At 37.3% G+C, this 123,993-nt stretch overlaps 6 protein-coding genes across 10 annotated transcripts in view; 4 read left to right on the top strand and 2 right to left on the bottom strand.

Moving 5' to 3' along the window:
• The first annotated feature begins 10,442 nt into the window (after positions 1–10,442).
• On the top strand, positions 10,443–33,812 carry LOC136241683 (uncharacterized). The gene is made up of 14 exons (XM_066032944.1): positions 10,443–10,740; positions 13,308–13,601; positions 13,954–13,991; positions 15,468–15,590; positions 16,529–16,813; positions 19,184–19,454; positions 20,279–20,575; positions 21,039–21,356; positions 24,896–25,195; positions 27,919–28,215; positions 30,154–30,471; positions 31,679–31,972; positions 33,027–33,604; positions 33,798–33,812. The coding sequence occupies exons 1-14, from the start codon at positions 10,443–10,445 to the stop codon at positions 33,810–33,812; spliced, it is 3,726 nt and encodes a 1,241-aa protein (XP_065889016.1).
• A 683-nt stretch (positions 33,813–34,495) lies between these two features.
• LOC136241674 (endoglucanase A-like) lies at positions 34,496–35,284 on the top strand (the record flags this gene model as incomplete). The annotated part of the gene is made up of 2 exons (XM_066032931.1): positions 34,496–34,618; positions 35,213–35,284. Coding segments are annotated over exons 1-2 (195 nt in total), but the record flags the coding sequence as incomplete, so codon positions are not given.
• Positions 35,285–38,548: 3,264 nt separating this feature from the next.
• On the top strand, positions 38,549–52,041 carry LOC136241667 (mucin-like protein). Its single transcript, XM_066032921.1, has 16 exons — positions 38,549–38,909; positions 39,461–39,594; positions 41,214–41,561; positions 41,663–42,335; positions 42,388–42,584; positions 43,225–43,567; positions 43,623–43,874; positions 43,927–44,292; positions 44,357–44,509; positions 49,247–49,378; positions 49,443–49,565; positions 49,617–49,736; positions 49,789–49,908; positions 50,009–50,125; positions 51,710–51,880; positions 51,986–52,041. The coding sequence occupies exons 1-16, from the start codon at positions 38,549–38,551 to the stop codon at positions 52,039–52,041; spliced, it is 3,666 nt and encodes a 1,221-aa protein (XP_065888993.1).
• Positions 52,042–54,284: 2,243 nt separating this feature from the next.
• Positions 54,285–55,922, top strand: LOC136257555 (inter-alpha-trypsin inhibitor heavy chain H2-like). Its single transcript, XM_066050785.1, has 3 exons — positions 54,285–54,424; positions 54,939–55,454; positions 55,506–55,922. The coding sequence occupies exons 2-3, from the start codon at positions 54,947–54,949 to the stop codon at positions 55,745–55,747; spliced, it is 750 nt and encodes a 249-aa protein (XP_065906857.1). The 5' UTR covers positions 54,285–54,424; positions 54,939–54,946; the 3' UTR covers positions 55,748–55,922.
• Positions 55,923–80,505: 24,583 nt separating this feature from the next.
• On the bottom strand, positions 80,506–81,374 carry LOC136257563 (uncharacterized). Its single transcript, XM_066050796.1, has 2 exons — positions 81,156–81,374; positions 80,506–81,101 (listed from the first exon to the last, which is right to left on the bottom strand). Exons 1-2 carry the CDS (start codon positions 81,367–81,369, stop codon positions 80,641–80,643), a joined length of 675 nt encoding a protein of 224 aa, XP_065906868.1. The 5' UTR covers positions 81,370–81,374; the 3' UTR covers positions 80,506–80,640.
• A 17,903-nt stretch (positions 81,375–99,277) lies between these two features.
• LOC136257589 (uncharacterized) overlaps positions 99,278–123,993 on the bottom strand; it is a 53,633-nt gene continuing 28,917 nt past the window's right edge. Inside the window, exons 2-10 of one of the 5 annotated variants that reach the window (XM_066050853.1) lie at positions 123,046–123,154; positions 101,441–103,193; positions 101,037–101,386; positions 100,746–100,850; positions 100,428–100,490; positions 100,339–100,367; positions 100,156–100,288; positions 99,671–99,735; positions 99,278–99,611 (exon numbers count right to left, since the gene is read on the bottom strand). In XM_066050853.1, the coding sequence (XP_065906925.1) occupies positions 99,536–99,611; positions 99,671–99,735; positions 100,156–100,288; positions 100,339–100,367; positions 100,428–100,436 (312 nt within the window). In that variant the 5' untranslated portion in view covers positions 100,437–100,490; positions 100,746–100,850; positions 101,037–101,386; positions 101,441–103,193; positions 123,046–123,154 and the 3' untranslated portion in view covers positions 99,278–99,535. Of the gene's footprint in view, positions 99,612–99,670; positions 99,736–100,155; positions 100,289–100,338; positions 100,368–100,427; positions 100,491–100,745; positions 100,851–100,972; positions 103,194–123,045; positions 123,155–123,993 lie in introns of those variants that run through there. The other 4 variants (XM_066050837.1, XM_066050844.1, XM_066050829.1 and 1 more) reach the window with 4 other exon arrangements.

Below are 123,993 nucleotides of genomic sequence, written 5' to 3'. Positions count from 1 at the left end.
ACCAATGGCGGATCCAGGATAGGGCATTTGGGGCAAATGCCCCCCCCCCCCCCCCCCCTCACTTTGTGGAAGAGCCAGCCACACTTGTGATTAAAATACTAAACTTTATGTCAGGCCAAGATCAGGTTAGCTATACAACTCATGAAAATGTGCACATTTTACTAGTACTTATTACAATTTCACCTGAAATCGAAGCAAACCAATGTCGAACTAACTTAAATTGTTAACCAGCACCTTCGTGCGTACTAAGCGCCTCTAAAATTAATTATCGTGTTGCTGTTGTTTAAGACGCTTGGAGCCTTTAACAGCTTTTAAGACTTCACAACCATCTTCAAAGGCCAAAATGGCAAAAATCATTAGTGAAACACTACTAAGAGGTGATTATTTGCTGCTTCAAAACTGCACCAACTAGCAAGAGAATCTGGATCTCCCCAACCACCTACAACTTAGCCTGTTTGTGCCCCTCCCCTTGCTGGCTCCTGGATCCGCCCCTGGTGACACAATGCTGGATCATTTTCAGCTACTCAGTTGAATTCGGTTGTAAAAAGATCGAGATACTCTAATAGAGCAGTCAACGTAATAATTATACTCTAATAGAGCATTCAGTACAGATTATAGCCACTGTTCTCATTACACTGCTTGGTCTAATTCATTTACATTTATGTTAATTTGCATTACTTTTCAAAAGTTCCAATGAGTCAACTGCATGGTATTGCATTGAGCTAATTGTTCATGCACATCATATGCATTAGCAGTTACAATCAAAGATATAGCCTCCACATGCCATTTCAAAGCATATGTTTTCAAAATTTTCCTTGAGGGAGCATGCCTCCAGACTCCCTAGCTTGACATGCTTAATACATGCAGTTGAGCATCACATGAAAGTCTGACTTAAACATCACATCAAATCAATAAAAAGTATAGTGTGCATGACTATGACCTCCATTGCAGTCCATGGATGACCTGAACACTCAAAATATCTTCGGGGTATGCTGTGTTGAATGCAATTAAACTAGTCTAATAATTGAAGCATGGGAGCTATACTGTAACGTTAACTAAGCTGGAGCATTTTTTATGGCATGTAGAAAAACGCTCAGAATCTTTCTTCCATCCAACCAGATAGTCAACCTGCAAATGCTGTACCACCCACACTTGAAAGTAATTTTGTAAATCAGTTGAGTCAGAAGCAGACCCTCTCAATTAGGTCAATGCATAAACTTTGCCTCGGTAAAACTTTTTTCCTGGCTACGTCACTGCTATAGCTACTAATGTATATCCTAGCATACAATGAATATGTTGTAGCAGTAATCTCAGCATAAACTCTATGCTTTTCTATTCATCCAATGATGTATGTATCACCAGCTGCAGGTATGAACCATATGTCTGAATATAGAGGTTTGTGAGTGACAATTACAACTTTAATGCGTTTGTCATACTCCATCATACTGTAGTTGTAGAATTGTTTAACATGCTGCAATTGTTTCTTCTTTTCAATGTTCTCTATACTTGTGCTGTGATTTTATAAGTTATTTTACACTAGTATATTGCTTCTTGGAGTAAGAATTGTCCTTTGAAATCCGCCTATATACATATAATGATGTAGCTATGTGCTGGTGTATTATTCTATTTATATTTGTCCACTGTTTACTCTGCTAGTTCCAAGTCCTGTGGTAAATTTGATAGTTGTAACTGATCAGATTTCTGGACAACCACTTACACTGGAGTGTAATGCAACAGCAGTGAGGGGTATCACAAGCAGTGTGGATATATCAATATTATCACTAGAAACATTTGAAGATGTAGATCCCATCATAATTGGTAACTCAGCAGTGTACAGTGCAAATTTCACACTGGAAGAATTGACTCCTTTTGATAATGGCAGACTTCTAGTCTGTTTGGTTAATATTAATGGTACCACAGCATCAGCAAGTGATGCAATCACTTTGGATGTTCTAGGTGAGGAGTCTAGGTAAAAAACAAAACAAAAACAGCAAAACTGTAAAAAGGAGTACAGCCCTTCTAAATATACCTGAATGAAAGAAAGATGTGATATCCAAGATGGAAGCAAAGAAATGGCTGTGATGGTAGGTTATTGGAATAATGGAAAAAAATTCAATAACAACAATTCAGGTGAATTTGGTGCTGCCTGCTCTTGACACCAAATTCACTTGAATTATCTTTATTAAATTTTTTGTCATTAACCTCACCTTGGAGTTCACATCATTTTTCATCTTGGTACTTTTGGAAGGGCCGCACACTTTTCGCAGTTTTACTGTTTTTGTTTAGATATATTTTAATTTATTTATTTATTTATTGAGGCTTTACATTTTGTAGCTGAACTCTCTACACAGTTAATTGGTTTGTAGCTGATCTCTCTACAGGTTGACTTGTTTGTAGCTGAAGGGTGACTTCTATTGTAGTAGCTGTAGTGAACTCGCTTGTTGTGGTTGAGCTCTGTACAGGTCGACTTGTTTGTAGCTGATCTCTCTACAGGGTGACATGTTTGCAGCTGAACTCTATATAGGGTAATTTGTTTATAGTTGAACTCTCTACAGGGTGTATTGTTTGTAGCTTAACTTTCTACAGAGCGACTTGTTGCAGCTGAACTCTACAGGGTGATTTCTAATGTACGTATGTACCTGAATTCTTTACAGGGTGACTTGTTGTAGCTGAACTCTCTACAGGGTGCATTGTTTATAGCTGAACTTTATGTAGGGTGAACTGTTGTAGCTGAATCATCTACAGGATGACTTGTTGTAGCTGAACTCTATACAGGGATATTTTTTGTAGCTGAACTCTCTACAGGGTGGCTTTTTGCAGCTGAACTCTCTACAGGGTGATTTATTTGTAGCTGAACTCTACAGGGTAATTTCTAATGGACCTGAACTCTTTACAGAGTGACTTGTACTAGCTGAACTCTCTACAGGGTGAATTGTTTGTAGCTAAACTCTCCACAGAGTGACTTGTTGTAGCTGAACTCTTTACATGGTGACTGGATTGTAGCTGAACTCTACATGGCAACTTATTTTGTAGCTAAACTATATACAGGGTGGCTTATAACAGAGCTGAATTCTGACTTGTAACATGGCCGGATGCTCATATGGTGTTATTTATATCGTAGCTATTTGAGACTGCCATGAACTTTTAAATTATGCTGTTTACTCAGTGACAACATTATTCATGTGGCTAAAACAAGTCATTCTAATTTTTAGAAAATGGAAAATCTAAAATGGCATATGTCCCCTTTTTCCACTGAGCCCTTCAATTCTATTTTGGCTATGGGAAGTAGTATCAGAGTTTGTGCAAACTATAGAAGTTATGACTGATTATTTGTATAATAAATGAATAAATTTTCTGTCACATCTACAGGGTAAATCATTGGTTTGTGCATAGATTGATCATTACAGGAGTGTCTTCTGGTGGTTTGGAAGGAATCAAGATAAAGACCATGGAGATATTGTGTGATGTAATGCTTGTGTGACTGAGTTTCGTAAATAAGAAAATAGTTTTAATACCAATGTAAACCACTACGGAAAATGAGCTAAAATCGATATGTAGACAGATCAATCATCTTAGAAAGTCCTTTTAGTGGTTTATATAAGAATCAAACTACGTAAAGGCCAATTAGGTAATTACAGACGATGCAAAAATCAACCACATGTTGCAAGTGCGAGAGATATTCTAATAGTACAGTCACCCTAATATGGCATTTGATTATTTACTTTATTAGAGTGTTCAGCTGCATAATAACTCACCTTTATGGAGTTCATCTACTTAACAAATCATCCTGTAGAGAGCTCAACTACAATAGTCAACATGTAGAGAGTTCAGCTACTGTATGTTACAAGCCACCCTGTTGAGAGTTCAGCTATGTAACAAGTCATTCTGTAGTGAGTTCAGCTACAAACAAATCAAGTTTAGTTATGTAACAAGTCATCCCGTGGAGGGGTAAGCTAAAACAAGTGTTTTCAAGTAGCCGATCACATTCTATATCGTAGCCTTTGTCTCCTACATCATTATTGTGCTGCAGAACATACTGTTCCCCTTGATATTTGGAATACAACTTAACATATATAGCCACAAACACATAATGTCTAAGGTGTTGGCTATCTACCACTAAGAATAGTATTGTAGCAACCAATTAGAACTGCATGCTTCAGATTGCACTCAAGGCACTTTTGGGCTCAACTGATATCTACAATAACTAATACTGCCAAATTAAAGTGAAGGCATTTTGAGGCTGATTTCTGGTCAACATTTATTTTTGTAAAAAAGTACAAACCTTCACAATTCCTATGATACAGTTCTACCATAATGTATGATAGAGCCTGATAATTTTATCTTATTACACAGATATATTTGTTACCATTGTAAGTGATCCTCCTGGTAACCTTGTTGATGATGGTAATAATACTTTTGAACACCTGATTGAATCCAACATCACTTTCACCTGTGAGGTCAACTCTACACTGACATTTAATGATAGTGATTTTATTTGGGCTTGTTCTACTGGATGTTTTGCTGACATGGAAGTGGAACAAACTATTAACATCACTGAAATAGAAGTAACTGACAGTGGAATATTAAATTGCTCTATTATCATTGATGGTGTGGAGTACACCAGTGAACCATATGACTTACAAGTATCAGGTAATGCATGTATGTAAGTTACAAAACAAGTTTCAAACAATATAGCTATAGTTATTTATGCTCTACTTAGACTCTATTTAGGCTGTTTTGGGTGGGTAATAAATCCATCTTGTTTTCTAATATACTCCATGCCTTCAGGCACAATATAACATATGCTCATAATCTAGGTTAATCCAATTGCTATGCATTTTTCATGTGCAGTGATGTAACGAGAGCACTTATTTTGTCATTCAAGCATGCATAGTTGCCAAGTCACTAGTATTATTGTAAGAAAACCAGCCGTTTTTGCCAAGAAACAGCTGTGGATGAGGTAAGTAATCTGAGTGTAATCTAAAATAGAGTCTAAAGCAGTTATATGGGCACAATGTGGAGTCTATGAAATTTATACACCCTCAGACCCTTAGTATTGTCCTCGCTTTGCTCGTGTGCTACAGATTCGGGCCTTCGAGTTTATAAATTTAATAGACTTTACATTGTGCCTGTATAACTATTGTATAGTATATGGGAACAAAAACCAGAAGATATGTAACTTGTTTTTAAGTATTTGTGAGGAAATTTCAACCTTGGTGTGGCTCTAAAAGGATGTGTTTTTTTCCACTGATGTTTTAGTCTGAACTCATTGTGTTCACTTAGTTAGGGTGATGAAATGCTAGCTATTCATCTGCAGTACATGGATACTACTGATTTTTGAGATTTTATTGCTGAATATGCAAATGTTTCACCTGTTGAAAAATGATAGTGTATAAACTAGAACAACATACACATATTACATTCCTTGAGGTGCATTGAATAATAGTTTTAAAAATAAAAGTTTAAGGACACTATGTTCTTCCTCTACTTTTGATCATGCAATTTGGAAAGCTTATTCTGACAATTACATGCAGATATATTCTTAAATAATAAGCACGACATAACACATTACGAAATGACTCTTTATTTCAGTATTTGTTTTACAGAATTTATTCCAACAATTATACTACAACCATCTGGAGTCATGCAAGCAATGGTTGGTGAAATGCAGGACATCATTTGTTCACTTGCAATAGCTTTTGGGACAGATACAAGTGAAGTAAAACTTACCTGGGTAGGACCTGATGGGGTTATAATCGAGGATGAAAGAGTGTTCATTATCCCAACATTTGCTGATGGTAACACTTACACAACAATCCTTCAATTTGACCATCTGATGGAAGGTGATGAAGGAGTGTACACTTGTGATGTAATGATTGGAGAAAACATTGAATCATTGTCCGTGGAACTGCAGAACATATCCAGTAAGTATATGATAACAATCAATTTGTTAATATGTTCAACTACTGAATTCATTACTGCAGTTAGTTAACAACTTTTGTAGCATGTACATTCATTGCTTCTGGTTACTTCTGGTCATACATAGGTGGCATTGAAAGGAATTATTAATAAAAAATAAATTGTTACTGCAAAAGCTAATCCACACAAAACAGCCAAGTTGTGAAAAAGGGTGAGGCCATCAATATCCTGGGTTAAAAAAGTTGTGGAATAAAAGGTGGCAGCCATGAAATTGCTGCAATAATGTTGATGATAATAAATTTTAATAATGGCTTTATTAAAATGTATTATCATTAACATCATTGCAGCCATTTCATGGCAGCCACCTTTTATTCCACAACTTTTTTAACCCAGGCTTTTAAAGGCCACACCCTTTATATGCAGCTTGGCTGTTTTGTATGGATTTTAGTTCTTTTTGTATTTCAAATACTCTAAAGCTAACCATAAACTGGCTTTGCAGCTTATTTTTACACAAATCATTGCTCTTCTTATCTACACTTATAATGAAGATGATATAAGACAAATTAGTGCTCTACCATTTCAGAAAAATTCCTACCAATCTGATACGCTATGCAATAACTAATTAGCTAGCTAAGGCCTCATAAACTTAATTATTAGTTTCTCATCCTCCTGCACTCAAAATACCAGTGCAGGAGGGTGGATTTTTATTTTATGTTTACTAACTATATGGCTGAATTGGCTAGCTAAAATGACTCAGAATGCAGTTTTCTTAGTAAGGTACCAACTTTTAAAAGGTGCTGGATGGCTGCACTAAGTCACCAATGGTGCAAAAAATCCTTGATGAGGTAAGAAAAATGGCGACTCCTGTGGGGATGAGAAACTAGTGGCCTAATACTGATAAATGCTCTGTAATTCTGTGCTTGCTTGTTCATGTTTCTGTTGTTTTTTTTGCAATAGTGTTCTATAACAAAATAAATTCCTTTTAAGTTAGGTATGCATGATTGTACTATTTGTGTATTAGGATTTTAATTGTTTTGCAGTGACTGTTCCAGTAACTGGAGTAGCTATCTTGATTTTTCATGCTAAATGTGATGAGTTGTATTTGCGCAACAATTAACAAAGCAAATCCTACACCTTTTATGCTAGAATATGATTTCCAGCCTGTTGTCACAAGTTTTATTAGCATAACACTTATTATGATGATTATGACGATGACGATTGGTGAGAGTAGGTCTTAATTGTAGTGTACTACCCTGCCAATCAGTACTATAATATCGGATTCGATTTGATAGAATAGCTACTACAGAAGTTACAATAGTATTGTGCTGCAGAGTTTATTTGATTACTGTAATAGATTGCACATTCTTGGAGGATTTTTAATAGAACACACATAGAATGTTCTAGATTTTCCATTGGTAGATCTATGAAATTATAAACTATTACTATTGTGTATATTTTAGCTAAAATTTTCATTTATAAAGTAGAAATTAAGTGAGGTGAACAACTGTGATGGCAGTGGCTCAGTGGTTAAGGATTTGGTTGTTCAGTACGTGGGTGCCTGGTTTGAATGTTGGTAAGTTTTTATTTGACATTTTTCATATATACACCTTTTTTACCCCACAAAAACTGTTCTATTAGAGCATTTCAACCCCACAATTTACAGTTGTTTGGTTTATGCTTTGTAACTCTGAGGCTGTCAATGCAATTTCTTTGAAACCACAAAAGGTTTGAGCTATGATGATTAATCTATATGTATACTGATTTTCAAATTATTCCCATAAGTGGTTTACCCTGTAGATGTGACAAGTTGGCCTTGTTCAATGTAAATAATCGTCTGTAGCTCTATGACTGTTAATCAGATTTACATCAAACTTTGTGCATGATTTTTCAGCAATAGCTACATTCTTAAAGTTCACCAAAGTTCAAGAAAATTGAGGTACGCCTTTGCATTTTATAATGGTTTTTGTAAAGTGTGTGAAAAAAATAGTCTAAGCCCCATGAGCCCCTAAACGAGAATTGAAGAAATTTAGCCAAACTTTGAAGGCTTGTATTAATTTTCACGATTACATTAGGCAATCTTACTCAAATTTGGTATGTGGGGTGCTGAAGGTGGAGGGCGTTGCCAGTACAAAAAATGATTTCATTTGGAGAAGGGAAGACGGAGATAAGTATGCACGAAAATCTTTTTTCTTCTTCCTGTAAATATTAGAGCTGTGATCTGGACCAAAATTAATGTACATAACCGATTATTGGCTCCCTATAACCGATTGATTAACTGATTAATTGGCTTAATGATTATTTTTACATTTTCATTGTCATTTTGTACATTAACAGTGCTTTCTTAATCAAATGTGCTGTTTGACATAAGAAGTAAGGGGAAAGAGTGGCTTTGTGATGTGTAATTCCTAACAAACAAACAATAAACAGCCTCCTGCTCACTTTAGTGCACTCTTTATGACCAAAATTTTAAACAATTCTGTGGTCATGTGATCCAATTGTATAATTGGTTGTTGTATACATAGCCCGATTATCAATCACCCTCAACAATAACCGATTGATTAACCGATTATTGCATAACCGATTCACAGGCCTAGTAAATATACTCATGGTGTGGCTTTCTTGACCACATAACACACTACCGTGTGTCTTAATAATAATAAGTGCTGGTCACTGTAAAGTGTTAAAAATAATAATGATAATAAATGTTAATAATGCACAGACATTATAATTAAAATTTATTAGCATCAACATCATTGCAGCCATATCTTGGACACTACCTTTGATTTCACAATTTTCTTTACCCAGGCTATTGACAGATGCACCCTTTTTCATAGCTTGGCTGTTTTGTGTGGGTTTAATTTTCTTTTCTACTCTATAATATGGCCCAAAATCCAGCCATAGGCTAGCTTTGGGGTTTGTTTTATTCACATTTCTTCTTATCTACAGGCACAATGATGATTTTTGAAGAAAAGTTATAACTGTATTGTATATTTAATGTCAGTCGTTTAATAGAGAACCACAAACAATCAGACTTCTGTTCCAAGCTGATATTGTTCACTTGTCAACCGCCGTCCAATGATGGTGGTTGTTTTGGTAGTTGTGCAGGGTTCCATGGTTCTCCTATACAATTTTTCAATAGGACCATTGATATGATCAGCCACAAATTGTGGCTCCCAATTGCATGAGGCTTGGGGGGCAAAATACCTGGGGGTTCCCAACTTTGAAGCCACAGGGATTTCTAAGACCATCCTAACAATCCTAATGAAACCCTGCACTATCACACCCCAAGCTAGTCTTGGGATGGAAAAGCTACTCTTGGAATGTGGGAACACTGGACTTGAGTCTACCACACAAGACTCCCTTCAATTACTGAGTCTACCATACAAGACTCCCTTTTAATGTCTGTGCATTTCCTCCCCTGCTAGAATAATCCCATACCATAATGTTAATTCCCTCTTCTTAATCCTTTTATTTAGCAACAGTATAATGTAATTGGTTGTTTATGTCTAATTTCTGACATAGTTTCCTAATCCTAAGGGTGGGCTATGGGAGGGAACTTTTTGTTCCACCTGCTTACCCACTTGAAGTGACCCATAGACGCGGTATTTTTCCTGCGCATGCGTTCGTAGTGTTTTCCAATTAATACCTACTGTTCCATATTACATTCAGCGTTGTGATGCAGGTGTGCTACGTACCTATCTAATGCTGGCTAGCTGCAATGTGCTGCTACACCGCTGAAATAAACACAAATTATCTCCCTCCATTAACTTTGTTTAACAAGTTAAACTTCATTTGATTTTTTGGTAATATTAATGTTTAGTTATGCTACCACTCACCTATTTACGTGCTCTGTTCCTCGGATCTTCATTCTTCACCTCCAGCAATCCATTGATTGAGGAGGGGGTTTGGTAAGTGCCAAGGGGCCTCATCTGCCATGGTATATGGCCTAGGCAAGGTTATGTAATTCCAGCGGGGCCAAAGTAGGAAGTACTTTTGGTTTATTGATGCTTGGGTAATGAAAGAGTTTAGAGCAGAGAAGCGTCTCTGTCCTAAACTCTTTACAATAGAGGCAAATGGGAGAACCTAGTGGATAAGTTAGATATCCTAAGTGAGGCCCCCTGGCTGTCTCAGACTCCTCTAAGGAGAATGTACGAACTGCTTATAGCAGCAGTAGGTGATGTGTTGACCTGCGGGTCACCACTAATTTGTGTCATGTGGCTTTAGCCAGACTGTGACAGCATCAACACCTGTGCGCAGGTGCCAGATTGTGATGACAGCATCAACACCTGTGCGCAGGTGCCAGATTGTGATGACAGCATCAACACCTATGTGTAGGTGCCAGATTGTGATGACAGCATCAACACCTGTGTGCAGGTGATACAATGGTCAGGACGTGACCGTTGTTTTCAGAGTTGTCAATATCCACTGTTGAGAGTGGCACTGTGTGAAATAGCATTGACATGTGATAGTAGCACTGAGGTCTCTCTATGGTGGTTAGCTGGTTGGTACTCTATAGCTGGGAAATGTTTAATAGTGCTCATGACAGAGAGTGTCTTCTTGTGGATGGGAGAGTGTCTCCTAATACTGATCTGGATGGGAAAGCATCTCCAGCTAGCAGTCTGGTTGGGAGTGCATCTCTAGTTAGCAATTTGAATGAGAGAGCTTCCCCTAATACTGATCTGGATGGGAGAGCATCTTCAGCTAGTGATCTGGTTGGGAGAGAGTCTCTAGTTGGCGATTTGAATGGGAGAGTGTCTTCTAATAATGATCTGGATGGGAGAGCATCTTCAGCTAGTGATCTGGTTGGGAGAGCGTCTCCTGGTAGTGATCTGGATGGGAGAGCGTCTCCGGCTAGCAATCTGGTTGGGAGAGCGTCTCTAGTTGGCAGTTTGAATGGGAGAGCGTCTCCTAATAATGATCTGGATGGGAGAGCATCTTCAGCTAGTGATCTGGTTGGGAGAGCATCTCCTGATACTGATCTGGATGGGAGAGGCAAGCAGCTGTTAGCAACCCAATTTCCTGATGGCACTCTGAACTGGAGGGGCTTGTCTGTGACTGCAGGCAGGATAAAAGAGCATCTCTCCTGACAAAGATTTGAACTGCGAGCATCCCTCAATAGCAATCTCTACTTGTAGTAGCAGCTGGCACGGTGAAGGAATCCAGACTGGCACAGTGAAGGAATCCAGTCAGACCTACAGCTGAAGAACTCGCATCAAAATGCATATGATAGTACAGTCTTTCATGTAAATGTTTAGAGTACAACAACAACAACATTATGTGTCTACTTAGCTTGCTCCACTGCTTACACTACATATATATGTAAGTACCATTATTGACAATGGGATACTGACTAGAATTTTTAACTGCCAGCATACCATGCCAATTAACATAGAGTACCTGTGTGTAGTGAAGTTTGTGAACTGTTCAGTGGGTAGGGACAGGGTGGGAAGATTTGTTACAACAGGTATGAATTACTGCCAACGTGTTCTGCTCACTTTGTTGCACATGCATTGTTCTTATTAGAGCCCACTGTTGCTTGCTAATATTTTGGGTACTTGCGCAGCCTACGCTTCACAACATTAACTGTGTTTAATAACTTAAACTTTATTTAATGTTTAGTTACACTACCACTCACCTATTTACGTGCTCTGTTCCTCGGATCTTCATTCTTCACCTCCAGCAATCCATTGATTGAGGAGGCGGTTTGGTAAGTGCCAAGCGGCCTCATCTGCCATGGTATATGGCCTAGGCAAGGTTATGTAATTCCAGCGGGGCCAAAGTAGGAAGTACTTTTGGTTTATTGATGCTTGGGTGATGAAAGAGTTTAGAGCAGAGAAGCGTCTCTGTCCTAAACTCTTTACAATAGAGGCCATAGGTAGGTCATGATATGTATTATGTATATCGTGATCTACCCCCCAAGCATCAAGGTTATTTATTTATTTATTTAGACCATGCAATGTGCAGAAATGATGAAATTTCCATTGGTATATCATTGAAATTACAACTTTTACTATTAAGTAGATTTTAGCTAGAATTTTAATTTATAAAGTAGAAATTAAATGAGTGAATGATAGCAGTAGCTCAGTGGTTAAGAATTTGGGTGTTCAGTGTGCCGGTCCCTGGTTCATACCCTGGAAATTTTTTTGGACATTTCTATCTATGCACATTTTTCTTCTACTGACTGTTCTATTTAAGTATCTCAATAGACAAATTCCATAATAAGGTTTTATAGCATATAGAAATAATCGTTGCCCCTAGCAACCTGAATTTCCCAATATTTTTAGGTGATAACGTCTAAAGTAACTTCTCCAAATTTTGAAAGGATAGCATGTATATGTGATAAGATATGACATTTTGAAAGTTGGGGTTTTCCCATACATTTCTATGTGAGAGGGTTACAGTTGCCCCTTCTGGGCAATCACAAAAATAAGGTATTTCAATTTATGCAAAGACCAAAAATTCAAAAGTACACATACCTCAATTTTACGTAATTTGTAGGTGTGAATGTCAACAATAATCTCTCCAAGTTATAAAAGGATAGAGTATATAGGTCATAAGATATGACATTCTTTAAATCCCATGATTTGTGTGATTACCGAGAAGGGGCAACTGCTGCCCCGCTCATTGACAATGTATGGGAAAATTGCAACTTCAAAATGTCATATCTCATGACTTATATATGCTATCGTTTTAAAACTTGGAGAGGTGACATAAGACATTGACACCTACAAATAATGTAAAATTTAGGTTGCTAGAGACAACGGTTGATTTTTTCATTATTACGAAATTTGTCCATTCTGCAATTTACAGTTGTTTGGTTATTGCTTTGTAACTCTGCAAATATTACTTCTTTGCTTTTAAAACCATCAAAGGCACTGCTACGATGGCTAGCCTATATACACACCAAATTTGAAGTTATTTCCATTACCCTGTAGCTGTTACAAAAATTGATATTTTTTACAGTATATGAATATATGTTCATACATTGTAGCAGCTTGGATACTTATCAGATTCCTTACAAACTTAGTATGTAAATTCACTTTTATACACTCTTTATCTGTACCAATTTTTAAGGCAATAGAAATACGTGCTCGTGTTTTATAATGATTTTTGTAAAGTGAGCTATAAAAATAATTTAGGCCCAAAAGACTGTTCGTCCGTAACTCATGAATGGCTAGAGCTGTGTGGCCCAGCAAACAGCTTGCTATATACTACAAAATGGTGTGCTTTGGAGAAGGGGAGCTATGCAGGCATGAAAATTGCTTTTTTTCTTCCTGCCAACATGCACACACTGTGATGCACCAACTTTCTTGGCTGCACAACACACTACTATATGTCTTGATCTATATTCATGTGATACCTGTTATGTATATTGTTTGATCTGTTAGTTCCAAGTCCTGTGGTAAATTTGAGAGCTGTAACTGATCAGATTTCTGGACAACCACTCACACTGGAATGTAATGCAACAACAGTGAGGGGTATCACAAGCAGTGTGGATATATCAATATTATCACTGGAAACATTTGAAGATGTAGATTCCATCATAGTTGGTAACTCAGCAGTGTACAGTGCAAATTTCACACTGGAAGAATTGACTCCCTTTGATAATGGCAGACTTCTAGTCTGTTTGGTAAACATAAATGGTACCACTTCAAGCGATACATTAATTTTGGATGTCTTAGGTAAAGATACAGTATAATAATTGTATTTGTATGTTTCACTTTAGTTTGATTATTTAAGAGGTATGTATACAAATTGGCTGCAGTTTTTATCTGCTTACACATTATACTATGAATAATGTGCATACAGTATGCATAGTAGGTCATTGGTATAATTTATATGCAGCAATTTTGTTATAGGTACTTATCAGTGTCTTGTTTAGCAACAATAATAATCATTGTTGTACATATACTAGTAGCATGCATCTTTACGCAGTTCTTTTATGAGCAATAATAATATTGTGTAATATTATGTATGGTATATTACATAAAAATTATAAACATAGCGCTATATTACAATCAATATTTTTTTCAGTGATTTGTAATCCAGAAATGGCAACATGCTTATCTGAGGTATGTATATAAATGTATGAGTGTGTTTAGATCTTTGTATAAAATACAGAAGCAACAGAATCTTGCTTACTTGTAATGCTGCAATCATTGACTGCTAAAATGTATTGTGCTTAGTTAACACATGAGTACTAGACAGTATGTACTTCAAAATTGTTCACGTGTCAATGTCAATTTATTGTGATAATTGGAACAACACTTAATGCTTCATATTCCAGCTGCAAATATTCCACTCTTACACTTGAGGGAATCTTTGTTTAGAACTTAATGTAGTCTTTCAGAATAGATTTTGAAAAATAGTATACCTTGGCTAGGACCAGTGATCTGATTTTGCATCAAGCTAGGCAGTAGGTGAAAGAGCAGTTCCAAGACAGAGTAAATATGGAGTATGACAGTGTTGATATAAGTCAGTAACAGTCAGTATTGGTATGTAAGTTTTGTCATGATGCCAGCATAGGTTTCAATACTTGAGTAGGGCAGTATAAGTAAGAACTTTGGATAAACACACAAAGTGTGTCTGACTGCTATAATAGAGCTGCCAGAAATTTTATTCTGAGAGGTTTCATTAAATCCTAAGCAAAATTACCATCAAGGAAAATTATCCATAATTTTCAGCATTTTAATAAGCATACAGAGAGTACCTTTCATCCTCTCTCCTACCCAAATGTGCACTATAAAATTTATGTGTTGATATTATACTGTGGCTATGTATATGAATTATCAGTGTCAACTTTTGGTTATTCTCGCTGTATCTGTCTACTTAATTCTCTGAATTGTCACAACGTAGGCACCAACAGAATTTTGGTTCCTTGTGCACACCACACAGCTATCCTCCTTCAGCTGCAATTCAGCTTCGACAACTTTTAATGTTCTAATTGAACACTAGTACTAAATTATTGTAAATTAATTATTTATATTATAGTGCAACTACTGTATAGCCAACATTTAAAAAAATACAGATTAATTTACCCCCTCCCCTTAGCAAATTCTCTGTACTGTTGCAAAAATGCTGAAAATAATGGATGATCCCTATCAGGACCCTATAGTATATTTATAACCAAAGGCTTAAAGCATTAATTTAATCAATTGTTTTATTTAATGCATTGACATAATGATTGAAAATTTGTAATTAATAACAGTGCAGTAGGTACAGTAAGTTGGAACTGATAAAAGTATGTATATATAATGCTGGGAGAGTACAGTAAGCATTGGACCTTTTTACTGTACATGTATGTGTGCATGAACCAATTCAAAGTACATACTTTCTAGCGCCCATAAATTACAGTACCAAAACTTCAGAAGAATGTATGTAAGTCTTGGTTTTGTAAAATAATAATATATTTTTATTTGCATGTACACACTGTTATAATCAAAACTGACTTTACTTCTTGCAATACAGCTACTGTACATAGTACATGTATTGATGTGTCTCAAATCTTTGAAATACTATGTATGGTTCATTCTCATTCTTTCTAATAGTTTTACCCATTTGGGTTAGACACAAATGATAATACAGTAGAACCAACTGATGATGGTTCCTCACCACCAGTTAACCTGGAAGAAGACTTCATCTTTTTTGACCAAACATATAAAAGATTATTTGTAAGTGAATCATGATACTGTAATTATAATAGTGAAATGTGCAACTGTGTACTAACATACAGTGGAGTATTATTTTATTTGAATCAATATTATTTTGCATAACTTTCCATAGAAACACTTTAAGAGCTTCTCTATTTTGGAAAGTACTGGTACATGTTTCCTTATGTCTCACAGCTAATCACCTATTTTAGTATATGTTCAAGCATTGCTGCAAGTGCTATGAATAAATAAAGTACGAGGCGTGCAGCCAAGATAATAATAAAGTCTGAGGCAAGGCTGAGTGTTTTATATAGCATTAGCATCGAGGCCAAACACCAAGTAGGCATAGCATTATTAAAAGTATTTATGGAATGTTCTAGTAGATTGAAACACAGTACACAAATCATCCTAACATGGAACCTTTATTGTGCACTTACACATGTTAACAGCAGTCCAAGTAAATATTAATAGTCCAGGCACACATTATCACTAGTGTTCTGTGTTCCTTGTAGTAAGTATGCAGCAAGCCTATTATTTAGTGTAAAGATCATAAACCTTAGTAATTTTCTCTGGACTAAGCTGCTGATTATTATTATGTTGGCCACACCCAACTGCTCTGCGGGATGTACCACTGATGCCTGTGTTTTAATTGTTGTCATAACTGTATTTTGTAAAGTGTTGAAGATTCATAAAGTACAGTCGGTGGACAATAAAGTACAGTTCACACCTAAACTGTACTGTATGGAAAATAAAGTACACCTTTTCATTTAATGTTGCAAATGCAAAATTTTATAAGAACCGTATATTTCCCATGACCATTCAGTAACTTTGTTATCCATACTTATAGACACACTGATACAGTACATATTAAGTATTATAGCATGTGCTCATTTTCTATGATCCTACGATCTGTAGCTACTATGTATCATCTATTGATTGTTTATTATTACTTTATTTAGGTCAACAACAATGGAATAATTAGTTTGGAAAATAGTTTTGGTCAGTTTAATCCTAGCAGATTTCCTAGAAATGGTACAGAAGCATTGATTGCTCCATACTGGGCTGACACAGACACCCAAACAAACGGTAGTGGAACTGTGTTTTTTCGAGAGACCACCAATCTTACTTTACTTCAAAGAGCTTCAAGAGAAATACAGGATGGGCTGTCAGTGTCATTTACTCCAACTCATTTGTTAATAGCTACATGGGATACTGTTGGTTACTATAGCAGTGGAACTGATCGGGTAATTGTACATACATAAAATTAATGTAATACATTTGTATTGCAATTGTGGAATTAATATGGGGATGTTACTAATCACTGGACTGGACTACTGAATGACATCTTTTTTGGCTTTTAGCTACACATGTTAATGTTGGACTTTATTAAGTCACGAAGCTAAATGCCATCAGGGAATCAATAATGCCAAATACAAGCAGTGGAATAGCAAAAAAAAATCTGTCTTCTAAGGATTTCACTAATTCACTACTGCTGTACAATACTTATACACTCCTTACCCCTTGTGTGTAGCAATTAATGTTACACAGTAAAAGTAAACTAGTGAAAGTCACTACTAATTTCTGCCACAATACTCACTATTTTGTGTAGTGACGTTCATTACTTTTGTAATGACCTTCACTACTCTTTTGTAGTGACCCTCACTACATATAGTAGTGAACGTCACTACACATAAGTAGTGAGTATTGTGGCAGACATTAGTAGTGACGTTCACTACATTTAGTAGTGACCTTCACTAGTTTGTTTTCACTGTGTGTACAGGGCTGTGATAGCAGTGGTTAACCAATGATGGTCCTTTTGCCAATGATATCTTTGAATGATGTAGAGTGACCTTTGCCATACAGCCTGAGATATACAAGCTGCACAATCCTTCCTGGAATAATCTATGTACAAAACTGTCACCCAACTGTCTTTCTCCATTCATTTGCATGATGGAAATTAAAGCACTAAAGCCACCATACATTACCATGAATCAATTTCTGGTAGTGGATAATGGAATAAGACACAAAGGACAAAGGTGTGTCCATGGTGCATTCAATGTAACTGTCGTGGTTGGTGAAAAGGCATGTGTTGAGCTAAAGCAACATTGAGAAGTTAGGAAATCAAGCCTGTAGTCTTATCCATAATTGAGTTATGCTTGGCTGGAGGCACCAGTAAGTCAGGGAGTCAGTCAATAGAAAATTCAGCTAAATAGATTTTTAAAATAGAAAGGGTTTAGGTTTGCTCTGAAGACATTTATGGGCTTGGCTATGCCTGACCATTACTGCTAAGCTGTTGTGAAGGAAAAGTGATATTAGAAAGCCCAAACCTTCATGATCCCTACCAAGCTGAAAGATTTTCTCAGCTATTATGTAGATTTAGGTCACTTTATTTTGTAGGTTTTTTTATTACCAGTGTATTTTAAAAATTATTAATTTAAAATCGAAGTAGGGATCATAGCCCTGTGGGAAAATTCCTACATTGGAATGTCATAACAATTATATTGTCCAATGCCAAAGTAGGAATTTTCTCACAGGATATATAGTTATCATCATTCATATACTGTAATCATTCATATACTGTAGCTTGTTTCAATACTTTTATTGCTTGGATCCCTGCTTCATTTTTAAGTTAATTATTTTTGTAATACACTGCTGTAGTTTATTTTTGTTATAGCTAGCACATAGCCATAGCTATGGTATACAAATGTGACTGTTCTATTAGAATATTGAATGTGGCCATTGTATTAGGGTGACTGCATGTTTAGAGTGTCTCAAGTGGGCCTCAGATGACTGGCCTACATGATATTTTCAAGGGGTGTGATCATTCCATGCCTCCTTTTCACCCTTTTTATTACCAATACGAGGCGTAGTCAGTATGATTGATTGCAATAAGTACAGTTAGATCATTAAGGGGCATGTCACGGTGCTCAATTGTTATTGGTACTGCTAGATCATTCTGACATGCAGTTATGAGTATGGTGTCTACTAACAGTAGCATGAATGCTTTAAATAATTTTGTGGCATCTAAAATATGGAAAGTGTCGATAAAGAAAATTAATGCTTTAATACTGTTTTGTTGCTGATGACCAGCTTGATTAAAGATAAAGGCACAAACCACAGACACTCGTCAGAACCCCAAAAAAAACATACCACTGGTGAGTTTGTTATTGTGGTGTAATGCTGTGGTCATACAGTTTAGCCTCCAGCTTTGCAACTGTGATCAGTCAGGCTGGTAGGCAGGCAGGCAAACTATATGAAAGGTTTGGATGTTTTCTTTTAATTCAGTATTCGTTCTTCTATAAGGTGTTTTAATTGTTAGTGACACTGAGATTCTTCCATAAAGGTGCTTTGCATCATGTAAGATGTTTCTATTATGGTTTTTATGGGTGGAAATTTAAGGCATACATACAGTACCACTGTACTGTATATATGATACCGTACTGTTGTGGTGTTTCATGCATGTCTGTCTAGTATAAGAGAAAGACCAGTACTTACTTATTCATATGGTACATTGCTGTACACAACATACAGTATACTGTGGTTAGTCATTTTTGATACATGATTGCGCTAGTGATTTTATATCTAAATTATATTTTGTGCTTATTTGTATGTAGAGGAACACATTTCAATGTGTGCTTGCTACTGATGGAATATGGTCTTTTATAATATTCCTGTATGCTGATGGACTGATACAATGGACTACTGGTGATGATTCTGGTGGAACAAATGGACTTGGTGGGAATGCAGCAACTGCTGGATATGATGCTGGTGATGGAGAGAACTTCTTCAACATCCCAGGATCAGGGACTTCAGGGATCATTGGTATTACAAGGACTAGCAATGTGGGTAATCTCGGAATGTGGATATTTAGTACTACTCGACAAGGTGTGTAATGGCTCATTGCCTGCTCCACACACTGTATGCATGCATAGTGTGAAAATGTTTATACCTTTATACATTTTCACTCAATACTAAATAAAGTTATGGTGAATTACTACTCTACATGTATTAAGAATTATTCATCAGGAATTCAAAGAATGGTAGCACAATTTATGGAACAAAAAAAAAAAATGTTATACGGTAATGTAATACACAAAACTAATCCAAACTTTTCTTTATTCACTGAACATAAATTATAATGTACTCATCAATGATCAATGATTTGAAACTTTTAAAATGAAAGAGTGAATTATTGTAGTACCTTGCAACTACATAGTTGTCACTTTTGTTTCTGATAAACCATAAAGCTTACCATTATACAGACAGTAGAGCTTGACGCAGAGTTCTCTGAAAGCATAACAGGAGCAAATTAAAGGTGATTAGACTTTTTAAGATGTTGAAAATACTATTGAGTGGTTTTGTGGGAACTATGAATAACCAATTTTGGGTTTACCGTTAATTTTCACCACTTAAAACTTCAATGAAATGTGGGCATGGTCATGCAGCTGCTGGGTCTTTATAGTCAACTCCTGGAGAGTTTTACTTCCAGACTCCTGAATCTGATTTAGCAGCATAAATAGTGCTACTTAATGACACATGAAGATGACATTGACTAAAGTTGCTGGATAATCTTCTGTAGCTACACACTATTTTTAGCAGAGAGTCAAATGAAGGCTTTTAGAAACACTAGAAGTCACTGTAAAACTTCTCTTGAACCATAAAACTGAAGCTGCAAATTGTTATTACATTATCTCACATCTAATTCATAGATATCATTGTTGCCATTGTAAGTGATCCTCCTGGTAACTTTGCTGATGATAGTAATAATACTTTTGAACACCTGATTGGATCCAACATCACTTTCACCTGTGAGGTCAACTCTACACTGACATTTAATGACAGTGATTTTATTTGGGCTTGTTCTACTGGATGTTTTGCTGACATGGAAGTGGGACAAACTATTAACATCACTGAAATAGAAGTAACTGACAGTGGAATATTAAATTGCTCTATTATCATTGATGGCGTGGAGTACACCAGTGAACCATATAACTTGCAAGTAACAGGTATGTCGCAATAAGATCAAACATTTTTAGTAATAGATGCTTTGCGTAATGTACTGTACATAGGAAAAACAATTATAAACTTAAATATTCTACATTGTGAGGATACAGGAACAAACTACACATTATATTTTTAACCTTTTTTGATATATCACCAAGGCATTAATATACCACAACAGATAAATATTTTATCATAGATCACAATTTTTGAATAGATCGCAATAATAATGCATCTTTGCTAGACACCTTGTATATTTACACCAAAGTGGCTGTCCTAAATTAACCATTCAGGTACAGTAAATACTGTTTAATAATTTCCCTGTGAAAGTACCAGGACTAGGTATATCTTGTTAGAACACCATCATGAGTATAAATTTTTCATGAATGCTTCAAATTTGGCTATTTTCGTCTCTACGAACCCCTGTGGAAAATAACAGGTGACTTTAGTTCAATGCTTGTCTTACAGAGTTTACTCAAACAATTACACTACAACCATCTGGAGTCATGCAAGCAATGGTTGGTGGAATGCAGGACATTGTTTGTTCAGTAACAACAGCTATTACAACAGACATGAGTGAAGTAGCTCTTACCTGGGCAGGACCTGATGGGGTTATAATAGAGGATGATAGAGTGTCCATTATTCCAACATTTTCTGATGGTAACACTTACACAACAATCCTTCAATTTGACTATCTGATTGAAGGTGATGAAGGAGTATACATTTGTGATGTAATGATTGGTGAAAATGTTGATTCACTTTTTGTGGAACTCCAAAACATTATTAGTAAGTACAAGTGCAAATATTTACACACATGATAATTATGAATTTTGCATAGCCCTCAATTAAACATTAATATATTGATATAATAGAAAATAATCATTGTAAGACACTAGAGTATATATGGCTACAAATTTGTATAGGTAATTACACACATTTGAGTATAATTTTGGCTGTTACAAGTACCTAATTGCATGAAAATGTGTGTGATTGCCTACTAATCACATAGTGACCCTTCATGCTATCTATCCAGTTCTTTGTGGTCATTAACCTGTAACTAGTGATTGCATCATTCTTTCAGTGCTTAAATGGCTTCTTAATCTAATTGACTACTTATGATATCATAAAATCTTGCACTTAAATACGGGTAGGTAAAAACAGTGGACCCGGGGACCAAGGACCCGGGACCAGGGGATCCATGGAAATCCAACTCTTCTTGGAACTTTTTACACTTCACAGTATTCTATACTTGTACTAGGTACCTCTGCAAACAATCTTGCATGGCCAATCCACTTTTTTCTCCCCTCGCAGCATCTCGCACGATGTTTACACCAATTAGAAATTATAAGTGCCTTTAAAAAGTATCTGAAGCTGACTGCATTTATAGGCCACTGCCTGCTGCACAGTAAGCATACTAGTCTATTATGCCGCCTAGTTACTAGAGTAGTTTAGGAACATTGTGCAAATGCATCATGATGTATGAAGAACTGTTGGAACTTGCTTAAACCACTCCAAATAAATTCTCTGTTTCCCGTCCACCGCCCGCATCTGGTTACTGTCAGCTCTAAATATTCCATTATTCCATATTCTTCCATTATTTCCGGTTATTATTGCATACTGGTGGGCTCAGTAAAAGCCATCTTGAAACTGTGTCAGCTCACGTGTCAGTAGTGCTATCAACTCGACACAGACTTCACGTTTGTGCTATTTTTGCAACTTAAAAGGAAGGAACAAGTTTAAGCATTTTTTTATGCAGCTGTTTATGGTTGTGCCAGGTAAATAATGGATTGAAAAGCTGCCAATCCTATAATGAAATAATGGAAATGGACCGCTCGCCTGCATGCAAAATGCCTGAGTCCAGGACGGGAAACAGAGAATTTATTTGGAGTGGCCTTAGCTTGGCCGGCTTAGCTGATAATTGTTTGCCTGCTGCACAATGAGCATGCTAGTCTATTATGTCACCTAGCTACTAAAGTTTAGAAATATTGTACAAATACTCTGGGAAAATAGCGAGTGACCTTTAAGTAATGCAGTCAGCTTCAGACACTTTTTCAGAGGCACTTATAATTTCTAATTGGTGTAAATATCGTGCGAGATGCTGCAAAGGGAGAAAAAGTGGATTGGCCATGCAAGACTGCTTGCAGAGGTACCTGTACAAGTATAGAATACTGTGAAGTGTAAAATGTTCCAAGAAGAGTTGGATTTCTGTGGGTCCACTGGTCCCGCATCCTTGGTCCCCGGGTCCACTGTTTTTACCTACCCCTTAAATACTTCATGTCAGCAATTTTAATTGGCTATTCAAAATATCAATGTTTGTTATGCTTAAAAAGGTTTCTTATTGTCAGTCAGTTTATTATATCACTTTCCTGTTGCACTGAAAAGGCTTCTTGTTTCATTGACTGTTTTACAGTACGATTACAAAAACAAACCTTGTGATTTGGGATTAATTGCACTACTACTATTGGAACAAAAAAATGTATGGCAAACTAAATCACTATTTGACTGAGCAGAGAACCAATTGTCAAGGTGACATGCTAGCTATGTAGCTGAATTCTCTACAAGTAGCTGAGTTTTTGACAGTGTGAATTGTTTTTTGCTTAACTCTACCATTAGAAGTAACATTGAAGGAAGCTCAGTTACAGTATGTTACAAGTCACCCAGTAGATAGTTTAGGTACATCACAAGTCACTCTGTAAAGCATTCAGCATTCATCTACATATTCATCTACATTATTAAGAAGTCACATCTACATAAGAAGTCACTTTGTAAAGTTTATCTACAAAAAAAAGTCACCCTACGAAGAGTTCAGCCACATAACATGTCACCCTGTAGACTGTTTATCTATACAAGTACAAAGTGACTAGTTTGTAGCTGAACTATTTACAGGATGACTTTAACTATAGCCAAATGTTCTAAGAGCATGACTGCACTATTAGAGTAGGTAGAGGACACAAAGCTGGTGTGATTTCCTTGGTAGAAGTGGCCATAATGTTGGCAACCTGATTAGAAAAGGAAAGATCATGGCCTGCCATGGTCGCTCTGATTGAGATACTCTAATTAAAGTGGATAAAAATCTGGCACCAGTATCCATGTTTAAATGTGATAAAAAGTCAATACCGGCATGGCTATGTGTTTAGCTAAATGGCTATTTTACAGACACTTTATCATCAGTATCTAATACACTAGTTGTTTGAAGGAATATTGTAATTTTTGGTGAATTCAAGATGAGCTAGGATTGGAGGGAATGAAGCAGCCATCCCAGCAAAACCAGGCCAATTCTAGCTCCCCTTGAATCTTAAACTCACAAAAAACTTACCTACATAGGCAGTGAATGACATTATTTTGCAAACCTCAATTAGCGTTCGGGTTAATGTCAGGTTAAACTTTCATTCTTCTTTACTAGATGTAGTTCTTTTCAACCATTTGACTTGCATTTATAAGGAAAAAACTGAGTGAGGTGGACAGCTTGTAGCAGTACAGCATAGTGCTACATTCCAATTAGGTATACTACCGACTGTAAGTTCAATTTTCCAAACCACCACAGTTTTTTTAATTTCCTATGACACCCTTTTCAGTAGCATACCTTTTGTCTCAAAGGGCAGTTTCTACCTCGATTTCACTTCTTTGCCCTTTTAATAGATACTGTAAATTATCAAAGCACTAAACTGGCATAATTTTGTGCTGATAACCAAAAATACTTTGCCAATAATTGAGTGCAGCCAATAATTGAGAATTTACACTATTGGGAGGAAACAATGCCGGCTGTGAAAGAGACTTTGGCATTAAAAGAAGGTTGTACATTAAAAGATGTCATAACATTGTGATAATATGTACATTATGTGGCATGGATATTAAATTTTGAAAGAATGTTAAGCGTTAAGCTTGATAGTCATTGTGCATACAGGTCAGGGAATTATTCCTACATAATTTTGAGCATAATGATGGGGTAAAGGAATTAGGAATTATTCCAGCATTTTGAGAGCATAATTGGCATAATATATGAATTCATGTTAGCTGATATCTATATACTCTAATAGAGCAGTCAGTGGAATAATTATTACTTTACTGCAACAGTGGCTAGTCATTTCCAAACTAAAAGGTAACTTTCCTATCTAATAGAACAGCACTATTACTGTTCCAAAATTTTAGAGTTGAGATTTTAGAATAAAGAATATATTCCGGGAATAATAAGAGCATAATGAGAACTTTTTGGGAGAAATTTGGAATTTAAAAATGATGAAAATTTGGAGTATAATTCTCTGAGGCCTATTGTGTATAATTCATTTCAATTACAACTCTATAATGTTTACTATTTGTTCTGACAGTTCCAACTCCTGTTGTAAATTTGAGAGCTGTAACTGATCAGATTTCTGGACAACCACTCACGCTGGAGTGTAATGCAACAGCAGTGAGGGGTATCACAAGCAGTGTGGATATATCAATATTATCACTGGAAACATTTGAAGATTTAGATCCCATCATAGTTGGTAACTCAGCAGTGTACAGTGCTAATTTCACACTGGAAGAATTGACTCCCTTTGATAATGGCAGACTTCTAGTCTGTTTGGTTAATATCAATGGTACCACAACATTAGCAAGTGATGCATTCGTTCTGGATGTGCTAGGTAAGAGAATATGCATTAGTTTTTCATGAATAGTTATTTGTTTTTTTGAGGTACTATGATAGTGACTATCAGTTATAGTAAGTATTAAGTAATATTGGGATTACTAGAGAAATGGTATTACTGCCTTCACCAGATGTTAAGGCCGTGCATTGTGCAAATGGCTTCAGTAGATGTTCAACTGAAATAAATTGCTTCCATAATAGAACATTCAGCTTCTTAATAAGTCTCTCTATTAGAACGTTCTGCTACAATAAAGAGAGTTCAGCTAACATTAAGTCACCCAAAGGAGAGTTCAACTACAAACAAGTCACCCTGTAGAGAGATCAGCTAGAAACAAGTCACCCTGTAGAGAGATCAGCTAGAAACAAGTCACCCTGTAGAGAAATCAGTTACATTTCAAATCACCCTGTAGATAGATCAACTTGAAACAAATCACTCCGTAGAGAGATCAGTTAGAAACAAGTCACCCTGTAGAGAGATCAGCTTGAAACCAATTACCCTGTAGAGAGATCAGCTAGAAACAAGACACTGTGTAGAGAGGTCAGCTAGAAACAAGTCACCCTGTAGAGAGATCAGCTTGAAACCAATTACCCTGTAGAGAGATCAGCTAGAAACAAAACACCATGTAGAGAGGTCAGCTAGAAACATGTCACCCTGTAGAAAGAACAGCTAGAATCAAGTCACCCTTTAGAGAGAACTGCTAGAAACAAGTCACCCTGTAGAGATATCAGCTAGAGAATATGTCCCCCGTAGAGAGGTCAGTTGCATAACAAGTCACCCTGTGGAGAGTTCAGCTACAGGTGTATACAGAAAACTATTCTGTAGAAAGTTCAGCTATCTTGCAATTCTTTCTGTAGAGAGTTTAGTTAAGTTACAAATCACTCTGAGGTGAGTTCAACTACAAACCATTCACCATGTAGTCAAAAAGTACAACTTCATTATGAGTCTAACTGTAGAAATTTCAGCTACATACACATTTTCCTGTAGAGTATTCAGTTGCAAACAGTTTAACCTGAGGAATATCAATCAACACAAAATTTTGTAAATTACTAAATAGTATTACCTAATTGTACATGTAGCTAAAGAAATTAAAATCTTCTCCTTCATAATAATCTTCTCCCTGTAGTAAAGAAAAGAGGCAAGTTAAAGAGAAATACCTAAGCTGGCCATAGTAGGTATGAAATGGCAAAGAGAAGTAATATCTAATCAAAAAACAGCCAAGCTGTAAAAAAAGGGTGCAGCCTCCAAAAACGCCAGGGTTAAAAAAGATGTGAAATGAAATATGGTGGCCAAGGAATGGCTGTGATGGTAGGTTAATGGCAAAAATTTTAATAACGACAATTCAGATGAATTTGGTGCCAATCCTAGTGAAACTTGGAAGAGGCAATGTAAATTCACCTGAATTGTCATTATTAAAATTTTTGCCATTAACCTACCATCACAGCCATTTCTTGGCGCCAGCTTTGACTTCACATCTTTATTACCTTGGATTTTTTGGAGGCTGCACCCTTTTTACAGCTTAGCTGGTTTTTTTTATTAATCTTATAACTCAGCATAAGCATGATTTTTTTTGCTGTAGCAAAGTGACACATGGCTGCACATAGTAACCTTGTATACTACATCACCATTACACTGCAGAACACACCATCCTCCTTGGAACACAACATAACTGCAACACACAATGTCCACATTTACCAACACACTTTTCATCCAGGCGCCAACTATCTACCACTAAACATAGTAAATATTTAAGAAAACATTTCAAGTTGTACTCAGGGCACTTTTGGGATTGACTTATACCTACAGTAACTAATACTGTGAAGGTACTGTAAGGCTGGTTTCTGGTCAACATTTACTGTAGGTTCCCTAAAAACTCAGCAGAAATAAATTAATTCTGTTCGTGTCTGGTCGAACAATTAGGAAAAAAATGTACCAACCTGGTGTTATTGTCGAATTTTTAGGGATCTATCCTTAATACAGTCTGCACGCTTCGTGGCTATATTATTTGCGATCTGTTTACTGCTTACTTTTTGGATTTCGTTCTACAGGGACCAACAGTAAAGCCTTGATGCAGAGCTGATGATACCACAACACTCACTTGGCCACAGCGCTATATAATATGATTGCCTAAATTATCCAGGAGGGTCAATGTCATTACTATATACATTACTTTTGAATACAGTCACTCAGACATAATATTAAGGATTTCAACAAGGAATAAAAAATAGAAACCACAATCAATAATATTATTAAACTATCTTGTGATAAATCTTGCTACCAGATGCTGCATGAAGTGTTCCATGGCTTAACAAAGCATGTGTGCAAGGAGATGTGGGGCCAGAAGAGATTTTTATTCTGTGAACAGAAACGAAAATCATTTCGTGATGTCACATGATGATATCGTTGGGTACATTCCCTGACAAATTTCACACTTGGTGCTTCATCCAGCATCGAGGTAGCATATTGTGTCAGGTCATTGGGAATTCTCAGTACTCAAGAGACCTTCGTCAACTATAGCGTTCCAAGTGCCAAAAGATTAGTGCGCTTATAATTAGAAACTTCACTGCACTTGCTGAAATTTAGAGCACATTGCATTCAAAGCACGAGGAGTGCTGAATATTTAGAAAAGCCAAAACTTTAGGGAATCTATGGTATTTTCATAGTAAAGTGCATGATCCCTACTATACCGTACTATCATAGAATCTGATAATTTTAATACACAGATATCATTGTTACCATTGTAAGTGATCCTCCTGGTAACCTTGTTGATGATGGTAATAATACTTTTGAACACCTGCTTGGATCCAACATCACTTTCACCTGTGAGGTCAACTCTACACTGACATTTAATAAGAGTGATTTTATTTGGGCTTGTTCTACTGGATGTTTTGCTGACATGGAAGTGGAACAAACTATTAACATCACTGAAATAGAAGTAACTGACAGTGGAATATTAAATTGCTCTATTATCATTGATGGTGTGGAGTACACCAGTGAACCATATGACTTACAAGTATCAGGTATTACATGTACACAATAGGCCCCTTCTGATTATGCCATCATAATTTAAAGCATAATAGGTGATCAAAAGCATCAAGCATTATGCCAGCAAAATAAGGATGATTGTTAACAAACTTATTAAAATGTGAAGTGGGTGTGTCAGAAAGAAAGCAAATAATGAACACAATTCATATTATTGTTACTGAAAACACGTATTAAACTGTTTTACAGCAATAAAAAGTCTGCATTTGCTTTTATGCTTTACCCTATCACAGGTGAAACACATAAATTTGCTTAACTTGAAGTATTGATGAGGAAAAATTCAACCATGTTTTGACTCTAAAAGTATGTATTTTTCCCAAAGATGTTTTAGTTGGAACTTGTTCAAACAATGTGTTCACTTAGATCACATGCTAGCTACTCATCTGCAGTACTTGATTTTGGATACTGCATGCACTATGATGAATATGAAATTGTTTCACCTGTTGAAAAGATGCAATCATGTCAAAGATCTGGGAAAACTGGTCTTATTGCCCATGACAGCAGATTTGATTTTTCACCAAGAACACAAAGACACATGAATGAATTATCAAATTTCATTATCACAAAAGTATCTGCTAGACTTCAGTGGTCTGCTTTTGCTGGCTACTTTTCCCAAGCACAGTGGTGACCCATAAGAGTGGTTTGGGGTCTTAATGGAGCTCTGGTCAGCCTGGGGATGGCTGTATGTGGCTGTACAGCTCTGTGGTGTTAAATATAGTCCTGTGGTGCAGGCTTCCTTTCATTTTAGCCAGTGTGGAGACCTGGATGGCTAACTTGGCATAATTCATCGCTACACTTTCCCCTTTATGATTTTTAGCCCTCCTGCAGACTCCCCACCTCCCACCCCTTTTGGAGCTCACCTGATACAGTGAACCTCAGTCTAAAAACTATCTAAAATGGCAGGAAACTTAGCTGTTGGCCACTTGTGCAGTGGATGCTCTGTAAGGTAATGAATTTGAGCAAAAGTGTGAAAATTTGGTACACATAACTTCAACCATTGCTACACACTTAATACTTATAACCGTAATTTCTTAAATAGGTGATAAGACCAGTTTCCCCGTACTAGGTCACATATGGTACCAGTGCAACACACACATATTAAATGCCTTGATGCTATGTTGAAAAATCTGTAGTTTAAAAATAAAAGTTAAAAAACACATATGTGACCGGATTTCACATAACAAGGCTTCCACACACACAAAATCAAACTTACGTTTTTACCAGAAATGGATTGCTGGCCTAATACACTATCATATTCCACACTGTACTTCCTTCAGGACTGGTAAGTCTGGTTTCTGTGGCAGCTTTCTTCCGACACTGTCAAAGCCACGAGTGGGAAATTGGTGCCATTGAATGGCCATGGCTTTGTGATAATGGTGTGTAGTAAGCTGGGACTTCACAGAGAGCTCGCCAACAGTGTTCTTAGTCAATTTGGAGTGATTTGAGGGCCATGGAGAGCCCAAACTTGGCCTCTGGATTCCAATCGTCTTCTTGCTTCATTTTATACCCCTATATTAAGCCCACCCACCACCCCCCCTCCCACCCTATTACCACCACCTGTGATATTATTACCCGCTTGAGAAAAGCTTCCCAAAACAGGGCTAATTTTGGGTATCAGAAATGTATACACCCACTCAATGATAGCTAGTAAATAGATGCATACTTGGTGCAAATTTTGTTTGCACAGCTGTAGGCACTGGGAAGTTATTACACAATGATTACTTAAAATCGCCATATCTCCTAACGAAGCTTTGTGCGTCAAAGCCGGGTTTTGTCAAATTCAGTCACATATCTTCTTCCTCTCCTTTTGATCATACAATTTGGAAGTTTTGTTCTGGCAGTTATATATATTCTTAAATAACAAGGATGACATAGCACATTACAAGTGACTTTTTATTTTATTGTTTGTTTTGCAGAATTTATTCCAAAAATTGTGTTGCAACCGTCTGGAATCATGCAAGCAATGGTTGGTGAAATGCAGGACATTGTTTGTTCATTAACGACAGCATTTGGGACAGATATAAGTGATATAACACTTACCTGGGTAGGACCTAATGGGGTTTTAATAGAAGATGATAGAGTGTCCATTATTCCAACATTTTCTGATGGTAACACTTTCACAAAAATCCTTCAATTTGACTATGTGATGGAAGGTGATGAAGGAGTGTATACTTGTGATATAAAGATTGGAGAAAACATTGAAACATTGTCTGTAGATCTGCAAAACATTACCAGTAAGTACATGATAACAGTCAACTTTGTTAGTGAGTCCAACTACTGAATTCATTGCAGCAGCTAGTTGACAACTTTTATTATATAGCATTAACATTATTGTTATTAAAATTTATTAGTGTTGACTTCATTGCAGCCATTTCTTGACCATCACTTTTGATTTCAAAACTTTTTTACCTATTGAAGTCCACACCTAGTTTCACAGCTTGGCTGTTTTGTGTGGATTTTCATACTTTTTGGTACTCTATATGGCCCCAAAGCAGGCTGTAGACTGGATTTGGTTTTACCATTGGTATATCTATGAAATTGCAAACTTTTATATTAAGTAGATTTTAGCTAGAATTTTAAGAAATTAATGAAATGAACAGCCATAATGGTAGTGGCTCAGGGGTTAAGGATTTGGATGTTTAGTATGCAGATCCCTGGTTCAAACCCTGGTAAATCTTTTGAGACATTTTCGCACATTAATTTTGGTGACTGTTCTATTAGAGCATCTCAATCCTGTGAGTTGTTTGGTTTTTGCTTTGTAACTCTGTAGCTGTTATTTCTTTGTTTTTCTAACCATCAAAAGGCACTGCTACAATGACTAGCCTACACACACACACACACACACACACACACACACACACACACGCACGCACGCACGCACGCACGCACGCACACACACACACGCACACACACACACACTAAATTTAAAGTTGTTCCCATACCAGTTTAGTAATACTCCTTTAGTTCAATTTTTTAATGCAAATAATTGTTCATAGCAGCATGTATACTTATCAGATTTCTAGTAGAGCACACCACTACACGCTCTTCATCTATACCAAATTTCAAGGTAATCAAATTATTTGTTTTTGTTTTATGCAAAGTGTGTTAAAAGAATAATCTAGACCTCTGTAGACCCTTTAAAAGAAGAAAAATAATTGTAACATTTTAGTGCCTGTATCTCATGAATGGTGGAAGCAAATTTAATTAAATTTGCTGTGTGGTCTATTCTATCTACCAAACAACTATAATGCAAAAATGGTGTGCTGTGAAGAAGGGACCATGGAACTATATTATTATGTAAGCATGAAAATTGTGTTTTCTTTCTTCCTACCAATAAACACACAGTGTGACTTGCCAGCTTTCCTGGCCACACAACACACTACCATGTGTCTTGATCTATAATCATGTGATACCTGTTATGTATATTGTTTAATCTGTTAGTTCCAAGTCCTGTGGTAAATTTGAGAGCTGTAACTGATCAGATTACTGGACAACCACTCACACTGGAGTGTAATGCAACAGCAGTCAGGGGTATCACAAGCAGTGTGGATATATCAATATTATCACTGGAAACATTTGAAGATGTAGATCCCATCATAGTTGGTAACTCAGCAGTGTACAGTGCAAATTTCACACTGGATGAATTGACTCCCTTTGATAATGGCAGATTTCTAGTCTGTGTAGTGAACATAAATGGTACCACTTCAAGTGATACATTAATTTTGGATTTCTTAGGTAAAGATAAAATAATGTGTGTATGGTTCACTTTACATAGTTTTAATATTAAGGAGGTTTATATATAAGTTGGCAGCAGTCTTTTATATGTATTTTCCCACACATTATACTATGAATAATGTATAAACAACATGCATAGGCAATTGGTAGGTATTAAGTTTGTTGTCGCAACAACAATAGATGTAGTTATTGTTGTACATATGTTAGTAGCTGCATTTTTATGTAGTACTTTGGTAAACTTATAATAATGTAAGGTTAAGTATCAATACAGAAAATTACCACTTTGGTATGAAGTATATAATAATTATATAGAGCATAATCGTACAATTGAAGATACAAGGAAAGGCAAAGTGTAGAAGGAAGACACTCATCAGAATCAGAAGAGGCACATGCCACAGGTTGGTTTGTTATTGTAGTGTACGTATGATATGGTGGTTTTATATGCTTAAGTTAGCTCTAGCCTTCCGACTGTGGTCAGGCTTGCAAGCTATAGACACATCAAAAATTGGGTTTGGTGATATACGTATATTTGAATTTAATAATCAGCCTTTGTAAATTTGTAAGTGTTTCCTTGTGATTTGAAATGCTAAGTCTCTTCTGTAAAAGTACCTTTCATCACGTATGATGTTTCTGTGATGGTTTTATTGCAGAATTTTGATGTGCACCATTTATTTTAAGGTTGAACCCTACTAAGCATTACTACTTGATACCATTGCACAAATTTCCACTTAATTGCGAAGTTAGATTTCCACAGCTTTTCAATGAAAGCATTAATTTTTGGTTTCACAGTATATATATTATATATAGTCTGATGATTTTGAATTGACATTACATCCAATCCCACAATGACTTAACCTATACACTCATATAAAGTGCTTCATTATTTAGGTTGGTAAGAGACTACTTCCTCTAATCTTAGTGTTTTAAGTTTAAAAACCTAGGTTTCACCTCATTTTTTAAAGTACACAAAGATCCTTGTGCTAGGTCTCTAACCTACATTAAGTGTATGTATATAGGTTGCGTATACTTGAATTTTTGTTTATCTTTTGAATAGAATCTTCAGCGAACACATCTTCAACAGCTATAACACCACTTACAACAGCTATACCCTCAATTACTACAATGCTCACATCATCTACACCAGTTACAACAATGGTAGCGTCATCTACACCAGTTGTAACAATGGTAGCGTCATCTACACCAGTTACAACACTGGTAGCATCACCAACACCAGTTACAACAATGGTCACATCATCTACACCAGTTACAACAGTAGTCTCATCACCTATACCAGTTACAACAATGGTAGCCTCATTTACACAAGTTGCAACAATGTTAGCATCATCTACACCGGTTACAACAATGGTAGCATCATCTACACAAAATACAACAATGGTAGCATTGTCTACACTAGTGACAACAATGTTCACATCATCTACACCAGCTACAACAATGGTAGCATCACCTACACCAACTACAACAATGGTAGCATCATCTATACCAGTTACAACACTGGTAGCATCATCTACACCAGTTGCAACACTCGTCTCATCACCTACACCAGTTACAACAGTAGTCTCTTCACCTACAGCAGTTACAACAATGGTAGCATTATCTACACCAGTTGCAACAGTAGCTACACCAGTTACAACAGTAGTCTCATCACCTACACCAGTTACAACAGTAGTCTCATCACCTACACCAGTTACAACAGTAGTCTCATCACCTACACCAGTTACAACAGTAGTCTCATCACCTACACCGGTTTCAACAATGGTAGCATTATCTACACCAGTTACAACAGTAGTCTCATCACTTACAACAGTTACAACAATGGTAGCCTCATTTACACAAGGTGCAACAAGGGTAACATCATCTACACCGGTTACAGCAATGGTAGCATCATCTACACAAAATACAACAATGGTAGCATTGTCTACACCAGTGACAACAATGCTCACATCATCTACACCAGATACCACAATGGTAGCATCATCTACACCAGCTACAACAATGGTAGCATCATCTACATCGGGTACAACAATGGTAACAACATCTACACAAAATACAACAATGGTAGCATTGTCTACACCAGTTACAACAATACTTGCATCATCTACACCAAATACTACAATGGTAGCATCATCTACACCAGTTACAACAATAGTAGCTTCATCTACACCAATTACAACAATGGTAGCCTCATCTACACCAGTTACAATAATGGTAGCCTCATCTACACCAGCTGCAACAATGGTAGCATCACCTACACCAGTTACAACAATGGTAGCATCATCTATACCAGTTACAACACTGGTAGCATCATCTACACCAGTTGCAACAATGGTAGCATCACCTACACCGGTTACAACAATGGTAGCACCATCTACACCAGTTGCAACAGTAGTCTCATCACCTACACCAGTTGCAACAGTAGTCTCATCACCTACACCAGTTGCAACAGTAGTCTCATCACCTACACCTGTTACAACAGTAGTCTCATCACCTACACCAGTTACAACAATGGTAGCATTATCTATACCAGTTGCAACAGTAGCTACACCAGTTACAACAGTAGTCTCATCACCTACACCAGTTGCAACAGTAGTCTCATCACCTACACCAGTTACAACAGTAATCTCATCACCTACACCAGTTACAACAATGGTGGCCTCATCTACACCAGTTGCAACAATGGTAGCATCATCTACACAATTTGCAACAGTAGTCTCATCACCTACACCAGTTACAACAGTAATCTCATCACCTACACCAGTTACAACAATGGTGGCCTCATCTACACCAGTTGCAACAATGGTAGCATCATCTACACCAGTTGCAACAATGGTAGCATCACCTACACCGGTTACAACAATGGTAGCACCATCTACACCAGTTGCAACAGTAGTCTCATCACCTACACCAGTTGCAACAGTAGTCTCATCACCTACACCAGTTGCAACAGTAGTCTCATCACCTACACCTGTTACAACAGTAGTCTCATCACCTACACCAGTTACAACAATGGTAGCATTATCTACACCAGTTGCAACAGTAGCTACACCAGTTACAACAGTAGTCTCATCACCTACACCAGTTGCAACAGTAGTCTCATCACCTACACCAGTTACAACAGTAATCTCATCACCTACACCAGTTACAACAATGGTGGCCTCATCTACACCAGTTGCAACAATGGTAGCATCATCTACACAATTTGCAACAGTAGTCTCATCACCTACACCAGTTACAACAGTAATCTCATCACCTACACCAGTTACAACAATGGTGGCCTCATCTACACCAGTTGCAACAATGGTAGCATCATCTACACCAGTTGCAACAATGGTAGCATCATCTACACCAAGTACAACAATGGTAGCCTCATCTACACCAGTTGCAACAATGGTAGCATCATCTACACCAGTTACAATAATGGTAGCATCATCTACACAAAATACAACAATGGTAGCATTGTCTACACCAGTTACAACAATACTTGCATCATCTACACCAAATACTACAATGGTAGCATCATCTACACCAGTTACAACAATAGTAGCTTCATCTACACCAATTACAACAATGGTAGCCTCATCTACACCAGTTACAATAATGGTAGCCTCATCTACACCAGCTGCAACAATGGTAGCATCATCTACACCAGTTACAACAATAGTAGCTTCATCTACACCAATTACAACAATGGTAGCCTCATCTACACCAGTTACAATAATGGTAGCCTTATCTACACCAGTTACAACAATGTTAGCATCATCTACACCAGTTACAACAATGTTAGCATCATCTATACCAGTTACAACACTGGTAGCATCACCTACACCAGTTACAACAATGTTAGCATCATCTACACCAGTTGCAACAATGGTAGCATCACCTACACCGGTTACAACAATGGTAGCACCATCTACACCAGTTGCAACAGTAGTCTCATCACCTACACCAGTTGCAACAGTAGTCTCATCACCTACACCAGTTGCAACAGTAGTCTCATCACCTACACCTGTTACAACAATGGTAGCATTATCTACACCAGTTGCAACAGTAGCTACACCAGTTACAACAGTAGTCTCATCACCTACACCAGTTGCAACAGTAGTCTCATCACCTACACCAGTTACAACAGTAGTCTCATCACCTACACCGGTTACAACAATGATAGCATCATCTACACCAGTTGCAACAATAGTCTCATCACCTACACCAGTTACAACAATGGTAGCATCATCTACACCAGTTACAACAATGGTAGCATCATCTACACCAGTTGCAACAGTAGTCTCATCACCTACACCAGTTACAACAGTAGTCTCATCACCTACACCACTTACAACAATGGTAGCATTATCTACACCAGTTGCAACAGTAGTCTCATCACCTACACCAGTTACAACAATGGTAACATCATCTACACCAGTTACAACAATGGTAGCATCATCTACACCAGTTGCAACAATGGTAGCATCATCTGTACCAGCTACTATAGTGGTAGCATCATCTACACCAGTTACAACAATGGTAGAATCATCTACACCAGTTACAACAATGGTAGCATTGTCTACACTAGTGACAACAATGTTCACATCATCTACACCAGCTACAACAATGGTAGCATCACCTACACCAACTACAACAATGGTAGCATTATCTACACCGGTTACAACAATGGTAGCATCATCTACACCAGTTGCAACAATGGTAGCATCATCTGTACCAGCTACTATAGTGGTAGCATCATCTACACCAGTTACAACAATGGTAGAATCATCTACACCAGTTACAACAATGGTAGCCTCATCTACACCAGTTACAACAATGGTAGCATCATCTACACCAGTTACAACAGTAGTCTCATCACCTACACCAGTTACAACAGTAGTCTCATCGCCTACACCGGTTACAACAATGGTACCATTATCTACACCAGTTGCAACAGTAGTCTCATCACCTACAACAGTTACAACAATGGTAGCATCATCTACACCAGTTACAACAATGGTAGCATCATCTACACCAGTTGCAACAGTAGTCTCATCACCTACACCACTTACAACAATGGTAGCATTATCTACACCAGTTGCAACAGTAGTCTCATCACCTACACCAGTTACAACAATGGTAACATCATCTACACCAGTTACAACAATGGTAGCATCATCTACACCAGTTGCAACAATGGTAGCATCATCTGTACCAGCTACTATAGTGGTAGCATCATCTACACCAGTTACAACAATGGTAGAATCATCTACACCAGTTACAACAATGGTAGCCTCATCTACACCAGTTACAACAATGGTAGCATCATCTACACCAGTTACAACAGTAGTCTCATCACCTACACCAGTTACAACAGTAGTCTCATCGCCTACACCGGTTACAACAATGGTACCATTATCTACACCAGTTGCAACAGTAGTCTCATCACCTACAACAGTTACAACAATGGTAGCATCATCTACACCAGTTACAACAATGGTAGCATCATCTACACCAGTTGCAACAGTAGTCTCATCACCTACACCACTTACAACAATGGTAGCATTATCTACACCAGTTGCAACAGTAGTCTCATCACCTACACCAGTTACAACAATGGTAACATCATCTACACCAGTTACAACAATGGTAGCATCATCTACACCAGTTGCAACAATGGTAGCATCATCTGTACCAGCTACTATAGTGGTAGCATCATCTACACCAGTTACAACAATGGTAGAATCATCTACACCAGTTACAACAATGGTAGCCTCATCTACACCAGTTACAACAATGGTAGCATCATCTACACCAGTTACAACAGTAGTCTCATCACCTACACCAGTTACAACAGTAGTCTCATCGCCTACACCGGTTACAACAATGGTACCATTATCTACACCAGTTGCAACAGTAGTCTCATCACCTACAACAGTTACAACAATGGTAGCATCATCTACACCAGTTACAACAATGGTAGCATCATCTACACCAGTTGCAACAGTAGTCTCATCACCTACACCACTTACAACAATGGTAGCATTATCTACACCAGTTGCAACAGTAGTCTCATCACCTACACCAGTTACAACAATGGTAACATCATCTACACCAGTTACAACAATGGTAGCATCATCTACACCAGTTGCAACAATGGTAGCATCATCTGTACCAGCTACTATAGTGGTAGCATCATCTACACCAGTTACAACAATGGTAGAATCATCTACACCAGTTACAACAATGGTAGCCTCATCTACACCAGTTACAACAATGGTAGCATCATCTACACCAGTTACAACAGTAGTCTCATCACCTACACCAGTTACAACAGTAGTCTCATCGCCTACACCGGTTACAACAATGGTACCATTATCTACACCAGTTGCAACAGTAGTCTCATCACCTACAACAGTTACAACAATGGTAGCATCATCTACACCAGTTACAACAATGGTAGCATCATCTACACCAGTTGCAACAGTAGTCTCATCACCTACACCACTTACAACAATGGTAGCATTATCTACACCAGTTGCAACAGTAGTCTCATCACCTACACCAGTTACAACAATGGTAACATCATCTACACCAGTTACAACAATGGTAGCATCATCTACACCAGTTGCAACAATGGTAGCATCATCTGTACCAGCTACTATAGTGGTAGCATCATCTACACCAGTTACAACAATGGTAGAATCATCTACACCAGTTACAACAATGGTAGCCTCATCTACACCAGTTACAACAATGGTAGCATCATCTACACCAGTTACAACAATGGTAGCCTCATCTACACCAGCTGCAACAATGGTAGCATCATCTACACCAATTACAACAATGGTCACATCATCTTCACCAGTTATAACTACGGTGTCCTCCACCACAGATGTTTCTACTAGTATTACTTCACCTTCACCAACTCCCATTGGTATGTAATCATATTATGTCAACATGTTTAGAAGAAATTACATTTGTGTTACCCATTTACTGTATGGAATAGTTATAACAAACCCATGAGATTTGCTTACAAAGTGACAGCAGGTTTGATCTGCTCACATATAATACTATGAATCATATGATTATGTATAAACAGCATGTTTTATTCTTATTATAAGTGTTGTCAGTATCTTGTTTAAAAAAAATGACATTGTGTGCAAAATTATGCAATGCCTACTGATCCTACTTTTGTTTCATTTGACACTGGTGATATTTTTAATAGTAGAAATTATATATATATAATGTTAAGTACCATGCACTATGTCAGTTTCTTCAAATTAGCTTAGCTAATGGGATGGCATTGTTAGTATTATAAGACTTCTAGGAGTCCTTAAATTACTGTAAGTCTCTATATTAACATAAAATTCTACTGTAATTAACAAAGTACTCCTGTGTAGAAACACTGCATTGTTCTAGCAGAGTATATACAATAATCATTCATGCTTATTAATGAACTGATCAATATTAATTCTTCACTAACAGGTCCCTTAAGATTTCTGGAATTTGGTGAAAATAGGAGATATATTACAAATCGTGGTGGTCCAGATGCAGCTTCAGAACCAATTTCATTGCCTTTAGGATTTCCTTTTGGCTCAGAGGTTCACACTTTAGCATTTGTAAGTTTGTAAATTAGCATTGATACTTGTCTATTTCATGAGAATGAGATACTGTACATAAGTATAATACAATAGTTAAAAGATAAAATCTCATTTTCCTAGAGGATGAATAGTATTGCTTACCAATGGAGCAAGTAGCCAAATTTAGAAATGTTGTTACAAGAAAAACACCAGTACAACACTTACACCTACAACAACATGCACAGTCACACTATACTATAGCAGTGATTTAATATGAATGTCAAGAAGATCTGTGTTGACGTTTGGTCCAGCTATCAGACTAACCAATCCCAGCAGTATACAGTTAAGAGCCAACTTTTTAATAACCTTTAGCTCCATTGTTCCATCTCAAAGTAATCATCATCACATGTCAAATCATTGCACACAATCCCATGGGACACCTTTCCGCCAACTCCAGAAAAAGACAAATCATACCTGAAAACTTTGTATAATCATCCATCTCCAGCATCTCTGTAGCAGTAACAGTAATACTTAGTAGTAGTAGCCTTCAGTGAAGTTGTTTTTGCCACTTTACAGAAAGCAGCCATTTTGGGAGCAGTTAATGTTCTTAGAAATATTAATTTATGTATGATGTAGCTGAGGATGTTAGGTTGTTGTGACATTATTATTGTCTGTACATGGTACACATGGGATTTCATTAAATACATAGTATATACTTCAATAGATACTTTTTCTGAGCACTTCCAATACAATACGCATAGGATGTACTAGAACAATCTAGATTTTCCATCAATAGATCTATGAAAGTATATTCTGGTGCAGTAAACTAGAATTTCTATTTATAAGGTAGACATTAAGTGAGAAGAGCAGCTGACAGCAGAGGTAAAAGGCTTGTGCAAACAAGAGTGGAGGTCCCTGGTTTAAACCCTGAACAAATATATTTTTGACATTTTTCATGCACTTTTTGTACTTCTTGGTGACTATTCATCTCGATTGTGCTTGTTCAACATGTTTGGTTTTTGCTTTATATCTACCTTTAGCTGATACTCTCAGTATACTTTCAAATCACGAAAGTTCCATGCTATAATGGCTAGCCTAACTACATTCTTAAGTTGTTTCCATCAGTAGTTTACCCTGCAGGTGTGAGAAAAATTGCAAAATCATTTGTAACTTTGTTCCATTTCTACCATCTGTACACAAATCGGAAGATACATGGACATGTGCTATAATATGCTCTTTACACCCACCAAAATTGAAAACAATCCAATAGGCCTTATGGAAATTTTTGTCAGACAGTGTTGTGCAAATAAAATTAACAGTGGAAGAAGAAAGAAAAAAACAAAGAAAGTAAGACAAACTTTGAAGGTGCATATCTCAATAACAACGGCTATTTCCATTTCCCATTACTGAGGCACAATATCACTTTCTTGGTTCTTCACTGTGCCAAATGCATTGGTTTTCCTTGGCTGCAGCATGACACACTATTGTTTGTCCTGATCTGCAGGTATAGGTGACCTTCCTTGTTTCACTACTTTTTGTTTCTATCCCTAATCAAACTTACAGTCCAAATTTCACTGGCAGGTGTTAAAATATCATAATTTTTTTTTAGTGGTGAATATGATGACTACCGTTTTGTTATTCTTTTCATATACATTTAGGTTGGGACTAATGGAATAATCTCATTTGGTCAGCCATTTTTATTCTGGATTCCTGAACCTTTTCCCGGTGGCACAACCAGTAGGATAAGAAATATCCATGTGGTTGCCCCTTATTGGACTGATAATGACATTCGTAGAGAAGGTAATGTATCTTATGAAGTGTTTCAACTACAAGCTACGGGTGCATATGGAGACCAGTTACTAGATGATGTCAGTAGCTATATAACAGAATGCAACACGTCTTCAGATTTTGCAGGAACTTTTATGATATTGGCAGAGTGGGAAGGTGTTCACCCTTATCCTCATGGTGCTAGCAGTGCCTCAGATGATGATCCTTTCCTTGCACAGGTATATATATGCACTATTTTAGACATAGCAAATGACTGAATATTTATAAATATATAACATTCTTAACTTGTGTCACAAATGTAATTTTTGTAACTTCGTAGGCCAACACTTACCAGGCAGTAGTGATTACTAACTTGGAAGAATCCTATGCACTTTTTATATATGAATGCAATTTGATTGAGTGGGCTGGTAGATTTACATTTCCTACAATTGGATTCAACTCGCCTTCTTCTGCTACATTTATCAATCATCCCTTTACTGGACAAAGCAATGCCAATGAAGTAGCATGTAGAGATAACAATCTACTGTATCAAATGAGTGTTTTTCAAGGTGTTATAGAAGAACAAAGACGGATGTGTGTGCAGTGGTATCTTTCAGATATAGCACGTTTTAGTCAATCTATAGATTTTCTGGACAGTATCACAACATCTTGTCCTTGCAGTATATCCCAAGCTTTCTTTGACCGTAGATTCTTTGTGAGCTTTTTTGAGTTTCAAGTCAGATTTAACACATTGTGCTTTCTTTTAAGGTTTTCTCGTGGTAATGATAGGGAGTGTTGTTACACTTTGGAATCATCTATGTTTGGATCATTGATTACTGATCCTATGGATGGAGGCTCTCTATTACTGTTTGATGAACGTACAATTGAATCATATGAAGAGAACAATTTTAATCCAAAGTCATATTGTTGCTCTGACTTTGTTGGATTATGTAACTTGTATTCTGAACGACGGCCATCAAATGATTGTGCCAGATACAGACCACCAAGAATAAGTGAGTGACTATACTTGAATGTAATTAAAGTACTCATATATACTTTTGAAAGGGTGGTTTTGGGGTGATCCCCACTTTACTACTCTTGATGATTTCACATACACCTTCAATGGAATTGGTGAATATGTACTATTGAGAACTATGGGAGAGGTCAATGTAGAGTTTCAGGGTAGAACTGCCTTAGTACCTAGTTCCAATGCCACTGTGTTTTCTGCTTTTGCTATACAACATGAAGACATTACAGTTCAGGTACACCATAAATTGTGTTCTAATGATGTGATACTTGTAATAACTGCATGATACATATTTAAAATTTAGCATATACAAAGTATTACTGTAATTATATAAAGTTTAGCTGATTTTTGTACGGTAAGAACTAAATCTGATACATGAAACTACAGTTCTCATATTATAGTCAAATAAATATACATTGTATAGTATGCTTAAGTTTTTAGGCAAACTGCTAAGTATTATTTTATAGAACTTTTGAAAAAGTATACCCTATTTTCCATAATGTACAGTATAAGTATGAAGTGTGCTGCTAGACCAACAACTGTATTTTATTGATATTCAAAGCCTTATAAAATACAGTTGAAGTAAGACCGGCATCAATAGTGTTTTGTCAGCAACCCCCAGGACAGTTAAGTGTTGCCAACATAAGACTGGAGCTCAGTAATCAGCATGCAGAAAGTCAACAGAAGTTTAACAAAGATTACACAATTACACTACTAAAAGGCTTGTTGTTAGGGATGTGCTGATTTTACTGACATTGTTTTTTGACAAATAGACCAGTCAAAATATTATGTAGTACAAAATTGACACAGTATACATTTGGTGCACTACTTCAAAGATATCACATAATTATACCTTTCCTGTTTTTCCCACTTAGTTGGGTATTACAAGTGGAGAATTTGATATGCTAATAAATGGAAGTGATGTCTCAACTCAATTGTCTATGACTGGGTCTAACATATCTGAATCTACTTATTTCCTTGAGAGAAGTGCAAACAATTCTGTGTTAGTGCAGTTTCCTTCAGGATTTGGGCTTACTGCAAATTATTCAAATGGAATACTCAGTTTTATCCTAAGTTTACCTCCGACATTTAACAGCACAGCGCAAGGATTGCTGGGAACATTTAATGGCAACATTTCTGATGATCTGATCTTCCGAAATGGAACTTTGTTATCAGTTAACTCAACTGATACACAAAAACATGTGTTTGGACAATCATGTATGGCAAGTATAATGGTTAATATTCATGCAATAATTGCACTAAACTTTTTCAGGGCAAATCACTGAAGATGAAAGCATTTTCACATATGCTCCTGGTGAAAGTGTATCCACTTTTTCAGATCCTGACCATGTACCACCATTTTTAGATGAAATTAGATCCAGTCTGGAAGGAAACAGCAGTCTTGTTGAAATCTGTGGGAATAATCCACAATGTTTGTTTGATGTAGAACAAACTGGTGATGCAAATGTTGGCATGGATACTCTGCAATTTGAAGAAGAAGCAATGGATCAAGTTGCAACATTAGGTACTAAAAAGATACTATGTAGCTAGTATAATCATTATGTCACCTTCCACAGACACCTTTCCACCCAATATAACTGCTCCAGCAGTGTTTATGGCCACAGTTGGCATCAACTCCACATACTCATTTCTGGTTACTGATAGTATAAGTGTTAGTATCATGGTCAATGGGCAATTTGAATTACCTTCAAATGTGCAACTCACTAATCTGTCAAATGAAGATTATGTACTTACATGGATCCCATTAAATGTGTCTGAAGAGTTAAACTTAACAATTGTGGCTGTAGGATCAAGAAATGTGTCATCAGTATTCAACCCTCGTGTGCAGTTGTGTGGTTGTGTGAACAATGGAAGTTGTACTGAAGCTGGTGTTTTAAACCTTCAACTGCCTTTTATTGCACTGAACTGTGAATGTCCCCCAGGTAAACATGACTTATTTATACAGTACTATATCTGCATTATTTAATTATGTCTGTGTGTGTGTAGCTTATGAAGGAGACTTTTGTGAAAATGATGCTGATGGTTGTGCTGTAACATCTTGCCTTGAAGGACAGATATGCACTGACAACCCTGCACCAATGTCTGGTGCAGAATGCACTTGCCCTGATGGATACATCACCATTGACTCCAAATGTGATGGTATGTAAATTGTGTAGGCTGAAGGGGTGGGTAGCTGTTTCAATACTGTGTGAATGTGAATGTTAAGTTCTTCATAGTAATCCCAGTGGTATTTTGATCAGGGATCAGTGATTCATACTCAGCAGTGGAGGCTCTTAATAGTGTTACATGTGGTGACTGTCCTATTATAATATTTGGCTGACTTCTCTATTAGAGTATCCCAATCTTGTGTAAATTTTTCTTGTTTTTGTTGTTGTTGAGGAGGGGTGCATGTGATTCCTGTGCCCCCTTCACCTGGATCAGAAGGCATGAATAATTTCTATGATGTCTGCTCTACATAAAAAATTTCAGTCTTGAAACACTTTTAGCTTTTTGGGGGCTGCAGACCCAGATCCCTGCTTCCTGGTGCACCACCTCCTAGATCTACTCCTGGATCTTTAGCTCTGTAAACACTGTAAAATGTCATCTACATACATACGTGCAGTACTTTTTACTGCTGTCTTCTTGATTTTTTTGGCTGCTTTTTGGCCTTTATTCACATCATCTCTTGATTTGTTTGTCCTGTAGTAATGTCTTGGAAGCTGTCATAGCAGTGGATGAGTCCTATGAGTTGGGATAGTTTTTGTGAGGATGCAGCATTGTATTTTGCTTGACCATAAGCCATGTGTGGATTTTATGAAGCAATCAATTATGCTTATATTATACTTACCTGTCATTTTTCTTCACCATTCTACTTTTAAATATTTATTATCACCTCTAGAGTATGTTTGTACCATGGCATCAAATCTCCTCTTATATAAATGACAGTAGAGATCAGATAGTATTAGCACACACACATACTGTACATGATATCGCTTGCTCTAATTGTGGTTTGCATTCCATTTGTGCAAGCCAAAGCCAATGGTGAATCATAGTTCCTCAGATTCCTCAAACAGCATTTTTCTTCAACTACAACCAAGTCAGTATTGCGTTAATTCTAAAACCAGATGACCAGTTACCGTAATTAGCTTTTTTTTCATTGTAAAATAATTTTCATATGCAAAATTTGTACAAAAATTTCTTGCACAAAAATTTTTATGCAAGATCAAACTACTCTAATAGAGCAGTCATCCGTGTAAATCATACGAAAATATTTTTACATGAAAATTTTTTGCACGAAAATTAAGCAAATTACGATAAGTGCTATCCCTTATTAATTAGAGTTAATTAAGCAACCGTGTATAAAATTTTCTGCCTGCCTGCCAGCCTGCCAACCCACCCACCCACCTGCTTGCTTACCTGCCTGTCTTCACAAGTGCATACGTAACAGGTGAATTTTGGCATACCACAGTATGTACATACAATATATGCATCATGGACTTACCTTTGTCCTTCTTTGTGTCCCATTTCTTCTCACTGACAATAGAAGGTGTTGATTTGCCATAGTGCATGATGGCTTCCCTATTATTTTTTGCAACAGAAATCGTCTGTATTTTCCATCGTGTCTGGATTGATCACAGAGATACTTATTGTCATGTTTTTCTTTTATAATGCTGTGTAACAGGCTGAAAATAGCTGAAACCGTCGCATAATAGTTACTTCTTTTTTTCAGTAATTGATATCTAATCCAAAACAACCAAGCTGTAAAAAAAGAGTGCAGCGTTCAAAAAGGCTATGGTGAAAAAGATGTGACATCCAAGGTGGCGGCCAAGAGATGGCTGTGATGGTAGGTTAATGGTAAAAATTTTAATAACGACAATTCAGGTGAATTTTGGTGCCGCTTGGTCTTGGCACAAAATTCACCTGAATTGTCATTATTAAAATTTTTACCATTAACCTACCATCACAGCCATTTCTTGGCCGCCACCTTGGATTTCACATCTTTTTCACCATAGCCTTTTTGAACGCTGCACTCTTTTTTTACAGCTTGGCTGTTTTGGATTAGATTTCACTTCTTTTTGCACTTGTATACCGCCGGCTTTGGGACTTTTTAAACTTATCTACAGGAAGAAGAAAAGATGAAGCAGATGTTAAATACTTTAAATATTTCTGATTTTATCAGTAGAATTAGTGTACAATTTATATATATAATTCGTATATTTATTACAAAATTATCTACATGGTTGTTTCTTTGTAACTGAACACTCTACAAGGTGACTTCTTCTAGTTGATGTCTCTACAGGATCACTAGTTTGTAGCTGAACTCTCTATATGGTGGTTTTTTTGTAAATGAACTCTCTACAAGGTGACTTCTTCTAGCTGATCTCTGTACAGGGTGAATTTTTTGTAGCTAAACTCTCTACAAGATCAATTCTTCTAGCTGATCTCTCTACAGGGTGATTTGTTTGTAGCTGAACTCTCTACATGATACATATAGTTTCTTTGTAGCTGAACTCTCTTCAAGGTAACTTCTTCAAGCTGATGTCTCTACAGGATCACTAGTTTGTAGCTGAACTCTCTACATGGTGGTTTCTTTGTAAATGAACTCTCTACAAGGTGACTTCTCCTAGCTGATCTTTCTACAGGGTAATTTGTTTGTAGCTGAACTCTCTATAAGATAACTTCTTCTAGCTGATCTCTCTACAGGGTGAATTGTTTGTAGCTAAACTCTCTACAAGATCAATTCTTCTGGCTGATCTCTCTACAGGGTGATTTGTTTGTAGCTGAACTCTCTACAGGTGATTTGTTTGCAGCTGAAACTCTCTACATGATACATGTAGTTTCTTTGTAGCTGAACTCTCTACAAGGTAACTTCTTCTAGCTGATCTCTCTACAGGGTGACTTGTTTGTAGCTGATCTGTCTACAGGGTGACTTGTTTGTAGCTGAACTCTCTACATGGTGGTTTCTTTGTGGCTGAACTCTCTACAAGGTGATTTCTTCTAGCTGAACTACCTCTTTCCATAGTCGAACTCACTACAAGGTATCTTCTACTAGCTGATCTATCTACAGAGTGAAATGTTTGTTACTGAACTCTCTACAGGGTGATTTGTTTGTAGTTGATCTCTATTCTCTATACAGGTTACTTATTTCTAGTTGATCTCTTGAATTCTCTTCAGGGTGACTGCTCTATTAGGATGACTACTCTATTAGAGTATCTCGATCTCGCACTTGCTACACCAAGTTGGATTTCGTGTTATAACTCCGTGGCTTTAAGTCTGACTCTACTGCACCTTTGAAGAGCCTTTCTAAGATGATTATTCCATTTGTGCAGCAATTTTCAAAGCATTACCCCAAGCAGTTTTTCTGGTAGGTGTGACAAGTAGTCGTTTTTTTTATTAGCTAATCTCGATTACGTAATTGTTACATACTGTGTTGGTTTTTTCGTTGTATCTTCCTGGTTTTTACGTCGATGTATTTCAAACCACAAAAGGTTTGAGGTTCAATAGTTAACCTATTCACCCACCGATTTTCAGCTTCTTCCCATAAGCGGTTTACAGGGGCGGATCCAGGGGAAGTTCCAAGGGTTCCATGGAACCCCCTTTTGAAAGAGCCTCTCTTACTCGAGATACTCTAATAGAGCAGTCAAATCGATATACTCTAATAGAGCAGTCACAGTAGTCTTTTGAGGAGCAGTGTAGCAAGTTATGTATCTAGATATAGATAAGGAAATATAGTTGGTAAGGGTATCTATGGTGAGGGGCAGCTGTTGTCAGCAGGTGATGACCTTTTTTTTTTTTTTTTTTTTTTTTTTCTTTCTTTTTTTTTGGTCTTCAACTTACAGCTAGGCTGAAGTTGCAATTCCAAAATGGAACCCCCCCTTTTTAATAGTCTGGATCTGCCCCTGGTTTACACTGTAGGCGTGACAACATATTGGTGTTATTTTTCGTGAAAAATCGCGTATACCTCTTTGCCTGTTTATCGTATTCCAGCCAAAGTTGGTACCGAGATGCGCCTTTATAGTTATACCCCCTTCTGTGTACCAAATTTCAAAGCAATCGGATATAGCGTTCACGTAGTTTGTGTAAGTGTGTGAAAAGAGGAAAAAAATAAGAAGAAAAAATGAAGAAATTAAGCCAATTTTTGAAGTCACATATCTCGGGAACGCTTGAAGCTATTTCGCTCAAATTTGGCATGTGGAGTACTGCAGTTGGAGGAAGTGTCCCATAAGTATATTGACAGGAAGAACGAAAATGCAATTTTTGCGCCTCCGTAGCTCTGTGCTACCTTGATGAAGCAAGACGATTTTTGCTGTGGTGTTGCGCGCTGGCTTCTTGGGCCGCACGACAACCGTGTGTCTTGATTTCACATGAAAATATTAAGTCTGACACCATTCTTTTGGTGCATTATGTGCTGGTTCATCAATCATAATTATTATATTACAAAAAAGGTAAACAAACAAGAAATCTATACCCATGATTGCAGTAGCTTAAATGTTCACTTGTACATCTTCAAGTGTAGTTGAACTCCCTTAATTGACATTTTCACTACCATAAATCAGGAACAAAAAAATTTGGCATAGGAAATTTTCGTCTATTAAAATTTTGACACAACATATTTTCATCACTGGCATAATTGGCAAAAATTTTAGACAGAATAATTACACGTTAATATTAGTGTGTGCAAATTTTTCATAGTTAAATAATTCATGGTTTTAATTTTCATCAATACAGCTAGTGACGAAAAATTTTTGACAAATATTTCCTGATTTACGGTACCTTTATTTCTATGATTTCTAATTAAATTTAGAATTCCTAATTTTTCTGTACTTGTGTATTTCATTGCTCAGTGCTTATATAGTTTGAAGATTATTATTCCATACATCATGTACATGTACACAGACATTGATGAGTGTATGGAAGACATTGACAATTGTACACAACTACAAGAGTGTGTAAACACAGCTGGTAGTTTCACTTGTTCCTGCATAGCTGGTTATCAGTTCTCTTCAACATCTTCATTACTCTGTGAAGGTAACTACTGTTTGTCCACTGGTAAAGACGTAGGTGTTAAAGGTTGTGTACTTGTGTTCTACAGATATAAATGAATGTGCTGTGCAAAGTGATAACTGCCAACAAGATTGTATCAATACCATTGGATCATTTAGTTGTAGCTGTAGAACAGGATTTGTATTGGATCCTGATAATATTACTTGTAATAGTACGTAATATTATTTCAAATAAAATATTTTTAGTGTGTGATATGTTACAGTTACAGATGTATGCTCAACAAACCATAACTGTAGTCAGTTGTGTAGTGCTGCTAGTGGAATGGAAATTTGTAGCTGTCAGCGAGGATTTCTCTTAGATAATGATGATGTATCATGCATTGGTAATAACTGTGTTATAATTCTCCACATATTGATGCTATTAATTTTGTACAGATGTTGATGAGTGCGATATTGATGGAGCCTGCAGTCAAAACTGTACTAACACTGTTGGCAGTTTTATATGCTCCTGTAATAGTGGTTATGCATTGGACAGTGATGACAGGACTTGCAATGGTAAATTGTGATCCTAATTAGTAACTGAATACGTTGCAGCTTATTGGCCTCTAATCTACTATTAGCGTATGTTTTCACTTCAGTGTTGTCTTTTGTTTAGATATCAATGAATGCTTAACCCTCCCATGTACACAGAATATGTTGTGTAATAACATTGATGGTAGCTTTGAATGTCTGTGTCCTCCTGGTACAGTAATGAGGAACAATGAATGTTCAGGTAAGCTACAATAGTTTAAATCATACCATGATAGAACTCATACAGGCATGAAACCAATGTACATAATTTTTAGTGGTACAGTGCAGACACAACAAATTTCACCAACTTTGATAAAATTAATACTTCACTTTAGTACAGGAATTGGTTTCAAGGATCAGATACATATTGAAATGTTTTGTATAGCTGGTCTTATAATGTTTGCAACAATAAATATATAAACTATCACCTAGTAGGCTCCGGCCAACATTTTACCTATAATGCTTTTGAGTGTTGCTAAAAAATTAAGCCTATTATGCTCAAAATTATGCTAGATTATGCTCTAAAACTGACTGTTTTATTAGAGTATATCACCCTTTCCTGACTGCTGTATTAGAGTAAGTGACTGCTCTATTAGAGTATCTCAATCTTATTTCTGCAAAGTGTGAACAAAGAAACAGTTTAATAAGCTATATTAGCTACGTGTTTTTAAATATTCACTAATAATATTATTGGCAGTGAATATTTGTAGGGTTGGCAATGAAAAAATCAGCCTCTATAGTTTTCCCTCCAACTATGGGTGATCAATCCTACATCAAAACCGTAGGGTAATAATATAGTGATTCTCCTTGCTGTTTCCGTAGCGTGCATTTTAATTTTCTGCATTTTTTCAGGTTTTTAAATAAAAATGGGCAGCAGCATCAGCAGTGCTATTTAGTGTGCTTCAATGTTTCTATGAATGGTACATCACATAGTAGTTATTATACTATTGAAATCAGATGTGTATTCTTGGGGAAATGGATACTGCAAGCTTCTATATTATAGCGTGAGCGAGAGCATCAGCTTGCGTTGGCACATGAACACTATAAAGCTCCACTTAATAAGGTGCTTGGGAATTTTTAAACCAACCTTGGACTTCGTCACATGAGTTTCAGTGGGTTGGTTTTTTATTGCAGACCCATCAAAGCGTGGTTTTAGCAATAATTGAAGTATAGCAAATCACCTTTTAAGCAAGTGTATTTTGTAGAGTACCTCACCCAATAACCCCAAAAAGCACTGGACAGCATTCTAGATGTTCCTGCCCATTTTTATGAATATGAGTCAAAATCAGTCAAAAATTACGACATGGCTATATCCCAAACAGAAGGCATTTGGTCTCTACCGAACCCACCATTTAAAACTAGACCATTGGTAGGCTCCATCCCTTGAGTTACAAGTTAATCTACTGGGGGTCATTTTTTTCATTGCCAACCCTAATATTTGCTTTCTTTCAGGTACACGTATTTCCCATTTTAATTAAGTTTTCAAATATCATCCCTATTATGTTGGCATTATGCTTGATGCTTTTGGTCACCTATTATGCTTTAAATTATGCCAGCATAATTGGCCGGTGCCTATCACCTAGGCTATGTTAAGCAGGTTTATGTAACTAAACATTTTAGTGAGCTTAGTTTTATAAATAAATAATATAATAAAATGCTATCAATGTAAGCTTTGTTGCAATGCATACAACAGCATACAGTACACAATTTTACTACATTTTGTTGTATAGTTAAATGTACATAATTTTGTACTTTTTGTGTACTAACCTGCCTATCTCATTTTCAGCTGTGAATTGCAGTGAGGGCATGGTATATCAACAGTGTGGTCCAGCATGTCCTAAAACATGTAATGATGATGATAATGTTGACTGTCCTAGTGGATGTGTTGATGGATGTTTCTGTCCAACTGGAATGGTATTGTCAAATGGACAGTGTATAAATGAGAGTGATTGTGAAGGTACAGCAAAATTAATACTGATTTTTCTTTGATTGTTGTGTTGTAATAAGTATCAGAAGTGTAATGTTATCATCACCTGAAGTGTAAATTTATTTTACAATTCAGGTGATGGTCCTCCTTGTTCAGTGGTGGATCTAGGATTTTTAAAAGGGGGTTTCTGAAAGTTAGTATAGCTGAATAAGGCATCTGATAACATTTCTCCAAAAAGTTCTGTGATCTGAGATTGGATTTTAGGCCACATTTAGTCAGCTATTATAATAAATCCAATGCTTTAAACTGTAAATACAAAAGCTAGCTATAGGGAAAAGATGGTGACTATAAACTGTAGCTTTGATTGCTCTATTAGAATAGTTACTTGACTGCTCTATTAAAGTATCTCAATCATTTTTAATGCAGTAGGAGATGAAAAGTGAAATGTTGCTGAGGGTATAATAGCTATAAATGATGTCAGTTAAGTGCAGCTGCATGCATGCTACTGAAATGCAGTGGTATATAGCCGTTTGATATGACAAATTGTCAGTACAACAATGTTTATGCATTTAGACTGCAACAGAGCTAAATTTAAAAGGGGGTTTCTGTCAAAACCCCACAAACCCATCCAGATCCGCCACTATTGTTTACACTGCATTTATATTGTAATGATTCCTACTATCTTTTAAAATTCATGAATTTTCCAACTTGAATTTCCCTACCAGTATTTAAAACAGTAATGATTTTGTACACTTTACAATTGGATCTACGTACCTGCCAAATAACTAATAAAAAGTTACGGCATATCGTAAAATATTGTTGCAATTTTTAATTTTATAGATATCATAAACAATGAAATATAACACCTTATAACAATGAAGAAAAAGTTCAAAATTATGCAGTATGGTAGTAGGTATCAGGACGTATAGACTCTTGCCCAAGAATATCACCCAAAAACCAGCCTCAGTTTTCCTTCATAATAGCTTGGCAGTTTGGTTAGCCCATATTAATGTCTTCAGAGTGATCTCAACTCTTCCAACAAATTTAAAATATATATATATATTGAAATGAATTTTCTACTAATTAACTAACTGACAGATAGACTGACTGACTGACTGACTGACTGACTGACTGACTGACTGACTGACTGACTGACTGACTGACTGACTGACTGACTGACTGACTGACTGACTGACTGACTGACTGACTGACTGACTGACTGACTGACGACCGACCAACCAACTAGCTGATCAACTGACTGACTAACCAACTGACTGACTAACTGACTGACTGACTGACTGACTGACTGACTGACTGACTGACTGACTGACTGACTGACTGACTGACTGACTGACTGATCAACCGACCGACCGACTGATGCCTCCAGCCAAGTACAACCTGACTATGGTTTGATTGCCTTACTGTTCAATATCACTTTGACCTGCGACATGTATTTTTGCCAACTGCAGTTACGATGCATGAATTCTGGACCTACCTCTGTCCCCCTCGACTACTGCGTAGGTGTTGATTGGTGGTAACCCATGGAATGACTTCAGTGCTTGTAGTGTGACTAGACTGATTGCAGAAGTGCTTCTACTGTTCTTTGTTTGTAATGCTGGAACATAGCTGGAACTGAAGCAAAATAGCTATATTCTTTTGGACTGTCTCAATCTCAAATGGATGTTCATGCTAATTATGCTCTATAAAATGTCTGAATAATTTTTTCCATGCAATCATTAATCCTGAAGTTATTCATGCATCCATATTATGCATGTGTTAATCTAAGTACTACACCGTACTTGTTATGCTGAAAGATGTCTACTCTTGTTCTATATAGCTGGAAATTTTTAAGGGATAAAATTGTCACATAATCAGGGCCGCCCACAGGGGAGGGCAACTGGGGAATTTTGCCCTGGGCCCCAGCCTGAAAGGGGCCCCAGCGTGAAAGGGGCCCCAGGAGGCTCCATCAAGGACCCCTTGAATACCCGTTTAAAGATCGATATATACTCTAATAGAGCAGTCAGATCTAGATACTCTAATAGAACAGTCACAGTATTTGTCAGAGGAGCAGTGTAGCAAGCTTATAAATAAAGAGATATGGTTGGTGAGGAGTAGCTATTGTCATTGTCAGCATGCAATGACCTTTTTTTTTTCTTTCTTTCTTTCTTTCTTTCTTTCTTTTTTTTTGGTCTTCAACTTACAGCTTGGGTGAAGTTGTGATTCAGAATGGAAACCTCCTTGTCCTGGGGCCCCACTTTAACTCTTTGCCCTGGGCCCCTTAATTTCTCTGGGCGGTCCTGCACATAATCTCACATTCTGATTCACTAAATTATTGAAACAATGAATGATATACATGTGACCTGTGATTACACTGTATTGTAGTGGAGCTGTCATCCCTCATGAAGCTCACAGTAGTTTTGTACTCCACTATACAGTAAACCATGAATTGTTCAATAGCCACATTATATTGTATAAAATTTTTTTGTGTAAGTTACATTGTGTGTATTTTGCCTTTAAATGATTTATTCAATCAACACTCTACCTCTGATCAATGATTATTTACAGGTCCTACTGGTAAGCGGCATATTTTGTGTGCACTATATGTTATTGATTTTATTCTTATACTTTTATTCATTGCTGGCAGTTAATGTGCTGCTGTACTCTTACCTTGTATGTTAAAAATTGGTCTAAACTCAGATGATAAACATTAGAATTATAAATACATGTTAAAGTTATTTTGCTAGACTAAAATATACTGGATGTGATCCACATTTCCCTATGGATATGTGGTACTGTTATGTTCTCCTTATCAGGGTTATGTAGTCAAACAACACAGAACTTAGAAGCTATAGGTGACCATTTAATTCTGCAAAATATACGAGTCAAATAGAAATGTAGAAAGTGAAGATCAAGCAGAAATTTTGAAATATCAGTTTTAGGTGTAGTAATAAGCATGGAAACTATTGTAACACTCTGAGTACTAAAGTTCCTTACATTGCTCTCACTGTACACTGTAGCTCTGTTAAAAGATGACACACATAAATAATTAATTAGTAGAGTTTATACTGCATGCTATGTACTTACACAGGAGTTGGAATGGATCCTCATTTTGCTGTGCCGCTCTCCAATGGTCACAACTTGTGCTACAGCTTGCAAGGAATTGCTCATTTTGTGTTCAATTTAATCTCAGATCCCCTCATCAACATAAATGCCTATTTTATTCCTCCACAAGTTGAAAGTAATTTGAAAGAGTATTCGACATTCTTAGGAGATGTTGGAATTATGATTAAGCCACCTAAATGTCTGAAGAGTAATAAGTGTTCTAAGAAGGACATCATTAAAATAAAAATTTCTGCCGAGGATAACACTGTGCTATTGGGTGCTAGCAAAACAGCAGTCATTGACAAAGTTGTTCATGTTGTGGTAGCAAATAACACAACCACAGTACAATTGGGGCGGAGGTTTAAAAAGAAAGAGCAGCATTACCTAATAATCGAAGTCAAAGAATCACAGTTGGCCTTTAAGTTTCAGTTTATGAATGGGCATCTTGACATGATCATTTTGGATCTCACTGGAATAAATGACACAGCCCATGGGATTATGGGTAAGTGATGAATCTTGTATTATTGTTATTGTATTAAACTCTATTTTATAGGTCAGTTTTTGCACAGAGATGTAGCAATTGATTTAGACCACCAATACTTGAAGATTAACAACAGGGTGATGAAATTTGAAAAGTTACCAGGGTGGGATTTTCTGAATCACAATGATCCATGTTTGCATGTGAAGTCAGAACATGGTTACCAAGCTGAGGGAATCATTGAGGGAATGTACACTGATTACCTTGTGGATTCCCTGTTCTCCACCAAGTTTCAGTACCACCAATTTTCTGGTTAACATGGACCTGACTGTCAACACAGTTTGTTATACTGTAATATTCTATTGTATTGTAAGACACTTTGTATATGCACTGTATAGCTATATTGTTTGTATTGTTAAATATGGAGGAATGCAAGTTAATGATTGTGTCTAATCACGTGTTCAGCAATAAGCAAATGTTGGTTAGCACATACATTAAAAGTGACAAAGAAAGTGACAAAGAAGACATGATAAATAGCTACAAGTTACTGTAGTTTAGTACTGCAGTTGTGCAACATGCACAACGCAGAAGGTATGGTACATACGTAATACCAGTAAGGCTTTTAAGAGACTAATATATAGTTATATTAATGTTCATGCTGGTACCACCCATTAGTGCCACAAAGCACATTTGCAGTGCTTATAGGCAACTGCCAAACAATATCTATGATAGCTAGTATTATGAAGTAGTACGTATACAACATTTTGCATTGTCTAATAGTAGGAGTATATTGTGGTCTGATTATAAAACTATAACTTAGATATCTATCCCTTCCTTTCCACACAGCCTATGTTTATGTTGAGTTTTGAGCTCAACGTGTACAGTCAATACCACATAAGCCATTAATATAAAACTACAATTTAAAAATCACCTGGAGAATGCATGAATGCATAGGTCCCCAGGAACTCAGTAACAGGAGATGGCAATACAGCCCTAGCTATAGACCCCTAGCACCCATGCGAGTTTATTTAGCATATACTGTATATGTAGGCATGAGGCTATTATGCTCCAAAAATTGAGCATTATGCTTTTGAGCAGTGCTCAAAAAATCACCTATTATGCTTTTCAGAATTGCCCATTATTATGCCACCACAATTGGCTAATAATGCCAGTAGGGACCCGCCGATTATGCTGGCATAATAATGAGCATAATAGGTGCCTGAAAGCATTGAGCATAATGCTAGCACAATAGGTAGAACACTTGCGCATTACCATAAATTCTTGTTTATCAAAATACGTATCACAGAAAAAGACCGATATACTCTAATAGAACAGTCAGAATAATTAGACAGCTGACTGTTCTATTAGAGTATATCGATCTTTTGTGTGACATGCATTTTGACAAGCAAGGATTTAGAGTCTGTACTTTAGCAACTTATTATTTTCCCATAAAGTGCTAGGAAAACATGGGAACTGAGGTATAAATTTCGAGCATAATTGAGCATAATAGGTAAATATTGAGCATTAATTTGAGGCAAAATTTTGAGCAGTGCAGCATAGCATAATAGGTAAAATAATGAGCATAATCGGCGGGTCCCTAAATGCCAGTTTATTGCTGTATCAGACTATTTTCATTGATGTTTAAGCTTCAAATAGTCTTGAATTCTTTAGATGGTTGCTGAATTAGAGTATTTGACTTTAATATGACTGCTTTATTAGAGTAAATTATATTCAGTGACTGTTCTATTAGAGACTCTGACTGCTCTATTAGAGTATCTCGATCTTTTTTTAACGGAATTGTGCATTCTGCAGATTTTCTTACTGTTAAAGCTTTATAATCACCTCAAAATGCTAGCATAATTCCTGATTTTCACACATACCTATTATGCCCTAAATTATGCTGGCATAATCGCCGCATCTCTATGTATATGTATATACAGTTGTATGTGTATAATTATAGTAAAATGTTATATCAAGACACACGGTAGTGTGTCGTGCGGCCCAAGAAGCCGGCGCGTAACACCCGTGAGTATATTGACAGGAAGAAAGAAAACGCAATTTTCGCACCTCCGTAGCTCTGTGCTTCCTTTATGAAACAAGACGACTTTTGCTGTGGACATGCCCCCCAACTGCAGCACTCCACATTCCAAATTTGAGCGAAATCGCTTCAAGCGTTCCCGAGATATGCGACTTCAAAAATTGGCTCAGTTTCTTCGTTTTTTCTTTTTTCTTCTTATTTTTCTTTTTCTTGTCGCACACTTATAAAAACTGCTATAAAACGCGAACGCCATATCCGATTTCCTTGAAATTTGACACACGGAAAGGGGATATAAAGGCGCATCTCGGTACCAACTTGGGCTGGAATACAATAAACAGACAAAGAGTTATGCGCGATTATTCACGAAAAATAACACCAATATGTTGTCACGCCTACAGGGTAAACCGCGTATGGGAAGAAGCTGAAAATCGGTGGGTGAATAGGTTAACTATTGAACCTCAAACCTTTTGTGGTTTGAAAGAAATCGAGCTAAAAACCAGGAAGATACAACGAAAAAACCAACAGTGTGTAACAATTACGCAATCGAGATTAGCTAATAAAAAAACGACTGCTTGCCACGCCTACCAGATAAACCGCTTGGGGTAATGCTTTGAAAATCGTGGTACAGATGGAGTAATCATCTTAGAAAGGCTCATCAATGGTGTAGAAGAATCAGACTTAAAGCCACGGAGTTATAACACGAAATCCAACTTGGTGCAGCAAGTGCGAGATCGAGATACTCTAATAGAGCAGTCATCCTAATAGAGCAGTCACCCTGAAGAGAATTCAAGAGATCAGCTAGAAACAAGAAACCTGTATAGATATCAGCTACACACAAGTCACCCTGTAGAGAGATCAGCTAGAAGAAGTTACCTTGTAGGGAGTTCATGCAACTATGGAAAGAGATAGTTCAGCTAGAAGAAATCACCTTGTAGAGTTCAGCTACAAAGAAACCACCATGTAGAGAGTTCAGCTACAAACAAATCGCCCTCTGGAGAGATCAATAGAAGAAGTTACCTTGTAGAGAGTTCAGCTACAAAGAAACCATCATGTAGAGAGTTCAGCTACAAACAAATCTCCCTGTAGAGAGATCAGCTAGAAGAAGTTACCTTGTATATAGAGAGTTCAGCTTCAACAAATCACCCTGTAGAAAGATCAGCTAGAAGAAGTCACCTTGTAGAGAGTTCAGTTACAAAGAAACCACCATGTAGAGAGCTCAGCTACAAACTAGTGACCTTGTAGAGACATCAGCTAGAAGAAGTTACCTTGTAGAGAGTTCAGCTACAAAGAAACCATTCTTTAAAGAGCTCAGCTGCAAAAAAAATCACCTGTACAGAATTCAGCTACAAACAAATTACCCTGTAGAAAGATGAGCTAGAAAAAGTTACCTTGTAGAGAGTTCAGTTACAAAGAAACCACCTTGTAGAGAATTCAGCTACAAACTAGTGACCCTGTAAAGACATCAGCTAGAAGAAGTTACCTTGAGAGAGTTCAGCTACAAAGAAACCATTATTTAAAGAGCTCAGCTACAAACAAATCAATTATACAGAATTCAGCTACAAACAAATCACCATGTAGAGAGATCAGCTAGAAGAAGTTATCTTGTAGAGAGTTCAGCTACAAAGAAACCATCATTTAGAAAGTTCAGCTTCAAACAAATCACCTGTAGAGAGTTCAGCTACAAACAAATCTCCCTGTAGAGAGATCAGCTAGAAGAAGTTACCTTGTAGAGAGTGAAGCTACAAACAAATCACCCTATTGAAAGATCAGCTAGAAGAAGTCACCTTGTAGAAAGTTCAGTTACAAAGAAACCACCATGTAGAGAGTTCAGCTACAAACTAGCCACCTTGTAGAGACATCAGCTAGAAAAGTTACCTTGTAGAGAGTTCAGCTACAAAGAAACTATTCTGTAAAGAGCTCAGCTGCAAACAAATCACCTGTACAGAATTCAGCTACAAACAAATCACCCTGTAGAGAGATCAGCTAGAAGAAATTACTTTGTAGAGAGTTCAGCTACAAAGAAACCACCTTGTAGAGAGTTCAGCTGCAAAGAAATCACCCTGTAGAAAATACAGCCACAAACAAATTGCTCTGTAGAAAGATCAGTTAGAAGAAGTTACCTTATAGAGAGTTCAGCTACAATGAAACCACCCTGTAGAGAGATCAGCTAGAAGAAGTTACCTTGTAGGTAGTTCAGCTACAAACAAATCTCCCTGTAGAGAGATCAGCTAGAAGAAATTACCTTGTAGAGAGTTCAGCTACAAAGAAACCATCATGTGGAGAGTTCAGCTGCAAAGAAATCACCACTGCCCAAATTTCAAGGCAATAGCTCTTTCCAATCTGAAGTTATCAATTGTCAAAGTTGGCAAATTGGATGTGTGTGGAAGGCCCCTTTTCGCAAATCCGGTCACATATGTATTATATATATAATTTGTACATTTACTGATAAAATATTTAAAGTACATCTACTTCATCTTTTCTTCTTCCTGTAGTAAAGAAAAAAAAACATAGGTTAAAAAAGTCCCAAAGCTGGCCATAGGCCGGCTTTTGGGGTATACAAATACAAAAAGAAATGAAATCTAATCCAAAACAGCCAAGCTGTAAAAAAAGTGTGCGGCCCTCAGAAAGGCTATGGTGAAAAAAGATGTGAAATCCAAGGTGGCGGCCAAGAAATGGCTGTGATGGTAGGTTAATGGTAAAAATTTTAATAACGACAATTCAGGTGAATTTTTGTGCCGCTTCACAAAATTTACCTGAATTGTCATTATTAAAATTTTTACCATTAACCTACCATCACAGCCATTTCTTGGCCGCCACCTTGGATTTCACATCTTTTTTCACCATAGCCTTTCTGAGGGCCGCACACTTTTTTTACAGCTTGGCTGTTTTGGATGAGATTATTATTATACAGGAATTAAGAAAGGCAAAGCCTGTAAATCCTGATCCTATGTTACAATAAATCTATGCTAAACATAATGTCATTGTTCAAGTTGTCAAACAACTTCTTGAATTCATCAGTTGATTGAGCCTCCACAATACTACTAGGAAGGGAGTTCCAGTTGTTCACTACACGGTGAGAAAAATAATTCTGTCGAACCTCTCTAAAAGCAAATTGCTTGAACAGTTTGCAAGAGTGCCCTCTAATTGCTGTCCATGCTCTTGTAAAAAAAGTAGTTTCATTCACATTTAGATGTCCATTTAATATGTTGTAGGTCATGATCATGTCCCCACGAAGTCTCCAATACTTTAAAGTTGGTAATTTGAGGCATTTTAGACGCTCTTCATATTAAGGTAGATGTTTGATAGATGGTACCAGCCTTGTTGCATATCTTTGGACCTTTTCAATTGCATCTTCGTCTACTTTGTAATTAGGACCCCATACGATGTTGCCATACTATACTCACAAGTATATAAAGCTTATAAGGAATAGTTCTTTCTTATCTGTTTATAAGTTGAGACACTCTAGGGATCTCTAGCGGAGCAGTCAAATAATTTAACAGAACAATCATACACTGATGGACTACTCTAATAAAAAGGCAGGATAAATTTAACAGTTACAAATTTCAATTAAAATGAGTAACTGGCTGATGCTAATGACAATATTGGTGGCATAATTTAGTGGCTGTATTTACGACAGACAGCCTTTCAGACACCACTTCTTTTCCATAATTGTTTCAAAGAGACTTATATCTAAAAATTGGGAGAAGTGATATGTTAGTTAATTAGACATTCAACTCTGTAAAGATTAAAGAACCTAATTTTTAGGATATATAAGAGCACATTAATCAGCTTAATTATATATATAAGGAGTCAAGTGTTACATCGTTTTGTTTGCTGGTATATAAAGTGTATGGAACTTTTTTTGAAAATCTGGTCACATTTTATGTTTGAGATTACCATATGCATGTCTATCAGTGCTTTGCCTAAATGGTTTTGAATAACTTTTAATGTGAAAATAGTGTCTGGAAAATAGTAGGCTTGAGTACATTATGCTTTTTATTATTCTTTCTGGCAATTCTTTTTTTTATTCATCTATTATTCCCAAAATTATTCCCAAATATTTCTTGGAGTAATTCCTGGAATTGTAAAAGTGTAATGGATATTCTTCTGCAGCTGAAAATAGAACCACCTGCAAGCATAAAACCTATACCCCAAAATCGAGATACTCTAATAGAACAGTCACAACTAGCTTGTCTGTCTGTTTTATTAGGGTAGGTGACTGCTCTATTAGAGTATCTCGATCTTGTTGCTCGATTTTGTGCTAGCAATGATTGTAGGTGTTCCTTTACGAATTTTTCTGGAATACTACATGAAAAATATGTGAATTCTAATTAATTATTCTGGAAGATCATCCTATTATTCCGGAATTATTCCTGATTCTTTTTACCACTGATTATTCCAAAATTTATTCCGGCATAATGTAGCTAGTCCAGGGCCGGAGCCCAGAGATTTTGAGTGGTCCGGCCATCCATGGACTGCAATGGAGGTCATACTACTTTTTATTGATCTGATGTGATTTTTAGATCATGTGATACTCAACTGCATGTGCTAAGCACACACAGCATGCCGAGTTACGGGGATCTGGGGACATGCTCCCCCAGGAAAATTTTTGAATATAAATGCTCTGAAATGGAATCTGGAAGCTATTTTACTTGCAAAGCCTCTTTCTCCTTTTGTTAACATTAAGATATATCCTGGTAATTTTGTACTACAGTAACAATTAATTCAATTTCATAGCTAATTTAACTTTCAAAATTTCAGTGAAAGCTTAGTTCGTTGAGATACAGAAGCCATTGGGTTTGTAATTGCTAATGCATGCATATGCGTGATCAATTAGCCCAATGTATAGTGCCACTGCTTGAAGTTTCTTAGTTTACTACAGTGGTATATCCCCAGTATATGGAACAGTTAATTGTGTGTTATTTTAGTAGTTTTTCAGTAAACCTGACGTTTTATTGAGAGTTCCATATACTTAAAGTTACTATCAGTTAAACTACAGTAAGGCAGCTTAACAAATTAGTAAACTAAGAACCTTCAAGCAGTGTGCAATGCAGATGACTCACTGGAACTTTAGAGTGATCTGAGGACAATTAGCATAGATGTAATGGCTTAGACTAAGTAGAACAGTGGCTATTTTCTATACCGAATGATCAGAGCTTTTTCTCCAGATCAATTAAGGATTGGAACAACTTACCATCTTCCATCATTGAGAGCAACAATATTGACTCCTTTTCAGCGGAACTGCAAACGTTGTATGGAACTCAATAACTGTAATCTTTGTAACTACGTAGCTAAATTTATTTTATGATTGCTTTTTTTTCCTGAGCATATCAGCTGTGCTGTCTGCTCAGTAACAATAATAATAATAATAATAATCTATTAGAGTATTGCGATGACTGTTCTATTAGAGTATATTCTGCTGACTGCTCTATTAGAGTATCTCGATCTTTTTTCAAATAGCTGAAAAGTGGTCCGGCATTGTGGGCTTCGGCCTTGAGTAGCTACGTATGAGTAACATATGGCTTCAAGTCTATGCAAGCTGCAGTGTAGTTAATATCGTGAAATACATCGTGTCATCTGTTGAGATGTTATTGTAACATTTCATTGATTAAATCCTGTATGGAAGATTATCTATAATGTCCACAAACACTTTTATTTAGCTAAAACGTTACAAAAGCAGAACAATAGAATCAATAAAATCCATAATACAACTGCACATGTCTCTAGGCCTACAAGCATCTCTCGTGATGAATAACACAAGTACCATGATGGGTATGTAGTGATCATGGTTTGTACTTTGTAGTGATCTCATAGCTACAGTAGTATGCTTGCATTCGTTCTGAACAGAGGCGTAGCCAAGGGGGGGCAAGGGGGGGGGCATTTGCCCCCCCATCACCGTAGTGGTTTTTTTTTAAAACCTCCGTCACAAGCTTACCAATATTAAACTGACACGCAAATTACTATAAATTATGTGCGCTACTACGCGGTACCACCAGGGGTTGTAGTGAACGCGCACACACAACATTAACTCGCTCGTGAATCCACCGAACGAAAATATTTGAAACACACTTCTATATTTAGCCTAGTCTCGTGTCCAGCCGGGCTCGCGCTAATGCGCAAACACCATTAGCGCGAGCCCGGCTGGGCACGAGACTATATTTAGCCTAGATTACTCACGTGATAGAGCATTTCGAATCTAAAGAGTGACCCGCTCAAAGGACTTTGCCGCGGCAGGAGTCACAACTCACAAGTGACGAAGGAAACCAGATGACGCTAAGAACCTACTGCCTATGAGGTCATAAAGTGTTAAATGTACCAAGTTTATTTTCTCAAGTCGATTACACTAGATCTTTGTACGGCAGTGCTGCCAGTGTAGTCGGCCTATTCCAAGAGGGCGGTTCTTCAGAACCCCCTGGCTACGGGCCTGGATCAGTCACAAGCTTACAAGTTCTGCTAGCAAGAAAGACTGGTGGGATTTCATGCAATACGTGGCATTTGAATTTCGCCTTCGCCGAGTGAAGTGAGTGAACATGTCATCCTTTCAGCAGTGTGCTAGGACTGCAACACAAGCTGTGGCAAACGTAAAGTAACTTGTATTAGCACTAAAATATTAACAATATAGCTCTACCGGACTGGATGAATTTGTTGGAGTACAGTTGTGGCACGTGCGATGATGCTCGACGAATGAATCATTGATAAAAGATAAGACTGAAGTAGTTACGTAGCTAGTTGTGTGAGCTGTAATAATACAACACCGTATGTTGGCTAACCCACCATTGGGTCATTAGCCCTTTTTGCAATCATGAATGATTTTGAGCGTTTCGTGGGGGCATGCCTGCCCCTCCATCACCTTCTGGCTAGCTACGCCCCTGGTTCTGAATCACGAAATAATATCCTAGTAGTCTAGTACTGAAACAATTATAGACAATGGATTCATGTCCCTGCATGACTGTAAGTAGGCATTCCAGTATCCGAGATTTTTTAATAAAAAAATTCTCCGTATAATCCCCAATAGAACCCTGGTACAAATTAACAAGTCGTGTTTAACTCGGGATTGCTCCGTCATCCGAGCTACAATGAGGATGAAAATCACTGTGGGGTTTGTCCACACGCTGATCATCATAAAAATCTTAGTTTTATCGTGCGCGTTACATATAAGTAAGTTTTGTGTTGTTTTGTAATCTTTTAAAGCCTTGTAATCAGTGTATGTAGAATACTTTAAAACTTTTAAAAACGTACTGTCGGGTGGAAGGTAGTCACTGGTGCTTACTTTAAAGTGCGTAGTTACTTCGCTCGGGTTAGCGATTTTCAGCTCCAGAGCAATTTTCTGATGGCTGTGTCATCAGCTCAAAAGTACAAACCACTTCAAAGTCAGCATAACAATGCCACAATTGAAACCACAACTCCACCCTAGGTATTGTTGCATCATTGTGGCCCACTTTAGTTGTTTACCTTTATAATATAAGTTGTTAACTTGATGTTTTTACTTACTTGAGTTAGCCACTTGCCTATGGGTATACACCATTGCATTGAGAAGTGTGCAGTAGGTGAAACATATTTGCTCACCACAAAGCATAGAAAGATCACTGAAATCCAATAAGTTCTGAAGTTACTCTCATCATATGTACAAACTTGCAGCTAGAAGTAACTGCAGCTTCAAGATAGTCCAGATCGCTAGAATGATGGCTTCCTGATTCAATTGTGTCATTTTCCCTTTAAAATGTATGGGGAGCCCCGGAGAAAAAAATGTACCCTTTTTCAGTTTTTAAGCACTGTGCATGCCAAAGTAGCTAATTCCAACCCAACAAACTATATATTTCTGAGTTAGGCAATCAATACTCTATCTATTGAGCATATAAAAAGCCCATTTTTTCCAAAATTTAAAATTTAGGCTGGACTACAGTAGGCATTCCAGTATCCGAGATTTTTTATTAAAAAATTCTTCGAATATTCCCCAATAGAACCCTGGCACAAAATGACAGCTCGTGTTTAACTTGGGATTGCTCCGTTGTCCGAGCTCCAATGAGGATGAAAATCAATGTGGGGTTTGTCCACACGCTGATCATCATGAAAATCTTAGTTTTATCGTGCGCGTTACATATAAGTAAGTTTTGTGTTGTTGTGTAATCTTTTCAAGCCTTGTAATGTATGTAGAATACTTTAAAACTTTAAAAAACGACTGTCGGGTGGAAGGTAGTCACTGGTGCTTACTTTAAAGTGCGTAGTTACTTCACTCGGGTTAGCGATTTTCAGCTCCAGAGCAATTTTCTGATGGCTGTGTCATCAGCTCAAAAGTATAAACCACTTCAAAGTCAGCATAACAATGCCATAATTGAAACCACAACTCCACCTTAGGTATTGTTGCATCATTGCAGCACCTCCACTTTAGTTGTTTACCTTTATAAGTTGCTAACTTGATGTTTTTACCAACTTGAGATAGCCACTTGCCTATGGGTATACACCATTGTATTGAGAAGTGTGCAGTAGGTGAAACATATTTGCTCACCACAAAGTATACAAAGATCACTGAGACAGCGTTGAAACCGGGTCGGGTCATCCGGGTCATCCGGGTCATCCGGGTCATCCGGGTCATCCGGGTCTGACCCGGTTTACAATTTATCCGGGTCTGACCCGGGTTGGATCACGTGAGAAACGAAACTGTTCGTTTGACGACGTGGAAACTTATAAACGCTATCGCGTAGCTCTTTCGTGAGCCACGCCCACTTATCGCATTACCAACATACGGGTTTTAATCTTTTCACCACCTTTCATAACCCTTACGTAATATTAAGCTCAAAAGCATCCAGACTTCCTGCTGTAGTTGTTGCTCTCTCTCTTCGACTTTAGGGCACGCATCTAGTAGTTGCCGCGAGTAGTCGACTTTAGGGAATGCGTCCAGTAGTTGCCGCGAGTAGTAGACTTTAGGGGAAGCGTCCAGTAGTTGCCACGATTAGTAGACTTTAGGGGAAGCGTCTAGTAGTGTTAGCGTTAGGGTTAGAGTTCAGCTTTGGTTTCTTCTTCACCTTTAGGGTTAGGTTCTTCTTACTATATACAGCTTATTTCGTTAGTCACATTTATAAGATACAAAAGAAGGGAATCAAGGGAGCTAGCAGCGGTAGCATAATCGGTAGCACACTGGACCATCACACTGGGATCCTGGGTTCGATCCCCCTTTAATACTGCACTTTTTTTTTTGCCTTTTTTGGTTCACCGTTTTTTTTGTCTAAGTTCTGTAGGGTTATGAAATAGGGTGAAAAGAGTGATACCCACCAACATACGCTCAGCCACGCTCATTTGTTAGTAAGTGTAGTATGTAGCACGAAATTGAGGGTATCTATGGTGAGGGGTATAGCTATTGTCAGTAGGTGAAGACCTTTTTTTTTTTTTTTTTTTGGTCTTCAACCTACAGCTAGGCTGAAGTTGCAATATTTACTCAACACGAATCGAACGCTGAAAATGTAGACTCGTTCGCTCGCTCGAGACTAGCCGAAACACGTCTCGGCTTTAATTAATCCGGGTCACATCCGGGTCAGTGGGTCATCCGGGTCAGCAGTAGTGACCCGGTTTCAACGTTGTACTGAGATCCACTGTGAAAAAAGAGGGATATAAGATGGTATTTCCAGTGGATTATTGAATACAAAAAAAGCTTGGTAAAACCTATATTATACTAACAATCTCACGTAAGGCTTTAGTTGATGTGTTAAACATACTGAAACCATATTATATGTGATGATATAATGTGGGCATTATATTAGATATAAGCTATTTCAGGTAATGTAGTAAATAAACTGAAACCATAATATGCAATAATATAATATGCATTATACTAAAGTATAAGATGAGTATAATACAGGATTTATATTAAAGCTTATTTGTATTCAATAAGCCACTGGAAATGCCATCTTATATCCCACCCTTTTACTGTATAAACTTACAGTTGATAAGCTGCACACAGACAGCGGTAATATCATGGTTGCATTCTTCCTAATCTATCTGACTATTACTTCACCATAAAATGTGGAACGATAGCATACTGTACATACATACTATATAAATGTGACTGGATTTGCGAAAAGGTACTTTCCACACATTTTACATACCAGCAAACAAATGATGTAAAACTTCACTCCTTACACTGATTAACTTGTTCGTAGTATCAAAATTCAGCCAAATACTGTAGCTACACACATGGAAAATTCCAGGCAATTATATGAATTGATCAAAAAGTTATGAAGCTTCACAGTTCAAAAAATGGGTCAAATTTTATTTGTGGAAAAGGTACCTTTTCGCAAATCTGGTCACAAATACCCATGTATTCACTATCCAACTAAAAAAATATTATCATACATGCAGTGTGTATACGTCTGTGCATACAGAGGGTTATGCATGTGATTTTCAGCAGCAAACAAGATTGACATTCTAGCTTCTTGATGTCTATCATTAGAAATCCTAACAGTCCAGGTGCCTTAGTCTAATAACTAGATCTGTAGATTTGCTTCATTCAACATTGTTTCCTTCACAGTCGTGATCACTTATACTAAGAAAATATAACAAACAACACCTGTCCAGCTGCCTGGATAAACACCAGATACAAGTTTTTGTTCAATTTGGCTTGGAAATGTACATAATCCTAAATCGTATTATGCATATAATGTACTCAGCATGATAATAATGTATGTACATACGCAGCTCAATACTGAAATAACAGGTTGCTTAGAAGACAAGTTGTGCACAGATACACACACAGAAACATAGAAGCATCCTCCATTAATTCAGGGGCGGATCCAGGACTTTACTAAGGGGCTGGGGGCACACAGGAGGTAGAAGTCACTCCACATTTTTGCACACTCCACAAAATTTGAAGCATGAGCTTTCTAGGGGGCCTGGGGACATGCTCCTTCCCCAGAAAATTTGAAAATTTAATGTTCTGAGATGACAATTTTGACTGAAACTTGTTGATACAGTAGTTCAAACACTGGAAGATACTGAGTTAAAAACCATGCAGAATTAGTGTAAAGGCCTAGGCTGCTCCCTAAGGAAATTTTTGAAAATTTAGTGTTCTGAGATTGAATTTAGTGGCAATTTTGACTGAAAGTTGTTGATAGTTCAAACACTGGAAGCTACTGAGTTACAGTAAAACCAGAATAAATGTAAAGGCCTAGGCTGCTCTCTAAGGAAATTTTGAAAAATTAACATTCTGAGATTGAATTTGGTGACAATTTTTCCTGAAATTTGTTGATAGTTCAAACACTGGAAGATAGCTACTGAGTTAAAACCATGCAGAATTAGTTTAAATTGCTCCCTAATGAAAATTTTGAAAACTTAGATAATTTTGACTAAATTTTGTAAATCATTATGAAAATTCAATGCTGGAAGCATGAATGCTACTGAGCTGTAGTAGCTATAAAGTCTATAAAGAAATTTTGAAAAATTGACTTTTTTGAGAATACTTTTGGCTGAAATAAAATTGAAATTTTTAGAATTTGCATAAGGTCCCCTGCACAAACATCACAAAAAAGTTAAGCATATAAATAATCCTGGTATTTGGTGTGCAGTTGCATCTCCAGAGAATTTCTATAGTCACTAGGGCATGTAGATAGAGTCATTAACTCAATTTAGAACATTGTGTTTTAGTTGTTTAAAATGATAGTGTTTTATAATTATGTTACTCTTGACTGTTCTACTAGAGTATCTCAATTTCTAAATGTAGAGGGTGCTCTATCTCACCTAGTTACCCTGGTGTTATGTTAATATGGGTAAAAATTTGCTACAGACACATTTATTTTATTACACATACATGTAGTCATAAATTGCATAAAAATGTTTGAATTATGTCTAAGATGCCTAGCTATGTTCAATGAGCAACACTATAAAAAATTCTGAAGGAGGGAGGGAGGCACTGGTCCCCTGCCCCCTCCCCCCAACCCTGCCCCTGCATTGTGCACTGTTAGTAAAATAATACTGTAAGTTAGTGGGTTTGGTACAGTGACCTATCAACAGAATTATAATTCATTGGTATTAAGAATTCATTTTATAAGTAATTCCATATTATCTTGAATTTGGGTATATGTGACCTGTGTGTTATACACAGTGGAGAGCAAATCAGATGTTCAAAATGTCCAGAATGTAAAACTTTGCCTTAGTGATGCAAAAAATGTGTGTGTGCGTGCGTGTGCGTGCATGAGTGTGTGTGTGTGTGAGTATCCAACTGTAAGCATTATGCCATATGTTATCACATGTGACTATTATATATTAATTTGTTTTCCCACAATTTTATCTTATGTTTCTTTAAAATTTACATGTATGCATGTAACACACAGTTCTGATTAATGCTCTGTCAAGAATCTATCCAGTACTAAACTGGCTTCTTGACTTAGCAAACATTTCTACACAATAGAAGCCTCAACAAGACAGAAGTGTTGCGATTTCTTAGACAGATTACAATCACAATAATCATGGTCCATTTTGAAATATAACAGATTTTTATTCTACTACTGCCTACTGCTATACAGCATAAACAAGATCCATCAACAAAGTAAACATGCAGTAACTTTGTTATATGCATACACTGCTACATACATATGTATACCCTTCTACCAAATCTCTAATAGAACCATGCAGCAACTGTATAAATAATCACTAAACAGGCCCACGGCTAATGATGCAATATTATGAATATGCATACTGTTAAATTATACCAACGACAAGATTTCCCCTTTACCTTTTTAGCAGCTAGGCTAGTGATTGGTATGTGCATGGTATTCATATCTGCAGTCATTTATAGTTTGATTATAACAACTTACTGTAAAAATACTCAGTTGTGCAACACAAAAAGTACTAAATTCCACTGAAGGGTACAGCACACTATACAATTCTATGTTACATGAACAGGAGAAAAATATAAGGCAATACCTTTTCCACAATTGCTATGCAATGGTGAATTCTGTTTACAACTTCTGATGTGTGCAAATTTTGAAGATATTTATCCTAGTCTAGGAGATAGAACTCCTCCTTATACTGGAACCTACATGAGGGGTGTATGACCTACACTACAGGGGTGTATGAACCACAGCCCATTTACTGTAGCTATACACTGTATATAGTAGAACAGAATATGGTTGTGTTCAGCAGTTGTCTGCTGTCTTCCAGACTAATACTATGTGTGCATTAGTCAGTCTGCATGCACACTGGTGTAATAATGGCTTCAAATCTTGTAGACAGTCAAGTGAAGGTCACATTGCAGACTTGTGGGTATGTTGCTAGAAAACTGTTTAAAGCACAATTGTTGTATTCTTTCAATTATTATTGGCCTGCAGTTATCAACTTCATTGCTATATACCTATACAGCAAGAAGCTAAGTGATGCGGCTTTTGATGTAAGAGTGGTAAAGGTACTGGTACGTATACCTGTATTCCTCACAGAATAAGATGATCTGCCTGACTGTTACTTCTTCTAACTTTAATACAGTCTAAATTGAAAATTACTGCAAGATGCTGCATGTACGTATATGGATGTATTTCAGTTGGAAATAGTTTACTGTTTGTTTTTTTTGATGATGTACAGTAGCTATCATCTCTGCTGCTAAAAAGGTGCAAACCTGCACAACTACAGGTAATGCTTGATTTAAATATTGTTGAATCAGTTTTACATTAGGTTTTAGACAAATGCACCTACACTGGACAAGCTTGTTTTTTAAGTGTTGTAGGCTGTTCAGCTACACATAATAGCTACAATAATTCGCTTTTTAAATTTTTCATATGAAAAAATTAGAATAGGTAATCACACACATTTGAGTGCAATTTTGGCTGTTACGAGTACAAATATTCCATAACTGCACGAAAATGTGTGTGATTGCCTATTAATCACATAGTGACCACCCTTCATGGTTTGTAGTACACATCTATCCAGTTCTATGTGGCCATTAACTTCTACCAGGTGATTGCATCATCCTTCTTTGTATTACATCATTAGTTGTTGCACTTAAAGGCTTCATATGTCAGCAATTCTGATTGGCTACTCAAAATGTCCAGATATATTGCACTTAAAAGGCTTCTATTGTCAGCTTATTTCATTGGCTATTCATTATATCACTTTCTTGTTGCACTTAAAATTCTTCTGTTATTCTGCTATTTTATTGGCTACTTTACAGTGCAATTACAGAAACAAGGCCATGCTATTTGGGATTAATTTCACTTCTATTATTGAAACTAATGTATGGCAAACTAAATCACTATGTGATTATACAAAAAAACTTTACAAAAAATTTTTTTACAAAAGATCAAGATGCTCTAATAGAACAGTAACTCACATAAATAATACAGAAATATTTCATGAAAGTATCAGCATAATTATATATAGAGAGATGTGTGATTAATGATGACATCTGATACACAATGATGAATATATAATAGTTAGAATCAGTTGAACCAACCTGGAAACTTTACAGTGATTGATATGTTGTGTAATTAAATAGTCATTGCACCTAAGAAATTAACACTCTTCAGAGATCTAACCACTTTAACCTATTGAGATCAAACCTAGAGAGTGTATTTGTAAACAGTGGGACTCAAACAATTGTAAAAATCAGTTTATGTGTATGCATATTCTGTCTACACACCTCTACCCATATATTTTGCAAATAATTATGTAATGCCTGCAGCTGGGTATGTACCCATATCTACAAGATATCAACCTTTTTGGAAACACACACCTGTTCATATGATACTAGTTTAGAAGCTATACTTGAACATTCTTTAAGAAACTTGTAAGGTATCTTTTTGGCTTTGAACTAATGCACACATACACTGCTTGTGGCCCATTTACTATTATTACATTTTTGATATCAGCATTGTACACATGAAGTAGCTATGGAAAACAATTGACATTTGAGTAACACAAAAATTAACTTGATAATGTTAGCATTTGCAGTGTTATGGCATGATTATAGCTAGGCTAATTGTGATGTTTTTTCCCAACATTAGTGAGGAAGCTTTGAGGAGTGATATAGCTATTTGCCAGTGCTTGTAGTGTCACCAGAAAACAATAATGTTTCACTATGTGTATATACAAAAGTATAGTATTGCCTGTATACATTACTCTGTTGTTGTTGTTTTTTCTGTTAGGCCACCTGTTGTTAATTGTATTTTTCAGATCAGAAAGTTACCTAAACTAATGCGGGAGGGCGGCTCATTATTCATTACAGTCTTACAAGCACTTGACTGTTTTATTAGAGTTAGCTGAATGCTCTATTAGAGTGTTTTAATCTTTTTATTTGAACTTGAGGGGTAGGTAATGAGCCAAAATCGTCTACAAATTTTTTAATATGGGTGCCCATATTTCATCTTTCAAAGAACATTTCAATTAATATTTCTCCGTAAAATTCAGTAATTCCAAAATTTTAAATCCATAAAATTCAGTAATTTAAATTCACAAAATGATGTCTCTGTCCACAGCACTACTCAGCCTGCTGATATTTCTTCCCCTGCTTCCTGTGCTGGGGGGGCTGCTGCAGCTGGAGAGGTGGCTAAGGATGCAAAGTATCTTGCCATTGTGGAGAAGGCAGAAGGTGATTTCATTCCATTAGTTGTGAAAAGTTTTGGGATATGGACACCTTTTGCTTTGTCGATTCTTCATTCTATTGCTGATCGTATCACCACCCATAGTGGCATTTCATCTAAAGTAGCCAGAAGAAATTTACTTCAGCAACTTTCTGTTAGTTTATGGACAAATAATGCTTGCATGATTTTAAGGTATTGGGCTCTGCAAGGTTGTAATGATGACTTTCCCTTTTCCTGTAGCTGTTCTTTCTTTGTTGTTCCCCTTTCCCCGTAGCTAGTTGTATTTCACCACCTCTAATTTCATTATTGCTGTTATCAATCACGTGCACACTTATTTTGATGCTACGAAGGCTGGCCATCATTTTACAGCACAGTAAATGTAACTTGCACCTTGGAAATGGTGGTAAAATGTAAGTATACTAGTTCTTAATTAAAATGCTTTATCTAACCTTTATATAGTCACAGGCAGCTTGATTTGGAGTATTTTCTGTGATAATGAATAATGAAAAATGACCTCCTGCCTGCATGGAAATCCAGCTTTTGTGGATGAGAAACATGTAATCAAGTTTTCCTGGCCTTTTTATTGTTATTAGAGCTTAGCACTGAAGACCTATTGTAATGGTGAAAACAATGACCAAATTTAGGTGATGAGACATAGCAATATAATGTGAGTCGGGATCTAAAACATGTTTACCAATAAGTGGCCTTATAGATATTTCTCATATTTTTTTACCTAAGATTTCATAGTAACCCAGGCATATACGTACATAAACCATCTGTGTTGTGGATTTCCCTTTGCAATGTAATACCAATTATTGCTATTACAAGAGCAGGCTTCATTGCCTTAACCATTACACCTTCTATCCTTATTCTTGGGGGATTCCACCTACACGTACCATAATTGAGATGGAATCCTATATTAGCTATACGTATAGCACTTGTATTTGAGGCCATATATCAACTTGTAAGTATTCGTAGCTCCGGGCTGCCTATATGAAGCACTACAATTATTGACACGCCCGTCAACGTCAGGATTCCACTTTCCAAATTTGAGCAAAATCGCTTCAAGCATTCCTGAGATACGAGACTTCAAAAATTGGCTTAGTTTCTTTGGCATTACTGATTTTCTTCATCTTTTCGCACAGTTACGGACATAAACTGCCATAAAACGAGAACACAATATTCAATTGCCCTGAAATTTGACACACAGAAGGGGAAGGGGTATAAATGCACATCCTGCATGGTACCGAATTTGACTGGACTAATGCGAAAAGTAGTCAAAGGGTTCATGAAAAATAACCGGCACCAATGTCACACCGGTCACGCCTATAGCAACAGGGCGCGAACCGCTTATGCATGGGAAGAAGCTGAAAATTGGTACTTGGATAGGTTAACAAACCTGCGAGTACAACAATGATCGTTCCTTTGAAAACCCCGGCGGTACGCAATCCCGGGTACGTATAGTATGTAGCTACTATCTATGCAATCACAGTTATTAAAACTTCCTTAACCTGAAACCCTCTTTAAAAATATCTAGAACCGCTGTCACAGTGATATATGTTTCCCCGGGTAACGTGTTTCCCGCACACATATCCCTAGGGATCCGTGTTTCCCAGCACACATATCACTAACTCGCTAGCGACCTACAAGTCACAGTGATATGTGTCCCAATCCCCACCCACTCCAAAAATCAACTCCTTTGCCTCATGGATGGTGGCCTGGAACATGTATGTCTCCACCATTCTGTCTCCACCATTCTTCTAGCTAAACTATCCCGAGTGCTAGAAATGTTCAGCTACCAGTGCATTATACTCCTTAAACTATTGTTGCACCGATACACATTTTTCACATTAATTTTACCTATATCAATATTTGCCTATTCTTGTAAAGGTTATGCTGATATTCAGTCCTTCAGAAGAAGGAAGGGGGAGCAGGAAATCACCTAAAATAAATTGCAAATGTAATGATAATGTAATCAATGTAGTTAATTGAGTGTGCATACGATTTTACAATGTTGTTGAAGTATTGCCACTAACCCCTTCATGGAAAAGAAGCCAAGTGGTTATAAAATAGCTAAGCCAGCTTATCAAACAGTGTTTCTGGTGGGATTCGAGACCATTTGCGAAAAGTGATTGACTCATTACGTGGGGTGCCAATAAATATCCACAGCCTACTATAGCCTGGCAGCCATACTTGCAAAGAAAGAAGCCTACATAGTTATAAACAGTTAAGTGTTGTATGCTGCATTTCACAGCTTTACTTTCACCTGTTCATTACCGTCATCAATGATTGATTGTGGGTTTTAGTTAATCAACGAAATATCTCCACTTTGTAACTGATACTGCTACTTGTAAAATTAGCTAATATCGGCTTTTACCGATAATTCAACCCAATTATTAGTGCAACGCAACTTTAAACTTCCAACCTGCCCCTAGCAGTCCATCCTACCTTCCCACCACAATCACTCAAGCAAATCTGCTGTGATTTGACCAACCTAATAATTTGCCAACACGCCAATTGTCAATACCTCAACATTTGTAACAATGCAAAGGTGCTCACCCAGTTACAAAGCACACTTGCCCCACCTTATTTGTGGGGATTCCCCTACCCAGCATGCGTAAGTGGGGTGCATGCACCCCACTACTACAGTACCACTAACTCTTGAGTGTGAACTATGCAATCACCGTGACAAGGCTTTTGTACAGCTGTTCTTATCAGACATTTGACAGGGGTGTAACTTTGGCTACACAGCCCCACACCAGTGGCGTAACTAAACCCGGGCCTGGGCCCAGGTGTCAGCAATCAAGTCACGCCCACGGAATTAGTAATAGAGTAGTAGAAAAAACTATTTTACCGAATAATAGATCGAGACCTTGCACACATTTTTGGCTGCAAAACAGCTACATTACCTTTCGTTATTGTGAAATCACTTCAAACTGCCAAGTTATCAGTCAGTATAAGTGCCTCTAGAAATAATTATCGCTTCGATAATTTAGCTACTTAAATAGCTTCACTTGTGAATACGATTTCAACTAATTGCACTGGGCCCTGGTGTCGGTACAAGTCTAGTTACGCCACTGCCCCACACTCCATGGACACAGTGCACAACTTACAATCTACGTTTGTGAACCCATCTGTTTTGGGAGACCCTCTTGCTCAGAACGCATTCAAACTAGAACCTTTCAGTGCCCTCACCTGTATGCACCTGTGGGTTTCAGCAGTAACAATTTTATAGATCCCTCTGCACATGTCTTAATTACTATGCAGTAGATGATGCATGCTCCATACTTAACAAGCTTGGAACCCTGATAATCACTTATAATCCTTATTACATTTGAACACTTCACGAAGATCCCTGATATTTTATTCAACTCAAACTCTTCATTCTGTGCATTATCCCAACATATCACCAGGATACATTAACACATGTACTAGAGTTATGCGTCATATTTAATTTGTAGCACTTGTTACCATCATGCATATTCATGTGTAGGTTCACATTACCCTGCATTACTTCAGTGGATTTGTGTGCATAGTGATACGGCTGCTGAAGCTAGTCATGTAGTTTCATTGAAAATATATGGGTACATAGAATATCACTAGAGGATGCATTGTATTCACATAAAACATGTTGCAGATTTATGGTTGTGCACATCCCATAGCCATGGTAAGTAGAATAAATTTGTCATCAAATCTTACGGTCAGTACATAAGAAGCTATTCAAAGGGGGGTAGCAGCACAACTTGATGGCTTGTCCCAGTAGTGGTAGACACCATTTATGGTTTCAACAAGACCACTGTGATAATAATATACAGATACATATTGATTATACTACTACTACTATATACATTACATCATTCATAGATTCTGATGTCATTAAGGGTTAATTACCATCACATGTGGCAGTATTACATAGTCATAATGTAACAGTAATGAGTGGTATGGTAAATCAGAGTTACAGTCAATGGAATTATTGGATTTTGTCACTCATGATGTTGTATTCATTGTGAGCTTTGATATGGTATGTGTACGTTAATAGTACTGGAACATTAATTCAAGTATGACAAATAGACACAAGTTCTGCAAAAATATACATCATCATGTGTTATGTTTTATATCACTGTTAACAACTATTTTGGGGGAAATTGGGTGCAAATTGCTGAACTTAGTTAAAAGTAATTCAGTCCAAAGATGCGTGTGTTATCACTAATGCGACTTAACAATAAATGCTATGTTCAAACTGGTTACGTTTGTTGCGACTAAATGTGCCTATGTTTGTTGCAGATAAATGTGGTTATATGTTGTGATTATATGTGCTTATGTGTTGCGGTTATATGTGCGATATTTGTTGCGACTAAATGTGGTTATGTGTTGCGATTACATGTGGTTATTTGTTACGATGTGCGTAACATTTGTTGCGACTGAATGTTTGTAATGTTTGTTGCGACTGAATGTTCGTAATGTTTGTTGCGACTAAATGTTGTAATGTTTGTTGCAACTTAATGTTTGTAATGTTTGTTGCGACTAGATGTTTGTAATGTGGGCTGTCACTTAATGTTGGTAATGCTAGGGTGTTGTAATGTAATGTTGGTTATAGGTACTGTGGGCCGTGAGTACTGTTGGGTATAGGCACTATTGGGTGAAGTTACAATTGGGCATAGGTACTGTTGGGCGTAAGTACTGTTGGGTGTATGTACCGTTGGGCATTATTAATGTCTTGTAAGTTACATCATCAATGGTAGCATTAAGCGTGGCACGACTGGGACAGTGATAACACACGATTCCCCTTCAAGCAAATGCGCCTCACCTCAGTTGCCCTACCTCCCCCAAAGAGTTGTATGTACGTATGTGTGTACATGTATGTGAAGTGATGTTTCTATGTAGTTATCATGTGAAGTAATGTGTTAGAGCTTGGTGGGGTGGAAGGGTGGTTTGTGTAGGGAATGCCGTAACGTGCCGTGATGTGTCATGAAGGTAGCATGTTAACTATGTGCATATGCAAAAGTATATAGAAACTGCATGGTTAACTTGAAAACAGTGATGCGACTGATGCCTGTACACAGTACTATGTTTTCTCTGTTTCACATATTTCTCATAATTGCTACTCAAGATTTCATAGTAGTCCAGGCATATATAATATAAATCATCGATGTTGTGGATCCCCTTTCCAATGTATTGCTATTATAAGAGCAGACTTTATTGCCTAAACCAAACTATACCATTACTGTAACACCTTCTGTCCTTATTACATCAGTGGCTAAAAAAACTATTTTACAACTTGCCCAAACCTGAGACCAGGTGGGCGTCACAATTTTTGTGTAGCAAAATGTCAGTGAAGGGAATAATTAAAGAGATTTCAGGAAAGTGTGGGAGCATGTCTACCTAGTTGAATTGTGGCAAAATTGAATCTGGAAACAATTTGAAATAAGTGACTGAGACGAGGAACTAGGATATAGCAAACAAACTTACAGTAATGTACAAGCCAATTCTTTATATCAAACTATGGCTTATAAGATTTTAAGGCAATTATGCTATATCAGTAGTGGACTGGGAAATGACCATAACTATTAAGTTGCAATTTTAGAGATAACAAGTAGAAATTTTTTGGAAATGACAATCTCAAGACTGGATCTTGAGGGACTTTTAGTCAAATCCCTGTAAACATACACATCACATATATGTAATTTTTGACTTTAGAGCAGCTTGCTATTCAGTCTGACTCTTAGAAATAGCCAAATCACCATTTACAACTAGCTAAAAGTCATTTACAACTAGCTTTTTGGCCACAACTAGCCCCCCTTTTAGCCCCTGAATTATACAGGTGTTTTAAAGGATTCCACCTACTGTAATTAAGCTATTAAATGTAGCATTTGTATTTGAGGTCATATACCAACTTGTAAGACATCTTAACAGATGTTTATGCAGCATGAATACAGATTTAATCATACAATAACTCTCTTTAATACCATACCTGTTTCACTGCCCATACAAAAGTCTCAATAGTAGCAGTGAAATTTATCCCGTATTTCACTGGTAGCAGTGAATAAGTTGCAATTGCAATTTCATTGGCTAGAATTTATGTTAACAATTAGTGTTGACACGTGTTTAGTACATAGTGACATATTGAATACATAGCAACACTAATGCACTGCATGCGTATATGCAGCGAGTATGGTATTAACTGGGAATAGCATAGGTAGCAGTGAAATTTGGGATAAATACCACTCTTGTTGTATTGGAAATGGTAAATTTCCAATACAACACTCGTGGTATTTATCCCAAATTTCACTGCTACCCATGCTATTACTAGTACGTATGATACAAATAGCATAATAACTTTGTAAAATTGCAAGAGCGAAAGCGAGAGGTAGACTCAGGTAGTAATTACAAGCCAAAATCATTTACAAAAATAGAAAGATGATGGCCCATATTTCATCTTTCAAGACATATTTCAACCATTCATTTGCCAATTTGTAAATTTTAGATTTCCATGAAATACAGTAAACTTCTGTTTGAGCATTACTTTTTATCTTTCAAAATGTTAAAAAAACTGTCATGTTTCATCTTTTTCAGAAATGGCCTAGGAAATTTCAGGCTGTACTTCCCTGGAGAAAGAGTGTGATTTTGACAAATTTCACACAGTGCAGTTTGAACTGCACAGTATTATTATTATGAATGTATACATGGGGGTCTGAGGGCTTGCCCCTAGGAAAAATTTCAGGCTCTGTGAGATGAGCTGAGTGAGTGTTGGTGGTGGTGTACTACTGCACATGTATGTTGCTGCAACTAAATTTAGTAGCTACTTGCAGTTTTTAAAGAATTATAAAAAGTGACTGTCTATTAGAGTGGTTGACTATTTAATTAGAGTAAGAGATCAAAAGCATACCAAGGAAGATTACTTACTGATTTTATCTGAACTGGACAAATTATGAACTCCCTGTTACCATGATAACGTCAAAATAAGTGTTCTTGGACATTATCTACAATCATCCCTGTTCTCGTGCTCACTGTGTGGTATTCTAGGTTATATTCAGCAAGCTACAGTATTTTCAAGGTCTCAGAGTAGAAAAATACTTGATGAGGCTGCTGGAGTGTCTATTACTGCCCCAAGAAGAATATTTCTGGTGAGGAACTGTGCAAAGTGGTGAATAGAAACATATAACTTTTACTTTAAATGTTACTGTTTCGTTTGTTTTTGTTGTAATTGTTTTTTAAATGTAATTTCTCTCCTTGTCACACACACCTTATTGTTTTTCATGTTGTGGTCGCGTATGCATGCACTATGTCATATTATATTGTTTTTGTCATCATGGTGGTTCTTTCTCTCTCTTAATCTTTCCTTAAAAATATTACATGTTCAATGAATGTGTATGCGTGCGTGCGTGCGTGCGTGCGTGCGTGCGTGCGTGCGTTCGTGCGTGCGTGCGTGCGTGCGTGCGTGCGTGCGTGCGTGCGTATTAATATGCCCAAGTTTCTGCAAGATGGTATCGCATTTAATAATTTTAATGCATGATACAAAAATGCCTAACTGTATGTGCAAGTAGCCTAATATCAAATTGCAAAAAAAATCTGCTTAGTGTTCTCAGTCAAATAGCCAGTGTGCTGCTCAAAGTTCTTAGAAAGAATGGAAATCATCAGTTGGCAGAGTTGGAGCATCAGTATTACCACCACCACCACCTCCACCACCAGTAGAGCCAAAGCAGCTGACAACAATGTAGGGATGTTTTGAAGAATCACTTTCTGACTTACTGGCAAATCGTGTATCACGACCGACTATATTTTCATTGGTAGCCCAGATCACCAGTCCATAGTTTGGATATCCAGCTTTCCAATCTTTTACTGCAGATGTCACACCAATCCCAACAAAGCCCTTTGGTTGGCCAGGATAGATGGTGGTCACACCAGTTGAGATGCTTTTAGCATCAGTGTTGTCCAAGCCAAGCCATTGTGTACTCCAGTACTTACTAGAATCTCTTTTGGTGCTAGTGGCTTGGGTTTCCTTCCATGATTTGAGAACTCTATGAGCTTGTATGGTGCGAGCAATGAAGGGTGCTTCAGCATCAGTATGGGAACTAGCTATATGAGAATACTGGTAGTATAGGTACATAGTGGCATAGTTGACAGTCGTACATCCATTAGGCAAATTTTCAAACCTCAGCAAAGAACGTTTCTTAGGGTAGTCAGGATGCAGTCCCACTATCAGGTACTCCAAGTAGTTGAAATTTTTTGAGCCACGTTCCAAGGTCACATCCTCCACTACTTTCAAGTTGTACTGAGTTTGTGCAAAACTCTCATCTCCAAAGCTGAGTAGTGCCACTACTACTGCAATCAGTTCAATATACATTTTGTATCAGACCAAATTTTGTTGCTGCAATCTGAACCAGTTGAGTGTTTTATACCAGTACAGCCATAATATAGCATATCCTTGTTTAGCCATTCCACATGACTTTCCATCCTTTGCACTTGCTTGAATCAGGTCACGTCCAAAAAGTAGCTACATATGTTTCAGTCAATACTATGATACCACAGTAAAGAAGTAGTTTCCGTACATTATTGAATATCCAAGTAGAGAGCTACATGCATTTTCAGCCACCAATTTAGTAGTGCCACCAACAGGTGTATATTTTATTTCTCATTTAATTGGTTATATAATACATGCAGAATTTAATAATTCAGAGATGACCTGTTAAATGATTGAGTGTAGTACATATCCACACGGCACACGCCCAATTTCATGGGCCAAGTTGAAATTTAGTTATGCCATATCAGTGTAGGTTGTATGTTTAAATTCATTAGTAATGTCAAGTTTTAGCTGTATCATGTGCTTGATGGCAAATGCATAAAGAAGAAAAATCCATGCCTAATAAAAAATTCAGCTACTCTCTTAATATATGGAAAGGGAAACATAGTGATGTTGATCATCTAAACAGTCATGGATCATCTTGTTGTGGTTAACTAAACAGAAAAATGAAGAGCAAGATACTAACATTCCGTAGTGATGGAAGTAAAGTAAATATCACCTTTCAGGCCATTTACAGGAGTGGTTTGTTCAAAATTCATATTCAAGATTTCACATTAGTGCCTGACATTTTTGTAGCTCATCTGCACTCATCTCTTACAGAGTCATTAGACCACTGATAACAAGTTCAGCTGTGCCTCTTTCTGATTCAAAGCAAGATACCTCATGTGTTATCTCACTAAATAAGCTTTTCTGTGGCAACTATTAAGTAGAACCCTACATTACTGGTGACTAATGTATATATTGCAAGTGGTTAGGTAGAGAAAATTATTATCAGGCAATGTGCCCGGGATGCCACAGACAAACCCACTGCAAGATTTTAGCAATTTTTCTCATCCGTTTTACTAATAAGATGTCATTTACTAATGAAACATGTGGCTCAATTGTCTGATCCTACTGAATTAATTAATTTCAAAATCTACAGGCAGCTTCTACAGATACCCTGAAAGGTAACACATCAATTAACAGCATAGAATTGAAAATCGAGTACCACTTTGCTTTTGAATCTGTTCCTGAACATGTCAGGTTCTGTACAATATGTGAGTAGTTCTGATGTGCAGGATACCTATATCAATTTCATCAAATTGGAATCTTTACAAACACTTTACATAGCAATAATTTATAGACAAGACTATAGTGGTTTCCAGCTGATACGTGACTGCATTTTCTAAGCTTTAATTCCACATAATTGTATTGATAACTCACAAACATTATAATAAAAACTGCAGAGCCCAGAAACAATTACATACAATGTGATACATATGTTTCCAAGCACAAGTTAAAGTGTCACTCAGTAACTGTTAATTGCTAGATAAGTTGTACTCTTTAGATGAATTTGTCTATGACAAATGCAGAAAATGGTCAGTTATCATAGTTTGGTTAATCCCAACCAATAAAATGATTTTGGTAACTGCCTTATATGTACTTTGATTTAGAGATCACTGGCACATTACTTATGACAGTGTACAGTACAGGTATAGCTATAATAGCACATGTGAACAAGTGGTTTTAATGCACTATGCTACGTATGTAACCATTATTTTTCTTGCTGATGTAAGTGCCCATATATTTACGGTACTGTATCTATAGCTAACTGTGACCCGATTTGCGAAAAGGTACCTTTTCACACACAAACTTTGACCCATTTTTTGACATTTGAAGCTTCATAACTTTTTGATCATTAATTCCATATAATTTCCTGAAATTTTCCATGTGTGTAGCCACAGTATCTGGCTACATTGTGAAACTAAGAGCATGCATGTTAATACAGTCAGTGTAAGGAGTCAAGTGTTTACATCAGTTTGTTTACTGGTATGTAAAATGTGTGGAAACGGTACCTTTTTGCAAATCTGGTCACAAATATAGTTTATTGTTCCAGTGTGCATATGTTTTGGTATTAAAGGTAAAGACCACAATCATATTTATCAATGCCTTGCCTATGTGTTTCTAACATGTTCTGCTTTCATCTGGGAATTAATTCAAATCTGTGTAAGTCATGCACAGGTTACAGTGCCAGTTTATACAGTTAGGTATGTTGTAGTGTACTATGCCATCTTTTGAGATATTGTAGTAGCAGACTATCTACAGTATCCACAAATATATAAGCTGAAATGTTACAAAAGAAAAATCCATATTAGAACCTCACATGTTTTAAGGTTTGCAAACAACTTTCATTATGAATGACACTAGTACCATGATGGGTATGTAGTGACCATGGTATGTAGTGACCATGGTATGTAGTGATCATGGTATGTAGTGATCTCATAACTAGTTCACCCATATTTGTTCTGAAGCATAAAAATTGGGAAATTTTAGTGTCAGAGAAGCTGTAGATTATGGATTTATTTCCCTACAATACTGCACATGGCCTACATGTATGTAATCCACACCCATGGGTAATCACTACCAGCACCATATCTGAGTAGTGAGCCCAGTGAAGGTGACATTGTACAATTGTGTGGTATGTTGCAAAGAAAAGTGTTCAAGGTACGAATTCTACATTTAATTTTAACTATATAACTGGTGCATTATCAACTTCATTGCTGCACACAGGTACAGTACCTTCACAAAATGAGTAGTAAAGCACTGTGAATGTTGTATTCCTCTTGTAGAACAATAGTAAGATAATCTTACAACTATCACTTCACCATAAAACATAGTATGCATACACATTAAATATTATGTGCAAAGTAATGTGAAGTAGTACGTGTGTGTGTGTGTTGTGCATGTTTGTGTGTGTATGTGTGTGTGTGTGTGTGTGTGTTTGTGTGTTTGTGTGTGTGTTGTGTGTGTGTGTGTGTTTGTGTGTGTGTGTGTGAAATTCAACTCCATGCAGTGAAATGAATGTATACTGGATGTGATTCACCAATTCTTTGCAAATAAGAATGTTTTCTTGATGTATGATTACTGTATAATCATGGCATATTTTATCATTTGAATTTGCTAGCCTGTGTTATTGAGTTATTTCAACATTGCTTCTGTAGTTGTGATCACGTATATTGCCGAAACCACGATGGTGAATACAATTATGAACAAAGAACACCTGTCCAGCTGTCTGGATAACCACCAGATATGGAGACTATCACTCAGTTTGGTTTCTATTGTAATGAAATGTAAAGTTAGGGTATCAAGATTCCTTCTTTGTGGGTCTATAGTGGGTAGCTAGTGTTTAATAATAATAATAATCAATAATGAAGGATAACTAACATTTATTCTCGATGATGCTATAGAACTTTAATTATTGAATTCTTACAGTGACGTTAACTCAAAAGGAAATTAGATCCACGTGTTATACAACAACCAAACTGACTCTGATTCACTTGATTCATTTCAAGAACAATTGCATTAATCCCTAACTAAGTAATATACAGCACCGTAATTATATGGGACAGATCCAATCCTTGGGCATAATTAGCTGAAACTGCCTGCCACTAAAATATTGAATAGCCAAATATCCACCTCAAAGGTAAAGCTCTCACAATCATGAAGGATTTAGAATTTGTTAGAATTGATGCTTATGTATGGCCACATAACCATTACAGTATAGCTACAAGGCAAACTAAAGTGTTGCCCATACACTAAATTTGCTTGCAATCTTCTATTGATTGCTTTCTAAACTATTTATAAATATACATTATAGCCATGCATGTGTTAATGGGAGAATGTATGTTATCTACACATCAGGCTCACAGGCAATACGCATAAAGAGTGACACATGTACTTAGTCTATATACAATACAAGCGTATAAATTGTTAGATTCAGTGATGTAACTGTGTTACCTACAGCATATGAAATAATGTATAATGAAAGCTGAGTTTGGAAATAATGGTGTCTGGCAATAAAATGTAGACTATGATCCTATGGTTTTAAAACTGCACATGTACATCAGTCAGTTTGCACACCTACATGTGTACAGAGCACCCGCAGGTACAGTAATTGTTATTAATGGCCTCCAATCTTGTAGAGTATGTGTCCATGCACATTACTGTGCTGTGACTATGTTGTCAAATAAGCAACTGTCCAAAACATATATAGTTGCTGTATAACAATTATTTTAACTTTGAAGTTATCAACTTTACATGTATTAATTTAATAAAGAAGATTATAAACAAGGATTTGCTTTAAAATCTCACATGACTTATACATGTCAATGTTACTGTGCTTTTTTACAAGCAACATGAAATATACAGTACAGCTGTTGCATTATTTGAATCAATTGTGTAACTAATTCATGTTATAGGGGATTTTAACCTTCAACTACTGCTGTGTGTATTCTGCATACACTGCATATGACCAACTGTACAACAACCAGTGTTAAAGTATTTCTATATATATACTGTATAATCAGCATAAGTACGCATCAAAATAATTACTCGTCACCTTGCAACTTTCATAGACAAATGTGCTATGATGTATGTTCAAGCTGACTATATATTAATAGTCTGCACAGAAAGGAAACTACAAGTTGTAAAAGTTGGACTTTTGTAAGGCAATTAGACTTGTTTTCACACTGTCGTTTAATTTGGTGCAGATAGTATTCTTTTATACATATTCATGCTTGTGATGAGATCACTACTGCTGCTATTAAAAGTAAGACTTGGATTAAAAATAAGTGTGAACATTTACTATACAACAATTTAGGAGGTTGAGAATACCTGGTAGCTGGTACTCTCAATTACATAGTTAGATATCATGTTTTCTATTAATAATCATTACTGTAGATGACTGCTTTATTATCATCTTCATGATCTCTCCAAACATTATTTAATTTAGTGGTTACCCATAAGGTGCTGAAATACATTTCTCTTGTCTACTTAATAGAGTGGTGTATTTAACATCACCCAAATAACCATACAACAGTGACATTTCATTTGTAATTATATTGCATGATACAAATTTAAATAAACCAACAGTAAAAGCCTACAGGTGTTAAAACACATAAAAAAAGTCCTTAGTGTTTTCAGTCAAAAAATTCTTAACTAGCACCAAACATAGTGAGATCAGGAATCAGGATCACAATTTTTTTTTCTCCCGGGCTGGATGTACTGCTCTTGCCTACCACCCCCAGCACCAAGGAGCAAGTGTGCTGGACAACTGAAAGGGGGACAACTAAAAGTCCCTAGGGCCAGCAATATGGCCCATTTCCGGGGAAGCATTGTTGGAACGATGAAGGATGGATCGTGTTCCCCGGATGCACATTGTAGCAGAACGAAGCAATGAAAATGACAGGATCCCAGATGCACATTGTAGCAGAACGAAGCAATGAAAATCAGGATCACTATACCTCCTGTGTTACCCACAGTTGACTACAATGTAAGGAACCACCTTCTGATTTACTGACAAATCCTGTATCATGACCAGATTTTAAAACACTCAGGTAACTTACATATAGTACATAAAACCCTGTGTTTCAAGCTAAATTATTGTGATTAAAAATCCACGAGAATCAGTGAACCTATTGACTGTACTACTAAAGTGTTAATATGAAAATGCACTCATGTTTATAAAAGTGACTGAATCCCATAATATTATAGTTACTTTTCAGGTGTCAAGTTACACTTTGGAGTAAACAATGGCTTGGCTTAGACAACACTGAGCTCAACTGGCCAGACTACCATCTGCTAGAAGAAGTTCCAGTCTACTAAAACAACTTATTGGAATTAATGTGGCTGCATGCAGTTAAAGGTATAGCTGGACATCCAAACTATGGAGTGGTGTTGAGGGCTACTAGTTAGAACTAAATTACACTGCAAGTTATCGTTGTACCTAGATCGCTACTTGTAAAGAAGAAATGTTGCATTATTAGAATCAACACCTCCCTCTGATCTAATGTATGGCTGTTACAGAATAATGTTACGTACATCAATTTTCAACTGTACTATGTACTTGGTGACATATCTGTGCACATGAAGATGAAGAAAATAATTAAGCTGCTTTATTGGAAGAAAAGCAAGGACTGGTCCTTTAGTTAATTTACTTGCACTGATTATAGTAGCATAATTATGTGACCGGATTTGTGAAAAGGGGTCTTCAAAATTCCACACACATCCATTTGAATTCTTTAAACTTGGAAAATCATGCATAACTTGGATGTGTGTGGAAGACCACTTTTCGCGAATCCAGTCACATATAGATGTAAAGAGACATGTGTTATAGACAGTGTAGCTATATAGTTGTGAGTAACATAGCAAATGTAGAGCTAAAGTAGCTATACACTAACATTTTCTAGTCATGGAAACCAAAGTAAATATCTCACTTTTCATGTACAGGTGTTGTTTTTTCAGAAACTGTGACGAGATTTCTCATGTATTAGTGCCTATAATGTCAATGACGCATGCACGCACCATTGTGGCATAACTAGACAGATGCTAAAAGCATGACGGGGCAAGCCCGAGTTGTGTAAAGTGATGCGGCATCAACTGTATTTCCATGAATAGTGTTTAATGTGTGTGTATGTCTGTAGCTATACACACAGAAATGCTCAGGCTACTCTAGAGGTAGCTGGAGGAAGGTGAAAAAAAGGTCAAGTTGGGAGGCTCATCAGTGGCCTGCCAGTATATAGCTACATAACTGTGTGGAAGCATAGTCAGCTAGGACTTGTCTCCCTATCTTCTGCAGTTTCATTGGCCAACTGCATGCTCTCTTCTGCGAGTGTGCATGGCGTCTATCAGGTTTATAGTCTACTTGCTTCTGGCATTTCTGCTGCCGTCCTCACCCTGTCTCGTTCTCTCCCTGCCTTGTTCTAAGACAGTCTTCTTTGTCCATGTCTATGTAGATAAGAAGTTGTAACCCACGTGACAAATTCTAAGCCAAGTGGCGCAAATACGGCCTTTTCGCACAGGAAGTTTTCATGAACGTGACGTACCATTCACCCAGGCATTCACCAGCCAGTGTTCCCTCCTCGCCCTGTCTCGTTCTCTCTCGGCCTTCTTTGTCCATGTCAATGTAGATAAGAATGAGTTGTGAGCGAAGTGACAAGTGACGCCATGTGGCGCACTTTTCCGTGTTCGTTATGTAAACTCTCGGGAATGGTCAGACGTGCGGTCGTACGTACAGTTGAGCACCAACCAGTCCGTGTTCGTTACGTAAACTCTCCGGAATGGTCAGACGTACGGTCGTACGTAAAGTTGAGCACCACCAGTGTGGGGTTGTCCGTGTTCGTTACGTAAACTCTAGGGAATGGTCAGACGTACGATCGTACGTACGAGTGACTACTGCCATTTGTGGGGCTCGCTCAGACTCGCCCCAACTAACAGCTATTACAATCTGAATCAGCAAAAGTTTAGTTAAGGATACAATTTAAGCAAATGTGTATGTGGCCTGTTGTTATACACAATACATGCACAACGTGATGAAAAACAGACCAGATGTATGCATGATGTATAAACCCTTGAGGGACAAAAAATTAATATCTGTATGTGTGTACTATGTGAGTTTAAATTTATCCATTTCTTAGAAATACAATTGATTATAATTGGATAATTATGAGGTATGCAGTACACCTACGTATGTACAAAGTTACACACAGTAACATTTATTGGCTAAAATATGGTCCCCGTTCTCATTTTCAAATTAATTGCTCATGTATACACATACAAGTATACTGGCATACAAACAACTCCCATGATGAATGTTACAAGTACCATGATAGGAGTGTAATGATCATGGTTGGTAGTGATCTCATAACTAGTGTAGTTTGTCCACAACTGTCTGTTCTGAAGCATCATAACTGGAGCAATTGTAGTGTCAGGGAATATAATAAAGACTATGGATTCACATCCCCACGTGACTTAATAAGTACAGGTATCTGTTAGCCTACATGCATTCCACACTCACAGGTAAGCATTACCAGCTCCATACTTTAGGTAGAGAGCTCAGTAAAGGTCACATTGTACAATTGTGTGGTATGGTGTTAAGAGAAGTGCTCAAAATGTGCTATACTATATAATTGGTGTGTTAACAGGTTTACCGCTGTATGCAGGCACCTTCAGTAGCAAAGTTATGTTTGTATTCCTCTTAAAGCAAGATAATCTTTAGTATCTGACTCTTACTTCACCATAACATGTAGAACCTATAATGTACTGTACATATCAAATACTCCCCTATTCACTATAATTATATATCCAAAGTGAAAATGTTTTTGAAAGGCTGTGTTCAGTGTGTATGTGTTTGTGTACGTATATAGTGTAGTGTGTGATAATTTCACCCTACAAAATGAATACATATTACATGAATCATGTAATATGTATTCATTTCATGTAATTCTCAGCAAATAAGAACATTTCTGATGTCTATCATTTGAATTCCTAGCAGCCTGTGTGGTTTACTCTACTAAGTAAATCTGTAGATTTTGCTTCTTTCAACATTCCTCTCTCAGTTATGATCACATATACACTACTACCATACCATGACAATGAATACTAAAACTGTTCAACAACAACACCTGACCAGCTGTCTGGATAACCACCAGATATGGAGGAATCACTCACTTTAGCCTCTATTGTTAGGAAATGTACATTTGATTAAGCCATATTATGCATAATTATACTTATTCTGTATCCTTAGTCTGAAATGATTCTTTGTTACAGGTTGTTAGAAGTTGTACACAGACACATACCACACCACATACACACACACCACACACGCACACTGACACATGCACTCACATGCACATATACACATCCTTCAAGTAGTAGCCTATCTCTGATGATTCATATGGGTACAGTACAGAGGAGGAGTAATTGGTAATGGTATAAAAATTGAATATTTAAAACTACTGAGATTCAAAGGCAAAATTTGGGAAATTTGCATACAGTTTATCATAATAGTGATCGTATTCTCATTCAAGTAATTCTGTATCATTCTTGTTTTAGTCAACATGGTCTGTTGTTATACAAAATGAAAAGCAAATCAGATGTTCAAATTTACAGCATGCAATGTGTGTGAGCATTTGGAACTTATCCATTTGTCAGCATGCACGTATAGCCCTTAAATTCTTATTGCATGTAACTCCACATATACATCAATTAGTTTACAGTTACTACACAGCTGGCTATTGACTGTTCTATTAGAGTAGATTTATCTTTATTTGTAATATGTGACCGAATTTTGGAAAATCACCGTTATGGGCACATTTGACACATTAAATATTTAGCTCTGAAACACAGCATTATAAGTTAAATTCTTATCCAACTAAAGGTAGAATAAACCATAGATACCCTGAATTACAAGAAAATTTTTAGAAATATTTGAAAAGTGCTTTCTGCTAGTAACAGCACCATGCTAGTTTTAAAAATTCTAATTGTTTCAGGTGCAACCATAAGGGTGATTTTCTAAAATTCAGTCACATATACATATATCTGTGGTAAATACTTCAGGTATCTTATGCTCAAACTTAAACTGTAACTGGGTGCCTAATAAATTAGTACATAGCTAGCTATGCATAATTTTGATATGTAGCTGGATTCATAATACAGACAATTTATTGTACAAGCACTGATGGATGGTGGTATGATGCAATGCTTACCAGCAGCTATAGTGATCTTACTTACAGTAGTTTACTGCAGCTATATACACATAAGTCTCAGATTACATTTCAAGTGTTTGTGTGTTGTGGCACTGTAGGGAAACACCACGCATCTCCTAACTGCATCATCATTTTCCTATGCAGGTGTTCTTATTTTGTGTCATATTTAGATCAATTGTTGTAACTGGATTGACAAGGTGTACAGATTTTCTAAGTCACATAGAATTAATAAAGAGGGGAATGGAGGTAAACCACAAGGCCGGAGGAGACTGTCCGGTTGGTCACGCCTGAGCTGGACCGATAATCTGGAGCTGGACCAACTAGCTGACTAACTTGAACTATATTATTCTCATGCAATCTCTGGATGAGCATATCTACACATGTTATTGAAAATGCATAGCACAAGTAGTTACGTATAGTTTCTCGGCCTAATTAAAGCACAAACGTACATGTACAGTACTTCCAATTACCTTACAGTACAACATTGCATTCACATTGTTTTGTACAGAAATGATTGTAGGTTCTACGTATCATATATGTGTGCTGACAGTTGACATTTATAACGTGTACTGCAGGTGCCTTCTTTGATTCTAAACCAGCACATTTATATCACAATTCAATCTTCATAAATATAATATCTTTACTTGTCACCCTTGGCTTCTTTTACTGGGTGAAGGGCTGGCAGTGACAAACTAGGTGCCACATTTTATGGCAGGAAGCTGTACACCCATACATCACATAGCAACCATCTGGATGAGATTTTAAGTAGAAATAACTCTTCTTCAACTACCCACTCATCCAGTTGAGATACTGAGGAAACTCAGTCTCACCACACATCACACCATTTTCGAATAGTGATTGGTCTCGTGATTGTCCACCAGCAATATATTTACATGATGATCCATTCACTTCATTCCAGACAAACCAGTATAGTATACTGCATTTTGTAGCTTTGCAGTCTCTTTATACAGCTAGCTGCTTAGTCATAAATAATAAAGTAATTATAGGCTATTCTATAAGAGGGCCATGCTGCAAGGGTTCCCTGTGAAAATTAAATTCAGTTTGGGGAAAAGTTGCAAGTTGCTAGCTAGTTGCACTTTAAAATTTAGCATCAATTTTAAGGTATTTTCAAGCCTTTAAGTTGCACAAATTCTGCAGCTCCTGGTGGTTGCACCCCAAACCCTCTTGAATTTCTCACTATAACTAACTGTACTGAGCCATATTGCAAGTTTCATGCTGTGTCCCCTGTATGTCAGGTCTACAATTATCTATCTATTTATCTACATAGTATAGAAAGTACGAGGAGCAACAGATAGGCTTGAGCATATTTAGTTAGCTAGCTACCAGTGAAATATCACTAAAATTGCATATCTGAGTGTCCAATTTCAAAAATTTCCTGTGGGGGCATTCCCCCAGATCCCCCTAGAATGCTCGTGCTTTGCACTTCACAGAGTGTGTTTTGTACACTGTGCAGTAACTCTTCTCTCATTGGCAGCACCATGTATAGTAGCAATTTCAACATATACAATGGCCTGACCAACTCAATTTTTCCTCCTCTGGCCCTGAATCAACATGTTCTACTACTGCCTACTGCTATACAGTGATGCAATAACTTTGTGATATGTATATGCAATACTACATATATAATTTTACATCAATATCCTTCCACCTAATCTCTAATAGAATCAGTGACTGTATAAATCATTGTTAAACAAATGCATTCACAGCTGTAAATCTTTAATATTTTATAACGTTTGATCAATGACGAAATATCTTAGTATTATAATGAGTGTTGGGAGTAACGCGTTACGTAATATTATTACTTTTGTGGTAACTAAGTAATATGTGACCAGATTTTACAGAACCGATCCAAATCGCACATCAGGCAAAATCAAACTAACACCACCAGTGGATAGCTACACTATCGTACTACAAGTTTTGACCCTCAGCACTACTCAAACTACACGAGGCTAGTTTTTACACACATCTTTTCTGGGTGGTATGGAGTGCTCAAATGGCGGTTTCAGGCCTTGTGAAGGACCTGGCTTGGCAAGAGTCAGTGGTTTACTGGTGGACAGCCTTATAATGTTGGCCAGACGTGTTCTCTGTTGATTTTACTACATATCAGCCACTAAGGAGCCAGCACAGCCCTGTAATCTCGTGTCTGGACTTCAATCGTGGTCTGCCTCCATTTTGAAGTCTATCTCTTGCCCTCCCCGCCACCCCCCAGCCTCCACCCCTTTGTGAGCACTCGTGATACTACTTCGCTCGTCCAACTGCTCAGATTTTTTATCTTATTTGGCGGGAAACTGTACAAGCAGCTACAAGTACTGGAAGTGGCTTGAAAGGTAACAGATTGATGCATCTTTTGTGTAAATTTCATACACGTGCTTGCTATCCTTGGAGAGTTATGCTGGCTTCAATTCTTTAAAACCGTTTATCTCGGAACTTCTAATGTGCGATTTGGATCGTTTTCCCAAAATCCAGTCACATATAATGAAATACGCTATAAATAACAGGTAATATAACTCAAGTTACTTTACTTACAATTGTAACATGATACCTAAGTAATATAGTTACTGTAACAAATCTAATATTACACAATATTATTACTACAAGTAACGAAGTTACGAATCTTGTTAGTAATCCACTCAGAGTTGGGGGTAGCTAGTTACTTTTGTAACTAAGTTATGTAACTGATTACTTGTAAAGTAACTAGTAATATAACTAGTTACTTACTTTGTAACTAGTAACTTGTAACTAGGAGTGATTGTCTTAAAAGAAACTAAGTTACAAAAGTAACTAAGTTACAATAGTAACTAATTACAATAGTTACATTGTAACTATAACTAATTGTACATGTGCTTTAAAGGCAAGAGCACTTTAGTTTTTGTGTCATATATGCTACAGCCACATTAAGTTGACAGATTCTGTGTACTGTTCTCTATGATTCAGCTTGAGTGACAGATGTAGCAATAATTAAAACTGACCTGAAATAGCCACAGAATTGTTATTTTAAGTGCAAATATGTATTGCATCCCTTGATGATGCATATCTGAGTAAAATTCAAGTTACAAAAGCTAAAAACATGTCATAATTTATACTACAAAAGTAACTAGTAACTAGAGTACTTAGTTACCTTTTGAAAAGTAACTGTAACTGTAATCTAAATCTGCAGTACATTGGAGAGATCACAAACTTCTCAAAAAACAGATGCAGAAAGAGTGTAGGAAAGCTTACAATGATTACATGCACCAAATGATCTACGATTCATACCAAAGTGGTAGAAAGAAAAAGTTTTTTCAGCATGTTAAATCCTTACGCAGAGACCCAGGAGGAATCCCCATGCTTGAAAAAGAAGGAAAAACGTATTCAACAGATCTTGCTAAAGCTAATATACTGAACGAGTATTTTTATTCTGTGTTTACTCAAGACAATAATGCCATATTACCAGACATGGTTAATGCCCAGTACCCAGACATGTCCGCTATACAAGTAGACACTGCAGGTATTGCAAAGTTATTAGGTGAAATAGATCCTTATAAAGCAATGGGCCCAGATGGTATTCCACCCAAACTACTGAAGGAATTGGCAAATGAGGTTGCTCCCTGTATGGGCCTTATGTTCAGTGCTTCTCTAAAGCAAAGCATGTTACCTAATGACTGGAAAACTGCTTTAGTGGCCCCAGTATTTAAGAAGGGCAGTCGAAATGACCCTTGTAATTATTGTCCAATATCATTAACGAGTGTGTGTTGTAAATTGTTTGAACATGTTGTCTATTCAAATATCATGTCTCACCTTGAAATGTTCAGTATTCTTTCAGAATGTCAGTATGGATTCCGTGGAAAATGTTCCGCAGAACTACAGCTACTACAAACTATCCACAATTTTGCTCTAAATTTAAACCACAAGGTACAAACTGATGTCATATTCTTGGATTTCTGTAAAGCCTTTGACAAGGTTTCACACCGATTTCCGTTAAACAAGTCAACTTTGAAACCGGGTCACTACTGCTGACCCGGATGACCCACAGACCCGGATGTGACCCGGATTAATTAAAGCCGAGACGTGTTTCGGCTAGTCTCGAGCGAGCGAACGAGTCTACATTTTGAGCGTTCGATTCGTGTTGAGTAAATATTGCAACTTCGGCCTAGCTGTGTAGGTTGAAGACTAAAAAAAAAAAAAAAAGGTCTTCACCTACTGACAATAGCTACCCCTCACCATAGATACCCTCAATTTCGTGCTACATACTACACTTACTAACAAATGAGCGTGGCTGAGCGTATGTTGGTAATGCGATAAGTGGGCGTGGCTCACGAAAGAGCTACGCGATAGCGTTTATAAGTTTCCACGTCGTCAAACGAACAATTTCGTTTCTCACGTGATCCAATCCGGGTCAGACCCGGATAAATTGTAAACCGGGTCAGACCCGGATGACCCGACCCGGTTTCAACGCTGACACAAGTTGCACCATTATGGTATTAGGGAAACCACTCTTCAGTGGATCTCATCGTTTCTTAATTATTATTATTATTATTTGTTTTTACTGTGCAGAAATCACAAATGATTATAATGCACAGATATAATTACTTAAGTTGTTACAAAAATTATCCAGGGAAGGGGAATTAATTATGTAGGGGGGAAGGGGGTTCCAAAGTTTAATTGCAGAGGGGAAAAAGGAAAATTTATAATGGCCGTAGTCAAAGAGTTGTATGTAATGGTTGTATATCACACCCAGTGAATGTTACTAGTGGTGTACCTCAAGGGACAGTGTTGGGTCCCTTATTGTTTCTGGTCTATATCAATGATTTTCCAGAGTGTATCAGGGGCGGATCCAGGAGCTGGCAAGGGGAGGGGCACAAACAGGCTGGTCGGGGATAGCAGATTCTCTTGTTAGTTGTATATTTTTTTTTGAGCAGTAATGATCACTCCTTAGTAGGTTGATTTTTGTCATTATGGCCTTTGCAGATGGTTGTGAAGTCTTTAAAGCTGTTTAAAAAAAACTTTAAAAGTGTTAAACACTAGCAATATGATAATTATTTTTAGAGGCGCGTCGGCCTTCGTGCGTACAAAGGTGTCGAGTGACAGTTTGACTGCTTTTTAGTCTCTTTTAACTTTAGATTCGGGTGAGTTTGCAGTTATATAAATCGATTATGGTCTGATAAGGTATATAGAATCTCCATCAAAGAAGTAACTATGTCTGTCCCACAGAGGAGGGGGGGGGGGGCATTTGCCCCAAATGCCCCATCCTGGATCCGCCAGTGTGTATATCATCATCCTGTGGTCTTTTCGCAGACGACTGTGTGTTATATAGACCAATAACCAATCAAATCGATCAAGAAACTCTTCAGCAAGACTTATATAATTTACAGCTTTGGGCAAATAAATGGTTAATGATGTTAAACGTGAATAAATGTGAAGTTCTACACATTTCACTGAAACAGATCAAGAAGTTGTACTTATTATATGATGAACCACTAAAGTGTGTAAATGAAGCTAGATATTTGGGAGTAATGATTGACTCCAAGCTTATTTTCAACACACATGTAAATTTAGTATGTAAGAAAGCAAACAATACCTTGTCCTTGCTGAGAAGAAATCTGTCTTCATGCCAGCGTGAAGTGAAAGCTGAAGCTTACCTGATGTATGTGCGTCCTATACTGGAGTATGCTACTTGTGTCTGGGCCCCTCACACCCAATGTAATATTGACAAGCTAGAAGCTGTTCAAAGGCGCGCAGCCAGATTTGTTATTGGAGATTTTCGCTCCACCAGCAGTGTAACACAAATGCTAACTACCTTGAAATGGAACAGTTTAATTTATCGTCGAAATATGTTAAGACTCCAAATGATGTACAAAATTACTCATCATATTGTGGACCTTACTCTACCAGAATGTATCACTTTTAATAGAGGAATTACCCGGGGTCATGAGTACAAACTTACCCTGCCATTCACTAGAATTGACACATATAAATTCAGCTTCTTTCCTTCCACTGCTATACTATGGAACAACTTGCAACCAGAGACTGTTGAAGCTTCATCTATCACCGTGTTTAACAACCTTCTTATAAATGAACTGTAAAATTGTAATTAGTTAGCTGTAGCTATATATTTTTATCTGTATATTGCATTTATGCTCGCTGTGCGAGGTCTTGCAATTATTATAATAAATAAATAACTAAGTTACATGGGATAAAAGTAACATAACCCCAAACTCTGTCCACTGAGTAACGCCTAGTCACAATGAAGTAATGAAGCCTACTGAATGAAGCTTATTCACCAGCTTCTTACTTATAACCAAGATTTGCACATTGTCCAACAATGCAATCATGTCACGTGATAAGGTGGTAGTTTCACATGTGACAGCTTACGGCTGTGGACACAAAGTAATATAATATGTAATATTATTATAGTTACTTTATTTTATGGGTAATATGTAATTGTAACTAAATAGTTCAGTTGCAAGTAATACAGTATGTAATATGTAACTAGTTACTTTAAAAAAGTAACTTGCCAACACTGATTATAATGCATATATATATATATCAGTGTATATACCACTTTGACACTTATCAAAGGAAACCACAGGGTTATATATCACATATTGCCCTGACCACAGGGTGATATCTAGATATCACCCTGTGGTTAGGACGATATCATGATATAGCCCTGACCACAACTGCCTTTGATGCTGAGGCAGTTGCAAAGCATCAGTTCCTTTGATTGTTTATATAGAGCTGCTTAAAATTTTGCATTGTGGGTTTGAGTTAAACATGTTGGTTTAGTTAGGGGCATTGTTGTGAAGCAAAAAGAATTGAGTGAGTTAGCATTGCATAGTTCAGTTACTAAGCATCACTAAATAATCATTTTTGCAATGTGGGAATTGTTTTTCTACAGAGCACATTTCAAATGCATAAAAAGATCCACACCAACATTGCAACCTACCTATTGGGCAAGTATAAACAGTGCCATAGGAAACACTCAGAGCAGTATGCGTGTACCTGTGGAAATGATACATATGCATACGTACACAGGCAAGGGAGTTTAACTGGCATCAGAAAACCACAATACTAAAACACAACCTACACAAAAAACCAAGTTAAGTTAGCTATATTGAAAGTAACTATGTATTGTAGGTGTGACGTGTCTCTGAAGATGACTCAGCAGTGAAGTGAGGCTATGCAGAATAAGGGATATCAGTGGTGAAGGCACAATTAGCAATTGATCCCAATATGGCACAACAGACTCTGTTGTAACTAGAGGCCACTGGTGATGTACCTGTATATCAGTGGTGTGGCATTGGCACAGTGATCACAGTCTATCAAGACTCACGGTAGTGAGTCGCGCAGCCAAGAAACTACAAAGCACACGCCCAATTAAAAGACGCGCGGCCACTACTGTGAGTTATTTACGTGTAGGGCCGGTTTCAAAATATTAGCCCTAGATTATGCAACATCTCTCAATAGATTTGTATTGCGTTACGTGATAATCTTTAGGAGTCGTCATCATCATAGTTTTCTTGCGACCTCGCTAAAATAAAAAAGTAACCATCGCAAAATAAAAAATAGGCGTATTTCACTTTATTCTCTACCTTATGTTACAACTACTGTCACGTTATACCAGTCAACATAGCCGTGTTTATATAGTCCATCTAGCACTGACATTATCCAATCCTGGTTTGCCTATACACGTATTTTCTTCAATCAAACCTCTATTCCCTACAATAACTTTTAAAGACACGACGTGGACACAAACTCTAATGCCTGATAAACAAGTTGTGATAGCGTGCTGAACCGTAAGTTCCCTAGGGATGGCGTTTTAAGCAAAAATCTTTTAAATTCGATTTAGTACCACACCCCATGCGAGCGTTTATAAATCGCCAGTTGTCTTATGGTGTGAAGAACAAAATCAGCGAAGGTGCTTTAAACATACTCTTCAAGAGAGAAGAACCATCAGTATTATTGATGACACAAACAATTACAATCAAATGTCCTCGGACACATGCTACCACAAAAATAGGGCATAAAAAGCCCCACAGGTGGGCATGGCAAGGAGTACAATTAACAAAAAACAAAACACACACACACAATTAATAATGAAAAATGTCTTGCCAACATAATGTTCAATACATGTAATTTTTAATAGATTAACCACAAACGCTGGTAAGGTGAATACAAGGCTTTAGGGGTTACCACCTCTATGTAGTGTGTACCACGTAGCTTGTGTTGTGGCTTTCATCAAGTATTATGCACACACAAATGGTGCAACAAAATTTTGTAATGGATTGCTCGGATGTGCATGGTTCGTGGTGTTGTGACTCGAATGTGGTTCGTGGTTTGCTAGTGACCATGTATGAGTTGGGGTTGTTCCACACAACTTACACAATATTCAAATTTCATGATGGCCATGAAAATTTCTTGCCATATGGTAAACATACAACAATGTGTAACAACGTTAATCAACATCACATCAAGACTTGACTAAAAATAGTTCCAACAATAGTGATGATTACTTGTATGTCAGCATGACGATACTGAAACCTGTAAAAGAATAAGCAGGTACTGAAGTTAACCTTAAATTAAACACTCATGCAACTGACCTGGAACATCGGTCGCAACACCAAAAACACTTGTTTCGATATCTGATGACACAATCCAGCAGGCACTGAATTAAAAGAGAATGTACAAAAAATCAATATGCCGGGCTGTATCAATAATAGGATGGATAATCAAAATGAACAAAAATTATATTCCAGGCTAAGTGAATGAATAACATAACTGTTGGGTAAGCATGTCAAACCTGAACATTAGGACATTAGTCAAACAAAAGTACGCTATCACAACTTGGTCATAATACAATGTTTGTAACACTGGACTTCACACTGGTTGCCCAAAAAAATTGTGCCATTCCGGGACAAAAGTATAATTATGAAACAAATAGTTACTACAACACAGAAGGCTTACTGTTGCACTGTCTACACTGATATACCATAATTTAAAAACATAACAGGTGGGCATTAAATACAATACACTTAACATCTAGGTACTAGGAAAAAATCACTAACATCACAACATGTAAGCTGACCTGGAAATTAACACCCTTGATGCCACTACAGTCTACACTGGATATTTGTATGAACCCATCAACACTATGCCCGATACATCTGAGTAGACTGACCTGCAAATTCACATCACTAGTATACAGTGATAATTGATAACTACAAAAACAACAATTGTAATAATACAATTCTTCTGTACATCAACTGACCTGAAATTCATGACACTCGATACCGAGACCTGTAAAAGAATAAGCAGGCACTGAAGTCAACCTTAAATTAAACACACATGCAAACTGACCTGGAACATCGGTCGCAACACCAGACACCTGTTTTGATATCTGACAAAACAATCCAGCAGGCACTGAATTAAAAAGACAATGTACAAAAAATCAATATGCCAGGCTGTACCAATAAAGGATGGATAATCAAAATGAACTAAAAATATATATATCCCATATGCAGGTTAAGTGAGTAACATAACTGTTGGGTAAGCATGTAAACCAGAACATTAGGTCATTAGTCAAACAAAAGTACGCTATCACAAACTGGTCACTGATAATTGATAGCTACAAAAAGAACAATTGTAATAATACAATTCCTCTGAACGGTAACTGACCTGAAATTCATGACACCTGTATCTTTGTTCTTGCGTGGTCTCAACTTACATATGTACCATGATCACATTCAACTGCTAGTGGATAAACCAGTATGACCAGATGGCCTGCAAAAACCAACAAGCAGGTGTTAAATACAATACACCTAAAGCCTGGAATATGAAAAATATCATATAAGCATTATTCCACACTGATATAGTAATAGATTATAGGATGTTGTGGAACTTGCCTAAACATGTAAACTTCAACATGAGGACAACTGCATAATCTGGACACTTGGAATTGTCCAATACCTGATGAACAAGTTGGTACTAATGACATTCACTTCAACATTTTATCCCAGCTGGTGAATCTCTTGTAACTGAGTAAAAAGGTGTTTATTTTTCACCTGCAACCAAAGTTCTACATTTCTGTGGTTGAGTGTACATAAACTGACCTAGAAAATCAGTATGCCATAGGGATATGGAAATGGTTCCTTTCCTTCTGTTGTGACATTACTTACAGCTGACTGGTAAATGATCATCGATGTCCCCGTGGACCCCAACAATGAGTATATCAATAACTTCACAAGTTGGAATGAATTTCCTTTCAACATGTGGTGGAATGAATTTCCTTTCAACATCTGGTGGACAGGTCAAAAACCCTATCGCACAAACACGGTGAATCAGTGTGTGGCGATATGACACGTTGCACAAACTTCACTCCTCGTTTCGTTAGCATTCAAGACCGGAATATGTCATAGAGTACCTCAGTATTCTTGACTCTTACTTCTTCAAGCGTTGCACAAGCGATGTACAGTAGTTTCTCACGAGGGGCTCGAGTTTCTCATTAAAGTCGAGCCGATTAAAGTACGCCTCACCATCCAGTTACATTCTTAAGGGTGCTCTGTACAGTCTGCTTATTTGACTTCCCATGAGATTTAATTTGTTCTATAACTTACAAATGGTTTTAACAAATGTTCTGTACTTTTTTACTGGATATAAGCTAACACTAGTACACAGTTTAGTCCAAACACAACTGCTAAATTTGCTTTAGAACATGAGTTACAGTTTTTCCCTTTATACTAGAACTAGTCCTACAGTTTACACACAAGAGCCTTGATACTTTTAAGATACACTATGCTAAACAGCACAAACCATTGTGCATTTTTATTTTTGTCTTTTAGCTTCTCATTCATCACATATTTATCTTTCGGGTTGACACTCCCAGAAATCCTTTTCTTTACTTCCATGTTATTCATCATCTGAACTTGCTATTTAAAAATGGCAAACACTCTTCTTTGGAAAAATTACTAAAGTGGCTTGTGTGAAAATTTCATGTCCATTGGATTAAACATGATGGAGTAGTTCTAATTTAAGTGAGAGGGTGTAGAATAGCAAGATGTGTGAGCTTGTTGCTATGGGATACCTAATTTATGGGCACTAAAATGTGTCAACATGTCACAGACTAATTAAGTGACCATAATATTTCTTTTAGTGCAAAACAGACTATGTCTTGGGAAGCCTTGTACGAACTGTACAGAGCACCCTTAAACCATTCAATTTAAAACCACTCAATTTAAAACCACGTATCACGAGTGTCCGCTTAAGGTAATTAGGGACTTTCCACGAGATTTCCCCTAAATAGATCACGTGTTAGTTGTCAATCCGGTGGATTCTGGTGGTATACATGGTTCAACAATGCGGTAAGTGTACTTTAATATAGTATAAGCTGTCAATAATTGTTTGTGCACTGCTAAACTAAGTCATTTTTGTGTGATAAGCATGCTTGAGGAAGGGTCTGGGGGACGAGACTAATGTTTTTACAGCAGTTGATGATGGCCAGGCAAAGAACTGCGAGAAGAACTACTGTGATAGTGTGATATAGGGAAAAATTCCACCCCTATAGCTAGGGGCATTAACTAGCATTATCTACAACTACTGTATTATGTTGCCGATATGTACATCCGGGCCAAGAATAAAGGTGAAAGTGGTAGTAAGGCTCAATCCTATTATTCTGCTGAACAGGCAAGGGAGTCTGGGACTCTGGGGACATGCTCCCTCAGGAAAGTATAAGTACTACAACTTTTTTTTGTTTTAATTGCTTCAAGTATAAAAATTTCAGTCAAAAGGTGATGATGAAGGCTCTGGTCTTATGCACTGGTTGGAGTGGTTGTATCGATACTGCACTGTGACATCCTTGAGGGGTTAGTGCTGGCATTGTCCATGGCAATACTATTCCATCTCCCCAAGTCTTGATGATTGAGTCCTCCATTCCTTTCTCTGCTGCTCCAATCCTGAAGTTGTGACCACAGTCAAAAGATGACGATCGAGGCTCTGGTCTTGCATCTATACTGTACTGCAACACCCTTGAGGGGTTAGTACTGGCATTGTCCATCGCAATACTGTTCCATTTCCCATATACAAGTCTTGATGGTTGAGTCTTCTATTCCTTTCTCTGCTGCTCTAATCCTGAAGTTGTGACCAAAATATTAAAAAATGGTTATAACATGATAAATTATTATGATGATAACAATTACAAATGTATTTATAGCTGTGTAGCAACTGTGAACTAGTTAGGCACTTGCAAGTTTAATTAGGTGTCTGAAGCATTTAACATGCACAGATATGAGATATATTCGTCACATGCAGGCAGTAAAGATAGATTTACTCTAATAGAACAGTCATACTACACTGTAAATTCATACTTCCGAATTTACGGTGTTATGAAACAATCATTATTATGTTTGGATTTTACTGACTCTCCAAGACAATATTCTGCATTAGTGTTAATTGCTCATTTCCAAAACAAATTACCTTTTAAACCAAATGTAGAGTCTATCACTGACAAAAATGAGTGATATCCACCTCAAAAACACCTTCGCTGTAAAAAAGGCGCGCCCAAGAAACTACAAGTGCCTGGAACCCAATGTAAAGAACAAAAAGAAAAAACAGCTCAGCTGAAGTGAAAAGTAACTGGTAACTTAAAGAGCTGATATCTGAAGCGGCCAAGAATACAATTACTAAAGTTTAATCCATGCAAGAACACCTCAGGTGTGTACATGAAAGCAACTGGCAACTGAAATGGCTGATATCTGAAGTGGCCAAGAATGAATGGTCATATACAGCTAATCCAAAAATTTAACACTGAACCTTTATAATTCAGCTGTGTTCTATATTCACTCTTGCTGCATCGTAAAGTAGTTTCTTTTAACTCTAATTGGCTGGTAATTTGGCCGCCTTTTTTTGCTCTATTATACTGACTATTAAAAAAGGCGGCCAAATTACCAGCCAATTAGAGTTAAAAGAAATTATTTTACGATGCAGCAAGAGTGAATATAGAACACAGCTGAATTATAAAGGTTCAGTGTTAAATTTTTGGATTAGTTGTATATGACCATTCATTCTTGGCCGCTTCAGATATCAGCCATTACAGTTGCCAGTTGCTTTCATGTACACACCTGTATTATAGCCAAGGTGTTCTTGCATGAATTAAACTTTAGTAATTGTATTCTTGGCCGCTTCAGATATCAGCTCTTTAAGATACCAGTTACTTTTCACTTCAGCTGAGCTGTTTTTTCTTTTTGTTTTTTTACATTGGATTCCAGGCACTTGTAGTTTCTTGGGCGCGCCTTTATTACAGCGAAGGTGTTTTTGAGGTGGATAATATTATGCATACAGCGGCTTACAGCCATGCACAACATACAGGAGATAGTTACACATTGTTGTATATGCAGCACTGCATCGGCTTCTTGTTTAGCTATTACAGACTCACAGTAGACTAGTAGTTAAGCCAAGTGGAAAATAATTCCAGCCGCCAGCAAGCCAGATGAAGGTGACGGTATAATGAAAATAATTCCAGCCGCTAGCAAGCCAGATGAAGGATGAAGATGTAGACCTATAATACAACTACCGGTACAAGTATTACATTACTCATTACCTTGGTGTTCCAGCTGGTTGTTTATAAGCGCATCAGCTGGTATCCTAACTGGTCATCAGCTGGTCCTTCACTGCATGACGCCTGGAGCACATATCCTGCACACAAAAGACGCAGTTACAAACGTTTAAACATACTTGTAATGTTGTTGCTTACCAGTAAAGTGGCGCCTGGCCTCTCCGCGGAAGTTTACTAATCTTCTCGTTCAAGCAATCTGTAATTAAACAAGGGCATGGTGCCGGGCGTTATATAGAATTACACGTACGGTAAAGTCATCAGCATGAACAGACGTACTTATTATAAGGTTGTGCCTTCATTCACAGGCGAATCTATCCCCGCTTAGTTCATGTCTCTAGACCTCATAGTTTTCTCAAACATTATTTATTATTTATTCATTCATTATTAATGACATAATTTTAACCGCATTTCTTATTATTCTTACTACTTGGTTGTATAATTAATGGACAAAAATTGCTTGGCAGTACAAGACTGTCAAGCTAGGCCGCAGGCCTTTGAGAGTGCCCATATCTTGTTGTTCTCCATAAATCATCAAGATTCTTCTTAAACAATGCCACGGTTGGTGCAGAAATAACATCTGCTGGAAGAGAATTCCACAAATTAACTACTCTGTTGGTGAAAAAATTATGCCTCACTAGCAGCCGAGATCGAAATTTAAAGAGTTTATGGTGGTGACCTCTGGTGGTATCCGTACTACTCAAAATGAAAAATGAGGTAGGGTTGATGTCATAGTAACCATTCAATATCTTGTAGGTCTCAATTAGATCTCCCCTTTGACGTCTACAATACAGTGAATATAAACCAAGTCTCTCTAGACGAGTTTCGTATGGTAAATCAAATAAACTAGGTAATAACTTGGTGGCACGTCTCTGTACTTTCTCTAGGAGATCAATATCTTTCGCCAAGTAAGGGCTCCAGACCTGGATGCAATACTCCAAGTGAGGTCTGACATACATTTTGTACAAAAAAGTCAACAAGTCAACAGAAAAAAAGTTTGAAGGACCTTCTTAGCAAACCAAGAACTTGCATAGCTTTTGCTGCAGCCTTACGACACTGTAGAGATGGTTTCAAGTCTTCAGTGCACCAAATACCAAGATCTTTTTCTTCTTGCACTTCTGTGATTTCAAAGGGTAAGTTGGTGGAACTGTCCAGCATAGAGTAGGTGAACGGAGCAGAGTTACCAATCCGCATCAGCTTACATTTAGCTATATTGAACCGAAGCAACCATGTGTGAGACCACTGCAACAATCGGTCAGCATCACTTTGCAGCCTAAGGTGATCGTCAAAGCTCTGAATAACAAAATAAATTTTTGTATCATCAGCAAACATTCTTACATTACTTTCAATAAGGTCTGGGATGACATTAACATATAATATAAAGAACAAGGGCCCTAAAACAGACCCCTGGGGGACTCCACTCACCACCTGAGCCCAAGACGACAAGTGACCATTCAACACAACTCTCTGGAAGCGGTTGGAAAGAAAGTTTGATAGCCACAAAGACAAATTACCACGAACACCAAATGCCTCCAACTTGGAGATCAATCTATGATGAGGTACAGAATCAAATGCCTTACTGTAGTCTAGAAATATGACATCAATGCCAAATCCTTGATCCAAAGCAGAAGTCCACTCTTCAAAAGTTGATAACAAGTTAGTAAAACAGGACTTCCTGTTACAAAACCGTGTTGCTCACCATTAAGTATGCCTTGCCCATCAAGAAAGGTTACCAATTCAGAACGTATAATAGATTCCAGGATCTTAACAACTAAAGATGTCAAACTAATTGGCCTGTAGTTGGAAGCTTGGTTTCTTGGACCCTTTTTAAAAACAGGAACAACGTGTGCCTGTTTCCACTCATCAGGGAGGACACCACTAGATAAGGATTGAGAATACAGAATGGTTAAAGGTACATAAAGTGTGTTAGCACAAGCTTTTAAGACGTAAGAATGTATACCATCTGGGCCAGGAGCTTTGTTAACCTTGAGCTCAAGTAGCTTCTGAAGAACTGTTGACTCTGTTATGTCAATATCACAAATACTATCTTCAGACACAAAGGAGGGAACAGGCATACTAGATAAATTTTCTTTGGTAAATGTTGACTCAAAGAATTGGTTTAGGGTTTCAGTCATCTCCTGATCATCAGCAGTGAGAGAACCATCACTCTTTATCAATGGGCCAATACTAGGTCTAATCTTCTGTTTAGACTTGATGTAATTGTACAGTGCTTTTGGATTAGAACGTAGCTTGTCTAACAGGGACCGTTCATAAGAATTTCTAGCGGATCGTATCTTACATTTGACATCATTGCGTTTTGCTGCATAGGTGGCATAATCAGATCTTGATTTGGAATGTTGATATTTGGTAAAGGAAAGTTGCTTAGCTTTAATGGCTTTAGAGAGGTTTTTGGACCACCAAGGAGTAGGTTTATTATTCTTAGGAATGGAAGTCGGGATGTATTTAGCTATGGCATCTTGAACTGTCACCTTAAACACATGCCAATCATCATGAACATTGCCAGACAGAACTTCAGACCAGTTGATACTCCCAAAGTAATCATTCATAGCCTCGTAATTACCTTTTCTGTAGTTGTACATAGGGACACTCTTTTTGGAAGGCAAATCATCAAAACACTTAAATTTCCACAGTAAACAAACATGGTCACTACTACCTAGAGGGGATAGATGTGTGACTTCATCAATAGAGTTTGGGTCAAGGGTAAACATTAAATCCAAAAGTGAAGGTTGTTGGCCCTGTCTGTGACGTGTACTACTGGCAACATGCTGGACTAAAAAACTGTCTTGAACAGTGTCAAAAAATGCGGATGCTGCAGAACTATCACTACCAGCACAATAGCTTTCAGCCCAATTGATAGTTGGAAAATTAAAGTCACCCATAATTAAAAGGTGGGTAAAGTTGACTAGCTCATAAAGTCTACCAATGATAGATAATAGTTTTTGATAGATGAAGATGGAGCTCTACATATTACTGAAAAGATCGAGATACTCTAATAGAGCAGTCAATGACTCTAATAAAGCAGTCGCGACCTTTCTTTTTTTTTGGTCTTCAGCTTTACCACTGGGCACCCATAAGTTAAATATCTTCCTACGCCCCTGATGTGTGAGATGTAGACATTACTATAGATATCCTTTTTATTATGAGTCATAAAGTTTAAGGATATATGATACTTGGTATAACATGTAGTTTCAATGGCCTATTTCTTCCCACTATGGATCTATTACCTTAAATGTGACTTAAAATATGATTTCTAAAGTACATGTAATTTTCTTTAATGACTTATAAACCTCACATAAATTCAGGAATGGCTATACACATGCATAGACAGCTCTACAAAGTGCATGTTATACATATATTATAGAGCACTCAGTACATTGTGGCTGTTGGTATAACAGTTATCCAACAGGCCTTTGGTGCGGTTTCTCACGATAAAGCCAAAAATAAGTAAAACCCTTCAGCTATGGGTGAAAAACCTAAAATTTCTTGTTTGTTAAAGCCTCATATATATAATATAGCACATGCAGAATAACTGCCTGCCCTGCTGTAAAAAAATAAGATTGAGGATATAGAGTAAGCCACCAATGTTCGACCACCATTGATTCGGACGTGATTTTTTCTTTAAACCTGCGAAGAAAATTTCTGCTCTTGCTATGCCTTTGGAGAGGCCTAGGCCATAAACTCTTGCATGCAAAATTTCAGACCTACAGCTTTCTTCGTATGGCTGCAGGAGCTGCAAAAGTGACCTGTCCAAATGTTCTCAACTCTCGGACAAAAATATTATGTATTATAGGTCGAGTGGCACTACTCGCAATGCTTGAAGCTGATCAAGTCTTTCTGTGCCTGATATGAAAGAGCAATTCTTATACTCTTCAAATATATGCAGATATTTGGTTTAGTCCTTATTGGCTGTGAATTACAAAGCTCCAAAGTCACCTCTGTCGTGCAATCTTAAATTCGGCCACATGTGGAGCTCATGCAAATCAAATAGTTACCTATATCGAATTCAAAGCTATTTTTATGAACATTGAGATCATCAGCTACCGTTCAATAGTAAATAGATACATGCACGATGACCGAACATTGATTTTTTCCTGAATAGCTACATTGCATTTAGGCTTCTCTGACAGTAGCAGCCTGGCTACTGCCCCCACCACTCATATACACCATCCAAATCCACTTAAATGGGGTTTTGACTATCCACTGTCTTAAAAATGTCAAAAGTTTCTCTTCAAAATATCCAGGACAATAGCCAGGTCGAAATATTCTAATAGAGCAGTCGATTACTCTAATATAACGATCAGCCAATGCATTTTAACATGTAATCAGTATTCAAGTGTTGCAGTCAACGAAATTCACATAGTAATAGTCTTATTGAAGTGAATACGCCTGGGCGTGTCCCTCAGGTTTTCTGACTGTTCCAATTGTATAATAGGTGACTGTTCTATTACAGTGTTTCGATCTGGCTAATGTCCTGGACATTTAGGAGAAAAACTTTTAACATATTTAAGACAGGGGTTAGTCAAAACCCCATTTAAGTGGATTTGGATTGTGTATATGAGTGGTGGGTGCAATAGCCAGGCTACTACTGTCAGAGAATCCTAAAATGCAATGTAGTTATTCGGGCAAAAATCAAGGTGCGGGCATTGTGCATGCATCTATTTACTATTGAACGGTAGCTGATGCTCTCAATGTTCATAAAAATAGCTTTGAATTCGATATAGGTAACTATTTGATTTGCATGAGCTTCACATGTGGCCGAATTTAAGATTGCACGACAGAAGTGACTTTGGAGCTTTTTAATTCACAGCCAATAAGTAGGGTCCGCAATGAAAAAATTGATAATCACGAAATTGCCCCCTACTATTTCAACCTGTAAGGCATATCAAAGTATTTTTCTACGTACTAAAAAAACTTATTTATCTTTCTCCATACGACGGGAATCGCGATTGTTTTATGCTGGAAATCGTGAAAAATTGCGTGCTTTCTGGATGAAGCATGGGTTCCTTCCCATACTTGGCATATATAGTCCAGGTCTATACCTGATTATAACCCACAGCAAAAATAAATCGATTTGCTACTGTGGATTTGGTACAGAGCTACTCTTTGCCGAAAATCGGCCGAAAATCTCGTATTTTTGAATTCGGAGCAACCCAGCAATCAACAAAAGGAAAGCCCACAAACCTTCACTATACAGCAATATAGTTTGGTTATCACTTCATGCACAGCGCAAGTTTCATATGGATCTGAGTTTTCCTTCCATCAAACTAAGTGGTATGAAATTTCTTCCTAGTGTCTGAGACTAAAAATGGGAGGCGTGGCTACAATAACTCCAAGTTTTCGTTTCTCCAGCAAGTAATTTAGGCTTCAATATTATGTTGTGACCACCTAATGGTATTAGTTTCCAACCAGAAATGGATCACGTGATTATGGATTGATTTTTCGTTTGCATTATAGCTATACATGGTTAGCTATGTAGTGGTATAATCCAGGTAAAATTTCACTAGTATTTTTATCAACATTTGACTGAGACACCACTGGTGAAGCATAGAGTTAGGCATAGTAAAACTCGGGTCCTACCAAAAATAGCAGGGTTGTTTGTATGTAAGATCAAGATACTCTAATAGAGCAGTCATGCAAACAGTCGTGGTATTTTACCGGATTTGAAGCATGCAGACAGCTGACAAAGAGTATTGCATACTATATTATATTTTTAGAGCCAACAAAAATCGTTTACATCAGTGGTATATAAGTTTAGCTATAGTTTGTACTTAATTTGTTCTTAAACATTAGGGAGGTATGTGCTCAATCTTATTTTTTCACAGCAGGCTGCAGGCAGTTACTCTGTGCTATATTATATCTAATCAAAAACAGCCAAGCTGTAAAAAAAGGTGCGGCCCCCAAAAAGGCCATGGTAAAAAAAGATGTGAAATCCAAGTTGGCGGCCAAGAAATGACTGTGATGGTAGGTTAATGGTTACATTTTAATAACAACAATTCAGGTGAATTTGGTGCCAAGACCAAGCGGCACAAAATTCACCTGAATTGCCGTTATTAAAATGTAACCATTAACCTACCATCACAGCCATTTCTTGGCCGCCACCTTGGATTTCACATCTTTTTTCACCATGGCCTTTATGGGGGCCGCACCTTTTTTTACAGCTTGGCTGTTTTTTGATTAGATATCACTTCTTTTTGTATTTGTATACTGCAAAGCCGGCCTATGGCTGGCTTTGGGGCTTTTTTAACCCATGTGTTTTTTCTTTAACACAGGAAGAAGAAAAGAACTTAAAGAAGAATTTTAGTACTTCAATTATTTTTGATTTTATTAGTAATTATACAAATTATATACATATATTTATTACATGCTCATTATTCCCCACAGAATTTTTTTTGCAGCTGATCTCTCTACTGGGTGACTTGAAATGTAGCTGAACTATATACAGGATGGTTTCTTTGTAGCTGAACTCTCTGTAACAGGTGATTTGTTTGCAGCTAAACTCTCTACATGGTGGTGTCTTTATAGCCGAACTCTCTACATGATGGTTTCTTTGTAGCTGAACTCTCTATAAGGTGACTTCGTCTAGCTGAACTCTCTACAGGGTGATATTTTTGTAGCTGAACTCTCTGCAGGGTGATTTGTTTGCAGCTGAACTATCTACGTGGTGGTTTCTTTGTAGCTGAACTCTCTACAAGGTGACTTCGTATAGTTGATCTCTCTACGGGGTGATTTGTTTCTAGCTGAACTCTCTACAGGTGAATTGTTTGCAGCTAAACTCTCTATATGGTGGTTTCTTTGTAGCTGAACTCTCTACAAGGTAACTTCTTCTCTACAGGGTGATTTGTTGTAGTTGAATTCTCTACAAGGTGGTTTGTATGAGGCTGAACTCTCTACATGGTGGTTTCTTTGTAGCTGAACTCTCTACAGAGTGATTTGTTTGCAGCTGAACTCTCTACATGATGGTTTCTTTGTAACTGAACACTCTACAAGGTGACTTCTTCTAGCTGATCTTTCTACAGGGTGTATTTTTGTAGCTGAACTATCTACAAGGTAACTTCTTCTAGCTGATCTCTATACAGGGTAATTTGTTTGTAGTTGAATTCTGTACAGGTGGTTTCTTTGTAGCTGAACTCTGTACATGATGGTTTCTTTGTAGCTAAACTCTTTACAAGGTGACTTCTTCTAGCTGATCTTTCTACAGGGTGTATTTTTGTAGCTGAACTATCTACAAGGTAACTTCTTCTAGCTGATCTCTATACAGGGTAATTTGTTTGTAGTTGAATTCTGTACAGGTGGTTTCTTTGTAGCTGAACTCTGTACATGATGGTTTCTTTGTAGCTAAACTCTTTACAAGGTGACTTCTTCTAGCTGAACTCTCTACGGGGTAATTTCTTTGTAGCTGAACTCTCTATATGATGGTTTCTTTGTAAATGAACTCTCTACAAGGTGAATTCTTCTACCTGATCTCTCTACAGGGTGATTTGTTTGTAACTGAACTCTGTACAAGTGCGTTTTTGTGGGTGATCTCACTGCAGGTTGATTTGTTTGTAGCTGAACTCACTAAAGGGTGATTTTGCTTGCAGCTGAACTCCTTGCATTGTATCTAGTTTCTAGCTGATCTCTCTACAGGGTGATTTGTTTGTAGCTGATCTCTCTACAAGTTAATTTGTGTGTAGCTGATCTCTCTGCAGGTTGATTAATTTGCAGCCGATCTCTCTACAAGGTAATTTGTTTATAGCTGAACTGTGTATAAAGTGATTTATTTGTAGCTGATCTCTCTGCAGGTTGATTTGTTTTAGCTGAACTCTCTACAGGTTGATTTGTTTGTAGCCGATCTCTCTACAGGGTAATTTGTTTGTAGCTGAACTCTCTACAAGTTGATTTGTGTGTAGCTGATCTCTCTGCAGGTTGATTTGTTTGTAGCCGATCTCTCTACAGGGCAATTTGTTTGTAGCTGATCTCTCTACAGGGTGATTTTTTTGTAGCTGACCACTCTTCAGGGTGATTTGTTTCTAGCTGATCTCTCTACAGGGTGATTTTTTGTAGCTGACCTCTCTTCAGGGTGATTTGTTTCTAGCTGATTGCTCTACAGGTTGATTTGTTTGTAGATAAACTCTCTACAGGGTAATTTGCTTGTAGCTGAACTCCTTACTTTGTGTCTAGTTTGTAGCTGATCTCTCTACAGGGTGATTTGTTTGTAGCTGAAATCCTTACATTGTGTGTAGTTTCTAGCTGATCTCTCTACAGGGTGATTTGTTTGTAGCTGATCTCTCTACAAGTTGATTTGTGCGTATATAGCTGATCTCTCTGCAGGTTGATTTGTTTGTAGCCGATCTCTCTACAGGTAATCTGTTTGTAGCTGAACTCTCTATAAGGTGATTTATTTGTAGCTGATCTCTCTGCAAGTTGATTTGTTTTAGCTGAACTCTCTACAGGGTGATTGCTTGTAGCTGAACTCCTTACATTGTATCTAGTTTCTAGCTGATGTCTCTACAGGGTGATTTTTTGTAGCTGAACTCTCTTCAGGGTGATTTGTTTCTAGCTGATCTCTCTACAGGTAGATTTGTGTTGATTTGTTCATTGCTGATCGCTCTAAAGGTAATTGATTTGTTGCAGTTGAACACCCTGCAAAGTGTTTTGTTTGTAGCTGATCACTCTAAAGGGTAATTTGTTTGTAGCTAAACTCTCTCCACAGTGACTTGTGTGTAGCTGAATTCTGTGTAACTGAATTCTCTAGAGAGTGACTTAATTGTAGCTGAATTTTCTACACAGTGCATGACTTGTTTATAGCTGAACTTTCTTCAGTGTGACTTGTAATGTTCTGAATCTCTATAGTGGTATATTTGCTTAACTCTCCACATGGTGACTGTCTTCTTGCTGAACTGTCTATAAGATTAACTGTTTGCAGCTGAACTCCCTACAGAATTACTTGTGATGTAATAAAATTCTATAATGGAGTAAATAAATTAGCCGAATGCTCTATTAGGGTGACTGTTCTATTAGAGTATCTCGATCTCGCATTTGCTACACGGAGTTGGCTTTCGAATCATAACTCAGTGGTTTGTAATCCGATTCTTCTGTACTACTGCAAGGACTTTCTATGAAGATTATTCCAGCTATACACCGATTTTCAGCTCATTGCTCTAAGCGGTTTGCCTAGTAGGCGTGAAAACTAATACTTTTTTATTCATAAAAATCGATCACGTAATTGTGACACAGGTTGGGTTTTGTGTCATATCTCCGTGGTCTTTATCTCGATTCCTTTCAAACCACCAAAAGGCACTCCTACGATGGTTACTCCATCTACATAGCAATTTTCAACTCATTCCATGAAGCGGTTTACCCTGTAGGCGTGACAACAAATCGGTCTTGTTTTACGCGAATAATCGGTCATAACTCCTGAACCATTCATCGGATTAGTACCAAATTTGATGCTAGGATTCGCCTTTGGACTCCCTTTCTGTGTGCCAAATCTCAAGGCGATCAGAGTACGCGTTTGCTTGTTATAGCAATTTTTGCAAGTGTGCGAAAAGACGAAGAAGAAAAAAAAACGAAGAAAAAAAAACGAAACTTTGGCAGCTCGTATCTCGGAAATGGCTTGAGCGATTTCCTTCAAATTTGCAATGTAGACTCCCTTGGCTGGCGGGCAACTGTGTAGCAAATTTGGTTCCAATCAGATACGTGATCACCGAGATACAAAGGTGTGAAAATGACGTTTTCGTTCTTCCTGTCAATATACTCACGGTGTGGCGCGCCGGCTTCTTGGGCCGCACGACACACTACCGTGTGTCTTGATATATGAGCCTTTAACAAACAAGAAATTTAACCCAAAGCTGTAGGGTATTACTTATTTTTGGCTTTATTGTGAGAAACCACATCAAAGGCCTGTTGGATAACTGTACCAACAGCCACAATGTACTGAGTGCCTATAATATATGTATAGCATGCACTTTGTAGAGCTGTCTATGCATGTGTATAGCCATTCCTAAATTTATGTGAGGTTTATAAGTCATTGAAGAAAATTACATGCACAACATTTTAAGTCACATTTAAGGTAATAGATCCATAGTGGGAAGACATAGGTCATTGAAAATGCATGTTATACCAAGTATCATAAGTCCTTAAACTTATATAAAAAGGATATCTACAGTAAATATCTACATCTCACTCATGCAATATGTTACCAAATATATACCATACGCAGTCTATAGATCAACATAAAATTGCATGCACATCCTACAAGCAAAACAGAAATTTAAAAGTTTGCAAAATTAATTAAAATATAATTATAGTTATGTGTTTGTACCATTAAAATTATAATTATATTGTATTGTATTTATTACTGTGCAGAGCCTCCACCAGGGAGTATAATTAAGGCACAGGAAAATTACAATTTTGCACAATAGATTGATATTTCTGCCATTAAAATTTGACAGCCAGTTTGTGTGATGAATTTTTGCTTAGCAGTATACTAGAAGGACCTATACAAATCATTAAATGTACAAAACTTACAGTTACAGTACAGTTAGTATGAAGGTATAGCTAATTAATCGAAAGTGTGTGTTGTGCCATTTAGTAGTGCAAGGTGGCCAATTCATAACAAAATTTCTTTTTGAAATGCCTCTGCAGCTATTGTAGTGAATTGAAACTCTAGCAGCATAATTATTCTTATTACTTAATCTTGTCTATAAATATTGCCTCTGAGTATAGCCATGCACTCATATTGTGGATTCATTTATGGTGTGCCCCCAACAAGTAATCTGATACTATTGAGGTTTCCTTCCAATTGCACTTTACCCTGATATTTAATTCTTCCTGTTTATGGATTCCGCTTTCTTACTAAAGAGAACAGAATAGTATAGAAAGACTGGAGACTGGTTGCATGACTGCTCTATTAGAGTATCTTGATCTTACATGCTATTTTTGGTAGGACCCGAGTTTTACTATGCCTAACTCTATGCTTCATCAGTGGTGTCTCAGTCAAATGTTGATAAAAATACTAGTGAAATTTCACCTGGATTATACCACTACATAGCTAACCATGTATAGCTATAATGCAAACGAAAAATCAATCCATAATCACGTGACCCATTTCTGGTTGGAAATTAATACCATTAGGTGGTCACAACATAATATTGGAGCCTAAATTACTTGCTGGAGAAACGAAAACTTGGAGTTATTGCAGCCACGCCTCCCATTTTTAGTCTCAGACGCTAGGAAGAAATTTCATACCATTTAGTTTGATGGAAGGAAGGCTCAGATCCATATGAAACTTGCGCTGTGCATGAAGTGATAACCAAACTATATTGCTGTATAGTGAAGGTTTGTGGGTTTTCCTTTTGTTGATTGCTGGGTTGCTCCGAATTCAAAAGTACGAGATTTTCGGCCGATTTTTGGCAAAGAGTAGCTCTGTACCAAATCCACAGTAGCAAATCGATTTATTTTTGCTGTGGGTTATAATCAGGTATAGACCTTGACTATATATGCCAAGTATGGGAAGGAACCCATGCTTCATCCAGAAAGCGCGCAATTTTTCACGATTTCCAGCATAAAACAATCGCGATTCCCATCGTATGGAGAAAGGTAAATTAGTTTTATTGGTACGTAGAAAAATACTTTGATATGCCCTACAGGTTGAAATAGTAGGGGGGCAATTTTGTGATTATCGATTTTTTCATTGCCGACCCTACAATAAGTACTAAGCCAAATATCTGCATATATTTGGAGAGTATAAGAGTTACTCTTTCATATCAAGTATGGAAAGATGGAAAGACTTGGTCAGCTTCAAGCATTACGAGTAGTGCCACTCGACCTATAATGCATATTTTTGTCCGAGAATTGAGAACATTCGGACAGGCCACTTTTGCAGCTCCTGCAGCCAGACGAAGAAAGCTGCAGGTCTGAAATTTTGCATGCAAGAGTTTATGGCCTAGACCTCTCCAAAGGCAAAGCAAGAGCAGAAATTTTCATTGCAGGTTTAAAGAAAAATCGCGTCCGAACCAATGGTGGTCGAACATCGGTGGCTTACTCTACCTCCCTTAGGCCCCTATTCGGTGATTATTAGTTTCTCATCCAGCCTTTCTAATTATTATGATGCGGGCGGGAGGGTATTACCATTATGCCATTATTGTATAATATTAACACACTGATGCAGAGACCTTGTCCAAATTGTCTTTCTTTCTTACTACAAACATTTCCTTCACCAGCTTATTCTACTTTTCGTGATCGCCAACTGTTTTTCGACAGTCAACTGAAAGCCTGCTTTGATGAAGTCGATAGAGCACGATTGCAACTGGTACTGCAGCAATTTGCTAAGGAAAACAACAGTTCTCCTGGTGATATATAGCGAATTGTAGCGTTCATCAACAAAAAATTACGGTTTGGTATCACGTGTTCTTCTGAGCATGCGCAGAGTAAATAATGGCTTACCATGCGGTAGCTTAAGAAGGATGCGGGCGGTGGATGAGAAACTAATAATCACCAAATAGGGGCCTTACTTTTAAGAAGCAATTAAGTACAAACTAGCTAAACTTATATATACCACTGATGTAAATGATTTTTTTGGTTTAAAATATATACTATAGTATGCAATACTCTTTGTCAGCTGTCTGCTTCAAATCCGTTAAAATACCACGACTGTTTATATGACTGTTCTATTAGAGTATCTCGATCTTACATGCAAACAACTCAGCCATTTTTGGTAGGACCGAAGTTTTACTGTACCTAACTCTAGTAGCTTCGTCAGTGGTGTCGCAGTCAGATGTTGATAAAAATACTAGCGAAATTTGCCTAGATTGTACCACTACGTAGCCAACCACGTATAGCTATAATGCACACGGAACGTCAATCCATAATCACGTGATCCATTTCTAGTTGGAGACTAATACCATTAGGAGGTAACAGCATAATATTATAACCTAAATCACTTGTTGGAGAAACTAAAACTTGGAGTTATTACAGCCACGCCTCCCATTTATAGTCTCAGACGCGCTAGGAAGAAATTTCATGCCGCTTAGTTTGATGGAAGGAAAGCTCAGATCCACATGAAACTTGCGCTGTGCATGAAGTGATAACTAAACTATGTTGCTGTATAGTGAAGGTTTGTGGGCTTTCCTTTTGTTGATTGCTGGGTTGCTCCGAATCCAAAAATACGTGATTTTCGGTCGAGTTTCGGCAAAGAGTAGCTCTGTACCAAATCCACAGTAGAAAATCGATTTATTTCTACTGTGGGTTATAATCAGGTATAGGCCTAGACTATATATGCCAAGTTTGGGAAGGAACCGGTTCTTGCCCCTCTATTGTTTTTGATTTATAGAGTAAGCCACCAATGCTCGACCACCATCGGCTCGGACGCGATTTTTCTTTAAACCCGCAAAGAAAATTTCTGCTCTTGCTATGCCTTTGGAGAGGTCTAGGCCATAAAATCTTGCATGCAAAATTTCAGACCTGCAGCTTTCTTCGTCTGGCTGCAGGAGCTGTAAAACGTGACCTGTCCGAATGTTCTCAATTCTCGGACAATAATATGTGTTATCAGTCGAGTGGCACTGCTTGTAATGGTTGAAGCTGATCAAGTCTTTCTGTGCTTGATATGAAAGAGCAATTCTTATACTCTTCAAATATATGCAGATATTTGGCTTAGTCCTTATTGGCTGTAAATTACAAAGCTCCAAAGTCACCTCTGTCGTGCAATCTTAAATTCGGCCATGTGTGAAGCTCGTGCAAATCAAGTAGTTACCTATGTCGAATTTAAAGCTATTTTTATGAACATTGAGAGCATCAGTTACCGTTCAATAGTAAATAGATACATGCACGATGACCGCACCTTGATTTTTTCCGGAATCAGCTACATTGCATTTAGGCTTCTTTGACAATAGCAGCCTGGCTACTACACCCAGCACACATATACACAATCCAAATCCACTTAAATGGGATTTTTACTATCCCCTGTCTTAAAAATGTCAAAATTGTCTCTTCAAAATGTCCAGGACATTAGCCAGATCGAAATACTCTAATAGAGCAGTCAAATACTCTAATAAAACGATCAGCTAATGTATTATCACATGTAATCAGTATTTAAGCGTTGTAATAAACAAAATTCACATAACAATAGTCTTATTGAAGTGAATATGCCTGAACATGGCCCTCAGATTTTCTGACTGCTCCAATTGTATGATAGGTGACTGTTCTATTAGACTGTTTCAATCTGGCTAATGTCCTGGACATTTTGGAGAGAAACGTTTGCCATTTTTAAGACAGGGGATAGTAAAAACCCTATTTAAGTGGATTTGGATTGTGTATAGACTATGTGTGCTGGGTGTAGTAGCCAGGCTGCTATTGTCAGAGAAGCCTATAATGCAATGTAGTTATTCTGGCAAAAATCAAGGTGAGGTCATCATGCATGTATATATTTACTATTGAATGGTAGCTGATACTCTCAATGTTCATAAAATAGCTATGAATTCGATATAGGTAACTATTTGATTTGCATGAGCTCCACATGTGGCCGAATTTAAGATTGCACGACAGAGGTGACTTTGGAGCTTTGTTATTCACAGCCAATAAGGACTAAGCCAAATATCTGCATATATTTGGAGAGTATAAGAGATGCTCTTTCATATCAAGCACAGAAAGACTTGATTAGCTTCAAGAATTACGAGCAGTGCCACTCGACCGATAATACATATTTTTGTCCGAGAATTGAGAACATCCGGACAGGTCACTTTTGCAGCTCCTGCAGCCAGACGAAGAAAGCTGCAGGTCTGAAATTTTGCATACGAGAGTTTATGGCCTAGACCTCTCCAAAGGCATAGCAAGAGTAAAAATTTTCATTGCGGGTTTAAAGAAAAATCGAGTCCGAACCGATGGTGGTCGAACATTGGTGGCTTACTCTATTAACGACCTACCTTTTTCCATCCACAATAAGATCAAACTGTATGCAGATGACGTATTGTTGTATTCTCGAATAACATCAATTGCTGACTGCTCAAGCCTACACAGGACTTAGACTTACTTGCTTAATGGGCCAACAGATGGAAGATGACATTCAATATCCTGAAATGTGAGCTCCTGAGAGCAGCGGCGGAGGAAGTAGTTGATATGAGGGGAGGCTCCGCTGGGTTGACCCAGACTTATTTCTATAGTTTGGTAAGGTGAGACCAAAGAAAAAAAAAATGTCACAACTAATTGACAAGAGTTTTCCACCTCACCAGCTACCATTTCTAGCTGATAAACTACATAAAAATCCTTACATAGCTCGCTACACACTGACTACTTTACTTTATTAGAGTGACTGCTCTATTAGAGTATCTCGATCTTTATCACGGTTTTCAGCCCCACTCCAAGAAAGATAATTTCGGTGTGATATCATTCTGAGGGGGGCTTCAGCCCCCTAGTCCCCCTTTCCGCCGCCTATGCCTGAGAGTAACAAGCTAACACAATCCTATCTTGCACACGTATTATATTGAAAATTCCCCCATTAAGGAAGTTCCATCTGCCAAATATCTAGGGGTCACCATCGACAACAAGCTTACCTTCAATGACCATATCCAAGCAATCACCAATAAAGCTAACCAAATCAATGCCTTTATTTACAGAAACCTACGCCACTGTCCAAGCACTGTGAAATGTAACTGCTACAGAAGTATGTTCAGGCCAGTGCTTGAATATGCATCATCTGTATGGGATCCCCATACCTTAAATAATATTAATAGAATTGAAGCAGTACAGAGAAGAGCGGCCAGATTGTACCTAAATGAGTTTTCAAGTTACTCTAGTGTTACTAGCATGCTAAGCACACTTAACTTACCTCCTTTACAACAAAGAAGAGAGAGAGCTAAACTTATAATGATGTATAAAATTATTAAGGCTGTGCCTAGAGTCACGGCAATCACGTGAATAAAAAAAAACTTAGACACAAAACCTAAGAAAACGAAAAAAAAAAGTTTGGATAAAGCGAGGATCGAACCCAGGATGTCCCATACTCTAGCCCGGTGCTCTACCAGTGTATCACTGCGGTTCCAGCTACCCTACTCCCTTAGTTTGTACCTTATATATGTCATTCATGAAGAAGCCTATATAAATAACACCAATAAAGAAGAAACTAAACCTGAACCCTTTTTACCCTAACCTAACTCTAAAGTACAAGGCGCATCCCCTAAAGTCGAATGCTCGGGGCATACTACCAGGCGCATCCCCTAAAGTTGAATGCTCGGGGAATACTACTAGGCGCGTGCCCTAAAGTCGAATGCTCGGGGAATACTAGACTCTGCCAACCCCAGCTCGCCTCAAACTCAACAAAAACTTACCTTCATACAACTACTGTGTGAATTCTGGTTGACTGCGCCGTGACTTTAGCACCAGTCACGGTGCCGTGACTCTAGGCACGGCGAATTATTAATGATCTTATTGATATCCCCAAAGATTACTTTACCCCTAATGATTCGCAATTAAGAAAAGGATACTACAGGAAACTGACGACAAACATTGACTCTTATAAATTTTCTTTTTTCCCCTCTGTGATTAAACTTTGGAACCCCCTCCCCCCATATATAGTTAATTCCCCTTCCCTGGATAATTTTTGTAACAACTTAAGTAATTATTATTATATCTGTGCGTTATAATCATTTGTGATTTCTGCACAGTAAAAACAAATAATACTAATAACCCATGCCGGCTTCATCCGGAGAGCGCGCAACTTTTCACGATTTCCAGCACAAAACAATCGCGACTCCCGTCGTATGGAGAAAGATAAATAAGATTTATTGGCACGTAGAAAAATACTTTGACATACCCTACAGGTTGAAATAGTAGGGGAGTAATTTCGTGATTATCAATTTTTCATTGCGGACCCTACCTATTATTATTATTTATTATTACAGGTAATTTGTAAGGCTAAACAGCCTGTTACACCTGATCAACAGGTAAAAAAGTACAAGTAGACTAATTACATACATTTATACATAGTGTTAGATGAATACTGGTCAATCAATTTCTTAAAATCATCAACTGATGTTGCACATACTACTTCTTGGGGTATGATGCCATCACAGTATAAGACACACCTGCACTGGCCCAGACCACGCCTGAATGAACAGTTAACACAAATAGTTACAAAAGGAGTACACTTCAAGGCTCCTTTCCAGAAATGAAAGCGATTTCATGGGTATTTCCTTAATTTGACTTTCGATCACGTGAGTGCTTGTTTCATGCATTGGATTGCTTTATGCGTTTCAGGGGGGTTAAAAGGGTTCCATTGAACCCCCTTTTGAAATAGGCTCTCTTACTCGAGATACTCTAATAGAGCAGTCAAACCGAGATACTCTAATAGAGCAGTCAAACCGAGATACTCTAATAAAGCAGTCACAGTAGTCTTTTGAGGAGCAGTGTAGCAAGCTATGTATCTAGTTATAAATAAGGAAATATAGTTGGTGAGGGCATCTATGGTGAGGGGCAGCTATTGTCAGCAGGTCATGACCTTTTTTTTTTTTTTTTTGGTCTCAACTTACAGCTAGGCTGAAGTTGCAATTCCAAAGTGTAACCCCTTTTTAAAAGTCTGGATCCGCCCCTGCGTTTACTGGGCGAAATAGCCGTACTGTTAGGTGTTTATAAGCTTTGCATCCTTGATGTTGGAGACTGTTACACTGATTTATCAACCATTCTGGTATTTGTTTGCAAAAATCGCGTCGTTTAGTCCGAATTTCAACATATAGATGGCTCAGCCAGATGGCTAACAAGCTTCAATTATAACCATACTCCGCATGCAGGTACTTTACCTAGTACTGGTCATTGCTGACCCACGGCGCAGTTGCTGCTCTGCTTGTCCTGTCCTCCAGAGGAAGAAACATTTTGTTTGTCGCCAAAAAGCTGCACAGATCGTGCTGCCACCAGAAACTGATCAATAAAATTAAACCACTGATACTTTGAGTTGATGATAGACTACTTGAACAATGTTGAGAGTGAATATCGTGGCATACGAAGAACCCTACGAACCACTGCAACGAAAAATCACGTGATTTTAAGACATTTTATTACTTATTATTATTATTACTAGGACCGGGTCACACATAACCAAGTAAATTTGACTATGCAGTAACCCTTTGCCTCTTATGTGCCGGTGTGTATATGATTTTAAAGAAAAAATTTACTGTTGACATCAGCTTTATAAGTTGACCATATAATATGTATATGTACACTGTGCAAATGGGTTGCCCCTTTGATATTAAAAGTTTGGGCCTGGGTTACTTTCAACATCACCTGCTTGTAGCAGCAGTAGCATAGTAATAAAAACATGCATACTAATGAATACCTTAACCGATAACGTAATGAAGAACATTAATCTGTCTACATGGTACTCACCTAAAGTTGTTAACCCGTAATTAGAATTACGCCTCCACCGGAGGTGATGAGTACCTATAGCTATTCTCCATTGCGTTATGTCTATCATTGCCCTGCTTGTTTCTTCGCACTACAACAAAAAAATGTACGACAAGTAACAGGAAACGACTAGTTATTTTATTGTAAAATAACGTAAAAATAACTTCTGTAATTGTACAACAACTGTGAAACATTTAGCCCATCAGAAGAAAGCAGTACAGTGCCTGGTAACACCAGTAACATACTTTATTCAGACTAGAGTAAGCGATCTATTGTCGGACACCATCTATAATCGGACACTTTTTCTCAGAAACTACTACGCCGAATCTTCTGAATTTTTCCACGGATAAACTTCACACTTAGCCTAGCAATGTACCAAAATTTGGGCTGGAAAGCTTTTGTGGTTGCTTTGCTACAGCCAATTAAAGTGACTGTCCGAAAACCTCTAATATCGGAAGTTTACCTCTTTTATCGGACACCGCCCAGCAATCCTCCACTAAAAGATGAAATTCCTCACAACCACCACTGACTGTTAGGGGAATACATGTACTTTCTAAGCAGCCATAGTTTGTTTCATTCCTCCACTCGTAAGCGGAGCTACAACCATTAATATTCGGGTGTGTCGCGACCTCTATAATCGGACGGGGCAGAATTTCATTTCACGCGGTTTTATCACTTCAAAGCTACCTTTTAGGTATAATTAGCCATGAAAATTAAAGGTGTGGTACAAAATCTAATTGGATTTCCAAGGAGTCGTAAAATTGTACCATTTTAGCGATCAGTATGCTACTGTGGGAGTCCACAAAATGACTTATGAACTGTTCCAAAGAACTTTTAGCACTGAAATGCATGGATGTAGCACAAAGGGGAGGGGCTAAAGTCCTTCCACCCCTCCACTTCCAATTATCAAGATATACTCTAATAGAGCAG

The sequence above is a fragment of the Dysidea avara genome, chromosome 1 (genome assembly GCF_963678975.1).
Source record: "Dysidea avara chromosome 1, odDysAvar1.4, whole genome shotgun sequence".
Taxonomy (NCBI): domain Eukaryota; kingdom Metazoa; phylum Porifera; class Demospongiae; order Dictyoceratida; family Dysideidae; genus Dysidea; species Dysidea avara.
Note: the sequence above shows the minus strand (reverse complement) of the source record. Positions and strands in the feature narration are given on the sequence as shown.

What these genes read in the sequence shown, in the direction of transcription:
- LOC136257555 (XM_066050785.1), top strand. Translation starts at nt 54,947, where the DNA reads ATGGATCCTCATTTTGCTGTGCCGCTCTCCAATGGTCACAACTTGTGC. An exon ending in CACAGCCCATGGGATTATGG is followed by an intron (nt 55,455 to 55,505) that starts GTAAGTGATGAA and finishes TCTATTTTATAG; the next exon opens with GTCAGTTTTTGCACAGAGAT.
- LOC136241667 (XM_066032921.1), top strand. Translation starts at nt 38,549, where the DNA reads ATGGTAACATCATCTACACCAGTTACAACAATGGTAGCATCATCTACA. An exon ending in AGGTTCACACTTTAGCATTT is followed by an intron (nt 39,595 to 41,213) that starts GTAAGTTTGTAA and finishes ATATACATTTAG; the next exon opens with GTTGGGACTAATGGAATAAT. An exon ending in CATTGACTCCAAATGTGATG is followed by an intron (nt 44,510 to 49,246) that starts GTATGTAAATTG and finishes ACATGTACACAG; the next exon opens with ACATTGATGAGTGTATGGAA.
- LOC136257563 (XM_066050796.1), bottom strand. Translation starts at nt 81,369, where the DNA reads ATGTATATTGAACTGATTGCAGTAGTAGTGGCACTACTCAGCTTTGGA. An exon ending in TGAAAATTTGCCTAATGGAT is followed by an intron (nt 81,102 to 81,155) that starts GTACGACTGTCA and finishes ATTCTCATATAG; the next exon opens with CTAGTTCCCATACTGATGCT.
- LOC136241683 (XM_066032944.1), top strand. Translation starts at nt 10,443, where the DNA reads ATGTTTAATAGTGCTCATGACAGAGAGTGTCTTCTTGTGGATGGGAGA. An exon ending in ATATGACTTACAAGTATCAG is followed by an intron (nt 28,216 to 30,153) that starts GTATTACATGTA and finishes TTTGTTTTGCAG; the next exon opens with AATTTATTCCAAAAATTGTG. An exon ending in ATTAATTTTGGATTTCTTAG is followed by an intron (nt 31,973 to 33,026) that starts GTAAAGATAAAA and finishes TCTTTTGAATAG; the next exon opens with AATCTTCAGCGAACACATCT.